The 140,887-nt window shown below is 46.3% G+C and overlaps 4 protein-coding genes across 21 annotated transcripts in view; 3 read left to right on the forward strand and 1 right to left on the reverse strand.

Moving 5' to 3' along the window:
- Nucleotides 1-7,681: 7,681 nt before the first annotated feature.
- On the forward strand, nt 7,682-52,660 carry PRDM10 (PR/SET domain 10). 7 transcript variants are annotated; one of them, XM_017809626.1, is made up of 24 exons: nt 7,682-7,798; nt 16,889-17,078; nt 18,830-18,997; nt 20,542-20,601; nt 23,213-23,332; nt 24,287-24,494; nt 24,861-25,102; nt 26,761-26,964; nt 28,881-28,953; nt 29,560-29,677; nt 30,624-30,753; nt 32,806-33,030; nt 35,544-35,555; nt 38,023-38,370; nt 40,145-40,300; nt 40,974-41,153; nt 42,035-42,145; nt 43,375-43,575; nt 44,322-44,465; nt 45,535-45,705; nt 46,900-47,040; nt 47,672-47,840; nt 48,461-48,573; nt 49,346-52,660. In XM_017809626.1, exons 2-24 carry the CDS (start codon nt 16,986-16,988, stop codon nt 49,568-49,570), a joined length of 3,612 nt encoding a protein of 1,203 aa, XP_017665115.1. In that variant the 5' UTR covers nt 7,682-7,798; nt 16,889-16,985; the 3' UTR covers nt 49,571-52,660. The 7 variants fall into 7 exon arrangements, with proteins under 7 accessions (XP_017665115.1, XP_017665108.1, XP_017665114.1 ...); XM_017809625.1 differs by lacking the exon at nt 23,213-23,332 and having other exon boundaries at nt 7,684-7,798; nt 49,346-49,417; nt 50,830-52,660; XM_017809619.1 differs by lacking the exon at nt 23,213-23,332 and having other exon boundaries at nt 7,683-7,798.
- On the forward strand, nt 49,399-71,758 carry NFRKB (nuclear factor related to kappaB binding protein). 4 transcript variants are annotated; one of them, XM_017809616.1, is made up of 26 exons: nt 49,399-49,417; nt 54,634-54,775; nt 55,183-55,384; nt 55,464-55,591; nt 56,628-56,802; nt 56,999-57,100; nt 57,620-57,693; nt 58,076-58,160; nt 58,393-58,573; nt 58,771-58,879; nt 59,334-59,460; nt 60,334-60,384; nt 61,350-61,429; nt 61,514-61,554; nt 61,980-62,040; nt 62,766-62,940; nt 63,267-63,373; nt 63,834-63,957; nt 64,265-64,359; nt 64,981-65,201; nt 65,712-65,988; nt 66,657-66,875; nt 67,324-68,103; nt 68,952-69,058; nt 69,804-69,939; nt 70,639-71,758. In XM_017809616.1, the coding sequence occupies exons 2-26, from the start codon at nt 54,653-54,655 to the stop codon at nt 70,762-70,764; spliced, it is 3,906 nt and encodes a 1,301-aa protein (XP_017665105.1). In that variant the 5' UTR covers nt 49,399-49,417; nt 54,634-54,652; the 3' UTR covers nt 70,765-71,758. The 4 variants fall into 4 exon arrangements, with proteins under 4 accessions (XP_017665105.1, XP_017665104.1, XP_017665107.1 ...); XM_017809615.1 differs by lacking the exon at nt 49,399-49,417 and adding an exon at nt 53,924-53,974; XM_017809618.1 differs by lacking the exon at nt 49,399-49,417 and adding an exon at nt 53,924-53,974 and having other exon boundaries at nt 64,265-64,341.
- Nucleotides 71,759-78,067: 6,309 nt separating this feature from the next.
- ST14 (suppression of tumorigenicity 14) lies at nt 78,068-99,406 on the forward strand. 7 transcript variants are annotated; one of them, XM_017809866.1, is made up of 20 exons: nt 78,068-78,208; nt 78,444-78,592; nt 88,840-88,999; nt 89,228-89,355; nt 89,918-89,988; nt 90,422-90,582; nt 91,011-91,046; nt 91,460-91,697; nt 91,826-91,965; nt 92,385-92,482; nt 92,966-93,075; nt 93,891-94,021; nt 94,267-94,371; nt 95,434-95,541; nt 95,938-96,051; nt 96,244-96,372; nt 96,724-96,910; nt 97,049-97,323; nt 97,602-97,738; nt 98,237-99,406. In XM_017809866.1, the coding sequence occupies exons 2-20, from the start codon at nt 78,587-78,589 to the stop codon at nt 98,396-98,398; spliced, it is 2,496 nt and encodes an 831-aa protein (XP_017665355.1). In that variant the 5' UTR covers nt 78,068-78,208; nt 78,444-78,586; the 3' UTR covers nt 98,399-99,406. The 7 variants fall into 7 exon arrangements, with proteins under 7 accessions (XP_017665355.1, XP_017665354.1, XP_017665352.1 ...); XM_017809865.1 differs by having other exon boundaries at nt 78,068-78,592; XM_017809863.1 differs by lacking the exons at nt 78,068-78,208; nt 78,444-78,592 and adding an exon at nt 80,695-80,777.
- A 32,762-nt stretch (nt 99,407-132,168) lies between these two features.
- Nucleotides 132,169-140,887, reverse strand: part of ZBTB44 (zinc finger and BTB domain containing 44) — a 36,725-nt gene continuing 28,006 nt past the window's right edge. For 2 of the 3 annotated variants that reach the window (XM_017809772.1, XM_017809771.1), the window contains exons 5-6: nt 139,385-139,685; nt 132,169-137,347 (exon numbers count right to left, since the gene is read on the reverse strand). In XM_017809772.1, coding sequence (XP_017665261.1) covers nt 137,065-137,347; nt 139,385-139,685 — 584 coding nt within the window. In that variant the 3' untranslated portion in view covers nt 132,169-137,064. The remainder of the gene's footprint in view (nt 137,348-139,384; nt 139,686-140,887) is intronic. The other variant, XM_017809773.1, reaches the window with a different exon arrangement.

A 140,887-nucleotide genomic window follows, 5' to 3' on the forward strand; every position in this document is an offset into this window, starting at 1 on the left:
TGACCTTGTCATCTTAGGCCTATTCCTGGCCTTTGCCTTCCTAAATACCTCAGCAACTATAAGAATAACTTTCAAGAGAATCTTACCACAGTGGTGAAAAGGTATTTCAGTGTAAAAAGTGGCTACTGAGGGGCTGGGCCTGCAGCTGGCAAATCTCTTAATCAGAATTATTCAAAATTGGCTTTAAGAAATGCCCTTGTTATTACTGTGCTCCTCTATTATTCAGGCAAATTCACTGAGCAGCAAATTTTTGAGTATTTTGAAAATTAGGGGTCAAAATCTGGGATGCTTTGATAAAACTGAAGAGCCCAGATCCAACCTGAGCTCCCACTGGAGCGTATTGGCTTTAAAGACAGTCTTCCCAAGCAAAGGGAGTGTAGAGCCCTGGGAAATACCAATTCTACTCTATCAGCAAAACCCTTGAAACAAATCTGCAGAGGGATCCCTGCAAAAGGAAGGCAGAAAACCTGCCATGATGCAGGAGACAGGAACACTCAGCTGGAACTGCAGCAAACCCTTTATTGTGAGCTGTAACCTCATGCTCAGGCAAGCAAACCCAGAATTTTTCCACTGTGTGCAGGCTGGGGTTACAGGAGTTCAAAGCAACAGTTGAACAATTCCATAATAACAGAAATGCAAAGTGGTGGCATAACTTTACTGTGTAAATCCACTGCTTTGAAGAAACCACCTTTGTTTTGGGTCAGGCTGGCCAGGTGCCTGGGCACACCTGGAATATAGAACGTTTGGGTGCACCTGGATAACATCACATGAGCTGTAACACTGAGGATTATTTCCTGCATGAAAAAAAAGAAAGAAAAAAAATGAGACTAGCTTGAAATAATTGGGTTAAGTTCTGTTCACTGAAAGGTTTGGGGGAAGCAGACATGGTTTTTCATCACAGCCTCCGGGATCCACATCCTTCCTCTGGTGACGTTTGCCTGAAGCACAGCAGAGGGTCTGCCAGAATTCCCTGCTCTGGGCAGCTCTTTTCCCCTGAGCAGCACATTTTTCTGTTTTTCCTGTGTGTGTGGCAGCAGGAGTTTCTCATCTGGACCCATCTCTGCACCAGGGCAGAAGCTGTGGCTCCACTCAATGGCTGTGCGATTTGACATCCTTGGGGGTTGTCAGCTGCACAGATAAGGCAGCACCAACTCCCTGGCAAATCCTGGCACTTGCTCCATTTGATTCCTTCTCTTCTCCTCAAATACTTGTTTTCCAAGGCATTCAGGTATCTGTCTCCAGCGTGGGTGGAATACACTTACCTTCCAACTCAGTTAAGTTTGAAAACATTCCCTCCCTTAAACTAATCATCCCCTGAAGCAAACATTTCTTTTCTACCCAGAAAACTCCCCCCTGGAAGGATACATCCAACTGCAAAAATATTTTGAATGCAATCCAAAATGACATCTAACTCAATCCAGCCCCAGTGCCTGCTCACCCAGGAGACCCCAGACCCCGAGGTGGTGGCAGCAGTGCAACACCACCCACCTGGCAAATGGTGGTTTTCTTCCACTTAAACTCCAAATCCCAGAATGCTGTGGAAAAATTTCGCCCGTGCTTTTCTTTTTAAAAATCTAACTTTCAACATGCTATGATAAAAAATTAAGGGAAGACTTGAAAACACAGTAAATAAAGGTTTAGAATTAAGAAAAAAGTAAAGAATGCAACTATAATTCTACTTTTTTTAAAGTCTTTTTTTGTACCAGTCCTATAAGCCATTCATAAATAGGGTAGCAATACAAATACTAAACTTAAGACAAACTCAAATTGTAAGTTTACAGAGAAAGCAAAGCAAAACAACTTTGACAAGAACCCCAGGCTGCAAGCAAAGCTCTCCCTGCAGCACTTGGGAGCACTGCAGGACATGCCAGAGCCCTGGGACCACTAATAAATCCTGAGCAGCTTCACCTGGGCTCTCCAGCCACAGGCCCAGGAGTCCTATTTAAGCCCAGCTCAGGGGCCTCATGCCTTGTCTTAGCAATACTAGTGGAGTGCTTGATTTCAGCCTGGGGTCAGTTCTAACTGGTTACAGCCCTTGACTTTGTCCTGTTGCTCTGGTATTGGAAAGTTACTGTTGGATTTTGTCCAATTTTTATCACTAAATTATAGACTGATACTAGTTCTGACCTCAGCCCTGCCTCATTCTCTTGAACTTGCCTCAGAACCTGGATTTCTGAATGTCCCTGCTGCCATCTCCAGATGAGTCTTAGCCATCTCCTTTAGGTACTGAAGGATGAGACTGTGACTGGTGAATATTTCCACGAGCTTTGAGATGCAGGTTTTTGGGTAAGAGCTGAAGACATCCCAGGGGACGTTTTTTACACTTAAAAATTTGTAAGAGCTTCTAAAACTGCATCACCTAAAATGAAATGTTCTCTGTAAAAGCCCTGTTGTCCGTGCGGAGCAGAGGAGCTGGTCAGACAGCTGAGAATGAGGAATTTTTGGACAGGAGAAGATGAAAGAAATGTGGTTTCTTTCTGACAAAACAAACTTGATGGGAGGATGTACCTGTCTATAAACACATCAGGAGAGTAAACACTGGGGCAAGGATAGAGACCCTCTTTAAATTGCATGCAAATGTTGGCACAAGAACAAGCAAGTAGAATAAGCTTTGGAAAAAAACCAGCCTTGTCTTCAGTGATGTTTTTAGTCTCTTGTTCAAGGCTGCAAGAATAAAAGCCTCAGTTTCTCTCAAGAGAAATCCTGCTCAGGTTATTCACTGTGGTGTCTGTGATGGAGAGGAGGTGGTGGCTTGGAAACTCCTTTGCCGACTCCTCCATCCATGAGAAGGTCAGACTTCTAATTTCTAACTCCTGGGGAAGGAGGAGGACTGAGCATCTGACAGATAAGTATTTTTATCCCTATACATACTGAAAAAGGATACGGAGTTTTCCCAGCTAGGCAACTTACTTTTGGCTGCTCTATAAAAAGGCAAGATAAACAGAGTATGGGGTTGGTACATGTACTAAATTACATCATAAAGTAGGATTTTTTTTCTTTTAAAGAAAACATGGTAGATGTTTAGACAGCAGCCACAAGTTATCACTGAACTTGTTTCTATGTTGCTTCCTTTATTTATCTACCAAATTCAGAAGCAGGAGGACTATCTCTGAAGATCCCCTCTTTCCCAACAAAGGCAGGATAAGGCTGATTCTGTCATATAATCATCACTTTTTTTTTAAAAAATGCAATTGAAGGGATACGTTTCAAGTTCTTTCCCAGTGCTGGAGACAGGGAAACCTTCTAGAAAAATAAAAAATACTTTTAAATCCTGTAAATTTTAAAGCCAGCCTGTTAAATTTTAAGCCAGTTTCCTGGCTTAATTTTGTGCCTCTTTATATTCCCCATTAAATATTAAGGGGTAAATGCTACTTGGGTGGGTACAGATCAGGCAAAGAGCGAATAGTGAATGTATGGGATGAAATGCCTTAGCTAATGGTATGTTTTTCATTCAAAATAAAATCTTTACACTGATTTTTCTCTTTTTAAAGATATCAATATAATGTAATACAGGAGTAATTTTAGTAGAGAATATCCAACCTTTATATAAGTTTCTGGCAAACTCTGAAATATCTGAGTTGCCTGAGTCATTCCAGCCTATTTAATGGAGAGGAAACCCAAACAGGCTCTGTGTTTATTTTGCAGTTAATTTCCTATTAACGGCAGTTCTACACAACCAGAGCTGGGCAGTGGATTCTCTTGAACTCAAGAGGGAAATCCCCTTTCCAGCCTCAGCAGCTCCCTGTGATCCCATGTAAAACCTCAAGAATTTCCAAAAGAATTTATTCCCAGGTATAGCAGTTCAAATAAATCCACCCTGGATTTTGTGCCAAACCAACCATTATAGCTAATCTTGCAGAATAATTATATCTGGACAATCATATTCAACACTACAAGAGGTTTGTGGGGAAGTTACAAAATAAAATTAAAAGTTCCCATGTTGTCCCTAGCTTCAGTATGTCACTGTGCCACCTCAGATACCCAACTATAGCAGCATAATTTAAATATGTGGGACAAGGACTATAGGGATTCCTTTAGAGTGGTGCTGGAAGGGTTTTAAGGCTGATGGTGGTTGAGGTCCTTTCCCAGAGAAATGTGTGCACTAAATCACCAGGAATCCCAATGAAGAGAAGCTGACCTGGATTTGAAGTTGAACCACATCTGTCCAGTGAGATTTCTGGGAAGTGCTTCAAGAAATAACAAGTCTGGCAATGCAGAGGAGAACTGGGCTGCACTGGAATTCTGAACTGGGTTGACTGGGACCACAACCTGCTGCCTGTAGAAGGACTGGGGCTGCACAGGAGCAGCTAGGACAAGAAGGAAAAAACCTCGTTCTCATCCAGCAGAAGCTTGTGAAGAGGCAGTTTTTACATCCAAACCTGTGAAATGCTCAACTCCTGGTTGATTTTTATCTTCCCTAAACACTGAGATTTCAAGGCCCCATCATGAGCAGCAGCAGCCTCCATAAATATTGTTAGAATGGAGTCAAAGAGATATTGGAGTGTGAGTGGCAAAGTGCCTGCAGGCATTTTGGCAGCCAGAACTCACTTTTCCCATCCCTACACCCCAACAGGGCTTTGCTAAATAGATTTTCAGTGAACTGAAAAGCTCTCTTTTCCTGAAACTTGCTGCATCTTTTACCCAGTGAAGATTAAGGGGGGTGATGAGAGTTGTTTCCTGGCTTATTTCTGTGTTGCTTTATATTTATTAATAAACATTGCGGGATGTGACTACAGATCAGACACAGAGAGCTGATAGTGAATGTGTGGGATGAGATGGTATGCTTTTCATTTAAAATAAAATCACTTAAAATGTTGATCATTAGGTGTTAAAACACTGACCCCAAACTTCCCTTAGTCAAACCTTTTCTTGCAGTTAAAGGGATTAATTCAGCATGTTAAAAAACAAAACACTAATTTTTTAGGGGCAAAATGATCCTGAGAACCAAACTAAGACAACTTTGCTGTATTTGCATATGTTTTACATGAGGACACTTTAATTAAATTTATTGTAGCTTGCTCTAAACTAGTGAATTCACATCATTCCCTTAATGTTTTGTATTCTCTGTGCAGGATGAAAAGTAATTCCATTTCAGTTGCATTATAATTTAGCAGGTTTTAACAGACACAGGGAGAGAGCTGAAGTTTTTCCATCTCCTAGATTGGGGTTTTAAATCACAGCCAGCTGCTGACTCGCACAAGGGGAGGGAGGTGGGTGCCACAATCCATAGCCCAATTCGGTGTGCAGTTTAATTTGGGAATCTGGGCCTAAGTACCTACTTGTCATGCACAGATGGAGGCTGGGAGGTCACCAGGGCCAGCGAGGCAGTGGCTGCTTCTATAACTCAAGTGAATTTAGAGCACTTGAGCATTTTTCTCTGTCATGTTTTAATCTACATGCTCCTCAAAATGAGATTATGTCATGGAGAAAAATCCAATAACCCCGACAAAACCTGAAACAAAGGGGGATAGATGGGACAAGAAAAATATTTCTAGAGGGTTTAGGGAGTTTAGGGTTTAGAGCTTTAGAGAGTGTGGTCAAGGTGTGGGGGGCTTGTTTTTAAGGCAGAGACTTAAGAGTGGTTTTAGTGGGTGAAAGGAAAGGGTGAGGAGGTCCAAGTGGAAGAGGGCAAATTGATATTAATGAATAAATTAAATGGGGTGGGGTTGCAATGTGCTTTTCTATCCGGAATGAGGGAGAAAACAGTCAGTGGGAAACAGTGGAAAATGAGCCTTGGAGTGGCCAGAGGGGAGAGACAGAACAGGCAGGATGGGAGGAGGTGCTGAAGCACCAAATGAGGTGGTGCAGGGATGGAGATGTGGATCTGCTGAGCCAGGAGATGAGGGGGAGAAGGAGAATTTGGTGGCGGGTCCCAGCACTGCTCCAGACCAGGGGTGGTTTCATGTATTTCATGAAGATTAGAAATAAATAAATAAACCTCCTGTGAAGGCTCCTCTCTCTGCCAGCAAAGAAAACAAAGCCTGTGCTGGAGCACCAGCAACAACACATGGAACATGGGAATTACAATGGGCATTACATCAGAGCCCAGAGACTGCAGGGGATGAATCAGAGCAGCATCTGCAGCCACTGGAAACTTGCACTGATTTGGCTCAGAGGGGAAAACAACCCGTGGGATAGCATTCAATATGAGCCAGCAAATCTTCAAAATGTTAGGGAGGCTCTTGGAAACCCCAAATAAAAATATAACACTGAAAACACTGACTTGTTAAAAAAGTAATACATGTACCTGTTAAGACTTACGAGAAATAAAGCAGTTTTGTTTGGCCTTATGTATTACTATTAGCTCTCCTAATGTTTCAATGTGGTAAAATGAAATCAAAACTGATTTTATAGGACAGAGGAATAAATCGACTCCATAACTGCCATAATTCAAATTAAGACAACTGCCCAGAGGCATAAAAAGGTATTGTGAAAGGGGAAAAAGCCCCCCGAAAGCTTCTAAATTAAGCTAATTCTGCTCATTTCAGGTTTGAAACCTGTATCTAACATTTTAAGGTCAATTTCCTAAGCGCAGGTTCGAAAATTTGCATCTCTGGGGGGGTTTCTTTAAATTTTGATTGCTCATGGAAGGGCTGGGTCAGTACAACAGGGGATGATTTCAATATGCACCTGCAGCTCTTAATTTAAAATACTAGTCCAGGCTTTAAAAAGACAGACCTAATGGAAAATTAGACTTAATTGCACCAAGATCAGACTTTCTTGCTGTTCTCCTAAGGCAGAGAATGAGCAGAACCAGTTCTGTAAAAGCAGTGACTAATTTCTAACCCAAATTTCCCCTTTCCGTGCTCCTGGGTTTGGGTCAGTTGCCCGCAATAGGCCATTGCAGGATCTGTGGCTGCCCACGCTGCAGAGAACAGTGGTTTTGTGCACACAAAGTTCATGGACCCATTTGGAATAAACTTAAAAGGTCCTAAACACAGAGATTGTCTTGTTTAAGAAATATCTACTCAGCTACCAGATCAAAAAGCTTTCCAAGTGTGTGAAAAAATTTAAATTATAGCACCAGTTAGGGCCCTGTGAGGCAGAAGAAGCCCTTTTTGGGGGCATTTCCTCATCCTCGACAGATATTAATAGCTCGTGCCTCAGCTTTTAAGTGAAATTCTGGTGAAACCTGCTGGCTTTGACACTATTTTAGGTAATTGTAGTACCAGGGGCTGTCAGATGGGGCTGATGGGGTGTGGATCATCGCGGCCTGGAGCCCAGGAGAGCTGTGGGGGGGTCACCTCATTATCCAGAGGGGAGAGGGGATGGACGTCCTGTCCTGGAAAATTTGGGAACGGGAAGTGAGTTGTGGGGGAATCGCCCCTCGGCCCTCCCCGCCGCCAGGGGGCGCCCCGCGCTGCCCCGCCCCGCCAGCAGGGGGCGCTGCCTGCGGCCCCCACATCGCCTCCCACAGCAGGGGGCGGAGCACCGCGATGAAAGGCGCGTTCTGATTGGCGGAGATATCTCCGGCGGGGATGAGAGCGACGCCCTGATTGGCCGCGCGCAGCCGCAGGGGGGAGCGAAAGCGCGGACTGGGGTCTCCCCCGTCCCGTCCCCTCCCCGCGGGCCCCGGTCCTCCACTCCCCTGTACCTGTACCTGTACTCCCACCCCCCCACCCCCAGCCCCCTGACCTGGGTACTCCGAGCCCTCCCTGGAGCAGTTTTGTGCCCCATCGTGGCGGGCGGAGACGCTTCAGCCAATCAGCGCGCGGCGCCACGGCCTGTTGCCAGGCAGATTATGCTAATGAGGCCCGGGCGGCCGCCCCCCCTCCCGCTCTGCAGCTACCATTGTGAGGTGAGGACAGGTGGGGGGGTTCGGGGCCGCCGCGCGGCCGGCGGCGGCGGCCGGGGCACGGCGCCCGCACGGGACCCCCTCAGGTAACGCGATGGGACGGTCCGGGAGGGCAGCGCGGCCCGGGGACGCCGCGGGGACTCGCCGGGGGTTTTGGACTTGTTGTTTTAGTCGCACCCAAGATGGCGCCCAGAGCTGGCGGTGCGGGGCCGGGATAAACCGTTGGCTCCCGCCAGTGGGGGGGGAGCACGGCGCACTCATTCCCCTTCCCCCCCCCGCGGGAGAGGTACAGTCCGCTCTCCCCCCCCGCCTCGGCCCAGCCGGGATCCCCCACCCGCCCCGGGCGCGAAGAGAAGGGGCTGCCCCCACCCCTGCTCCCCCCCTCCCTGCGTGGTACAGTCCGGACCCCGGCACCTCAGCAGCGGGGGGGGCTGCCGCAGCCATCTTTTTGCCCCCCCCCGGCACTGCGGGGGTCTCATCCCTCCACCACTGCTCTGGGCCGCTCGCCCTGCGGTTAGCACGGCTCCCCTGCCCTGCGCTGCCGGCCCGTGCCCTCCGCGCTGCCCGTGCTCTGGCCAGCGGCCCGCGTCCCCCCCGGGCCCGCAGTGGTCGGGGCCGGCTGACCGCCGGGCGCCCTCCCGGGGGGCCGATGGCGCGGGGCCCTCAGGCGGGGCCCGGGGGGGCGGTGGAGAGCGGGCGGTCTGGGGGGGGGGGGGGGGAGCACGCGCGCCTGCTGATTGGCCGCTGGCCTCGCGCCCCTGCCTCCTATTGGCCTTATTAGGGGAGGGGGCGTCGCACCCCGTCTTCGGATTGGCTGTGTGAGGCGGCGGGGAGCCGCGGAGGGTATATAAGGGTGTGCAGGTGGGGTGGCGGGGCTGGCAGTCCGCCCTCTGGGAGGCCGTGGGGTCCCAACTTCATGGGGTCCCAACTTCATGGGGTCCCAACTTCATGGGGTCCCAACTTCATGGGGTCCCAACTTCACGGGGTCCTGCCCCAGGGGGGTGTCAGGGGACCCTTTGGGCACCGGTGTGGACCCAGCAGGGAAAGGCTCCCAGCTGGGCAGCCCTGAGGCTTGGTGTGGAGGGAAGGCAGCCCCTTCCCCACTGCCCTGAGGTGGTTCTGTCCATGAGGGTCCCGGTGTGAGCAAGAGCAGCTGCTGCAGGTGGGAGCTGTGGGTTCACTGCTCTCCTGATGCTGGTCTTGGTGCCACCGTGGTTGTCTTTGCCAAAGCCCCTGTTCTTGTGGTCTGCGATGTGGTTATAGAATGTAGCTTTTTGTGCATCTTTTGCTCCCTGCGTTTTGGTGGTGGCTTGTCCTGTTCCTTCTCCTGAAACTCCACGGTTCCATTAAAAATTTGTGGGAGCTTGTTAAATGATTAAGTTGGAATGGAAAAATGAGGTTCTGGTGCTGTGCCTTTCAGAATTACTCATCCTAAAGAGAAAACTCACCTTTATAGGGTTATTTCTCTGTACAAGATCTTCCAAGCTATGTGTGGTCACCTCTTGTTCACTGTTCGTTGCAAAGCCTCGGGAGGACTCTTGCAGGGGCCCTAAATCAGAATTTAAACCTAGTTTAAGATACTGACCTCCATAGCCTTGACAAATGAAGGGTCAGTATTTGGAATGCATTTTTTGGTACCTGAGGACCAACCTGTCTGTTGTATCATGATATATTTATGATTCTTACAGGCCCTTAAAGAATGAACAAGCACAAAAATGGGTGTGTAAAATGCCTGTCAAGGTTTCTCTTTGAGTTTCAGTGGGAATAGAGACCATACTGAACTTAAGCTTTCCTCTGTATATTTTTAATAATTCAGTTATTTTTTTCTTTTAGTTCAGTTAGAAGATGAGATGCTAATGAATCACCAACTGATTTTACAAGAGGATTCTTTACTGCTTTTGTGGCCACAATAAAATAATTGGCAAACTCCAGCCTTCTAATGCCTTCATTTCTAGGAAAAATAATGCAAGAGGGGCTATTGCTCTAGTCAGTCCTTAAATAGAAAACTTATCTCCTGAATTGAGATGGGTTTTGGCACTTTGCTACATGTGTGAAACCAGACAGCTTTATTACCTTGGCTAGAGAATGAGATATTGATGTCATTGTTATTAATATTATCTGATGGAATAATTGACAATTTGCTTTTAGAGAGAAACGGGTCTGTGGTGTGTCTTCTTACTCCTACCCTGCACAGAAAATCCCTGGATGAGCATTGCCAGGGTAATTTTCTTTGCAGTCAGTAGCCACTTCGACTGTGTTCCTGACCACCTGCAGCTGCTTACAGCTGGGTAAACTGAATTCTAATGGCCTTTTAAGTGTAGTTAATTACAGGGGCTGCTTTTGTATGGTGAATTTTGTTTGGACTTAAACACGAAGTGGGGCCTATTTGTCACTTTTATTTCCTGCTAGTAAAACACACAGAAGTTATGGTGTGGCCCTGAGATATCTCTCTATCTCAGTCCTCGCTTCTTTTAAGGTGCAGATAGTCCATTTGTTCTCTGGGGTAATTCAGAGAAGCAGCTATTCTGCAGGAGCCAGCTTAGGTGTGGTTTTCATAGGCAGAAACAAGGTAGTTTTGTCTTTTGAATTTTAAGAGTGATTTAATTCAGAGGAGAGGTGCAGGGGGGTGGGAAAGGGAGCAGCACCATCCACTTGTAGGAAGGGGAACAACCCCTTCCAATTGACAGTTCCTTTGGGAAGAGCTGCTGGAGTAGGAAAGGATGAGAGACTAAGTGGCAGGAGGAAGGAAGCTGGAGGGGAACAGTTTGTTTTCTTACAGTAAACCCTGAGTGTGCCTTCTTGAAGGCTGTGTAGGCAGCACTGTAGCACACATTGATACAGACACTTTTCCTTTTTTTGTCATCTTGTACTTTGAAATACATGTGTTCCGTATTTTCTTGTTTTATTAACTTCTCCCTCTGTCATTTATAAACCAAATTTAGGAAGGCAGGGTTACTGCCTCAAGCAGTGATACAACACACCATGATATCACAGAGGATGAAAGACTGGGAAAAAAAGTGACGTGGAGAATGTGGTCACGGATTCAGGAAGCTGAGGGCGGGAGAAAGGAGTCAGTTGGAGTGGATATGTAGATGTTGAGCAAATGGGAGGAGAGGTGACTAAAGAAGAGCATGTGCATATATAGAAAGTCATGAACTTGTCCCTGCCCACTCTGAGGGAGAAGATATTGTGGGAAACTTGGTTATACAAGAGTTGGGACTGAACATCCTTAGAGCGGCTCTGAGTAGGTGTCTGAACCAAGCCCGGGTAGTCCCCAGGAATGTTAACCTGTCTCTGTGGAGCTGGGTTATCTCCTGGATTCCGTGGTAGAAATGGACTTTCACCTCACAGGTTGTGAGAATAGTTCCATCAGGCAGTCGTGCTGTCACCTCTAGTGCCTGAGCACTGTCCCTGGAGAAAAAGTGCTGTGACACATTGGACACAGTAAGAAAGGACTGGCCTTGACGATCTAAGAGTTCTCTTCCAGCTCATTGTTGTTCTTATGATGGATATGCCATAAGGATATGGATATAGATAGATCCATTATGCACAATTGGAATAAAGACTGAGTCGGTGTTTGGCTGAGCTCTTCTCTTTATTACATGACTAAATAAATTGAAGCCATTTTTCCTTTTGTGGAAATAAATAATCCTTGCTGTCCCAGCCCTATGTATGATTTCCATTTTTAACTTGCCAGTAAAACATAAATATTGTGATTATATATTACCCGATTGTTACCATTCAGGCAAAATGCACCAGAGCCAGAGTTCCTTGAAACAATGTATGCGTGTGATTGATGGTGCTGCAGAGGAGGTGACGCAGTGGTGACTCAGTCCTCAGTAAGGTTCAAACCCTTCCTGCTGCACTGAAAGCCTGTTCCTGCCAAGGCAGCTCAGGAAATGCACCCGCTCTGCCTTCTAGGAAAGCTGGGGTAATTAACTTAAGTGTGGGATAAAGCTTTTTGGAGACACATGTGATGTTCCTTTGGAACACAATAAATCATTTTCATATTAAAAGCTGGAGGAAGACCCAGAGTCATAAACCCCCTTTTGTATCAATTTTGCTGCCTTTGCACATGGCTGGGTGGTCAGTGAGCTCAGTCCTGGGAGGATTAAACTAATAGTCCCTGCTGTTATTGCTGCAGGGAATCCCAGGTGATGGCAAACCTCCCTTACGCCGGGGAGTAAATCACATTATCTGCTTTATGCACCATTATTGTAAAGTGGGTTCTCTCTCATTTGAGACACTGCAGTGGCTTTATAGCTCCCTGAGCAGGGAGGGGGACTTTGCCCCTCGCTCAGCTTTAATATTCCCCCATTCTTCTCTTTCCAGAGAAGGGACAAAAACGAGTGTTTGGCAGCTACCGGCTTGGGTTTTTCAGTAGAATGTCCTTAGTGAGATTTGCAGAGGTTGCTGCAGATGAATTCCCCAGAGATTTTGTCTCTGTATCTTCTTGTGTAGTTGCAGTGTTGAGAGAAATTGCCATTCCTAATAGCCAAGAAAATACGGTTACTGTTGATTTTTGGGTTTTTTTGGTGGTGTTTTTCTCTGAATTTCTGAGCTTTCCTTTGAAGCACTGAGTTCACTGTGTTAAACTTGTGTCCAAAACACTCAGACACTGAGCACAAAACGGCAGTGACTTTGCTGTTAGAGCACCATTCACTGCCACTCCCTGAGTGTTCAGGGAGTCACGGGTGCACGTGTGGGGTGTCACACGTGGGTGTTGTGATGGCTCAGGGGGTCTGATGCTGAGGGCAGGAAGGACATTTCTGCTGGATAGGGAATGAGCCACTTTGCCCCTAGAGCAGTGCTTTCCCATCCTCTGCAGCTGAATGCAGTGCATGGGGAAGTTGCTGATTTAATAACACAGCTCCAGAGGAAACACCATCCCACAGGAACAGGAGAGAGGAGCTGGAGAGTGTCCTGGAGGACGAAAGGAGTTTTCAAGCGAGATTTCCAAAAGAGATGAAGAACGCTTCAGACAATGACACAAAGGTGCTTTCCAGGCATCAGGAGCTGCAGAGAAGCTTTGCTATTAATGAGATGTTCTGGATTGGATGTAAAAAGCAAAAACTAAGAGAAAAATTGGAGGTCTGTGACACCAGCAGGTCCCAGAGGGTGTTGAAAAAAGGAAGGTAAATGTGAATGGTGTAGAGACCAACCTGTTTTGTCTTGAAGGGGTGGTTGATTTACTTGCACAGCTCAGAATGAGCTAATCTTCCACTGGAGGAGATATTTCAAAGTCATGGGAGCTGAGCTGGTTCTTGGTTCGCATTGTATTTGATTCACACCAGTCACACACAGGACTGTCACTGCCTCGCCACTCTGACGTACTGGAGTGATACTGGGAGATATTTATATCTGTTGCCATTTCAGCTTGTGCCATCACCCAGCGTGGACTGGGAGAGGCATGCCTGCTGTTTTGGGGAGGTAGATGCTGTCTTTGCAGTTGTTGTAAATGGTTTACCGTCCCACATTGGCATTGCTTTCACTCATGTGTATGATGCTTATGAGGTTGGATGAAAACATTGGGATGCTGATAGATTTGTTGATGATTATTGGGTGATGTGCCTCATAATATGACTAATCTTTCAAATTCCATCATCTCCAAGTTATTGAAATACTTGTTACGACAAAAAATGATGGAGTACTAAATAATATTTGAGCCAGGCCTCTTAAATTTTATAGTGTCATTACTGGATCAGAACTGAGGAGAGAGAATATAGTTGTGACATACACAACACATAAATTTAACATTAGTTTAGGCAAGCTGTTTAGTTTATTGTTTGACTAATCTCTACATGGATTATCATTACAAAATGTAGCCTAATTTCTCCATATTGGGAAAAAGCTGAGTATATCCTATCACAGCTCCTTTTATCTTTAATTATCTTTTTTTCTTGTAGGATTTCTGCAATTCAGTTTCAAATTGTTGTACCAATTCATATGGTAATCCTTTGGACATAGCAGAGCTTCACATTGAGGTGCTCATCCTGGTGTTTGGTTAGCTTGTCTGAAAATGTCTCGTGTGTGAGATATGGTGAGAAAAATCAACAATTGCAAAGGATAATCCATGGGCAAACAGTGCAGAGAGTGCTCCCTGCATGCCAACGGTTTGGCAGTGCTTATGCCCAAAGTTCCGTGTTTATTTCTGCTGAAAAACCACCAAAACTGAGAGGAACTCACAGGGAAGTGGTTAAAGTCTCAGGGTGCCGTTGTTGTCAGTGTCAGAGCTGTAATGGGTATTGAAAGGAGGGTTTAGAGGAAGAAATTAGATCCTTCAGGATTAACAGGAGGAGTTAGTTACTCCTATGGAGGAGTAGTGAGCAAAGTTAGTTTGGTCTTTGTCATCAGTGTCAGAAAACTCCCTCAGATGTTGGTGTTTCCAGGCAGTTCTGTGGCAGTGACTTGGGGCCACATCATGTTTTCCAGCTCCTGCCCTTGGGCTTGTTTCACCGCTAAATATCAACACTTGCTCCTGCCTCCTGTGCTCTTTGTTGCCAGTCCTTGGGACCTCTCTGGAACACAGCCTGTGTCCTGCACTCCTCTCTCAACACATCTGTGTTTCCAGGGAAATGTGCTTCTCAGTGTATCTTGGTGATTATAGAAATGCTGATAGAATTCATGGACATCCAAGCTTTGGTAGGAATGCACACCAGAGGCAGATCTAGGATGTATTTGGAAGTACAGAAGTTGAAAGTATCAGCAAATCCTGCAGCTCCTGATATTGTCCCTTATTGGTGCACAATTGGCTGAGCTGTTTATTATTTTCATTTCTGTGAAGAACAGCAATAACAGGACCGTTTATAGAAACTGCACCACCGAACCCCTGAAGTTGGCTCAGCCTTGCTTTTTTTTTCCCCAAGATTTGACATGAGTGCTAACTTCAGAACCACGACATGACTGTCTTCTGCTTTCCTTTGCAACTCTTTGGTACTATTTTTTTCCAGAGATGAATCGTAATGCCCCATTTTGTCTATTAAAGGCCCTGCCTGAACTCTTTGGTCTCCTTTGCACTAAGGTTGTAGGGTATTTGTGCCAAAATGAGTCTGCAGGAGTGAGTCAGCATCTTCCCTCAGCCCTTCAGTGTCTGCTGGTGGGGAAGGTCAGCCAAAAATTCTGCTACTTGTTACACCACGTGGAATTAGCTAGAACTGTGCCTTTCCCTGAATTAAATCACTGGTTAATTTAATTATATTCTTTTTAACAGGTTAATTATATATTTTTTTTTAAATCAAGCCACCCAAAATTGAAACTTATAGTGTTTATTTTTCTAAGCAATTAGGTAATTGATTAAACTACTGGCTATTGTTAGTGCAATTATCTGAATTGGCTCTTGATTAATACTGACAGTTAAGGAAAAGAGCTGTTCGGGATAAACCAACCAAAGAATATCAACAGGATGGGTGTTAAATTTTACATAAAAATTGCTCAGAGTGTGTTACTGACATAAATGCTGTCACGTGTCACACCGTGGTGATCAAATGAGCGCTGGAGGTCAGTGAATGAAGTAGGATTAGGTATGAGAAAATCCCTGATTTAATCCTTAATAACATGACAAGTAGCTGGATAAAAGGTGCTGTGTAGGGATGGATGATATTTATTTATAGATCAGAGCTTGTGTGTTCTGGGACATATAAAGACGTGATATTTATCTAATAATATTTATCTGAAAGACATGATATTTATCTAATAATATTTATCTGTGAATGACCCTGGCTTTCACACTTGCAGAGCAAGGCTGGTGTTTATCTCTCCTAATTGTTTGCTGCAGTTAATTTGCTGGGTACTAATGAGATCCTGAGCTCAAGCGTTGCACTCAGGTACATGGATTTGTTTTTAATTTTTCTCCTCAGTGCTTTTTGGGGATGTTTTGTATTGAGCAATGTTGATGGAGATAAGATTTCTGTCCCTTTATTCCCATTTTTTCCCCTCTACCACGCAGTTCAGTGGCGTTACTGTGAGACTTCCCTCTCCTGTTGATTTCTCCGTGGCCAGGACTGGTGGAACAGTCAGTGCTCGGGTCTGCATAGCTCAGTCCTTGCTGGCAAAATTAGCAGGAGGCAGAAAGTGCCTGCTGCTTTTTCTACCCCTCCTTATCTATTTTTCAGTTTGTCAATGACAAGCCAAATGCTAACATTTATAGGGATAAATTATGACTAAAATAATTTGCATTTAAAATGCAAATGAATGAAAGCATCAGCAAGGAGCCTTCTGCTTCCCTCTCGGAGCACAGGCTGGTACTGGCATTGGATCGGTCCAGAGAGGCACTGGGTATAAAATAAACTTAATTGGAGGAGCTGAGAAATTAAATGGGCTCAGCCTCATGCTAATTCCTGTGATTTAATATGACATTAGAGGGGAAGGATTGGGAAGGTGCTGAACCACTGACTAAACCAATCACCAGAGCTGTAAATTACCCTACTGGGATCCCAACGGCAGATTGAGAGGCCCCGATAAAACTGTGAGAGGTGAATAAAATCAAGCTTGGAAGCAGTTTGTCAGGATCTTGGGGCTCATGTGAATTAGAGCTTGAGTTTCATTGTTCTTTTTTAGAAGTTGGCTGTTGTAACACTGCCTTGTACTACCCAGGACTGTGGTTTTGTCCAAGGTGAAAGCTGCCTGTTCATGGAAAGCCCTTTTGTGCCCCCCCAAAACCTCTTTCAGGCAAACTGGTCATGCATCTCTGAATGTAGTGTTTTCCTGTTGGAAGCCTAGGGTCCATTTTTTGCATTATTTATTGATTTCTAGGCTTGTAGGTGCCAGAAGGACAATGTGGAGAATGTGTCGTGGTCTGCCTGTGGCCAAGGAAAGATGTGCCGGAAGAATTCAGTGTAATGTTTCAGTGCTGCTGTAGCAATGGTTAACTTATTTCCTCAATGGGACATGGAAAGTGTTGTACAGCATGACTTGACCATGGCAAATGAAATAAGATTTCTCTTCCTTTATTCCTCTAACTAAGGCGTTTGGGTCTAAAAGGAAGTGTTTGTAAAGCCAGGCCTGCTTTACTCTGTGTGGTACAGAAGTGTGGTAGCCGATGATAGTAATTACCTCACACTGGTTTTAACATTTCTGCCCTCTGCGTTTTTACAGCCATGTTGCTGAAGATCACCTTGTCTTCTGGAAGCAGAAACACAGTGAACAGATGAATCCCTCCAGCTAGACATTCCTCCAGTAGATCCCTCTCCTCATGGAACACCCCAGCAGGGAGGAGATGGACTTGAAAGAGGAAGGTTCCCAGGTGTGGGCTGAGTCTGCAGCACAGGAACAGAGCACTGCTCAGGTGATTAGGGCTTTTCAGAGCTCATTCTGCTCAGGATGGATTGGGATTGATGCGGAGGTTTTGTTTCCCATCCAACCCTGGCTTAGTGTCTGGAAGCTCAGCTTTTATTTGAGGAGAAATACAAACATGTTTGTGGTGATTTTGGATTAAAGCTTCAGAAACTGAGCTGTGCAAACCACAGCAGTGAAGACACAAAGCTCTAAAACCGAGCTGAATAAAACCAGCCAGTGGCTCTAGAAGTTTCGGTGTCCAAATAGAGATATATATATATATATATAACCATGTGGGAAAGTAAAAGGGTGCTCAGAGTAATGAATATTAACAAAATCTTTGGTCTGTGGCAGCCTGTTAATGGCATCAGTCAAATCAGCTGGAGCTGTGGGTGGACCTTGGAGAAAGTAATGAATAATTTTTTCCTGTCAGACATCTGGGTACTGAGGAAGGGAGAAATGTTAATTGTAGGCGACTAATGCAGTCAGATTCTGATGTGTGCAGCTCGTCCCTCTGACTCTGAGACAACGCAGCTGGGAATTTCTAAAAGGCTGTAAATTGATTTATTCTTTTAAGTATGTAATGAAGAGGGTGCTGCATGGCATTTGACACACAAGCTGAGAAATTCTGCCTCTCCTGGTAATTTCCAGCTTTGAAATTTGCCAAGAAAGGCAGTTTTCAATGCTCCTGTTCCCTTCTCTCTACAAGGGGATAACTATGCTGCTGTTTGCACGCAGCAGTTTTAAGGCTTAATTAGTATTTGCAGAGTGCTCTCCAAATGTGAAACTGTAGTGTTTGTTTGAGGATTTATTGTACAGAATCAGCACTGAGCAGCCACGGGGGAGTACCAGCAGCATAAGCTGAAAGGTGAAACAAAATAAACAAAACATGTAACTGTGGCATTGTTTTATGTGAAAGTGTTTGAATATGAATACAGATACTCAAACTAGGTTTCCTGCTAACTGTCCTATTTTCCTATACACTGGAAAAGGTTTTCAGCATATAAAGGATGTCGAAAGCTAAATGTGTTCCTATTTCCACTGGAATTCAGTATTCTGACTTGTCTAATGTAGGCCACTAATCATCATTTATGATCATAATGTTCTGTCAAAATCAACTTGTTTGGATTTAAACTGCTGCCCTAGACATAACTTGTTCCAGTAGTCCTTGGAATCATTGCTTAATGCTTTCAGTTACGTTTGTCTGTTTAAATAGCTGAATTTTCTCCTGATACTGCATGTACATATTAGAGAGAAGCAATCTCACACGCCCTACTGCTGCCTCTGAGAGGTGCAGTACTATAACTTGAAGTAATATCAGAGTTAATAAGTTCTGTTAGCCCTTCATAAGATAAAAGAAATTATCTGCAACTACAGAACTAGCTGAATGAAGTCATTATCATAAATCCAGAAAGGAACATGAGCATAAAGGGAAACAACGTACCAAAATAAATTCCATACATACACCAGTTCAAATATGAACTTCTTCTCTTAGGCTTCTCTTTTCTTCTCTTGTTCTTGGTGCAAGAACTAAGTATGGGTGGGTGCCGTTTATACCAGTTGAGTTACAATGCAGAGTAAAACCAGGAACTGCTGGGAGTTGGTGTCCAGGTTTCCATATTGCCACCATAATTCAATGAGATTTTAAATGTGTGTTACACAGTGACAATTTCAAACTGAGGTTCTCCCTGCTTCCCAAGGCAGCCTGTGTTGTCCCCCAGGCCTGCTGTGGTGTCACTCCAGGATGTGTTTTCCCCCCAGGTGCACTTTGTCCCCGAGGGAGGGGCGGTGGCGCAGATCGTGTACAGCGATGAGCAGGAGCGGGGCCCGTCCCAGCAGGTGGTTTACACGGCCGATGGCACCTCCTACACCTCGGTGGACACCTCAGAGCACACCCTCGTTTACATCCACCCCGTGGAGGCTACGCAGGCACGTGTGGTTCCCAGCCCAGCCCGGGTTTGGCACCTAGAAAACAAACCAGTCTTGTTTGGGATGAAAGCCAGTCACCAGCCAAGTGGTACGACTGGAAAATAGCAGTTTTTCCTGCCCACTGCTGAGCAGGGACTTTGTGCTGTTCATTTGTCTGATGTGCAAATGTGCTCATCAAAGGATGTGGAGGCTATGAATTGTGAAATGCTGGTTATTTCACTGAAGGTGGACGAGATTATAATTAACTCAAAGGTGTTTTCCAAAACATGGATAATCTCTCCAGAAATTCTGCCTCAGTAAAAAGCTAAAAGCCATCTATGTGCCTTCTGGAAGAGTCCTTGTTTTGTGTAACGCAGTTGTCCTAATTGATAGTTACAATAACAGTTGTGTCTCTTTGCAGAGGATCTCAGTGTATTCAACCTAATTTTGTAGTCTCTCTGCAGAGTTGTTGATTTTATAGACCTTTTATATTCTTTTGCTTTTGCATAATCATATCAAATAGCTTTTATTCCCTGACAGCACGTGTTTGGATGGGGTTAATATGCTGTGCATCTGTGGCTCTGTGTGGACAGATTCAAAAGGACCAGGCTGGCTTTGTGGAGGGTATTTTATAATGTTTTTGCTGACAGGACAGATTAGCAGAGCTGCAAAGTGCATGTACCTGACACCCCCAGCCACGCTGGCAGGGCCTCATGGCGCGGTCTGTCCTGTGCAGCCCTCAGCTGTTACATAAAAACAGCTCTTACGGGGTGGGATGTCCTGAGAGGATATTTTGGGAGGATATCTCCCAGGAAGTTACTGACAACTAACTCCAAAACTCTGAATACTATCATTTTGTCAAAAGATACTGTCACACAACTGAGATTAAATTATCACAGTGCTAAAGGAAATTGTATTATGCCTTATTTTGTTGAGCCAGGCTGCTACAAGCTCAGGTTTTGGCAAAGTAGGCAAGGCTGACCTCCGTCAATCCTTAGTTTTCATCTGAGTCTTGCTTTTCCAGGCTCCCATCAGAGCTGTTCTTGCAGAATATTGGAGTTGGCATATCTTCTGTGAAATTAAACAGCATCTTGCCCTTACTAAATTTACATGTGGGATGTGCCTGATAGCTCCTCAAAAGAAAGTGTGCAGAAGTCTTGTGAATTTGCAGGAAGAAAAACCTCACAGTTATCTTCTATCCTGCCCTTAAGTAGTTTTGGTAGAGATTTTGAATTGAATTAGAATCCTGTAGATTCTATCAAATCAACAATTGACAAATGATTTCTGTAATTAAAAAAGATAAACCAGGTGAAACACTTTAGTTATACAGATGAAAAGTGCCACATAATTATGATATTAAATTTTTATGGAGCACCACCCAATTTTAATTTCTATCTGTGTAGATCCACTTGGGTAAGTTGAAGTAAAGTTCTGTGATAATAGTCATGTTAGAAGTTGGCAGAGGCTTAAATGTGGGTCATTTCTTGGTGGCAGGGTAATTTTTGTGTGACTTGGGAGTAAACAACACCAGGGCTGGTTTGATAAGCCTTTTTCACTTTGTCTAGACTCTGTTTACAGATCCATCCCAAGTGGCTTATGTCCAACAGGATGCCACCACCCAGCAGGTAAGGAAGAGACACTGCTTATCTTGGACCTGAAACTGTAAGGGGAGAGTTAGGGAAGGTAAAGGGACATTGTTGTGGTGCTAGAGGGTAACGACTGTCCCTGCAATTGTCCAAAACCAGTCTTCAGTTATGTCCTGTCATCCTGATCAAGGGCAAAAAGCCACTATTGCTATGGCCAGCTTGTGCATGAATGATAATGAAAGTTAAGACTGACTTTGAGTTTATTGACTTCAATTCATGCTCAACAAAAATTCTAATTTACTGCCCTAGATATAATGAAAAATCTTTCAACAGTGTCCCTTTAAATGAGTCAGGAGCAGATGTGGCTGACTTTATCTGAACATGCCATTCTGGAAAGGCTGGGTTTGCAGTTGTCCTCATACAGATTCTGATCCAAATGCCTTTTAAGTCCACAAAAGGCTCTTGAGGGATAGAAAAATTGGATCAAATGCTACTTTTACTAGAAACTTCACAGGAAATGAAGTGTAAAACCTGAGGAAGTTCAGTGAGTGGCTCCCTTACCTTACCAGGGTGTGCTGGGCTTGCCAATGTGAGGTAGGCTGGGAATAGAATAAAATGGAGCCTGTGCTTCTAAAGTTTTGATGATTTTCCTTTTTTTGTAGTGCCTCATGGATGCAAAGGTTTTATTGTTAACTCTTACTTATCTTTGGGGACTGTATTGTGGTAACCATGTATAGACAGCTACTTTCAGGTCTCTCTAGTTGAAATTCTCTGCTGTCATGGACTTTAAATCATTACTGCTTTAATGGCATGTGTGAATGGATGTGTTTGAGGCACAGACAGGAAACAATGATTGACACAGTAAAGGTGTTACCTGTCTTCTGGTTCTCTGGAATATTTTGCTACATCAATTTCCCTGCATTAAGAAGCCAAAAATTCCTATTTAATTGTCTTAAAGCTTATTTAACCCACATGATTAATTAAAAGTAGAGGTTACTTGTGTGCAGTGCCGATGAGACTCTAACAGGAGATGTGCTGTTACCATCCCAGGTACAAGGGCGGGAGCACTTGCGTGTGTCCTCAGTCTGTCCTCCCTTCCAGCACTTTCTGACATCAGTCCTGGCAGATATATTAATTTTTTGGTGGCTAGTTAATCCCTTATTGTGGCAACTCCTGCCTCTGCAGGTGTTTTTACATCAGCATGTCATGTGGGACATCCCTCAACTGACAACAAATGATAAAATAACAATGAAAGCTCTCCTTGTCTTTTAAAAGAAACTTTATCTTAAAAAGAAATTGAAAAGCTTTTAAAAATAATGCCTATACTCTGTGCAGTGCCTGACATGGAAATGGAAGTAATGGTATGTTTGAAGTGTGATTAGGAGTAGGCAATGCTAATAGTAGGTACAAGCTCGTGTGACCCTCTGCTCTCTGGCAGACTGGAGATGTGCCATGGAATAATAATGCCTTTCCTGTTGCCACTTGGCATCAGAAATGAAAACACTAGACAGCTTAGTTCAGCTGTCATCCTGGTGTCCTCTTTACCATCGCACTGCTCCCTGAAGTCTTTTTGCTGTAGTTTTTAAGCAGTTTCATAAATTACTCTTAATACCTCTTAAAGCAATTAGATTTGGAGGTTTAAGATTGTCTCCTTGTGTTATGGATTTTCTTGTCTGCTCCTTCACTGCTGGCACAATTCACTGCACTCAGTTTTATCTGATCTTTATTAAGCACTCTGCAGAGAGGCAGGGGCTTGGATTTTAGCATAAAAGCTGCTTAACAGTCAGAGGCACAAACTAGAAACCACATGATGTCAACTGTAGAGAAGGATGAAACATCATGTGGGATCCCTGTGCAAATTCCTGTACAGATAAGCAGGAAACAAAAGATACGAAAGGTGATTCCTGGGATTATATTTCTGCTTAGTTTTATTGCTGAATGTGTGAGAACAGTGTGGTAATAGGCATTAATTTGGTTGTTACTGCACCAAAAAAGTATGTAAACAGAAATGTATAGTGTGATCAAATAATGTAGAGGAAAATAATGGTTGGAATCCTCTAGTTTGAGAGTTTGATCTTCCAGTGAGGTCAATACACTTGTCTTGGATTCATTTTTAATGGATCCTGGATCATAAAATCACAGAATAGTTTGGATTGGAAGGGACCTTAAAGCTCATCTAATTCCAACACCCTGCCATGAGCACGGTTTGCTTGAGAAAAAGAAAGATAGGCAAAAAAGAGGAGATGTCTCTTTTCTCTTCTCTACCTTTTCCCTTAAAAAAAAAAAAAAAGTAAATTTGTGCGTAGAAGAGAAAAAGACCCCAAATCACTGATTTTACCAGGAGCTAAAGAAATCCTCACATCTTTTAGTGCCGTTTGAACCCAGGCTGGGTAGGGCCTTGATTTAAAAATGGGTGATAGGTAATTCAGAAGTTGCAAAGTCTAGACTGAGGTTTGAAGCCTTTCCCTTTGTCCCTGGAGCTGCAGGTTCTTTCCAAGCCCATCACTCCTCTCTAAAACCCTCGAGATCATTGCAGTGCTGTAGTTTCCAGTGAGTGCAGGGCTCAAGGGAGCTGTGCATGGTGGGCAGGGCCCATGTGGAAGTGCCTGATGGAACTGTGCAGTGCTAAAATGAGTGCCTGTGATTTTAGGTAACGGTGCTCTTGCCTGCTGCTGCTCAGAGCATGAACCCCACCAACCTGTCCGTGCTCGGCAGCGTTGCTGACCCCCCCCAGCCAGTGGCTCTGGAGCAGGGGCCACAAGCAGATAGAGTAAGTGCCAGGCACCCTTTCCTTTTCCATGTCCTGATTCCATTGCTCCATCATCTCAGGGGATGGCACGTGGCTGAGTGTGAGAAACTGTAGCACAGATTTGTACTGTCTTCCATAGTCTCACCATGAAATGTGTGGGGTTTTTTTAGGAGAGACCATGTGTTTAATATACAGAGAAACTTGTTGTACAGATGGTTCTGTCTTGAGCAGCCACCTTAAAATTCTCCTCTCAGCGTTGGAAAGTGAAGATAACAGAAGGTGTGTAATGCTGACTGTCACAGCAACATCCACTTGCCAGTGGTCTCCTTGACAGTGTTTTCAGGCAGCTTTACTGGGGGTAGGATTTTTTGTTCTCCACCTGAGAAACCTGTGTGGATGATGAAATATGCACTGCATTTAAAATACTTAATTGTTTTTTTAGGGAAATAAAGGGATAAACTTGAAAATTAGTGGAAGAATGCAATGGTCTCAACTGTCCTTCATGGCCCATAGTTTATATCTAGGCCCCGTGTTACCTTATCCCTTATTATCTCTGCCTGTGTGCTTTGGGGATTGGTTTTAAAAGATCATGTACCAAAGTGCAGGATTTTCTCACTTGTACAAAAGAAGTTAAAATACAGCTTTAGGCTCTAGATTATTTCCACGGAGCCTGGACTTTGTTTCAACAGTTCCGTGAGGGTGCAGAGCTTCCCTGATTTCAGTTTCTTCTCCTGGGAACTGAGTTCTTGGAAGGGTGGAGGCAGGGAGTGACACAGAGGTGTCCTGAGCGAGGCCTCAGCAGCAGCAACACAAAACATCCCTCAGCAGTTATCAGCCACTTCACTTCCCCTTGTCCTTCTCTCCATTACCGAAGGAAGCAGGAAGGGTAGACTAGCAAGGACCTTCATTGCCCATCTTTATAAGTGTAGTTTTCTTCCTGAATCAGTTTTAATGGTTTGTGAATTCTTTCCCCAGGCATCATTACCGGTGCATAACCAGGTGTTACCTCCCATGGAGGCAGTGGATGGTTCTGACCCTTTAGCACCTCTGCAGAATCAAATGGAAAGGATAGAAACAAAAGAGGAAGATGATGAGGATGAAGATGAGGATGAAGATGGGGAAGACTCTGACATGGATGAATGGGATCCAGATCCACCTCGACCCTTTGATCCCAATGATTTGTGTAAGCATTTGAAGTAGTATTTCATGTATTGCCTGCCCTCCCCTTTTTTCTTTCTCCTCCATCAATAAACGGAGTTGAGAACAATTCCGATTTTAGCAGTAATGAGTAAACACCTTTATGCCCAGAAATGTGGATTCACATTGGGCTGCTGTACTGACAAGACAAGATTCTGTCTCGGGTAAAGTCTCTGAACTGCTTTGTTCTTCATTTGGCAGGAGGCTGCCCTCTGTAATGTTGTAAAATCTAGACAGACTATTGGCATAATGTTCCCACAGCTGAGCCAAAGAGGTTTAGAGAGAGATAAGGCTGTCTGTGAGCTGCATCTGAGTGTGTGCCTGACAGTGTCCTCTCTGCCTTTGTGTGCAGGGTGTGAGGAGTGCAATAATGCACACCCCTCAGTGTGCCCCAAACACGGCCCTCTGCACCCCATCCCCAACCGGCCCGTGCTGACCCGGGCGAGGGCCAGCCTGCCCCTGGTGCTCTACATTGACAGGTTTTTGGGAGGAGTGTTCTCCAAACGGCGCATCCCGAAGCGAACACAGTTTGGGCCTGTGGAAGGGCCCCTGGTCAGACAAACCGAGCTCAAAGATTGCTACATCCATTTGAAGGTAAGGGGGGGGTGGTGAGAGAAGAAGGGATCAGTTTGTGCCTGAGCTTTGATTTTCATGAGTTTGTCACTTTATCTTGATCGATAGACATGTTCGTTTGTTACCTTAGTGTAACTCAGAAACACTCAAATTGCTTTGGGTCCTGTGCTGGTTTAAAGGTAAACCAGCAAGGGAAATGAACTCCACTCAAAAGAGAGATTATAAGTCAGAATAACAATTTAATAAAATAATACAATAAGTATGATTATACAGACAAACAATTGGTTTTAACCCACAAAACCCAAATGTATAACCCAGCACCCTGGGGCATGAACAGAGTGGTGTTCTTCGGGCCCCCTGAGTCCAAAGGAAAAGGAGAGGGGAAAACCTGTTGGTGAGACTGCTGTTGCAGTCTGGTCAAGAGCAGTGATTGCAGTCTGGTTGAAAAGTGGTGGTTGCAGTCCAGTTGAGAGCGGTGGTCTGCAGTCTGGTTGAGAGCGGTGGTCTGTAGTCTTCCTCTGGATCCCACGAGTAGTTAAAGACTCCAAGATTATATCTTCCAGTTCTGGCAGGAATGCTCAGTACCTCCCTCAGGGTGGGGGGTTCCTTAATGGGTATGAGGACAAGAGCAACTCCTATCTCGCAGGCCTCTTAGCACCTAGTTTATAGCCTGAGGAGTCAGGCTCTATGTGCAGATGGTGTAAATGGTTCATTGATAACAGTTTCTGGGAAATGGCATGGAAGGCTATAGAATACACAGTTTTGGGTTACACCCATCCAGTGATGAACTGGTCTCAGCTGTCCGAAGTAGGACAGCTCCAAATCTGCTCTCTTTTTCAGGGAGACGCACTGATCCTAGTGAATGTTCTGGCTCTATAGTGTTATGATATATAGGGTGCATAACATGGAAGGCTGTGAGTCACTCCATGAGCTGAAGCAGCATCTAGACATAAAAACAGCAGCCCCATCTGAGAATATTTTGCAGCCATTCTTTTGTCATGCTGTAACTTCAGTTCAAAATACTTTTTGTCCCTTTCCTTTCTCTTCCCCATAAGATGGAGGGGAAAGGAGAGATTTTTCTCCCCTTTCTTATACCAAGTCCTTGATGTAGGGTAAAATGGATTTGACTGACTTTTATCTATTCATTTACTGGTTTCATTATAGAAATTGGTCCTTTATTTACTGGAGTTCAGGCCCACAGTTTAGGAGTACTCTGATGGGCAGTGTCTGACAAGCAAGTTGTGACTATAGGCAGATTCAGCAACCAAGAGAAGTTCAGCTAAAGAAGTGCTGCTTCCAGCTTGAGGCAATGTTATGAGTCAAGAAATGAAAGGAGAAGTGGGTCTGCCAGTAAGAAACATCTGACTGATGTTTCTGTATCTTACTAAAGCTACAGCTCATTTATAGCCACAGGGACATACTGTGCCTGACCCTTTTAATGAATGATTCTTGTCCTTGAAACTCTTGGAAGGGTCCATCATGTCTCCCTGCTTAAATCTCTGCCCATTTTTAAGTACTTCTCTGCCTGTTTCAGGATCCCTGTTAGTAAAGAGGAAAAAATGAGCTATGCCTTCACTGCTCCCCTAATGTAACAGTTGCATGGGCACAGTTGTTAGTAACTCAAATTCTTTTGAACCAGGCAGTTAATTACAGTCACATGTAATTGGATTTTACTACAGGTTTCTCTTGATAAGGGTGACAGAAAAGACAGAGACTTGCAAGAGGACCTGTGGTTTGAACTTTCCAGTGAGGCTCTGTGTAACTGGATGATGTTTGTGCGTCCAGCCCAGAACCACCTGGAGCAGAACCTGGTGGCTTATCAGTATGGCCACCACATCTACTACACCACCATCAAAAACGTGGAGCCCAAGCAGGAACTCAAGGTATGACATTGCTCGTGTCTCAGGGTTCTTGTTTTCTACTGATTAAATAATCTCTTAAGAGTTGCTGCCTAATAACTGCATGTCCAAGTGCCAGAAAATATTGCTCTAAATAGTTTTAGGGCTTTTTTTTCTCTGATGGTCTGAGTCAAATGCCACTAAAGTCAGTAAGTAGTTGGCCACCAACTTAGGAATTTTAATAAGCTTTGACTCAGGTAGAAAATCAGGAAGTTCAATAAAACTATGTAAATTATTTGTCTCTCACTGTCATGCTTTACACTGCATATATTTTGCTGCTGCAGTCTAATTTTTATTGCAGCAATCTTACTCTTTTTAGTTCTGAATGCCCCTTCGAGTTAGTCCTGTGTGCCCTTGACTTGTTTTTTGATGCCTTAAGTGAATATGGTCTCTCCCTTTACCTGGCTTTCCTGGAACTTTTGAAACTTTGCTTGTGGGAAATTATAAAGAATATTGTGACTTCCCTGTGAGTTAGGTTTTGTTCCCTCTCAAAAGGTATTCATTACTTTGAGCTCAAAGCAGCAAGGCTGACTGAGATGGCCTTCAGTTTCAACATCTATTGGAGCACTGGGGGAAACTAAAAAATTTTGATATCAGGAAATTGTTTATTGTTCTTCAAATCTCTTCTCGCGCGTAGATGTCAACAGTTTATCTGGAAGAACAATTGTTTTAAGCACACTCACTGAACCAGGGCTAAAGACTGTTTATACACTCTAAGAGTAGGAATCTCTGAAGCTGAATCACTAGAAATCTTATTAATCCATTGTAAGTGTATCCAAACATCGTTTTCTCAGCAGTTTTTAAAGCAATTTGAAATCAGACTCTAAATCTGTACGGACCTGCCTGTAGAAGCATAATTTTTCTTACTCTATGTGTTAGCAGTATCTTTTGGGGTAAAATTGGTTTGCTAATTGAAAACCAATTGCCTGAGCTCAGTAATGGGGTTTCCTCTCCAAGTGGATGGAGAGGATTCATACGAATTTTGTCCAGAGATTGGACTGTGAGGATCAGCAAGTTAAAGCTGGGAAGTTCTGTATTACATGTCAGGTGAGTATTCCAGGAGCTCCAGGCTTTCCTTTTTGCCCAGCCAGTGAGATTCCTACAGAGTAACACACACCTTGAAATGCCACTCGCCACTACTGTGGAAATGCCTGTGGCCCAGTGCAAGTTAAAACCTGCCTGGATTTTTCATGCTGAAAATCTGTTCATGCCTTTTCTGAGAAATTCTCTTCTAAAACTGTCCTTTTTTAATCAAACAGATGGAATGATGCAAGGATGCAAGAATTCTCAGTTAGATGTGAGCATCTGCTTTCAGGCTTTAATAAACTTTGTCTTCCTGCCTCCTGTGGTTCTAAGTCTTCCTAAATCCCTCCTATAACAAAAGTGGGTCCATCATGCTGCCGCCTGGCAGATCTTTGTTTTGCGAAGCAGGACTATATTGCTGTAATCCTTTGGAAGCTGAGGAACATTTTAAATGAGTCTCTGTGGATGGTGCTGCCTACTGTCTATGTAAAGAGAGCAGGAAAGAAATGTGAAATCCCCCCAGTTAAAAGTTTTTCCATTCCTCTTGATACCACAGGTACTAACAGGACTCTGCTGTTACACAGTTGGGTTTGAAGAAATTAATCTTTTCCTTTAGACCTACTGGTAGTCTTGTGCCAGATTAACATTCATATTGGGAGGCTAGACCTTAAAATTAAATGGAAATGCTTTCTGAGCAAAGCTCTTCTATTCCTCAGCGGGAGCATATTGATCTCACCAGGCTTTACTATTGAGTATGAAAGGAGCAGTAAGTGAGTGGTTGAGGCAGGTGAAGTAAATGTGTTGCTTAAAACCCATTTTCAAATGAATTCCCTTTAGTTCTGGTTTTAAGTGCTCTGTTACCTTTATTCCTGCTGCAGGTGTGGTATGCTGCCTCTTATGCTGAGTTTGTGAACCAGAAGATCCATGACATAACTGAGGAGGAAAGGAAGGGTAACTTGGGCTCTTCTGTTCTCTGCGTGATGGTCATTGGGTGTTGCACTTCTTATTCTAGAGCATATGGCCTGTATAGTGCTCCCAGATTTCTGCTAGGTTGGGAAAAGTTAAACCAGATCTAGATTGGGTTATTGGAACTTACATCCACTAACTCCTCTCATGCTAATATTACAATAATTTAACCTTTTACCTCAGTTTCTGGAAAGCATTAGGTTGCCGCTGGGAGAGGTGTGTTTCTGTACTCAAGGTCTAATGTTGTGTCTGCATCATAAATTGATGTGCAGCTGCTTTAGACTGATCTCCCCTAATTTGTGCCAGAGACACCATCCTGTGCTCTTCCATACAGGGTGAATTTCAGAATCACCCTGAATTTTAAGCATTCATATGAATTGTCCAAGGACATTTTTGTCTCTCTGTGATGGGCTGTGGTCATGGCACACTGCAGAGGGGATAAAAGCAAAGCCAAATGGAGCAGTGCTGGGTATTCTGCAGCCTGTCCAACTTTCAGGGGAGAGATATGGCCCACAGAGGGTTGGGGAAAAAGATGAGGTGTTTAATTGGTGAGGCTGAAATGCTGTTACTGACATTTCAAATTGAACACAGTTCTCAGGGAGCAGGAGAAGAACTGGCCCTGTTACGAGTGCAATCGGCGTTTCATGAGCTCGGAGCAGCTCCAGCAGCACCTCAACTCCCACGACGAGAAGCTGGACTTCTTCAGCCGGTACTGACAGCTTTGGCTTTGTTGCGTATCACTGTGGTACTTCCCCAAACTTGCAGAAAAGGGGCTTTGCCCTACAGATCTTAGGGACCAATTCAAGAGAGAACAGCTCTGCACCAGAAGGAAAGAAGGTGGCACCAGAATCTGACTGGTTAAGAGAATTTGTGAAAGAAGTAGCTTGAAGGAGATAAATACTCTATTGAAACCAGTGGGATTTTTTTTTTTCTTATTTGGCTTTTGGGGGTTTTTTGCCAATGACTTAAAAAATTGTAGTATTTCAATACCGCAATATTGAAATACTGATATTTCTCAGATGAATGGAGATACAGAGCTTTGAGGACAAGGCTTCTAGTGCCTTGGCTCCTTGTTGGGCTGGCAAGACAGTTGATCCTATTAAAAACTGAATCTACAAACATCCATCACAGAGCACTGGTGTCTTTTTTTCCCTGAAATGTAGTGAGTGGCTCTCACTTTGTTTTGCTTTTTTGTCACAAAATTGTTCCCTTCTAATTAGGACCTGACATCAATGGCTAAGTGCTTTTCGGAGAGGGATGTTGTGACTCTAGGTTTTAAATTGGTTTCCTTGTGCACTTGTTCCATGTTGCTGAAAATGCTTCCAACACACTGTATGCTGGGGTGTTGGAAGTGGGAGAGTTGCCATGGCAGAGGACTTGCTAGAAGCCAGTGGTCCTCTCAGTCCCATGATTACTGAAATAAATTTAATGTCTTCTGGTTCTTTGGTTTCTCATAAAGCACAGAATAAATAGATATCAGCCAGAAAATATTGTTTCTGCTGCCAGAATTTCTTCAGGTTTTATTATTTACTGGAGGCCATTGTTGCAGAGTCGAGTGGGTGAACAGTGATGCTGAGAAAGAATGTGTAAAATCAGTAGAGAATCCAAATCCATCTCTTTTTTGTCTCTAACCTGTGGCACTGTGTGTTCTGCAGAGCCAGAGGCCGAGGTCGTGGGCGAGGGAAGAGGAGGTTTGGACCAGGCAGACGCCCCGGGCGCCCTCCCAAGTTCATGCGCATGGAAGTAACCAGTGAAAATGGGGAAAAGTGTGAAGAAGGGACACAGGTATATTTTTGGAGATAGAAAGGAGGAAAAAAATATCCTGTGGGATGTAAACTCTTGACTAAAAAAAGAATTTGGGGCATTAGTGCAAACTGAGGGTGTGCTTTGTACTTAAACCTGAGTAATTCTTGTTTTCTAACTGCGATTCTCTGCAGGAGAGCACACCACTTCCCTTCCACTGTAAAATCACTTGCATTTCTACAGCAAGTTTCATCCCAGAACACTTAGCAGTGAGGTGGGTTATTGCAGCACTTTAGCAGCATCACAGAAGTAATTTAGACAGTAAAACTGTAATGGGAATTTAGGTTCCTATTTGTCCTTTCTGGAATGTGAGATCAGCCTGCTCTTATAACTGCTGCTGGTGGAATTAAATCAGTTTGAGCTATGGTTCTCTGTGATGTTTTAATATTAACCGAAGGGCCTCCCGTAGGCAGGCTTATTGCAAAATGTTCTTTTGCTTGTGGCTGTTGGTTATATTCTGTAGGGACCCAATACGATGCATTCAAGTAAAATGCTAAATTCTCTGATGCTGCCCATGCTTAGGTTACCACTAAGTCCTGTTCTGAGTGGTGTCAAAAGGGATCAGTGCTCTGTTTTATGATTTAGCTGAAAGCTGATATCTGGAGTGGTAATTTTCCTCTGGCATCTCACTGGGTCATGGCTCTGTGCTGACTCAGAGGGAGGAACATGTTCTCTGCCTGTGGACTCCTGCTGCAGTGCCCTAAATGCTGCATTAAGTGCAGGCTGACCCTCTCCGCAGGCTGATGTGACACCTACCAGCCCTCTTTAGACAAATACACATACTGCTGCTCCCAAACCCTTCACTCTGGGGAGACAGGGCTTGCTGGGCACAATCCCACGTTAATGGGTGTGAGTGGCCTCTGGACTGGAGGTGGCTCATGTCCTGCCAGCTTGGAGCGTGGCCAGGCCTGGAGTGTCTGTGCAGTGGAGCAGGGCCACAGTGATGTCCTAAGCCTTTGGAGGTCTGCCCACTTCCCTAAAGACCAGGCACAAGTTCTGCCTGAGAACTTGAGAGTCAGGATGTGAGCACAGTCTAATGTCAGTCAGGGTGGAAACTTGCCACCTAAACCTGGGCTGGACACTTGGCTGGAGTATTGTTCTACCAGGTGTCTCTCTGGTGAGCAGTCCTGGTTTGTAAGGGCCTCACTCCTCCTGGCACCCTGGTTTTCTTCTCCCACACCCACTTTTGTGCTTTGACAGCACCAGCCTTGAGCTGACATAATTCTGGTGCTCTGCTTCCTAGCTTGGGCTTTTAAGTTTCCTTAGTTGCATTAAGTGGTGTCAAGTAAGGATCTATGTGTGATTTTTTTCATGTAATACAGAAGAATTCCATGCCAGAGAAGTTACTGGAACTTACAGGGAAAGAATGTAGATTTTTGGCATGTGCTTCCCACTCACAACACCCTCCCTTTTTATGGTAATTCAAAAAAGGAAGAAAACAGCTTTGTGTGATAAGTGTTAGTGATGTGTGCAGCTGGGGGGACAAGAGTGTGCAGAGCTGGAAACTGGATAGAAAAACACAGTGCACAGTGTAATCACCTCGTTTGTCACTCTCTAGCACTCCAGAGAGTTTGTTAGAAAGAAGACACTGCTAACGACACACAATAATGCTTCAAAGTGCAAACAGTTTCAACGAGACAGGAATCCTCTCCTTTCCCTGGTCTGCACTAGTCACTTTGGTTGTAAGATTTCTCCCAGGTCAGGTTGTAAGATTTCTCCCAACATCATCTTTGGTTAAAGCAGAAATAGCCCTGAGTGCAGAAGATTGGATAATGTTGATTTTTTTGTGGCTGGTCAGTGGAGTCACCCACCTGCAGCGCTGCTTCCCTGGCTCTGAGCAATGTTGCTGTAGGTGAAGGTGATGTGGGAAAGCATCAGTGGACATGGCAGAAGAACTGTAGGAGTTGGGGTATACATGTTTTGTTCATAGCTTGTGATGAAAAATGTAGAAATCCTGTTGTCTGCTGAGTGTTGTCAAAGCGTTTCTCAGTGGGTGGGGGGAATAATCACCGGTTGTATGATTTGCGGTTTCAGGACTTGCTGCATTTTTCCAGCAAGGGGCAGTTTGATGAGGCCGGACAAGCCGCCCTGAACGGGCTGGAGCAGCAGGAGCAGACTCCGGTGCTGCCGGAGCCGCAGCCGGCCCTGGAGCAGCAGGAACCCCCCGCGCTCCAGGTGCAGCCGCAGCACGAGGGCAGCACGGGGCCCACGCAGAGCACCATGACAGCAGATGACATGAGGAGAGCCAAGCGCATCAGGGTAAGCACTGAGGGATGGCAGAGCACAGCCCCCCCCACCCTCCATCCACTGTAAGCCAGGGAATGCCAGACCCACCTGCCAGGAGCAGCTGCTCTGCCTCTCACTGTCTATCCACCTCCAAATCTAAAGCATCTCATTCCTAGCAGGTTTCTTAGCACTCAGGAAGGCAAGTCTCACGTTAAGAACCAATATCTCAAGTGTTAGTGAGAACTGGTCAGCAGTTGGAGCTGATTGAATTGCAGCACAGTAATTCTCTCAGGGAACGCAGTCTATCCGAGCTGGCGAGCAGGGTGGCTGCAAACAGCCGGTGGAATTGTGGTGCTGTGGCACAGACTAATGACTTGCTCACAGCACCATCTGTGTCTCTCAGAATGCTACTGCAAAGTTGTCAAAGAGGAACCACAACTACAGTTTAGATCCACTTAAATGGTGATATTTAGTGATTAAAATTCTTTTTTGGGGTAGAAAAACGTGCTTTTGAGATCAAAACCTGCGCTAAGAGCTTTGTGTACCAACAGCAAACGCTTTGAGCCTGAGCTCTGTGTCAGCTGGGTGAGCTGTTTTTTTCTCTACTATGTGTGGGAGGGAAATGATTCGAGCAAATAATCCTTGAAGTTGTGTAACTGGGAGATGGGTTTATTTAGCTTAAAATCTTTTCCTTTTTCTTCCGTGTATAAAATTTGGATTAAAGAAAGGAACAGCTGCAATGGGGGTAAGAGTTCATTTTTAGGGGATGAGAAAGGATTAGGAAAGAGTTGAGTTGTTCTGTGCAGGAAGATGTTGAGACAAATTTTGCTTGCACTTTATAGCAATACACGTGTAAGGCCAGTGGTGGTGTTACCCCAAAAATGCACATCTTGAAGGAAGGATTTGGCTTGGGCACATTAAGACTGAACAGTTTTTAACCATCTAAAATGCTTGCAGTCTCCGAATGACAAGGTTCTACCAGTAATTTCATTTTCATAGATTAAAATCTTGAGAGATTTTTACTGAATGTATTGAAGGGAAGATAACAGAGTACAAAGAGAGATGCTGAGTTTTTGTCAGTAAAGAGCATGGGGAATGGACTGCTTACAGTGTGCTACAGCTTCCTCAGTAAGAAGAGAAAGTCTTGGCCATTTCCCTGAACTTTGGAACCCAAGATACGAACTTCGAATCTTCTGAAATAGTGAATATGGGAAGAAAGGTACAAAAATTCTGAAGTTACTTGTCTTGTGACTTAGCTTGGAAATTCATCACAGATGACAGCTAAGAGGGTGCAGTGGTGGTTTAGTGGCACGTTTGTCCCTCAAATCTTCCTAACTTCCCATGCATCTGGCAGCTCGTGTTCAGCAGAGTTCTGGAGGTGTTTCAAGCCAGAAGCACTGGCAGAATGGCAAACGGATGGTTGCACAGACCCTTCCATATTGCATCAGACTGTGAGCAATGAGCACTGAGTTAAGGCTAAACCAGCAAGTATTATTTTCTAAGCACTGAAAAATCACCCTCTGTACACTCAGTCAGCTCAGCTATTCACAGCACCTGCTTATACTAATGTGTACTTAATAATATAAGCAAGCAAACATTTGGATTTTAGATGTGTAGTATACATTATTCACTTCCAAAGAAAAGGTAGAAAGTCCTGACTGCTATAATCCAGAGACTTGTGTAGCTCTACTTCTTTATTACTCATATAGGATTTAATTATCAAAAACAATCATTCTTTGGGAATTGCTTCAGCTTTTCTAAGGTTTAAGGCAAAGTGTTTTCATTCTAGCTGGAAGCAGTTATCTGTGGTGCCCCAGGATTCAAGTCCTGATAGGATCAGTTAATTTTTCAGCCTCTGCTTTATAGGCTGTGGAGTTTCCTTGGAGATCAGACCTTAACTATGGCATTTGTGTCCCCAGCATTGCAAAGAGATACACCCACCCTTCGAGATACTCTTGTAACACATTAGAGGAACATAGTGGTGCACAGCCAAAATGAATGTTTGTTTTTAATTCAGTTGTGGGCAGTTTCTAAAGTGTCTATGTGCTGATGCCAGAACCTGGCAGGGATAGAGATTTGATTTGGAAAGCACAGTCACTTCCTTCGTGCTGAAAGAAATGCAACCAGTTGTGTAACAAGGAGTACAGCCAGTAAGATGAGGTTAGAAAAAGTCCCTTCTCCTTAACTTTTTCACTCTTCTAATCCCTGCCCTATTGTCATCCTGCCCTAATTATTCCCTTCTGCTGAAAGCATTTCATTCTTACAGTGGCTCTGCCATGCACTGCATCATTGTTAATCAGCCCCAGAGAACAGGAAAGGTCACAAAACACCTTCAATATTATCTTTGCCCTTTAACTCCCCTTGGGCAGTTACTAACTACAGAGTAAACCTCAAAGGTCTGTTTAGTGTTTCCTGAGGCAAAAACCTCAAAGGAGTAAATTCCAGAAGAGCTGGCCCTTGTAGTGACCTGCAGAAGTCAAGGCTTCTGTTTTCAAGTCCATTGCATAACATAAGTATTTTTCTCTCCCTCAATGCTGCCTGTTCAGCTGGAGCTGCAGGTAGGTTTGGGTTTTTGCTTCATTGGGTTTTTGCTGTATCTAATCCAATGGGACATACCAACATCACCTTCCATTGTTGTTTTGTCCAACTCCTGTTTAGTGTTTCCTGATTGACCCCACACTGTAACATTTGTTCTTCTTGAAGCAACCACTGTCCAAAACTAAGTGTTACCTGGAAAACTATTTTGCAGAACTCTAGTTCTTTTCATGCCAATTAATTATAAATTTAAGGTGGATATTATAGGAGTAAACTGCTTGGGTGAAGAGCTGTAATATCCATCTTAAAGTTTTGGAGGATTTGTTTGCACAATTGTTTGTGCTGGATTAATATTATGAGTTAATAAGACAACACTTAGTTCTCTTTTTCTGTTTTTATAGTTGATAGCTTATCTAGCCAAAGAGCAGTAAAACAATTCACCCTTCTGTAACCCTTGGATAGCAGTGAGACTGAACACAGTTATCCTGCTGTCTTCCCACTCAGCTCCCGGGTAAGGTACCAGTGATCAAATAGCAAATTAATAGTGCAGTTCAGGACTTGAAGTGCATTTCTTCAACTATATGCGTTTTATTAGCATATCCCTGTGGTTCAGGGGAACTTATGTACTCGTGACTCCATATAGCGTATTAGTTTTTACTCAGCACATGTCTATGTTTCCAGTTCCTGGGGTGACTTACAGCAGATCTCTGTATTTCCCATTGTCTCACTTGTAAAATGGAGAATGGAGATGATGACAGTTCATTTGCAGCTCCTGTATGAAACTGTTAGGTTTTTGAGTAACTCTCCCATTCCTTTCCTGGAATGGAAGTCTAGGTTTGCCTCTGCAGTTCAGATGGTGAAAAGGACCTTTCAGGCTCACAAATTTAATCCTTAACACAGCATTTCACAGTATTCCCAAGCTGTTCCCCTCATTGCAGCAGAAGAGCTCCTAACTTCACTTATTCAATGTCAGCTGTTGGCAGGCACTTAAGGGACACAGCAAATGTCAGCTGTGTCAGCTGTCACATTCCCACAAGGAAAGGAGAGAGGAAACCAGGGGAATCTTTTTTTCAGAAGTCTCAAATGTAGCTCAGGGAAAAGTGGGTCATATGGAACATGTGTGAGCAGGGGTATCAGCAGTGTCTAGTGCTATTTAGAATCATGGATTGGTTTGGGTTGAAAGAGACCTTAAAGCTCATCTTGTTCCATCCCCTGCCATGGGCAGGGACACCTTCTACTAGCCCAGGTTGCTCCAAGCCCTGTCCAACCTGGCCGTGGACACTTTCAGGGATGGGGCAGCCTCAGCTTCTCTGGGCAACCTGTGCCAGGGCCTCCCCACCCTCCTAGCCAAGAATTCCTTCCTAATATCCCATCTTACCATGCCCTCCAGGTTATTTCTCTGGCTTCTGTGTGTAACATGTGAAAAGAGAAGACATCGATAAATGACCATTTATGGATCTTAATTTGGAGAAGAGAAGATAATGCTTAGACTTAATGCTTAGAGCATTGCACTGTACTTTGAGTGCTGTGTGCTGTGAGATTTTATACATGCAGAGGTAGCACCTAATTCCAGCTTTCCAATTATCCAACATGAAATTTGAATCCAGTATTGAAATGCAGATGCAGGACACACTTCCCTCTTTCTACAGGCAACATGTACAGCAGCATCTGTTCCTCCAGCAGACACTGCTGGATCAGGACTGGGATGGCTCTATAACATTTATCTGAAAGGGAGAAGGGGAAGAGAGAATAATCAGGAAATGTCACAGAAAAGGTAGAGTGAAGGAAAACACACCAAAACAAAATAGGGGCTGAGAAGAGATGTTGTGCACAGTAGGAGTGGAGAACTGCTCACAAGTTGTTACCTGCTGCTCCTAAACCTGCCATTCTGCCCCTGCTATCATGTTTTGAAACGCTATTCTTCTTTTTCATAACAACAGAAAGGCTTACAGTAGCACCTCTTGAATGTATGCTCCAGCAGAAGTTTTCCAGGCAATGCTAAACCCCAGCTGCACGTCTCTGTGGTGATCTTTGGTGAGAAGGTAATGTAAAGGGCTGTGGAATTTAATAAGCCCTACTCCTGAGGGAAACAGGGCGCTGGCTCACCATCCCTTTTTATGGTGGCTGAACTTGTGACCTGATCCCCCAAAACCAGTGGGAATTGCAGCTTTTCTCAGGCCCAGGTCTGTACTGCAGAGAGAACTTGTCTTTAGCATGGCATTTTTCTGTAAAATAAGCCAAATAGGAGAAATCAGGGATGGAGAGGAAACTCTGCACTGTGTTCTGCTAACTCAGGGTGTAACTGCAGGTATGTCCCCTGACTCCTGCCTGTCACAGCCTCCCCTGCTGTGAAATGGAGACAGAATATGATGCAACATAACTTTTTGAAGTGTAGGTTCGCTGCTCATCTGGTATATCTAATCCTGAGAATATCTGGATGTGGAATCTTATCCTTAAAGAAGCTAAAGGTATCTGGGATGTTTCTTTCAGAATGCAGCTCTGCAGCACCTGTTCATCCGGAAATCCTTCCGGCCCTTCAAATGCCTGCAGTGTGGGAAGGCCTTCCGGGAGAAGGACAAGCTGGATCAGCACCTGCGCTTCCACGGCCGGGAGGGTAATTGCCCCCTGACCTGCGACATCTGCAACAAGGGCTTCATCAACAGTGGTGCCCTCGAGAGCCACATGAAGTTCCACATGGACCAGAAAACTTACTCCTGCATCTTCTGCCCCGAGTCCTTTGACCGCCTGGATCTGCTCAAAGACCACGTGGCCATCCATGTCAACGACGGCTATTTCACCTGCCCCACCTGTAAGAAACGCTTCCCAGACTTCATCCAGGTGAGGTGCCCTGCTGATTTGAAGCACTGCCTTCTGGGTCTCTCTCAAGGCTATGGATTTTTCAGCCCTCTCCCTGTGAAATGCTGCAGATGTGGATCCCTTCATCATGTGCAAAGGAACTCCTTTGCAGTTCCTTTGCACATGATGAAGGGATCCACATCTGTCAGAAACTGAAAAGGAAGAGTGACCAAGCACTTGTAGATGTTGTCTTATGCCGCTGAAGTGCTCTGTCCACTCAGTCATCAGATGTGGTGCTTCAGTCTGGCATTCGAAGACACTGTACTGCAGGGGGCTGGGTCCCTTATTCCCCAGAAATGCCCAAAGCAGAGGCCCTGGTTACCACAGCTCCATGGCACAAAAAGGGATTGTCTTTTGCCGTACTCTGCTTGAACTTGAACATACCTTGTCCTTTGTCATTAGAACTCTGAACAAAAAAAAACAGTGGTTTTTCATCTTTAATCCCTTGCCTGGTTTTTGTCAGGATAATTCATTTAAACAGCTTGCAGAAATGCCAGAACAGATCAGGATACTCTGCTTCCTGACTTCCCCCCTGGGCTTCAGCTGGGCACTTTGTTCTCCTCCCCTGCACACTGCTTAGGACTGTACTGGAGCAGTGGGTAATGCAGCTACTCTGTGCAGTGAGCAGAGCACTTGGGGAAGGTCATTAATAGAATTTAAAGATTCTATTTCCATGTCCAGTAAGAAAAAAACTGAGATGTACCATTAATATATTCATTATTCTTCCTAGGGACAAAGCAGTTGATGTGTCTTACTGAGCAGCCTGACTGAAATTGAAATGTAGAAAGCCAGTTTGTATTAGTAATAGGAACTGATAGACTGTCCACTAGGCTAAAGAGGAAAGGATGGGGAAAAGTGATTTACTAATACAACTCCATCCTGGCAGAAGCCCTTTATCTTCTGTAAATGTTGCACAAGGAAAAATGTTGATGATTCAGAAATGCTGTACTGCAACCTAATTCCCCATAAACTTTCCCATGCAAATGATCAAGTCAGAAGAAGGATCCATGGCTTTTTTCCAGCTATTCAGCTCTATTTTTGAAATTTAACAATGATTTTTTTCTCTTCTTGCTATATGAATAATTATGTCTAGTCACTGCTGCCTACTTAAATACTTTTGTGTGGAACACATAAAGACACCAAGTTGTTCCATGTGTGATCAGTATTAGAATATGGTAGAGATTTAATTAGAGATCCGTTTCTTGAGTAATGCTTGCATTTCAAATGTCAAACCTCATTAGTTCCTTTATTTGGGGGGGGGGAACCCCACTAGATGTTTGAAGAGGTCAAGGATAGTCCCAGAGTATGGAGAAGTAATTGCAAATGCTCTTCTGATTAAGGTTCTTTTTTTTTTGTCAATTGTAATTGCACTCTCATTCTCTCTGATTGAAAGGAATTAGTCCCTGCATTTAGATTTCTTACAAATGAAGGGAAGATAATGAACCTCAGATGAATGTGTTCACTCGAGGGTGATTCAGTACAACATCGTGGACCTTTGCTGCCCATTAAGTGCAACTGTGCAATAGCTGATGCCTTCAAGAATCAATCTTGAAGAAATCAAATCATCCATCCATAAATATGTTATGGCTTTATAGAAACTATTGTTGAGATATCTGTTCTGATCAAATACTTTTTAAACCAAAACAGATTAGACAACTTCAAAACCTTTTTCCTTTCTTTCTTTTCAATAGGGTTTCCTAGACTGTTTTACCACTCTCTTGCATAAGCTCCATTTTTGTATGATCTGCCATTCCAGGTCAAGAAGCACGTGCGCAGTTTCCACTCTGAGAAGATTTACCAGTGCACAGAGTGTGACAAAGCTTTCTGCCGCCCTGACAAGCTGCGGCTCCACATGCTGCGGCACTCGGACCGCAAGGACTTCCTGTGCTCCACCTGTGGCAAGCAGTTCAAGGTGAGGTGGCTCTTGGCTGGACCATTCCTGATACTACAAACACCATTTCTTGCCCTCCTTCAAGTAGATAAGCTCATGTTCTCAAAGGTGGAAGCAAATAATATGTGTAAACATGGTAGACTTGCCTGCAAGTTGCATGTACCGCTTGGTGTTGTATGTGAGCTACAACATCCATTCCTAAGGGGCAAGGCCACCCCAGCATCTTATTTCAAACAGATCTTATTTCTAATAATTTAACAGCAAAGGAACTTTCTATCTGCTCATTAAGAACTAGATCATGATTCAGCTCCACTAGCAGGTGCTTGGGTTGTATTGTTTATATCAGTTCAGTAAAGAAACTGCTTGCTGATACCAGTGAATTAATCTTATTCCTGACAGAGGTGCCTGTGTCCATGGCATCCATCCTGTCAGCATGTTATCCAGATGCCTTTCCAAATCCCACCAGAACAGATGGAGCGGACTGTGAGCCAGGTAAACTGTGGTGGCAGCAGCCTGCTCCTTGTCACTGAGCTTGTAATGGGACACTGAGGGACTAAACACTTTTGAGTGAAGAAATACATTTTTCTGAGAGGAAAAGCTGGAGCGAGATCCCTGAAAACTCACATTCCTGACAGGTCGTAAGGCAGTCACTGGGGTGGTGCTGACATTTTTCTCCCTGATTGCTCTTTCCCAGAGGAAGGACAAGCTGCGGGAGCACATGCAGAGGATGCACAACCCGGAGAGGGAGGCCAAGAAGGCTGATCGGATCAGCCGCTCGAAAACCTTCAAGCCCCGGATCGCATCCACCGACTACGAGAGCTTCATGTTCAAGTGCCGCCTCTGCATGATGGGCTTCCGCCGCAGGGGCATGTTGGTGAGTGCCTGGCTGCTCCTACAGCCTCCTGCTCTATCCTGATCAATAGTTAAAGAGGGAAGATGGAATTCTAGTGGTTGGAATGCAATGATCATAGAAGGCTTTGGGCTGGAAGAGACCTTAAAGCTCGTCTTACTCCAATCCCCTGCCATGGGCAGGGACACCTTCCACTAGACCAATTTGATCAGAGCCCTGTCCAGTCTGGTCTTATCCAGCCAGGATGCTGTGAAACAGGGCGAATTTTATAGCTGAGTTGAGGTGATACATCTTTTTTTAAATCTGTGTGTCTTATCTCCTCAGCAAATCTGTCTTTGCACATTTCACTGCCTGCCTTGTATGTCTGGTTGTCACTCCCATATTTCAATGCTAAGTAATGCTGACTGATGTGTAATGTATTTAACAGAACATGAGATGAAAATATTGCCTAATTCAGCCTTACAGCTTCAGTTTTCTTAGTCTCTTTCTGTGTTTTGTTTCTCCCCCTTCTTGAGGGCCTCTCCTGGCCATGCCCTGTCACTGCCTCTGGGTGAAGGCTGTACTGCAAGAGATCTTGTTTGCAGAGGCTTCATAGGGGGCTGTGATCTGGGCAGAGGCCCTTTACACTACCTCACTCTCAGCTGCAAGACAGTTCTGGCGAGCTATTTTACCCCTTCCCATCTTATTTTGATTAGAGAAACTGTAAATGAGATCTAGCAAGACCACGTTTACCTTCAGCAGCCAACTGTGAGTGCACAATACCACTTGCAGCAGCAAATGCTTCTGGTGCTGCTGACTTGCATCATTCACTTCTGGTCTGGCTGTTATCCATGTCTGGGAGAAGCAGCAATTGTTTGGTTTTCAGCTGTAATATGTTCTTGTTCTCTGTGTTTCTTTTTCCTAAGGTGAATCATTTATCCAAGAGACATCCAGACATGAAAATAGAAGAGGTGCCAGAGCTCACGTTGCCCATCATCAAACCCAACAGAGATTACTTCTGTCAATACTGTGATAAGGTGTGTGGGAAGTCACCCCTCAGAGGACAGCTCAGTCCCAGACCTGTATGCAGCCAATTCGTCTCTGTATAGAAATCTCTGGCAGGGTTTGTAGCTTTTTCTGAGGTGGTTGCCAGCAACATTCTGCTGTACTGTCCAAAAAAAATGAAGACAAAATGCACTTAGGCCAAGGCAGTGGAATGCTAATTGAAAACTGGAGTTATCCTTTTCTGCTGTCTTTGGCATTGGAAAACAACTACTGTGATCCAGCAAACAGTCACTGACTCTTAGTCCTGTGTCAGCCCAGGATTAAGTATCCTGTCTGTCTATAGTTCCTGAACGCTAAGTTCTTTTGGTTTCTGTATCACTCCTAAAAGTCTCTAACTCCTTTTACTGTAAGCTGCTCATTTAGTCATATGCCAGTAATTCCAGTGTTCAGTGGAGCCTGAAGCTGTTTCTGCAGTGCCTTTGCGTTCCCGCTCTTATTCCCTGGCCTTTGCTTTTTGTGCATGGGGGCATTTATTTACCAGGCAGTGTATTTTATATGTCCTTATCCTCAGTATATTCTTCTGTGATGCCTCCTTTCTTTTGTTTGAAGGGAGAAAAAATAGTTTTAAATAATATTACAGAATATTCATTTGTTGCTGTGCCTAAAAAGAATTAAAAAATTATGTCGATCACTGAACTAAAACAGTTTGATGCTCTGTGTGTGAGGAGAGTGGAGGCATCGATCCTCATAACAAATGAACATTGGGCAAATTACAGCTTTGGTGATCAGTGGCTTCTCTTACATTTGATCTTCAAGTACCAGGCAAAAAGGGTTTTCCTCTTGCCTCCTTGTCCTGCTCTGAGTCCGGTTGTGGCATACAGTATGTTCTCAAAAGGCTTCTGTGTGCTACACAAGAAGTTAGTTGTTTTTACAGACTGATTAGGCACTGGAAGGGTTATATATGTTCATGCATTATGTTGTAAGTTTGGGGGAATTTAACTAAACACAGAGAATCACAGAATATGCTGAGCTGGGGGAGACCCATCAGTATCATCAAGTCCAATTTCTGGCCCAGTGCAGGACACCTCGGCAATCCCACCATGTGCCTGAGAGTGTTGTCCAAACACTTCTTGAACTCAGACAGGCTTGGGGTTGTGACCACTGCCCTGCGCAGACACACGCAGACCTTCCGGATCAAGATAACTGGTAGCTGGTTTCAGTGTGCAGTGCACCATTTTAATTTCAAATCTTTCCCCTGCAGGTGTACAAGAGCGCCAGCAAACGCAAAGCACACATTCTGAAGAACCATCCTGGTGCTGAGTTGCCTCCAAGCATCCGGAAGCTGCGTCCTGCAGGCCCAGGAGAGCCGGATCCCATGCTGAGCACCCACACCCAGCTCACAGGCACCATTGCCACCCCTCCTGTGTGCTGCCCTCACTGCTCCAAGCAGTACAGCAGTAAGGTACGAGGCGTTTTGGCCCCAAAAGGTACAGCCTGTCCCTGGTGATGCTCTTTCACCACAGCCCCTGTCACCTATCACTCTTAGTCTGAGTCAGAGCGCTGGTGTCATGGCGTGTGCTGACAACGCAGGCACAGGCTGCTTGTTTTAGGGCTAAAAGGTTCCCTGAATAGAGGGCACAAGCTTGAAAGAAGGAATGGAAAAGTTACCAGAGCGTGATCACAAATGGAAAGGCTTGGAAACTGCTCACTGACAGTTACAAGGGAGAGGAGTGGGGAAACAAAACACAGAAAAGATGACCTTCAGAAAAAGTCCCCCAAATACTTGGCTGTGTTGGGGTAAAAAGCTACTGGATGTGCTGTTTGGGGCAGGTAGCTCTAATCAGCAGCAGCTTTCTGATCCTTGTTTCTTGACCAGAGCATCCCATAGTGTGAATCTTGATGGTGCCTCACTGAGGGAAACCTAAAAGCTGCAGTTGGCCAGACTGGTGGATTTCACAGAATCCCAAAATATGCTGAGTTGGAAGGGCCCCGCAAGGACCATCCAGTCCAACCCTCAGCCCTGCACAGACCCATCCCCAAGATTCACACCCTGTGCCCCAGAGGATCATCCAAACCCTCTTGGAGCTCTGGCAGCCTTGGTGCTGTGCCCACTGCTCTGGAGAGCCTGTTCAGTGCCCAACCAGCCTCATTTCCCATGGCCCCAAGCAGTGTTCCTGCCCATCCTTCTAACACTGTTTGTTTCTGTAGACAAAGATGGTACAACACATCCGTAAGAAGCACCCAGAGCTCGCTCAGCTCCCGAACACGATCCACGCCCCGCTGGCCACGGCTGTCATCAGCTCCACCCCTGCTGTCCTGGCCACCGACAGCACCACCGGCGAGACCGTCGTGGTAAGGGCTGCAGGCCAGGGGAGGGGAACAGCCACAGCAGAGGCCCTGTGGTATTAGTGATCTTACTTTATTTGGCAGACATCATTTTAAAGGCTGTGTTAGGACATGATTTGAGATCACGTCTGGTTTTGAGTCTGGTTTAGTTTTGCTCTGCCAGGAACTGTGTATTTCTTTCTGGAGCTCTTAAGGATTTGCCTTTTTTCCCCAACTCCATTCCCTTCTTTCATTCAGACCTACTGATTCCATATAATACATTCACACTTGCCTAATGAACTCAGAAACACACATCTCATGGATTTTCACTGTGACTACTCCCCTGAGGTACTTGCAGTTCTTGGGATCAAGAGAACGTGTTTAACAGTGACTGGGAACTGGATCCAGCTGTGTTCAGGGAGTCAAAATCTCTGTAGGCCTTTGGACAGTGCAGCACTGACTGATATGAATCTCCAGTGGCTGATCTTTGTTAATACATCAGCTGCCACAGAAGTGAAAGCTGAGACTAGAAAATCTGACATGTATCCCTCAGGGGTGCTGAGATGCTGCATAGTTGTAGAAATCATATTGATCACAGTTTAAAACTGTTGGAAGACTAAGTGGATAAAAGACTGTTTTGCTTGAAAAATGAGAGGTTCAATCAGGATGCTGTTGGCTTCATACACCTCACTAATTAGATATTAAATGGTTTTACTTACTTCAGAAATACAGTTGTCAAGAAAAGTATCAGTCTGGAGGAGAAAAGATGGAATATGACCATGAAGCACTTTTTGACTTGGAAATGAAGTCAGCTCCTTACAAATGCAGGACTTTTGTTGTCTAATAGAATATTGTTAAGTCAGAAGGTTAAAATAATTATTTTTATTATGGTATGTTAAGTTAACCCTTAATGGTCCTCTAGTAGATGATCCCTGGTGATTATTTATGACCCCAACCTCTGCACACATTGAGCTCTTGTAAATAAATGACCAGGCCCAAGGTAAGTGTAAATTCAGTGTGAGGAAAGAACTACAGCCCTGCAAAAGTGCATCAATATGTGAAGATGGTTTGTATCTCTCTCCTTCTCCCTGCTCAGACAACAGATTTACTGACCCAGGCCATGACAGAGATATCCCAGACCCTCACCACGGACTACCGGACTCCCCAGGGGGATTACCAGCGCATCCAGTACATCCCTGTGTCCCAGTCCACAACTGGCTTGCAGCAGCCTCAGCACATACAGCTGCAGGTTGTTCAAGTGGCCCAGGTGAGTAACCTGCTGGGAGTCTTGCTGTGCTTTTGCCCCCTTCCACACCAAGCCTGTGCATTCTTGGGGCTGTAGCACTCAGAAGTTTGTTAAGGAGTAGTTACAAAAGGTGGTGCAGACCATTTCTTACAGATAAATCAATTGATAATGCATAGGGTTCCCTTCATAAGCATCATGTAGTGGGCATAAATAGTCCTGCCAGCCTTGGTCAGCTTGCTGGAGACATACCAACACAGTCTTGACTTAATTCTCCCCATCTGGGCACCCTCGCTCGAGTCTGCTCCAGCAACTGGAAAAGTGGGTCAGTGGGTGACCTGTTTTCTGCAGTTCAAGACTAATTTGTACTTCCTTGTTCTCGGTGAACCAGAGCCAAAATTTGGGAGTACAGAGAGTGCTTGCTTGTTCCCTTCATATCATCTATTAGAATATTCATTCCCTGATGCTCAACAGCCTCCTAAAAATAAAACCAGAGTGTAACTAGAGTAACTGAGCAAGATAGGCAGCTGTAAGGAATCACTGTAGCCTTCAAGTCTGTTATCCACTGGGTAAAGCTAAAACTACCATTTGGTTAGATTTGAATCTGAAATTCTGTGTTCTCTCTGGCCCCTCGTTACAAATCAGGTTATGAACTGGGTTAATAAAGGCCTAAACAATGGCCCCAGTTAATAGTGACTGTGGCTGTTGTAACCATACAAGAGCATGAGTACTGATTCCTGCAGTATTATTAATATTATCAAGACCTTAATTTTATCAAGATCTGAGACTTGTAATTAAGTTACTGCAATTGGTATCATTAGCAGGTGTTGTTCAAAAAATCCATTAAAAGCCTCTGGCCCCTTGCCTTGACGCAGCTATGCCAAACTACAGAATTGGATATGCAGATCTCAAGTATGTGAACATTTTATAGAAAGATGCTAATCCTGGTTTTCAGACCAGTCACTGCCACAAGCAGCTTGTATGAGCTCAGGCAAGTCCTTGCCATTGAGATCACTGAGATAAACCATCTCTGTGCCATTACATCTGTTAAGTGTACTTTACCTCCCAGGAGTGCAAAGAAACTCAACAGGCTTGAGCAGGAGTGCTCCACTATGGCTCCTACCTCATTATTCCAGACCTTGTGTCCCAGAAGAGATTTACATGGCTGCTTCTGTAAAGAATTTGAAATATGCACCTCTGCTTATTTTTTTTCCCCAGGCTACCTCACCTCACCAGTCCCAGCACTCCACAGTGGACGTTGGGCAGCTCCATGACCCGCAGACATACACCCAACATGCCATCCAGGTGCAGCACATCCAGGTCACAGAGCCATCGCCAGCAGCTCAATCATCACCACAGGTATTTCCCTCTTCTCTTGCAGGGAATCTTTTCCCTGCCAGTCTGTTCCGCTGACATATTGCATGTGCTGAGGCAGGAGATAGTCTTCTCTATGTCACTTAAAGGACCGCACATGAAATGACTCTCACATGAACATCTCTGAGATCGTCAAGTAGTTCCCAGGTGTCCCAGGATGTATGGGGGTGTTTTGTTGTGTTTTTGTTTGGGGTGTTTGTTGTATGGGGTTTTTGGTGTGTTTTTTTTTTCCCCTAAGTTAGAGATAAATAGTTGGGAACTGACAAATTTGCAGCTTAAATAGAGTTTTTTGGTTAAAATATGTAAATGGAAACTGGCATTCCTCAAATATTTGAAGTGCAGCTCTTCATTCTCTTGGGTAGAATCTAGCCTCTAATCTCCGTTCTCTGCCATAGACTCACTTGGGCAAACAGCATCTCTGTTTTTCCTGGTCTGTGCTTACTGGCCATAAAGTGAAGCAAGTTAGAGGAGAGGGAGGAGAGTTTTGCATTTCTTGTGCTTGATGTGCTCTGGAACCCACCCTGTGTTTTCCCTTTGTAAGAAGGATGTGTCTGGAAGAGCACAGAGCTATGCAATCCTCACCACACCAAGAACACTTACACCTTTTTTTCTTTAGGTTGGAGGTCAACCTTTGAGTCCCTCCTCGCAACAACCCCAGCAGGAACTCAGCCCTTCACAGATGCAGACTGTGACACCGACACCAAACCAAGGCCTGCAGCAGCAGCAGGGCTCCTCAGTCCAGCACACGTATCTCCCCAGCACTTGGAACTCCTTTCGGAGCTACTGTGAGTGCCACAGTACTCTCACTACTTGCCTGGCCAGTGTGTGTGACTAATATGTGCCCCAGGTCTCCAGCTACCAAACAGGATTGTGTTTTCAGAGCTCATTAAGCTTTGTGGTTAATATTCATAGAGATCAGGAAGATAAAGTTTCAGACAAATGCAGATGGTTGTTGTAGCTCTTCTGCCATAGGTCCATCCTGATTCCATATGTGGTTTGGGCAGGCATACTGGGCTCCTTTATTCCAAAGAACTTGCACTCAGCAAGAATCCATATGCTGGACAGCAGCTAGTTCAGATTTGGATGAGTGCTTGAAAGAACTGTACAGAACAGGAGGGTGACAGGAGATGATTTCTCATGTCCATGCAGCTCTGGATGGTAATTCTGTGATGATTTTGGTCAGAACAGGGTGTGTTCTCTCTGCTGGAGTTGCCCAATCTGCAGTTGGTGTTACCTGGCATAATTCTGTTGAGGCCTGTGGAGTTTGACAGGGCTTTACAGCACCTGAATTTCTGTTCAACACCCACTGTTTCAGACTTTAAATCTTGCTGACATAAGACATGATCTTCCAAAGTTGTCTTTGAGTTTGATTCAAAGTCTCGATTCTCCAATTTCTATGTTTTAGCATCAGAGATTCAAATGATGACCATCCCCCAAGGGCAGTACGTGATCACAGAGACTGCTGTGGGTACCCCGGTTACCACTGTCAACACGGGGCAAGTGAAAGCAGTTACTCAGGTAAAGAAAACAATCATGGCCATTTTTTCATCCAGAATAATACATCAGATGTAAAGTCTTCAGCTTGAAGGTTAAAGCAATGCCAAATTGATGACTGGGGCACAGAGTAAAGCATAATGTGGTACTGAAGAGGTCCAGATTGCACAGTACAATCTATGTGTAGCCATTTACAGAGCCCACACTGTCTGGCCCTTGTGCGTATGACTCCTTCCAGCTTAAAGTGTTCTTTTAATCACATTTGCAGGACAAAGTATTATTTAGTGGTACTGCTTAGTCTTAAAAATATTTATGATTAAGCTGTATGTATTAAACCAAATTTCAGAGCAGCTCCTGGGAACATTTTGATAGCTTGTTGTTATCTGTAAGGTTACAAAATAAGAGGAGTTCCTGCTGTCTTATCTTGTAAGCAATCCAGCACAAGGAGGCAGGCAGGCCATTGCACTGTGTTGGTATTGGACACTGGGAGTGCAACTTCTGCTAGAATACATGGAATATAGAAAAAACCTTGCAGAATACTTGTATTCAAAATTGTTACTTTAATCTGAAGTGATGGGTTTTGTGTAATGAGTTTAACAATTCATAAATTATCCAAATGCCAAGTCCAATGTCCTTCAAATCAAAGGACAAGCGTTATGTTGCTCTCAAATACAGTTAAATGAAAGAGTTTCATTTCCAAGTTCCTTGTTCATCCCAAAATACCTTCCAGCAGACTATTAGAACAGAGAAGTCACAGAATATACAATGATCAGTAATCATTTCTGTTCCCCCGCAGACTCACTATGTGATCTCGGAGGGTCAGCCCGACCTGGACAAACAAACGTCCTCGCTGCCCAGCGAGGTACAGGTGGGTGTTTCCCAGCCCCCGGAGCCCCTGGAGTCCCAGCCGAGCAGCCAACAGCAAACCACCCAGTACATCATCACCACCACCACCAACGGCAGTGGGGGCAGCGAGGTGCACATCACCAAACCCAGGACTTTCTCAGCAGAACATGAGTGAAGCAGCCCCACGGTGTCATCTACTTGTCTTGCCACCTTCCTGACAGCCCAGATGTGGGGGTACCCTGGGGCTCCGTATGTTTTGATCTCTGTTCACTTACCTTCAACTAAAATCTTGGAGCTCTTGTTAATGCTTTAAGAGGGTTTAAGTCCCCAGTGACCATGAAGTATGCTCAAAATCCTTCTGGGATGCTTTTATGCAGCTTTTAACAAAAAGGACAAGAGAAGTGAAACCTCTCTTTGCCCTGGATTTTATTTTTGGCATGTCTGCTGACCCTTACTTTTTGTTTTTGGAAGTGTCTCCAGCGAACAACTTTTTATTTCAATTGTATGGGAAAAGCTTGCCTAGCTGAAGGCATCCTGGCAGATTGTTGTATGTATATTTTTAACGGGAGCCTTTAAACAGGAGGACATCATGTAAATTGCCAGGGTATGGCAAAACTGCTTCCTGTGGCTTTGTTTCAGCAGCCAAGGTGAAAGGGAATGTCCCAGCTCAACATGAGCAGACTGCCTGGAGAAAGGAGCAGCAGCAGCCAAGTGGTGGCTCCTTGTGTCCCTGTGTGGGGATGGATCAAACAGTAAAGATGTGCCGAAGCAGTCCATTAAATTATCCTTTTTCCAGCCCTCCAGAACTGTTTACATGCTGTTTGCCCTGCCCTGTGTTACCCAGCAGTTCCACAAAGAAGGAAAAGGGGAGTCTTGTTGTTGGACAAAGTGATTGAAATCATAGTAGCACCCGAGGGTACTACGGAGCCACTGTTGACTCTTTCCCCTGCACTGTTTGGAGGGAAGGTTGCTTTTTTGCCTGTAAACAAAAAAATAAAAGGCTCAGCTTAACCTGCACTTTTGACCTAAGATAGTTGTGCCAGGAGAAAATGAGGGTACAGGAGCACTGCTCTGAAGGGACTGGGTCCTTATCTCTGTGGCCACCTCAAAGTGAACATGTTTCTCCCCTTCAAGACTGGATGGAGAGTTGGTTACTCTGATTTTTTTCCAAATAACCTTGTTAACAATGCACTGTAATTCCTTTGGACAGTTCCATAAAAAGACCAGCCCTGGACTCAGGAAACACACCAGAAACATTCTTGTGGACCACTGTTTATGGGACACAGAAAGCCATCTGTGAGGGTTGCCTGCTTTGGTGGACCTGGTCCGTGTACAGAATTCATGTTGCATTTAGGGACCAGGAGAAAGGGAAAGAGAAGGTTTATCTTTTAAGGCAGTATAATATTTTTTTCCTTACATAATTCTCCTTCACAGGTCTTGTTGGTTGGTTGTTTGATGCTTCTGGTAGTTGCAAGAATATGTCTAGAACTCCATTGACTCCTGATGGGATACACCACGTATGTCTGAACCTCCATTCTCTGCTGGAAAACTCATCCCAGAATGTCTGTGCATAACAGAATACATTTATTTATAAAACAATAACAAAGAAAGATGTTGTGTCTTAGAGGCCCTTAAGACAGAAGAACTTAGAGAGGTTTTTTTGATTTGTTTTCTCTTGTGCTGCACTGAGTGTGAATGCAGGACTCATGTTCATGAGTATTCCCATGGATTTATGTGAGGATTACCCATGAGTAAGCACTACAGATTGTGGTATCAGGTTTTATGGAGTTAAAGCTCTTAGACACAGGAGAACTTCACACTCAGGCTGGACAAGAGGAGGTCTGGTTCCTTGTGGGCAAAGCCTTGTAGCGGGTATTGCTTTGGTAATTAACAGATCTGTTAATATGGCGTGGAAAGAGAGATGAGAGAAATGAGATGGCAAATCCTGGCCAGCTCAGAACTGTTCTGAGGTAGCTTTAAAGAGAGTTGCCAAAATGGGGATTAATTTATTCCTGGGATTTCACTTCTCTTGCTGTACCACCATCTTGGGGCATCAGTTAGCTGGGTAAATTTAAGGAGGACCAGAGCTGCCATTTAGTGCAGTGATGAGTGACTTTAAATTTCATGGATTTGGGAGCCCATCGACTGTGGTAGCATGGCCAAGTGACCACAATGCCTACTAATTAATTTGAATTTGTATTGCTGAGGACTTTGGAATTACAATGTCAGGCATTGCGATGATGTTGGTGTGGGAGAAGAAGAGGGAGATCTTGTCTTGGCTTTCTTCATGCTGCTGCTTATTTAATAAAGAGCCAAAAATAGTATTAGTAAGAAAATAGCAGACTTGGAAATATCCAGGGCAATACTGCCCTACAGCAGCAATTTTATAGTCTTAAATGTTTGACAATAGATGAACATCAGACTTGTTCCCATTAACAATGTTGCACATGTGGGGTTTAAAACTATTTTGCTCTATTCACCTTTGTTGGAATGGTTTATGAACAAGGACAGTTGTACCAGTTATTTAAAATGGAAAACTACAACAGAAAACCATTTTAAAACTCAAATCTTTTTAAGTTTTTGAACTCAAATCTTCCTCATCAGAGTTTTTACTCTGTCCCTCAGCAGCATAGTCAGGCCATAACTGAAGTGATTCCAAGTGTCCCAAGTTAAACTAATGCCCTGTTATGGAAGAAGCATCCCTGGAAATGGAAGTACCATGAATTTTCCTTCCGAAGTAAGGAACTACAGTGATTGCACAGTTGGCAAAAAGCAAGCAAGAAAAAAAAAGACAATGATTGCATGGATTTTTTTTTTCCCATTTCTGCAGTGCAGAATGTATAGGTTGTATTATTATTATTATTATTATTACTATTATTATTATTATTATTATATTTTTAAACCAGAGCAACCCAAAGATCTCTCCAGTCATGTCCCACAGGAACGTAACTCCAGAGTCCTCTTGGTTGCCTGCAAGGTCTATGTTTTGCTCGGGGATTCAGGCTCCTCAGGGTCTAATGCTGTCCCCTGGAGGTGTTTTTGGGTCAGATCCTGTATTTTCCTGGAGGAAAAAGAAAACAACCCCAACCCACGCACCCTGATCGTGCACCTCTCAGACTGCTCGGGCCCCATCTCTTATTTAAGTGTGTATGTTTATTGTACATTTGGTGACTGTTGTTGTGTTCAGAGTCTCGTGCAACCTGGCAGGTGTAAAAAACAACCCCCCCCGAAATTAATAAATCTTTTTCTCTTTTTTTTTTTTAAACACTTGTGATGATTGATCTTTTCGGGGGGGAGGGGTGGAGGGGGTGAGATGTGTTCAGTGGGGGGTGAGTGAAGTGAGGTGGTAGATAAAGATATGGAAGTTATAGGGAAAAATACATTTGCTTCCTGATGTCCCACAACACAGTCCAAGGGGGCTAAAGGGAGGTGGAGACCCCATGGCTCTGCCTCTGAAACCCTTTTAGAGGATGGAACGTGGTAGTATTTTCCAGCTGATCAACCCCACAGCAGCTGAAAACTAAGGACTACAGGAAGATGTCCTCTTGAATCAGCAACTGTGGTGAAATCCCTATCCTTGGACTGACACGTCCCCATCCCAAGGTTATCGCAGGTACTATCCTGAGATATCTGCCCTCAAAGTATGACCACCCCTCACTGAGTAAAATGTATGACCTCCACCTAAATGTAAAGAAAAGTTAAGACTGGGGAGAAGTTATGGAAGACTCCATTGTAACTTCTGGGATCTTTCATTCTGGGGTGAACGTGTCTCTCCCCCAATGAGTGCCCCTTGGGTAATAACTGCATGAATGATTGATTATCTTGAGTTCCCTTTCTCTGGGGATTAGAGCTTGTCTCTGTATTGCTTTGAACATGTTTTTGCAGTCAGACACTATCGCTGGCAGTCCTCAAACCTCAACCCATCACAATGTTATTAATATTCTGTAAACTGTTAACTGAGTCCTTCAAGGGCGCTGTCAGTGGGTGAAGGTGTGGAGACCCCGGACGGGTGGCTCTGTTTGCTGCATTATAATTTAAAATACAATTAATATTAGCACAGCATATCAATGACTAATCCACTTAATAGGATTGCAATCAAGCCATAGAAACCTACAACTGATATGCAGCTTCAGAATTCCACAAATACTTTTTTTTTTCCTGAGAGACTTAGAGAATCATTTTCTTTCAGAAGATCCTCTGAGCGTTGGAGATGAATTCCAACCTAAACTTCCCAGGGGAATCACAAATCACAGCAATCACTGTAGAATCAGTGGAACCCTCCGATCTGGTGAACTCGGTGGAGGGTCCCCATGAGGGGACGGAACAGCGGGTACGAGCGCCTCGGCCTTCCCGGGGCGCGTACAGCCTAATTAAGCACTCAGCGTTCGAGGAAATCTCCCGTTTGCAGAGACGCAGGTCCCGCCTGTCGCGACGGGCCCTGCAGCGACCAGCACCGAGCCGCGGCCGCTGCCGCCATAGCGGCCTGAGGGGCGGCCCCGCGCAGGCGCGCTGGCACGGGGCGGTCGCGCAGGCGCGGGCAGCGCCCGCCGCCTTCCGCCTTCGGCCGGGCCGCGTGAGGGTATGAAACAGACCGATTTTCTCTCTTTTCCCACCTCCCACCAGGGTTTAAGCCTTTTTTATATTGTCGTGTTCTTATTCCGCGTGTTTCATGCGTTTTCTCCCAGCCCAGAGCTGCCCGGCTGTTGCAAACCGTGCCGCTTGGCCCTGTCACAGCTGCACGTTCAGCCTGAGACAAACCCCACCTCACACTTCACCTTCGGTTCTGCGCCTTAAAACCGCTCTCAGGGTTTAAATGCAGATTTTCATGGTGTTTTGCACTACTGAAAGCAGTTCCTGCAGGTGGGAAGCGAATGGGTCACCTGTGCTTCCCAGTCTACCTGGTATTCCCTGTCTGGAAAAGCCTGAGGGCTTTTTCGGGGAAAAAACAACCCTGTGACGGTTCTGTTGGTGTGACCTGTGTTGTAATTGAAGAGGAAATTTTTATATAAAATTATATATATATATAATATATGCGTTGTAATTGAAGATTACATTTTAATGCAAGTATATGTATTAAAAATATCTTGTTATATATGTATATATGTTGCAGCCAAATGTCACAGCTTGCAATTCAACAACCACCCATCAAAGGTGGCTTCTCAGCCATTCCTCACCTGGGAGTGGATCTGTCTGGGTTTGGCATTTTTGGTTGTTCAGGGCTTTATTCTCCTTGTGCAGGAGCAGGAGGGGGTGAAGGATGGACTCCCTGGACCACATGCTCACGGACCCCCTGGAGCTGGAGGGCAATGGCAGTAGGATCATGGAGGACTGTATGCTGGGCACCACCAGGGTCAGTCTGCCTGAGGACCTGCTGGAGGACGTGAGTAGTGCTGAGACAATTTAACTTTTCATAATCTGGATTAAAAACATGTTTAACTCCCTCTCTGGGGGTTACAGAGCAAACTGAAAAGAGGGGAGATGTTTCTGACTGCCTGGGAAACGTGTCAAAAAGGGCTTTGATTAATCTCAGGAAAACATCTTTTGAATCAGTTCTGTTATATTCTTATTTTGAAGTTGCTTTTAAGAAAGCTGTTACAAGCTTTGAATGAATTTTCTGGTTATTAGTAGTATCAATTTCCTCACCTTTCCTCTTCATGCTGTGTTGTTACTGCATTTGATGAGACTGTCTCATGACTGGTGCTAATTCACCACAGAAAGCCTCAAGGACTAGATGATTGTCAAGGACCTGGATGCATTTGCTTCACTGTTGTTTCTTGCTTCCTTTAGCCTGAGATCTTCTTTGACGTTGTCAGCTTGTCCACGTGGCAGGAGGTCCTGACAGACGCGCAGCAAGAGCACCTAAAAAAATTCCTGCCTCACTTCCCTGAGAACAACCGGGAGCATCAGAACAAACTCATCTTGGCACTGTTTGGGGGGGAGAACTTTCGGTTTGGGAACCCGCTGCACATCGCCCAGAAACTCTTCCGGGGTCAGTGAGCTTCTGGGTGAGTTTGGGGGAAGTTCTGAGCCAGCAGTGACACCTCAAGTGTGTACTGTCTCTGTCGCAGATGGACATTTCAACCCCGAGGTGGTGAAGTACCGGCAGCTGTGCTACAAGTCGCAGTACAAGCGTTACCTGCGGGCGCAGCAGCAGTATTTCTACAGGCTGCTCAAGCAGATCCTCACCTCCCGCAATGTGAGTCTACTCTGCCACTGACAGTTTGTCTTTATAAAACATGCCATGGTGCCTTCACAGCTCTTTGAGGTCTCTCCTTTAATGAATTTAATGAGTAATGTTTCTGGTTTTTCCAGTGGCCCAGAGAGAACACCAGACCCATTGTTACGTTTGCAGATTTCGGGTTTTGTAACTCATAGCTCTCAGTTGTGTGTAGTGTCTTTTTTTGCATGCCCACCTTGCCCCCACTTCCTGCATTTGCCCCTTTATGACTTACTGTCTTCTTAACAAGTCACTTTGCCTTTGTTTTCAACCATTTCTGTCACTCTGAAACAAGTACATTTGCTAAATGCATAGTTACAAAATATGTAGATACAAAACTCTAATCCTAATGCCTGTAAATCCCTGAGGAAGTCTTTCTCTATGAATACTTCTGTGAGCTAACTGCTGCCAGCTGAAATCAGTTTGTTGTAAATACTCGCTCACTTATCTTTTATTGCATTTAAGACATTGAAGCATATGGGATGTATGGATGAAGGTGAAAGTCTGTCTTATAAAATGCCCTGTAGTGTTATGGGAAATAGAATCAGAGAATCCCAGAGAATCCACCTTCCACTAGACCTTGTTGCTCCTGGCCTTGAAAACTGCCAGGAATGGGCAGCTACAGCTTTTCTGGGCAACAATACAGAATACATTATTTCCTCTGTAGCCATAAGGGGTAAAATATTTTCTTTAAATGAGGCAATATTCCATGTCTGTGTTACATTTTTGCAAGGAAACTACATCTCACACCAATGGTTAAGTTCTTCTCAAATGACAGGTACTATTGTGTGTGCAGATGAAGGGGCAGAAACTTTGCCTTGCTTTTTTGATGGTTTAAAATCCTGTATGTGGCAGATACTGATCCTTCCTAAGGGTTCCCTTATCCAGGACTGAGGTGCTGACAGCACTAGCTCCACATGGGAACCTTGCTGGAAATACCTGAGCTGAGCTTACCTGTCCTGGCTTTAAGAACCGTAGCTGACACAGCTAATGTCACATGAATCTCTTCTTCCAGCACTTGCTGGAATTAGCCAGGAAAGGAGGCCCTGACATGACCCTGAGGAGAAGGCACTTCCCACCAACGTATGACTCTGAAGAACGAGACAGACGGACACATCAGCGCTACCTGAAAATCCTGAGGGAAGTGAAAGAGGAGTGTGGAGACACTGCCTTGTCTTCTGATGAAGAAGGTAATGCCCTGGGCTGAACTAAAGTCTTGAGGTGTGAATGGAGAAAGACACACTTTTGATGTGGGGACAGTGTCTCTGATAGAGCGATGAAATCCGGACTGTAGTTTTACTGGCTGTGATCTAACGAACATGAGGTAATAGAATTACATAGATTGGTTCTAAGCCTTCCAGAAGTAAATTTATTTTTCTCGTTTAGAACTAATCTCTTGGCCTCCAAGTTCTCCAGCACGTTGTTCAAGTCCACCAGTTCCCTTGAGAGTGATCCCTACATTGTCAACCTTGGACATGAAAACAGCAGGTGAGAACCAAACTAGGGGCCAATACAGATTTTAGAGGGGAGAATTACTTTCAGACTTTGCAAGAAATCATCTTGAAAATGTACTGTTTGATGAAAACTTGTAATGCTTCATTTCTGCAGTCAACACAAGTTGGTTCTTCTCTCAGTTTTATAGCAGTAGTATTTTAACACAAGGGTCACAGTTTGTGTAATACTACCAATTGCTCTGTTGCATTCTGGCTTTAATGGTTGAAGCGTTAGCATAGTCCAGTTCAAAACATTTAGGAATCCCAGTCTGCAAACTCTTCAGGCTGGTTCTGGCTTCTTTTCACTTCCATGGCTGCATCGGCAGTGAAATCTGATGACCCAAGGAAGCGCTGAAACTAAGGAGTGAATGAAATGCAAATAAGGAGAAATTAGTTTTTGAAATTTGGAGATTGCTGGACATGAGAATGGATAGAAAATGTCATTCTAAGAAGTCTGGAAAGTAACAGAAGGGGAGTAGTGTGCAAATAATATCTGAAATCTCTTTCATTGCAGACAAGATAGAACTTGGGGAAAGTGATTTGAAGATGATGTTGAAGAAGCACCATGAGAAACGAAAACGTCAGCCTGTAAGATGTCAAAGTCTGGGACTGCACGTTATCTTTTAGTCTTTTATTTGTTAGTCATAAAGTTCAATATGATTGCTATTTTTTGTGTGCAGCCATCCTCCAGCTCTTTACCATAACCTGAGTTTTATTGTCAGTGTATAGATGCAGGTCCTGCTTGTGCTTATCCGGTTAGAATTTTGTAATTTTAATTACATGTTTTGGAGAGAAAAAATTTTGATTTCAGAGTTAGAAGACTTTCCAGCTTTTGTTGCAGTAAATAACTTTATAAGCTGATCCTGGTTAAGTTTGGGGCATTTCCATACTTAGGTACTTCTGCACCCTTGTTACTGTCTTAACACCGTGTCCTTTCCCAATTTAATTTCTGCCCCGTTGTCCTGTGTAGGATCACCCTGATCTGGTCACGACAGACCTGACTCTGGAGGACATCATGACTCGAGTGAATGCTGGCAGGAAAGGCTCCTTAGCAGGTCAGTGGATCCTTTGCCTTTTTAATTTTATATACATTGGTTTAAAAAATAGAGGTTTTCTTTTGTAGGGGAAAATAAAGATTCATGACAATGACTGGGAAGGTGGAATGAGTTATGTATGAATGAGTGCACACAACATATGTTTCTGGATTTATGTTGAAATAGATAGTTAATGACTCTCATTGAAATATCGTAAGAAGCTTTCTAATTGTTCTTTTTACCTTTTCTTAAGCCTTGTACGACCTCGCGACTCTCAAGAAAAAGGTGAAGGAAAAGGAGGATAAGAAGAAAAAGAAGGTGAAGGTTATTAAATCTGAGGTGGAAGACTTGGCTGACTCTTTTGGCAATGCAGATGGAATCCCACCAATGCCTCAGGATCTTTCCCCCGTCCCTCTGTCATCTGTCAAAGAGGAGTAAGTGCTGCAGAGGGCCCTGAACACCTTGCACAGGTGGAGGGAGCAGCAGATGTTACAGCTCAGATTTTTGTGGGACTGTTGCAGGCTGTGTTTTTGTGCAGCTTGGGATGTGTGAAATGTGTGTTCATCTTTGTATATGAAGGTGAATATTTACTCAGAGAATTTACTCTGCTTGTGTTCTCTTTCATTTGAAGACCTCTTGAAGACATGAAACCATGCCTTGAAATAAATGAAATATCATCCAGCTTCTTTTTCCTTCTTTTGGAGATACTGTTTCTGGAAGGACCTGCTACTCTCTCGGTGGTAAGGAACCCCCCACTTATCTAAAAATCTTTGCAGGAAGGAACACTGAAGGATAGAGGGGTTTATAGCTATGTAATAGTGATTTTTCTCCAGAGTTGTCTTGCTGTAAATTATATTAAGATGTAGATTACATATTAAAGGAATTAAACCATATGGGAGTGCTATCACATTCTGTTTTTAACACGTTTCATGAATTTAATCAGTTGAATCCGTAAGTCGTTCCATACCCATTCCATAGATCATGCTTAGATAAACTCTGTATATTAAGGGCAGAGATGGGGAAGTGTTTGTTTAAAATACCATGTTACAGTTACTTGAAAAGGTTGGGTCATTTTTTTTACATACATAAACATCTTTCTGTCTCCTGAATGTGTTTAGCTGGTTTGTTTTCTGTGGAAACAGTCACAGTTTAAAGTGTGAGGTCATTAATGAAATATTTCCTTTTCCTGTTCAGCTTGAAGATAAAGTTCTCGACTGGCAATCTTCTCATGCCAGTGCACTAAATAACTGGTTCTCATTTGCCCCTAACTGGTCTGAACTGGTTTTACCTGCCTTGCAGTACTTGGCAGGTGACAGCAGAGGTAAGATTAGCTGTTAAAAATACTAATGATGCTTGTTCTTCTGTTCCAATCAGTGCTGGTTTATATTATAGCTCAAATAAACTTTTAATTCATCACCACAATTAATCATTGTATTTCTGACTGTTTCTGTGATAAGTTTTATAACTTATATGTACTGATTGTGGTTGGCTTGTTTTGCATGTGGATAGTAGATAAGCCCCAGCTTGATTCCCAAGCATGTGAAAATGTGTGTGAAATTCCTCTAGATAGACAGTTTCTCCTGTTCAGATCATGGCTTCAGGCAGGGTGTTTGAAGCTGGAAGGGATTAGTTTCTTCCTCCACGGTGTGAAGTCATTGTGTTTGTTTTTGGAGATGATAAAAAACTAGATAATGCCCTGAGCAATCCACTGCAACATGGAGTTGGCCCAGCTTGGACCAGCTAAGTTTCAGGCCTTCCTTTCAAACCAAATTATTCTGTGGTTTTGATTTGCTTAGTGGGAAGTTTTAAAGGCAGGGACAGAGTAGATAGCAGTGGCCTTGCAGCATGTTTTCCATAATGCTGGTGAATGCTGTAAATCCCAAGTTTGCTTCCCATGAGCCCAGGAATAGTCACTCACAGTAACAGCATGAATAGACACAGTATGAACAGGCTCTCAGCTGACAGCCTGTTGATGGAAGGCTTATTATCCTGTTCTGTTCTTTCCTTGTGCTTGCCCTCATACTCTGAAATGCTCACCTTCCCTTTGGGCAAGGATAAATTTAGAGATGCACTTACATAATCACTTCAAATGCTCTGTCATTGTGAGCCCAACTCGACCGTTTGCATTACCACAGCAGGATGTTGGGCTTGGACCATTGGCTGATGTTTCTGATATGCACGTTTTTCATTGTAGATGCTCCTTTTGTTGAATTCAAGGAAAAAACTCAGCAGTGGAAATTGGTTGGTGAGTACCTGGTGCTCTGCTATGGTTTCTGCTATAGCAAAGGTTTGTTATTTTCTCCAGGACTTTACTTTTCAGAGTTCTGAAGCCTGCAGAGAAGCACAAGCAGAGCTGTTAATTCCATGGTTAGGCCTTTTCTTTCAGCTGAGCTAAAATATGTTTTGGTTTCGAGGTTTTCATAAGACATCAGTATCAGCAGCAGACAGATCATAAATGAGCAAAGGCACTGGGCTGTGTTTCTTCATGTTACTGACTTAAAACATGTTTGTCACCTTTCAAATTGGTCTGAACACCTTCATATTTTCCCTCCTGTAGAGCGTACTTTCTGACTATTCAGAGTAATTATTCATTATTACAATTACAAATTAATTAAGCTTCTCTGTGGAGCAAACTGATACTATTCCAATTCTTAAAAGTGGGCACCAAAGAGCAAACTGACGATTAAGGTGCCCAGGCTCATACTGACTGAATTACAGATGTCTTATGTTTATGTTCATTCCTTTAGCTACTAGGCAGAGCTTTTCTTTCTTAACTATAGTGATTCTAGTGATCATATCTGGAGGCCTAAACTGGCAGAGATTTGGAGTCAGGAATATATTCCTCTGGTTCCTCCCCTAATTTAGGTGGAGGTTTTGTAGGCACGTGTTTCTGCTCATGGACTCAGTGACTGGGATTACTTTGGAGAGTGGGAACCAGGTGTCTGTGTCTCAAACAGCATCTTGCCTGCTGTGCCAGGAGTTGAAGCTTCATCCTTTGTACTAACACAGGAGAATCACTGGGGTTTAGTACTTTCCTAAGCCTGGATGTGTTCAAGTGTTGCAACTGGAGCATTTGTGAAGTGGGGAAGATGCCTTGTGACTGGTCATGCATTGAGGGGGGGAAGGAGCAGGAGATGACTGGGAGGTACAAGCAATTGGCTTTGTAACAAATAAGACTTCTATTTCTAATTTTTCCTGATTTCTTACTAGGTACATACCAAGATCATGAGAAGGAACTGGCAGCACTCTTTCACCTCTGGTTGGAGACCAAAGACCAGACTTTCTTCAAAGTGAGTCAGACAAAAATCACCTCCTAGCAGCACAAAACCTGACTGAGTTCTCTCCAACACTGACATTTCTCTCTTTCTCTGTAGGAAAATGAAGACAGTTCTGATGCCATGCCACTGCCCAGAGTGTAAGTGTATAACACTCCTTGAAAGCTTTTGCAGTGCTGCTGAAGGTGGGAGGTTTGGTCCTTGCACCTCTGGATCTTAAAATAAAACAATTTTACATCATGGATCAGGAGGAAACTTGATAGTTTGATTTTATAAATGCAGTAACTGGATTTCATAAAGTCAACTGATTTTCTCCAGCTTTGTATAGATTATCAAACAAAGCTGTAATCTACTTTAGGTCCTAATAATGGGATTATTTACAGTCCTTGCTTGCCTTCAGGTGCATATTTTAAGATCTCGGCAGGGCTTACTTTATGTTACCATAAATGCTTCCAGAATTTGTTCAGAGGAATTTGCAGAAGGATGAGGTGACTAATCCTTTGGGATGTCTTTAGGACTGTTGTGGGCTTGTTGTGCTCAGAGCTGATGGTGCCCTTTGTTTCAGAAGGACTGACTATGTAGTCCGGCCTAGCACTGGAGAGGAGAAACGGGTGTTTCAGGAGCAGGTAAGAAGTGAATTTTCTTAATTTTAAAGGCACATGTTGAAACAGTTGTCCACTAAAACAGGAGAATTTGTGTGGGATGGCAGTTTTATACTCTACACAAACTTGTTAATATGAAGAATTAGTATTTTTCTTCTACCTTGAAGTCGGTATCTTGGCCTTACATAAAACTTGCTGACAATGTAGCTGCTTCAAAACCAGTATTTCCAGTGGGTATTGGGCAAAATTAATTGAAATTGGTGGTGTTAGTTGGTAGTGCCAATATTTCTGTCTCTTTTTTTCCATCCCCCAGCATAGGAGGATGACTTGTTTCTCTTTTTTTGGGCAGAAAATAAGTGTCAATAAGTACACCCATACATTGAGTTATCTTGTTTGCAGTAGATGCAAGTGGGAATTACAGGATAAACACATGATGGGGGTTCTTTAAATTTTGCTGGAGTAGAGGAGAAGGGGGAAGGGGGGCAGAAGGCGTATCTCTTGTATCTCTGGCACCTCTAATCTGAGCAGCTGCTTGACAATAAACCTACTGTATTGCACCTGCACACGTTGGTTAGGGGGTGCTTAGTATTTTGTTTGAAGTAGTTTGTGCTTTTCTTGATCCAAAACAAGTTTATACAGCAGTATTTGAGCCTTAAATTTAAAAAAGCTTTCTCTAGAGAATGGTAACAAGTATATAAGGCTATTGTGTATGTTACCTGCTAAACTGAGTGCTCTTGTCCCCCACCCAGGAGCGTTACCGTTACAGCCAACCCCACAAAGCCTTCACCTTCCGCATGCATGGCTTTGAGTCAGTTGTTGGTCCTGTGAAGGGGGTGTTTGACAAGGAAACCTCCTTAAACAAAGCTCGAGAACATTCTCTCCTGCGCTCTGACAGACCAGCATATGTCACCATCCTGTCCCTTGGTAAGTTGATGGCCAAAAATTTACTTTAAATAAGAAAAATATTCCCCTGACCCTCTGAACAATGACTTAAGGAATCTAAATTGGTGTTGAGTGCTGTTACTCAAGTTTATCACTCCTAGCACAAAGCTGGCACAGTTGATGTATTTTAAAATAGTCCTTTATAACCTCTCATATTTCTGAGGGATTTTAGGAACTAGATTTTAGTGAGCAAGTAGGCACTGTGAGAGCAGGGGGAATAGAGCAATCCCAAAAATGCACCTGCTGGAGGACCTGAATACAGCTGCCTATTTACAGCTGGAAGTTTAAGCTCTGGCTTTGTGTTCCAGTTCGTGATGCTGCTGCTCGCCTTCCTAATGGAGAAGGAACTCGTGCTGAAATCTGTGAGCTGCTCAAAGATTCCCAGTTCCTAGCTCCAGATGTCACCAGTGCTCAGGTAAGTTGGATGTCATGTCTGGCCTCGGATTCTCCTAAAAATACACTGCACAGACCCAGGCAGCATTCAGGGCCTAAGGCCCAATAATTTTATCGGCCCAGTAATTTTATGCTGCTCTGATTAGCAGAAGAGAACTGCGTACCACTCTGAGCTGCTGCAAATTGGCACCAAACTCTGGATGATGAAAAAACAGCTAGAAAAGCCACAGAATTAACACTCTGTCACAGAGCTGCTCACATTTTAGATTCAGTCCATTTTCCAAGCTTTTAGCTTTGGTGGAAGCTCCATTTAATCCAAGATGACAAACAGCATCCTGTGCTGCAACATCTGCTCTCAGCTGGTCCTAACACTGCTCACAGCTTACACAGGTTTTCTGCCAAACAGGATAGCTTTTTTTATTCATGAATTTTGGCCAGGCCAGCCAGAGACATCTTGTAATGTGTGAATTCTGAACTTCCAGGTTAACACTGTTGTCAGTGGTGCTTTGGATCGATTGCATTATGAGAAAGATCCCTGTGTGAAATACGACATTGGGCGCAAGTTGTGGATCTACCTGCACCGGGACAGGAGTGAGGAAGAGTTTGGTAAGCCTTGGGGATCCCATAAGAATTGAAAATGTTTATAACCAGTCTTGTAGAGCAGTGTGTCACTTTGAAGTGTCTGTTTGAAAAACAGTATCCCATGTACAAGAACTCCAGGTGTATGATCATTCACAACTTCTTATGTCTTGTTGTTAGCCTTTTTGACTAATTTTACTCGGTATTTTTCTTCACATTATTACAAGGCTGTGTAATTCCTTGTCTGAAGATGAGTTTACAGGTCTGAATAAGCCTCCTCCTTAAATCAGTTTGCTTGTGTTCAGGAGCTCTAACCATTAATTTGTCCTTGCAGAACGGATCCATCACGCTCAAGCTGCTGCAGCAAAGGCCAAGAAAGCTCTTCAAAAGCCAAAACCTCCAGCTAAAATGGTAGATTTCTTTGCTCAGGTTTGCACAGCTGCTTTGGGGATTGGGAAGGAGATTGGGCTCAAATTAATCCATAAATTCTGCATCCATAGTGGGTGATGAAAATTGCCACATTTGAGTTAGCAATTCGTGATGCATATGAATGTCTGGCACCAGTGCACAAAATCAAGAGGGAAAGAGGGAACTTCTCCTCCACTCAGCTTCCACTGCTATCCTTGTTAACTCAGCAGAAAGGGCAATGGAATTCATTTTGCTCCCTATCGTAGGGGTGGTCTTTCAGATCTAGTTTTGAGGTTAATCTGCAGCAGAGTGTATGGAACACACACTCTCCCTTGCTGTGCTGGAGCTGCCAGGGTCTGGATATCTTTTTGTTGTTACTGATATCAAATCTCTCTAAAGTCCTTTCTGCTGGCACATTAACCAAGGTGGAAATCTGAATGTTTGTCACAACTGAGGTGCACTTTTCCCTGAGAACAGGAGCAACCAAACACCCCAAGTGATACATGACTGCAGGTGGGGAAGGCAGTCAGCCATCTTTGATTTCCTCATTCACAGCCATACAGAACTCATGTTAAAGTGCTGAGCCCACTCCAGGGTGCAGCAGTACCAGTTTTTGAGACACTGGCCGTGGTTCCTTTGCAGAAGTCGAGCAGCAAGGAGGGTGCTGTGAAAGCCCTCCCCAGCAGCACAGCGGAGCCCAGCCAGCTGAGCCTCAGTGACTCCAGCATGCCACCAACTCCCGTGACGCCTGTGACACCAACTGCACCAGCATTGCCACCAACACCCATTTCACCCCCTCCAGTGTCTGCAGTCAGCAAGAGTGTATCCAGTGCTGGGGCAGAGCCAGCAAAACCCAGCCAGAGGTACTGCTTCTGTCTCCTACATCACTTGGGAATGTTGGTGGTTGTTTTTCAGTAAATTTCAAAATTGTGTAATTCAGTTATGAGGGAGCTGGGGGGGCTCAGCCTGGAGAAAAGGAGGCTCAGGGGGGACCTTCTCGCTCTCTGCAACCCCCTGACAGGAGGGGGGAGCCGGGGAGGGGTCAGGCTCTGCTCCCAGGGAACAAGGGACAGGATGAGAGAGAACGGCCTCAAGCTGTGCCAGGAGAGGTTCAAGTTGGACTTCAGGAGGAATTTCTTCACTGAAAGGGTAGTCAGGCACTGAAGGGGGCTGCCCAGGGAGGTGGTGGAGTCCCCGTCCCTGGAGGTGTCCAAGGAATGACTGGACGTGGCACTCAGTGCTCTGGGCTGGGTGACAAGGTGAGGATCAGGCAAAGGTTGGACTCAATGATCTCAGAGGTCTTTTCCAACCTAAATGATTATGTGAATTTCCTACATTTCTTTGCTGACCTTGTGCCTCTCTCTTGTCCACAGTGTCCTTCTGGTATCGTCCCCCACCATGCCACAGCTGGGCACGTTGCTCTCCACAGCTCAGAGCCCTCAGGCACAGCCGGGGCCGGCACCGCCCACCCCGCGCGTGGTGAGTCACGGAGGCTCCTCAGGGCTGCCACAGGTGCGGGTGGTCACTGCCCAGTCCAGCCTCCCAGCAGTGTCCCAGCAGGCCCCAGTGGTTACCCAGCAGCAGCAGCCCACGTCAGTGCCTCAAATCCGCGTTCCAGCTACAACCACGCAAACCAAAGTGCTCCCTCAGGTGAGTTGGAAGCGGTGGAGGAGCTCTGACATCTAATCTGACTTCTTCTGATGTTCTGATGTGGGTACAGGGATTCTGTGCACACTTGGAGCATGCAGTAACTGCAGAGCAAGAGCACAGAAACAGTTTTACATAAATAATATTGTTCAGTGCTCTGTTTTTCACCCCTCTGCCTGTTTATCTGACATCATTAAATTGTGCACTACACAGAAAGTCCATAGAACTTAGAATCACAGAATCGTTAAGATTGGAAAAGACCTCCAAGATCACCAAGTCCAGCCATCAACGCAGCACCACCTCCATGTTCACCACTAAACCATGTCTTCAAGTGCCACATCCACATGTTTTTTTCAACACTTCCAGTGGTGGTGACTCCACCACTGCCCTGGGCAGCCCATTCCCAATGCTTTACAATCCTTTCTGTGAAAGTTTTTCCTAATATCCAACCTAAACCTCCCCAGTGCAACTTGAGGCCAGTTCCTCTTGTCCTGTCACTTGTTACTTGGGAGAAGAGCACAGCCCCCACCTCACTACAACCTACTTTCAGATAGTTGTAGAAAGTAGTAAGGTCTCCCTGAATTTGCAACTGAGGCACAATACAAAAAAGAATTACTAGACTGTTCACAGTGTGTTATTCTGCTCATAGGCTTCCTCCTTGTCTTCTGTAGGCTGTGATGACTCTGCCAGTAAAAGCTCAGAGCAGCCCTGTGCAGGTGCAGAGAGCAGGAGGCTCTGTGGCAGGACAGGCAGGTCTCACTGTGACAGGGCTGCCTGCAGCCCCCAGTCCTGCTGTAAAGCCAGTGACCAGCTCCCCGGGCAGTTCTGCTGCCAGCACCTCCTCCACCACTGTCATCCAGAATGTGGCTGGCCAGAACATCATCAAGCAGGTGAGAGGGAGGGAAAGACAAGGAATTGGGCTCCACAACCCCGTTGTTGCCTGTTTGTTGGGACAGATGTGTTATGCAGGTGTGAGCACGGGTGTGAGCTGGAGTGGTGCGTGAGTTATGGACTGTGCAGATTTAGGCATTGCTGGTTGGTTGTGTTTGAGCCCTGTTTCCATGTACAGGTGAAAGATGTGTTTGTGGAGGTTCTTTAGTGATCTCTCATTCGTCTTGCTTGGAAAAGAAACCAGCACCACGGTATTTCCTTTTTTATATGAGTTTGGGAATGCCATCTGATACACAACCAGAACTGTTTTCAGTAGTGTACTGCGTGCCAGTGTCACTCCACCCTGATTCTGATGTGAGCAAACATCATCCTGTTGGGAAGTTCTGCTTTGAGTGTGCCTTAGGCTGTGTCCTGATTTGACAGAGCCGTTTTTCTGCTCTCTCCCAGGTGGCTATTACAGGACAACTTGGCATGAAGGCCCAGGCTGGCGGTGGCATCCCGCTCACAGCGACCAACTTCCGCATCCAGGGGAAGGACGTGCTGCGCCTGCCCCCGTCCTCCATCACCACGGACGCCAAGGGGCAGACAGTGCTGCGCATCACCCCGGACATGATGGCCACCCTGGCCAAGTCCCAGGTCACTACTGTCAAACTCACCCAGGACCTCTTCACAGCAGCAGCGGGGAGCAGTGCTGGTGGGAAAGGCATCTCTGCCACTTTGCACGTGACATCCAACCCTTTGCAGACTGCTGACTCTCCAGCCAAGACCAGCACGGCCACTCCTGCCTCCTCCAGCCCAGCTGGGAGCACGGTGGTTAAAGTGACTCCTGACCTAAAGACTGCAGAGCCAGCAAGCTCTGCTTTCCGCCTGATGCCTGCCCTGGGCATGGCTGTGGCAGAGCAGAAGGGCAAAGCCATAACCACGGTGGCATCCACGGAGGCCAAGCCGGCTGCCACGATAAGGATCGTGCAGGGGCTGGGGGTGATGCCCCCCAAGGCTGGGCAGACCATCACTGTAGCTACTCACGCCAAGCCCTCATCCTCAGCAGTAAGCGTTGCTGGCACAGCCCACACCTCAACTGTGTCCCTGCCCACTGTGAGTGCCACGGTGTCCAAGGCAGTGGCAGTGGCCTCGGGAGCTGGAGGGACCCCCATCACCCTCGGCACAGGAGCCACGGCTGTGCGGCAGGTCCCTGTCAGCACCACTGTGGTGTCCACGTCCCAGGCAGTGAGTAATGCTGGGCTTTCACTGGGGGTGGGAGGCAAAGGGGAGCACCAAAATGTACTGATGGTTTACAATGGTGTATGGCCAGAAACTTCTCTTTACATCCACAAAGGCTCAAATTAAGTATGGTAGAGTCATAGAATGGTTTGGGTTGGCAGGGACCTTAAATCTTGTCTCGTTCCTGCCATAGGCAGGGATACCTTCCACTAGACCAGGTTACTCCAAGCCCTGTCCACCCTGTCCTTAAACATTCCCAGGGATGGGGCAGCCACAACTTGTGTTCTGGATGTGGGTCTGCAACTCATTTCATGGTTTTGGAGTTGTAGCTAAATGCCCCAGAAAAGTCAGATGCAGCTTCTCTTATCCCCTCTTGCAAGTGAATTAAATAAACTTTGTGTATCTAAAGTTCTGCCTCATGCAGCTCAGTGTCTTGCCTCACGCCTTGGGAATAATTTCCCTTGGAATGGTGTCATAGAATACTCAGAACTAGAAGTGCTTGTATTGACTTTTTTACCAATGTCCTCCTCTAATGCCCAAAGCTGAAGGCACCATAAACTGTATCATGGTAGTTACATAAGCTAAATGACACTGTGATAGTTTACTAAGGATAAAAATCGTGGATACTGTAGTGCAAAGATGATGTGGGTTTTCAGGGCTCGGGCAGCTGTGAAGTGAATGAAATAGAGGTGAATTTTAATAAGCCTGAAATGGAGCACAGATTTCATCAGCAAAGCTGTTGTTGGTTTGCGCTCCCAGGGCTCCCACAAAGCAGCTGAGTGGTAATTGTGTGTTGTCAGGCAGTTTCTCTGCCGAACTCCCTGTGGCTCCTCATGTGTCTTCAACTTCCCCAGGGTAAACTGCCAGCCCGGATAACGGTGCCTCTGTCGGTGATCAGCCAGCCAGTGAAAGGCAAGAGCGTGGTGACTGCCCCCATCATCAAGGGCAACCTCGGAGCCAAGTGAGTGCTTTGCATCCCATAGTTCTGCTTCAGAGGTAGGCTGGGGAAGGTCTGTGTTCAGTAGGTTCCTGGGGAGCGAGCAAGCAGAGGGTGGAATAGAATTGCTGTCTGTAATAGGTCCATTAGCTGTAAGAAACTGAGTATGGTGTCTGCAATGAGATTATAGTCTTTATTTAGGTGCCCTGAGATGTAGGTTCTAGCAAGTACACCAAAGAAAAACATTCTTTGCTTTGAAACCAGCTGTTAGATTAGTTCTGTGGGTTTGAGCAAGAATTAACCCAGGGACACACTGGAAAACGTATATAATCTGAAACCATCTCTCCATTCAGGAGGCATGGGAAGTGTTAACTGCCTCGGTGAAAATTCCTCTGGCAATCAGATGTCGAAGTCTTCTTGTTTATTCTTCCATGAATTCTGATAGTGTCTCCCTTAGTTAATATTTCAAGGCAGAACAGTGAGCGCTTAGCTGTTTTCTGCATTGAGAAGGGTTCAGGTCGGATTAACCCAGTGATGTGTTCAGTCCAGAGTCAGAGGTGTAATTCGTGTGATAAATTATTTCTCTATCAATGATAAATATTGGCATAAATTTGTCACTTCTGTATTTGCCGCTTTTGTGGGGGGAAAAACCCCCACTACTTAAAATCATTAGTAAATGAAGCAAGAACTGTGATCTCCTAGCAACTGCAGAACGGTTTGTGAGCCTGCTGTGCTGTTTACTAACCTTTCAACAATTATTTTTCCTTAGCATCAGTGGGTTAGGTAGAAATATCATCCTGACTACGATGCCAGCAGGGACTAAACTGATTGCTGGGAACAAGCCTGTGAGTTTTCTGACTGCACAGCAACTACAGCAGCTGCAGCAACAAGGCCAGGCCACACAGGTAAGGGCACCTAGAATGATCATTTTGTTTGCTTTGTTATGACTTAACATCTCCATGAGGGCTTTACACTTGATACATGGGGTTCCAGCGAAAGAACAGGCACACAGCTTGGCACATGAAGTCCATCATTACCTATCGTTTCCTCCATCCAAATAAAGGTTTTAAATGTTTTTTAAGCATTGATAGTATTGTAAAACCAAAAATCCTGTCAGGATTTTTCTCTACACTCAACACTTTTCATAGTGCTTTGTGGTTTGGCTTCTGTGGGTCACTGTTTCTTGAAGAAAACACATCACTGCTGTGCAAATCCATCCTTCTGTCTGGAAAAGTAGTGTTCAGTAATTCCAAAGAATTAATCTGCATTGAGAGCTCCTAGTAACAAGTCTGTAGATCCAGTGGATCCAAGTCCTTCTGAAAACTTGTAAAAGCAGTTGACCTGTAGATTTTTATTCAAACTAGTTTTTAAGTCTTCCCCTCTAATCTGGAAATCTTTTGCCACCATCCCTTGTGGACAGTGGATGGAATGATCTTGTGACAGATTCTGTTCCTGAGGTGTTTTAGTGCTTGGTCTTATTCATATAATGGAGTTTTTGTTGGCAGCAGAAACAGATCATTTACCAGAGCATGATGCACGTGCCACCATTGTGTCACTATGTTGTTCTTGACACGAGTTGAGTTTTTGCTTTCCATTTCAAACAGGTGCGAATTCAAACAGTTCCAGCCTCCCATCTCCAGCAGGGAACAGTCTCTGGCTCTACTAAAGCAGTTTCCACTGTGGTTGTGACAACAGCTCCGTCTCCAAAGCAGACCCAGGATCAGCTGTGAACACTGGTCTGAACATGGATTGCTTTCTGAGAACCTTCCCGAGCCCATTGTCCTCCTCCATCCATCCAACCGCAGTCATGGATAGGATTGGACTGGGCTCTCTGTCCCGTGCTTGTCTGGGCTCAGCACTGGGATGTCTGGGTAGAAATTCCACAGAAAAAGATGCTGTACCTGCAATTCAGTCCAGATGTGTAAAGCCAGATTCTATGGCATGAAGAAATGTCTTCCTGATCTTTGTTCCCATCCAAAGGGCTTTTAGCCAATACTGTTTCTGTGCATTTGGGTTGTAGACAAATCAGTTGCCTCTGGTCTTCCTTAAGCAGGGAAACTCACTTGGGAGGGGTGATTCAGTGGCTTCTCAAAGCCATGGAGAAGATGCCATGGAGAGTCTGACTGTCTCTGCTGTTATCAAGTGACTTATGGTGGCTTGGCCATCAGAGTTTGTAACATTACCTGGACGTAGATCCCTGACATGTTCAATGTCCTGTTTATAGACCTTTAAATCCCTCTCCCCTCTCTCTGACCTCAGACTCCTGAACAGCTCCCACATCCACATCAGGTTTCTGTCCAAGGCAGGATGAGAGTCAAGATGGTTTTTGCTGTAACAAAGTGAGTGACCATGGTGGGGAGAGGGACGGGAGGAGGAGACTGTTGTGTGAACAAGTCTGCCAGCAAATGGGAATGTAGCAGAAAGGAATGTTCACCAGAAAGATCCTCTTTTCCTCAAGAAATAAACCCAGTGGAAGCAAACTGCAGTTTATTTTAAAAGTTTGGAATATGTTTTCAAATACACCCAAGCTGTTGTCTCTTGGATTCTGAAGAAATGCTTTAACCGGTGACCCCCACCGTTAGTTTTGTTTTTACCTTTCCAATTTTATCTTTGTAAATTTGTTTGAATTTTGCACATACCAGAGATGAATTTGTGACTGTTCTGACATGACCTTGAAGATGTGTTGGACCAGGAGAAGAATAAAAATGTAGAACGCCTTACAGATCTCTGCCATCTCCTTTCAGTTCTGTGCAGCACGTTTTGCGTACAGTCATTGTCCAGCTTGCCATTGGCTAAAAGATTGTCCATCTTCTTGGTAAGATGGTTCTTTATAACCCGGTTTCTCTTGTAGTTTTCTTTTTGAAGATGTGGTTTGCTCCACAAGAAGTGTCTGGGTGTAAATATTGGGTAAGCAGGACACAGGAGGTCAGCACGTGAAAGCAAGCACTGGAATTATGGTTTATATGCTTCAGGGATGGAATCTGGAGTGGTAAAGATTTTCTGAGCAGCTGTCCTGCTTTGTCAGGTTTTGTACCTGTTTTGTACATTCAAGGAGCCACCAGAAAGTGGTTTGGGAGGGAGGTGGGGATGTTCTTAAATCCTTCTAGCTGGGAAGTTAAATTAAGAAATTAAAGAGACAAGCAACTTCCTAGTATTGCTTATGTGAAAAAGCCTCTAAATTCAAAATCAAGATAATCCTGCTACATTCTGTTCATATTAACCTACAATCAAGTGCTGAAAAATGGTCACAGGGTGAAGCCCTTTCAATTTCTGTCAATCCTCCTGTATTTCTCACGGGACACAGGAGGCTTTGGCAGAATTAAGTTTAACAAAACAAGAAACCTGCATCTAATCCCAGGAGTTTAGTGTGTCTCAGGTGGTTGCTGCTGCTTTGAAGAGTCTTGCTGTTGATCATCACCATCCTGCTTTTGCTAAACTGGTTGCCAACAAGAACATTTATTGCTGCTTCTCTTAGGTCCCTTCTCTTTGCTTTTGAAGTCTGATTTGTGGGGAAAGAGCATCAGGCTCTGATGCTTCTGATTTTGAATGGCCAGATGCTGGGTTAGGTAGGATGTGTTTGCTCCCAACTTTCAAGAGCAAAATACAGCCTGTCATGGTTCAGCTGCCACCCATCTGCTGAGCTGAAAAACAACTTGGTTGAAAAATAACCCTTCAACTACTGCAAGTCAAAAGCCCTTGTTTTTAATACATAACTTTTACACAGGAGGCTGAAGGGCAGAGAGGGGCTCCAGTGGTTTGGGCAGGGACTGGGTAAGGGGATATTTAAGCTGAACTGTGTTCCAGGTAGTGTTTGCTCCTCTGTCCTCTTGCTCTGGAGCCTGAAAGCCATCCTGGAGGAAGAGCTGCAAGGGCAGCATGAAGGGGAAGAGGGCCTGGAGAAAGTATTGCACTGCCATTACCCATTTTCCATCTGTCTTGCCTGAAACTAAAGGGCTTATCAGCCTGATGCATCTTTGCCATTACCTTTTTTAACTGAAAAAAGAAGTACAGCCTGTTTTTGTCATAGTGAGATGTTCCAGTTATCCAAGAGTCTTATTTCCTAAAACGTGAGGATTAGATGTTTATTTCTACCAAGAGGATGTTGTGTAAGCCCTGCTTAACAAGCGCTGAGCACGCTATACAAACAGCCACAGGCCACTTAAAACCTTTCAAACCCTTATTCTGACAACTGCTCTGTTTTATTTAAACCATGGGGAAAACCTGTATTTATGAACCTCAGTAGGACACCCTCATAACCCAGTCAACGCACCTAGAGGTTACCTCAAGTGTTTCTTCAAATGAATGGTTAATTGGACATCCACCTGCATGTTTTAGCAGATGATTTTTGTTTTCCAAATACCTTGGAAAACACTGGCATAGCTTTCAGTAAACACAAAACCTTGTTACTTGTTTTTCACGTGGTTTAATGCTGATTTATCTCAGTCTGAGGTTTACTTGAGTCCTAGTTATGTGGGTGGATCAGATGTGTGTAGATCCAGAGGAGGGAGGCTGGAATCATCTTTTTTAACTGGTACTTTGAACTTCTCAACAGATAAATCTGCATTTCTCACCCTACACTGCATTTGCAGCTGCTGATCCCTCCAGAAGTCAATTCATTTGAGCTCCCTCCTGTTCCTGCAGGTGGATCACTCTCTGGGTATAACCACTTTGTCTTGTGGACTATAGAATGAATTCTGCATGAGTAGTTCAAATTGTGGTAATTAATGATTTAATTTAGGGATGACACAGCATCTGTCAGGTGACCCCTTCAGTGTGGATTAGGTCACTTGAACCTGATTAATCTTGTACATGGCATCCTGCACTGAGACCCGAAAACTGCTACACAGAGGTAAATATTTTAAGAACCAATTTGTTTCCTTATGCCTGGAGGTATTCACCAAACCAACCTGGTGAGCCTTTGCATCCATATCTTCTAATATTATTTTTTTCTCACTGTCCTCCAGTTTGCAACACCTGGAGCAAAATAACTCACCTGCCAGGACCAAAATCCTTATTTATCATATATGAAAATAATTGAAAGAAAATATTCTAATTCCCAAAAGCCCTGCTGTTTGTGTTACTTAGAGTCAAAATCTGTAAATTAGAAAATGGGATGGACCTGCACCATGTATTTCAAGAGGGAAAAGAAAAAAAGCCTTAAATTCAGCTCTAATTAAAGGGGCAAAGGGTGTCACCTCCAAGATGTAACTTGACAGAAAGCGCTACCACCTCGTTGAAAGATTTCTTAACAACAGTTTTTGTTTGTTTGTTTGTTTGTTTGTTTTTATCAAAGCTGCTGTGTCCATGAAACACAGTAAATTACCAGTTCTGAAGGGAAGTGAAAAAGAAAGGAAACTTCCAATTGGCATAGGCCAATGAGGAAGGAAATAAAGTAAAATTTGACTGGGCATCTCAATATTTTGGTGTTTAACTGCTTTTTGAGACATTATTAGTGAGCAGAAACTGTCAGTAGTTAAAAAGTAAACAAAAAATTAAGAAAAACTGGATTCTCATAGGGTACTTTTCCCATTAAAGTTGTTTTATCTGTGCCTTGCATTAATTTTGACAGCAAATGAGAACACTTTCCAGAAGCAGAAGTGTGCTGGTCCTTCGGAGCTCCAGGATCAGGAGGTTCCACAAGGACACTTGAAGGAGCAGAAAGTGCCAATAAAATCCAGGCGGAGCATCACTAAGTGGCTGTGTTGACCCAGAGCAAGGTGGTCAAAGCCTGGAAAACAGAACGTCATTTTGTTCTACCTGTGTGCTGATACTTCTTGAAGTCTTAACACGGACCTGCAAAGGTCCTGGCAGTGTTTGAAACCTGGTGAATGGCTTTAACGAGTTTTTGTGTCATTCTGAATTAGTTTTTAGCAACAACAGAAGATTTTTCATTTTGTGCTCAGGAAAGCAATGGCTGCTTGGTATTTACACGACATACATAGAAAAATGTGCTGCTATACATAGCATATCATATATATCATATACATATCATATGCTTGATTACTCAAAAAAAAAAAAGGTATTTGCACCGAGGACTTTTAAAGTGCTTAAGCAAGTTGCTTTTAAGTCAGGCTGTGGTGAGAATTGTTCCTGTGTGCTCAGTTATACAGGGAAATTATGGGTCTGAGACAGTCACAAGCCCTCAAGTCACTGCAGCTTTATGAATTACTGACCTCCCTTTGCACTGCTTTGTTTGTGTCAGGAAATAAGTTCTGTTTCGTGGCTGGGGTGGCCTGAGTAGCTCAATGACAAGCAATAACCTCATAAATTGTTGTATTGAGGTTTGCTTCTGTCAGTGTTGCTGTACTAAGAGTGACTTCCAACTTGAGTTGGCCCCTGAAATGGCTCAGAAAGGGTTTTAAAGCTGGTGCTGGTGAAAAACAGAGTTATCTTGGTAAAATGAAGTTATCTTCTCTGTCAGTTTTAGCATTGCAATGTCATGTGCCACCTCTGTAGGAAAGTGGTACTTTACCAAAATCAAAAACTTGACTGTATTGTTGTTCCAACCTGTGCTGGGACAGCTGGGAGTGGGAAGGTGTTAATGTGCAAAGCTCAGGATTTCTCCAAAAGTCCAAAGTGTTTGGTTGGCACAAAATTAGCACTTTCTTCCTTTGAAGGACAACTCAAAAGCTTTGCCCATGTTTTTAGGCATCTGTGAGCAGGAGAGCCCCGGTCAGAGGGAGGAGTCCTTTGTAATTAGAATGTGAGTTAGTGCTGGTTGATAGGATTTATTCCCTTTTCATTTTTCAACTTGTGTTGTGGAGGTGAGTCAAAGTGATGTGGGCAGGGTGAAAGGATCTGTTCAGAGTGAGCAAACCCAGGAACTCCTTCCAATGGGAATAAAGTTTTCACTGACTATGTCCACCCACCTGGATTTTAACAGTTTTGTCAAGAATTACAGAGTTCGTATTAGGGCTGGATTTAACCCCTGTTTACATTTTTCCTGCTTTTCTGTGCTCTGAGACAAGCATAAGAGAGAGCAACAACTAATGGGTGGGAACAGTGGTTCCTAGCTCGTTGATTCTTCAAGGGCAGTGCTCTCTTCCCTCAGGAGTTGGGATGGGCTGCAAGGTGAGGCAGATCTGCCCACATGTCCCTGCCATCTGGGGGAAGGAATCCGAGGGCTTCTCCTTCAGCCCATGGACAACCCTTGCCCCACAAGTACTTGGGGGCCAGCAACAAGTGTCTGACATTTGGAGAATTCATCAGAGTTTACCAATTTTTCATGCAGTGAGGAAGATGTAGTTGGGATGTTAGGAAAAGTCACAGAAAGTAAAGACCCCTTAATGATTGTCTTGAGAGGAGAAGAGTTTCCAGACAATTATACCCCGTGATGCTGCTTTTGGGGTGGAAGATGGCCTAGAACAGGTCTGCAAGCCTGACCCAGCCAAGCAGGGTCCTTGTTCCAGCTTGACATTTCCTCCAGGGAGTTCTGGCGCCATCCAGGGGAGCACGGCTTGCTCCTCACCTCTGACATTCTCCTGCTTTAGGTGGGTGCATTAACAGCATGTGCAGTGTCACTGTACCCCCCCAGCGTCACTGTCCCCTGCTACCAGGGCAGCTGGAACATCAGGCAGTTCGTTGTCTGAAAGACAGCAAGAGCTGGACCACAAAACAGCAAAAACCCCCATATTGTACCACATCCCTGGCCCTCTGCACCAACAAAGCGAGGGAAATAAGAGGAATAATAAATGGCAATAAGGGAATAATAAGGGAAATAAGAAAGAAAATAGATGAAAAGTCAAAGCTGCATGCTTTTTCTTTGGTGGTAACACCAATGCTAAGTGGAAACTTGTGCTTTGTGTGGAGCACAAGGAGGCAATGCAGGTGAGCCGGGTCAGCTCTACTTGTTTTTAATAAACCAAAGAGAAATGGGCAATTCCAGCACACTGTCTGCATCTCTCTGCCCAGCTAAACCAGTTGAGACATTCGCAGCTCGTTAGCAGAGAGGACCTTACCTGACTTAGAGTTTTGGGCGTGCCCGAGTGTGCAGCCGGGTTTCACAACACGCAGTGCCAGAAACCAGGCAGTCAGGCCTGACCACTCTGCCAGGCAAACACTGCTGCTGCTGATTCAGAGCTCACAAAAGGGGTCCTCTGCTTTCACGAGCCTTTGAAGAAAGAGACCTAGCTCTCTCTATAGGCCCGGGAGCAAGTTTACATCCTCGGAGTGTTTCCTAGGGTTTTGGATTCCCTCTGGAGTCCTGTGGCTGTCAGTGGCTGGCACCAGCAGCAAGGGCATGGGAAATGATCCCCCTGGATTTGGAAAGCGAGTCTCGGAGCTGTCTGGGGTGTGTTGGAGGGCTGAGGGTGTTGGTTGCACAGTCACATCCTTTGCCTCCTCTCATGCCCGTGTCATCCCCGGGATGGAGCAGATAACTACTGCCCTTGGCTCTGCCCAGCTTGCATGATCTCAGGAAGGCAAAGCTACTTCTGATCCATGTTTTGTGAGCAGGACTCACTCCTGAGCTCTTGAGAAGCATTCGAGATCAAGGGAGAAGTTCCCGTCCAAATGACACCGTAATCCCTGAACAGCTTTCGGAAGGGAAGCACCACCCCTGCTCTGCCCAAAAGCAGCGTGTGGCCAATTGAGGGCAACTCATTGCACTTTTACAGCTCCCATTCTCCACAGCCAGTAATTATTCCCCTTGCATTGCAGAGGGAGAGGCTGAATCAGCCCAAGATGACTGGCCTGGGGCCCCGGAGCAGGAATTGCTGCCGCTGTGCCCATCAGCAGAGCCCAGCGCTCCCCTGTGCTCTCGGGGGCTGCCGGTTCAGCGGGAAACCACAGCGCTGCTGGGTGACGTTCTCCCCTCCTCCCACTGAATCAGCCTTTTATTTACTCTTTGGAATGCAAAGTAACAGGACACCCTGTGTGTATTATCTCTCTCCCAATCTTTTGTAATGCCGTGGAAGTTGCCGGACCGGATTGAGCGTTTGAGATGGGGTGGTTTCGGGGTTGTCTGGCAGGAATCTGGGTGGGAGGGCACTGCCGGTGAAATTTGAATTTGGGAGTCACACTGAGAGCAGGATCCTTGAGCCACACTGCGGGAGGAAAAGCTTTAGGCACTGACTGAACCTGGTGTGGATGGATGGTGCTCCTTTGCAAGAATTCCTGGGAACTGCCTCCACCAGAAGCCTTTTCCCCCGCAGGCAGCCGGCCTTCATTTCTTATGTAAGCAGCTACGCTCTTCCCTTCTTTCACGTGGATGGCATTCCCAGGGCTGGGAGCTGATGCAGAAGGATCCCGCCTGTCCAGCGAGAGTTTGCTGCTCCTGCAGCTGATCCCTGTCTCCCCTGGGATTCTCCTGGGGTTCGAGCTCAGTGCGGTTTAGCTCTTGCAACTCGCACGCGGTTCTGACCAAGCCGGACTTGATTCTCAGATTTCAGGGCTCTCCTTCCTCCCAAAGGCGTGTTAAACCCCGGCTCTGCTATTAGGATGCTGTTGTGGCCAAACTGAGACAACGTGAGGAGGGGGAGGCGACGGCTTTTCTTGGATAAACTGGTCCCAGTGGGAACAAGCAGAGACTTTGTCGCTGACTGCTGCCATCGCATGTGGGTAAGTGCCTCGAACTTTATGCTTTGTTACATTTTCAAAGTGCCTTGGCTGGGCTCAGCATCCTTCAGTACCACTGGAGGGACAACAGGGAAATCTCGCCACAAAAGCACATGGCAGACAGGCTGGGAATCGTTGTTTTGTGTTTTAGGGCTGTACAGTGCCCAGAAGGAGGGGACCCGCTGCTAACACGGTGACTCTGCAACTGCTGCAGCACAGCCTGAAGGAAATGCCTGTAAATCACAGAAGGAAATCCCTGTGCTTCTGCAGCAGAGAAACGGGAATCCTGGCATTATTTAGGACTCTAAACCAACAGCCTCTCAGCTACATAATATTTATATTTAGCACGTGTATTGTTTGTTGTCTTTCCCCACGGCGATTTCGTCCCCTTGTTCAAAGATTCAGTTGGGCTCGTGAATTAGTTTGTAAAATGTCAGTGGTGTGAACGACAGAACGCGCTGAGTTTTCACAGCTCTGTGGAAAGTCAGAAGTTGTGGATCTTTGTAGGAGATACGAGTGAATCTGCCTCTTGCCCTCATCAGCCACATCCCGGAGCACGGGTGGAGATCAGTCCGTACACTGAACAGGAGAAATGTGTAGAATCCAAGGGCAGTGGCTCAGCCGGGACCAGCTGCTTTGTACCCACGGGGGTATTAAGTCCGGCAGGTAGGGAGTGGCTGTAAAAACAGTGCTGGGCAGGGCTGGGCACCAGCGGGAGGGCTGAATACTCTGACATCACCAGGCTGACTAACACAGCACCTTTTTGAAGGGGAATACCTTAAATCTAGGGATATTTCCTGCTGTGCGGTGGGTGGGATTCTGGCAGCTGCTGAGGGGGCAGGGAAGGCGGTGGAGGATGTATTTCTACAAGAGCCCAGAAGTTACGTTGTGTTTTTAACAACAGCGGGACCACAGAACTCACGCCATCTCTTTTTTCCCCCAAAAAACACCCGCAAAAGGGCTGCAAAACTTATGCTCTGCAGGAGACATTTTAAAACAAAAGTGACCCAGCAAGTGACTGAATCCCTGCGGGGTGTGATCAGTGGGCAGCTCCTGTTATACCAGAACGAGAGTTCTGGGAAATTTAAGTGTTCAAATGTGGAAAAAAGTCAGTTTCAGGGCTGTATGCAGTTGGTGTAAAGAGGTTTGGGTCGGCAGTGGGATGGCCAGTTTAATCTTGGATGGGCATATCACATGTTGGTTTCGATTGTCATATATAAGATAGAAAAGGGAAGAACTTTTCCATGAAAGTTTGATCCAGATATTTTAATCTTGACTTGCTCTTGAGTGCGAGAAACCTACATATTGGAGCGTGTGTGGGGAAATCATCTTTCCAAGAAGGGGAAAACGATGGAGTAAGCCAGTGCAGTTTCAGTGTTAGAAACCCTCTTTCAAACCTGCATTAGATCATTCCCAGAACCCCGGTCTTTGCTGCTGGTCCCTCCTTCTCCTCTCCGTTTAATATTAACCCACACAGTGCCGGGGGCTGTTGCTGATGTTTGAGCACCCCCTGGGTGCCGCCTTTGGGCACACGTGCAGTTTCTGCAGCACTGCTCTGTCCTTCACTTGGCATCTGGTCTGCATTTGCCGAGAGAAGGCTCCTTCCTACAGTGCTGCAGCCTGGTTGAGAGCAGTTTTCAGGCTGGCATAAAGGGAACATTTTGCTTTGGTAGGCTCTGAGTGCACCGATGTTTTTGGGAACAGCAGAGTAAAATCCCCTTTGCAGGGGGGGTTTCATAGTGTGACAGTGCTGTCACCCCAAAAGAGATGAGACCATGGGTACACAAAGCTTTTCCCAAGGAGCTGTGAATTCTCGGGTGCCAGCCAGCCCTCCCGCTTCTGGTGATGAAAGATTTCTTTGGTTTCATTTCCTAAAGCAAAGCACGTGGCTGAAGGGTCCCTTGGATGACGCAGAGCTCACGCGGGACTTTTGGGCACAGCTTTTGGGGCACCTGCGGACACTTGTCCCTGTGCAGGAGGAGAAGGCGGGAGCTGCAGCGGGACACAGAGCCTCGGAGGGCCCACGGGGCGTTTCCACACCTGGCAGGACAGGGAAGGAGGAGCCGGGCACGGTGCCCAGGCCGGAGCCAGCGCGCCATGGCGGCCTGAGCCCCGCGGAGCCGCCCTGGCCATGGAGCACGGCCCGGCGGCCGCCGGGGCCGGCATGAGGTACAGCGCCCAGCCGCAGGTGAGGGCACGGCGGGGGCTCCGCGAGGCCTCCAGCCTTTCCCGAGCTGCCGCGGCTCCGCTCGCTCCGGCCCCTTGGAGCGTCACCGGTCAGGGCTGACCGGGGCGGCTCCGCATCCCTCGGGAAGGGGGGGATTCCAGCTCGCAGGAGAAGCTGTTTGGGGGACGGTGCCGAGCTCAGCGGGGCAGGAAAAGGAAAACCAGCTTTGGGAAAGTGGAAATCTCCACCCATCTGTGGTGGTGTTGGATCTCCTCGGTGTCGGCGCTGCTGTCGCTCCCAAGGTTTTGATTTCACCTTAAACTGGGCTCTGGGGTTGGGACTAAAAGGAAACTCGGCGCAGGCGAACTGTTTGCAGAGCGTGGGGGCCGGGTTGTTTAGCAACAGATCCAACTGAACCTGTACAAGCATTGGAAGGGCTCATTTTAACGCAGGGCTGTGGGGCTTTGCTAATTAACCTCTGCTTTATCAGTGTGTTTGGAGACCGGAGCGAGTTTAAACCACAGTCTTGGCTTTTTTATGTAGGTCTTCCTGGCTGAGGGCTGGGCAGGGCCTGGTGGGTTTTGGGTTGCACCTCCAGAGCCTGTTCTGTGCCACAGAGCTGTTTCAAACCAGGTTTTAGGTTAAAGCAGGACAGCAGCACTTCCCGGCTCACCTGCAGGCTTTGGGTGTCTCCAAGGCCTGGTTTAGTGGTTGTTATCTGGCAGCAACAAAGGAGCTGCCATTCTAGCACTGATCAGAAAATTGGCCTACAGCAAGAGACGTTTCCCTTGCCTCCAGCTCCGCTGTCCAAGGTGTGCCAGGGCCGTGGGCACTGTCAGGAGTGGGAAGGAGATGCTCTCACTGATACGGTTCAGCTGGAGCTCCTTGTTCCCAGCTGGGTCGGGGTGACACTGTTGTGTGACATGATCTTCCCTGCCTGCCTTGTTCTCCTGGCAGGGGGTAGGTTTGTCCCTTCCCTGGTTCTGGATCACTTCTCCCCCTGCATCAGTGCAAGAGGGACTGATCTGATCCAGGAGGACTTCCCTGAAGATGGTATCTGCCCTCCTGGCAGGAAACAGCCTGAAGAATTTGTCCCTCGTGGACTGGCTGTTGTCGGACTTGGCCCCCTATAAACACGACAGTGGAGGAAATGTGTTTTTGCCATGTCTGTCTCCTCCTGCGTCGGGGAAGGAGCTGTGACAGTTCTTGGGCTGAGGAGAAGCTGCTCGTCTTCCTTGGGAATGTGCAGTGTGTCTCTCTGGGGTAGTGGCTGGTGGGTGAGCTGCTGCTCAGGCCAGTTTGGCTGCTGTTGGTGCCAAAGGCAAACAGGGATAAGGAAGACATGATGAGAAAAGGGCTGAGGCCAATTGAGAGTTCACCAGACCTTTGCTCAGCAAACAGAAGTTCACTTTGTAAAACCCTTGAGGGAGCAGCAAGAGTGTCTTGAGGGCCTGGCTGTGGGGAAGGTATTGGAGCAAAGTTCTCTCCTTGCCCAGGGTAGAATGTGCCTTTTCCATCCAAAGGCCACGGAATAGACAGGCAAATAACAGCCTGTGTTATCTGGGCCATGGGCTGGGGTGGAGAGGGAGCAGCCTACAGCGATGGGTTTGCCAGGCAGAGGCTTTGCCCTGTCAGAGGTGCTGGTGTTTTCCTTGCTCTTGGATCCAAACATTGAAAACTCGAGGGCCAGATCCACCTCAGAACTGTAGGGGCTGGTGAAGAGCGTGAGTGAAATGTCAAGAGGAGCGTTTGATCCACATCTGGGGTGCAGCTGCTTTAGTTCAGCTGCTGGAGGCAGTTTTGTTTTCCAGACAGTGCTGTCTGTACCAGGAAAGACATATGAGTGATTTAAATAAGCTGTTTGCATCTGTGGCATGTTTCTTTCAGCTCTTGGGACATCAGTGTGTTGTAAGGAGGAATTTCATGGCTCATAGCTACACGGATCAGGGCTGTAATGTAGCTTTATTCCCCACTTCTTCCCAAGAATTGCTAAGACTTAAATGTACAGTTCTTTGCTACCACAGACACACAAAAGCGTGGTGGCTTTTTCTGAGCTGCTGAGATGCAGGACACAGCTGCAGTGATAAGCCTGGAGCGGGGCTCAAGCCAAGCCTATGCTGTCTCTGCAAACATTAACTTGAGTTTCCTCTGTAATAAACCCAAAGGAGTTTGGTTTCTCGTATGACTCAGGGTGGTCACAAGACAATCAAATGCTGTAGAGGGTTTAGCTCAAAATTGGTGCGTGAAGTAGGTGTGTGTGACATATCTTTCACTGTTGGCACCTGCCCTCCCTGCTGGGACATACACAGTCTGGAGGACTCTGGCCTTGAGTTCTTGCCCCATATTCCCTGTTTATTCATCATTTTATAGCTCCATTGCCCTTAATACAGAACTGGAGACGAAAAATAACACATTGGCAAAGTTTCTTCAGTGCATTACTGCCCGTGGTGGGGCAGCACTGCGTGAATACGCCTTGGGGAAGCTTTGCTCTCATATGCTGCTTTCACGTTATTTCTTTATCAAGAGTAAGAGGACAAGTGAAGAGATAATTCTTATCAGATCTTTTTTGCAGCAAGAATTGGTTCAGGAGTTGATTCAAGAGTGGTGTAGCTGTACTTGAGCTCCTTGGGTGAAGTGAGTTGCTGCTGTAAACACCGTGTGTCAGCAGCTTCTGGATTTGTTTCACTACTTCTTGTGAGAAATAGGCTGTTTCCCCTCATGCTTTGGCTTTCAGTGTGATCCAGGAAAACTCAGGTTTTGAAAATCTAACTTTCTTGGCTCTTTTTGCCACACAAGCCCACCCTGTTGATCTCAAAGCTGGGGCGTCCCAAGCTCTGAGCCCGTGTCCTGAGCTGCTTGATCAGCCGACAGGTTTCATTCCTCTCGTTTCTCATGTGGTATTTGTTTTAGTTTTTATTGAACACCACCTGAGGCGGGTGTGGTTGGAAAGAGGGAGGTGGGAATTGCCTCTTGGACACATGGACTAGGATCTGCAGGGTGTAATTATACCCTCAAGAACCTAACAGAGTCTCGTGACTCTGCTTCATCTCAGACCTCCCCAGGCCACCTCCAACATGGCATTTTATGGGTTTCTTTTCTTGACCATGTATATTGGTGTCAGACAATGGGTTTTTTGCTGTGAGACTTGCTTTGATTGCACACCTGCTCCTGCCTTCTGTGATTTGTGCAGCTTTGGCCCTGTGGCAGACCAGCTGAGTCTGGAGTTGGGAAAGGTCAAGGGAAGAAGCTGAATCTCTTAGTCTGGTTCTATACAAACAAGTTATCTGGTAGTGATAAGGGACAGATGAAACTAATGGTCGGGAGCCCAGTCCTTCTGTGAGTCGGGGTCCTGTGAACAGATGCAGACACTGAGGGAGAGGTGGAGCAGCTGCTTTGGACGAGAGGGGAGCAGTGAGGATTTGGGTGCCCGGGACACATCACATCGTCTTGCTGGAACTGCCAAACAAGCCAGAAACTAGCCTCTCTGGGGGATGCTCATCTCAGATAGACCACTGCTTTGTATACATCCCAGGAATCTTCTTACTCCATGGCATGTCGCAGCGTTTCCATGGCCCCCCTTTTGCAGGAGGATCTCTCTGCTTTCTGGGAAGATCTCCAGAACTGACTGTGTGGCCGTTCCCACCATCCCTGTGTGCCTGCTGAATTTCCTGCTGACAGAATTAGTCACTTCTGCATCTGGTTTGTCCAGTCTGGCAGAGCACAGTTAAAAATACATTGTGTGGCTTACGGAGGAGGAGTGGGAGGTCTGCTTTTCACGGGAATGAGCTGGGACTCTGCATGGAGGAATTGTGTGCAGGAGCCCTTTGAGAGCTCTATAAATCTGTGAGTGCTCCTTTTCCAACTTTCCTTATGAAGTCAGTACTCCAGGGGAAACTGAGGCATGGAAGAACTAGGGCAGTGTCTGCCTGACCCTTTCACTGGATTGGCATGTGGCTTTCCTGCCACTGTGACCAGAACCCTCCAACCCTGCCGTGGCAGTGCCAGTGAGGGCTGAGCAAGGAGGAGCAGGCGGAAGTAACTGCTCCAGTGACTAAGACAGAGAGAATATCAAGGGAGGTTTTCTGTTAATAATGTTTATTGGAGCAGTTTCCTCGAGAAGGGCGAGAGAGTCAGACCTTGAGTCACTTCGGGCTAGAGATGGTTTCTGCAGGAGCCATGGACAAGGTGAGAGCAGGACATGTTCAGCTCCTCTTGGTTTAGAGCTGCTGCATTGGGCTGTCCCAAAGACGTGAGGGAAATGTGCAGCAGCCATTAACTAAAGGAGATTAACATTGTAGTCATTATTTTCTTGGTTTAACTATGATCTTTGAGCCGGCCTTGCCTGTGATTCTATCTGGTCTCCACCCAGCTCAGAGGATGGTGACCAGGAATTTTTCCCCAAAGCAGGAGTGGTGGCAGTGAAGGGAATGTGGAGCACAGGGGTTGAGGAAGGCAGAGGCTGAGCCACTCGCTTTGGGGTCAGACAAGTCTGGTCCTAAGGTCAAACGGGTGTTGTTCGTGCTGAGTGTGGGCAGGGAGGATTCAGCCTCTTACTCAGAGGTTGGGACACGGGGCCTCATCTGAGACCTTCCCGCAGGGCCTGATTCAGCATTCCAGTAGTGTTTGGGGGATGCTTCAGATCCTCGGGGTAGTGGGGAGAGAGTTTGCAGGAATGGCTCTTGCTTACCCAGGCTGTGGGTGAGAGCTCCTCAAAGCAGCTTCACACAAGTGTCAGCATTGGCCGGGGAACATAATGGCCTCCATAAGGTTTGGGATGGGAGAGGACGAGAGCTGGAATACGAAACAGAGGGCAGGGAGGGAGGGCAACCTCTTTGGATCCGGTCTGGTATCTGCCTCCAATCACTGGGTAATTTCTGGCAGGTAACAGTGTCAGTGGCTGCTTGTGCACCTTTGACAGGAGGAGAGACAAAAATAAGCTCCCCAGGAGTCCCCACACTCCCGTCATTTCTCTTGTGCTGTGGGTGTTGCTGCTGTCTCACCTTTGGAGCAAGAGCAAACTGACAAAGGTGTGCTGTAAGCTCACAGGTTTCATCCTTATTTTTTCCAAGAAAAGCAGAGGAATTGTCTAAAGAAAGATCAGATGGTGAGTTTTCCTGCCTAATTCCTTGGTCACACCTCAGCCACTGGAGTACTGCGTGTGTTTTGTGTGTGTTTGTTCATGCTGGAGGCAGAGGGAACCTCTGTTTGCCTTCTAATTTAATCCCACTGATGAGTTTCTCCCTTTAAGAGATTTTTCATTGCAAAGACACAACCTTAGCTCAAAGAGGATGTTAAAATGCATCAGCCCCAGTGTTGTGCAGCCTGGCCTTGTACAGCAGCAGCTCCTGCTTGCCACTGAGCCCTGTTTTTTTCTGGCAGTTTGGTGAAACTCAAGTTTGGGAATTCTACAGTGTCCCCTCAGCAGACGGGTTTTCTATTGGAAAATAGGGTTTTCTTTGTGGTTCTTCCTCACTGCCCCCAGGAAGTGTGGGGAAGTTGCTGCTGTGTGAACAGATACATCATTTAAGCCCCTGAGGTGGTTTTCTTGCCACAGGCTCCTGCAGATGTTAATAGGGAATTAAATACTTTGCTTTCTGCTACCAACAGCAATGTGTTGGAAGTCCTGGGAAGGCTCAGCACTGGGAGCAGCCCCACAGTGGGAGAGGGGAGGTGCTTGCAAGATTTGTGGCCAATTTCTTCTCTTTACCTGGTTGGGGGGGGTTTATTGCATGATTGGAAACCTGAGGGGAGCCAGATGGCTGTTTGGAAGACAATATGTCAAACTTCAGATAGTCTTGACTTTGACTGAAGAGTTTCTTTATTTAGGATGTCTGTATGTATTTAAGCTTTATTTTGCATCTTGACCGTTTTAAAGTTTCCTTGGGTTATGTTGTCAAGCTTTTCCTGTGTGATCACAGAGGCCAAACAGCATTCAGAGTATTCCCAATGGGATTGTCCTCTGTGGCCCTGCTAGGTCTGTTTATTCTGGGGATGGAAACAGTTCTTTCAGCCCAGCTTTAGGCAGTAAATCCCACAAATGAATGAAGGTTCCTTCCCTGTGTTGCCAAATGATAAACTCAGAGGATTTTGAGAGCAGGTGATGTGAAAACTGGTTTGTTGCTCTGGTCGTGGTGGCCTTCTGGTGTTTGCAGAGGATTAAACTTGTAGTCCTTAACAAAAACTCAGGGTAAGGTGCCTGTAACTTCAATTTCTGTTGAGAAGGGCCCCGGGCAAATACCACAGGGAGGAGAGGCTGTGGTGGGTTGTGGGAGGTGGGAGGAGAGGACAGGGGTTGGGTGAAGAAAAGGCCAAAAGGAGTGGGGGAATGGTGCAAGTGGGAGCTGGGCTTTCCTGCCAGGTGAGGCTTGGGAAAGATAAGATGGTGAAGCACATAAGGGAAGTGCAGTGAGGTTGCTTGAGTTTGCATGAGAATGCAGAAGGCTTTGTCAACAGCATCCCCTTTGCTGATTGTTTTTCCTAGAATCACAGGCTGGTTTGGGTTGGAAGGGACGTTAAAACTCACCTTGTTCCACCCCCCCCCCCGCCGCTGCCAAGGGCAGGGACACCTTCCACTAGATGAGGTTACTCCATCCTGGCCTTGGACACTTCCAGGGATGGGGCAGCCACAGCTTCTCTGGGCAACCTGTGCCAGGGCCTCACCACCCTCACAGGGAAGGATTCCTTCCCTATATCCCATCCAACCCCATCCTCTGCCAGTGTAAAGCCATTGCCCCGTGTCCTATGAAGCCATATCCTCCTTGTCCCTATTTTTTCTGACCGTTAGGGGCTTGTGACATTTGCACCAAATGAACACGAGCCATTAGAGTAGGTTTGTGTCAGCTCTGGGCTGGGAGAGGACAGGCAGTGTCTGACCCAGGGTCATGTCTGTGGGGCAGCCTTACCCCTTCTGGGGCACAGGGGGGTGTGTGATTGCCATGGATTTGGGTGAGTCATCAGAGCCCAGGGAGCTGCTGGATGCCTGGTAAGGGGAAAATGGGAAGGCAGTGAGCAGAAAGCTGAGGGATCCCTATGGTTTGGGCTGTTTGCAGCAGGTACGGAGCCCTTCCTACCTGAGAGAGGCACAGAATGAAAGTAGAAGGTGTGGTCAGCTCTGCCCACGAGGGTTTGCCAGCTCTGGGAGGACAGGAGGTGCCAGAGTGGGTGTGGATCCAGGCCCCTGACATCAGCCTGTGCCAAGGATGCTGTGTGGCATCCTCTGAAAACATCTGGATCTGCAGCTCTTCTGACTCCCCCTGGGCTGGAGATGCAGGTACATGAGCAGGGCAAGGATGGAGGGAGGGAACCAAAGGCTGGAGAAAGTGAAACCCCAGGGAACCGAGGGTTTCACAGCTGATGCCACACAGGCCTTCCTCTTCTTCACCCAGCCCAATGTGGGGTAGGTGGAAGCAAGAGCTGTGTGATGTGGGTGTCATTCCTCCTCTTTTTGGGATCTGCTCTTCCACATCTTGTCCTGAGAGTCTGGCTGCCTGTGGTCTGTGGGGCAGACCACCAGCTGTCTTGTGTGTTCAGCTTAGTATTTTTGGTTTGTTTCTTTTCATGGGTGTTTCTGCTGGATGGGAGATTCCAAGCAGAAACACAGGAGGGCTGTTGGCCTGGGAGACGTCACAGAGCACTGTGAAAATGTTCAGGGAGGAAGTGGCTTGATTTCTTCTTTTAGAGAAATGCTATTTATAGTGTGCTGTGCCCCACAAGCTGCAGTGACACACCTTCCACCAGCAAAGGGGTGAATTTTTCTCTGCCGTTTCATCTGCTGGCAGGCACATCTCAGAGGTTGTGGGCTTGTGACCTGCCATGGTCACGGGAGGGTGTGTGGACGTGCCCCTTGAGCGCGTGACTTTGTGTTAGGTCCGGAAAGGAATTAGGTGTGTGCAGAAAAGCAAAGGAGAAGCCTTCAGGGTGCTGTGGGGTGGCTGTGGAGCTGCGATGCCGAGGTTTGCCTGTGCCCTCAGTGCTGGGGAGTTGCCACGTTCCCTGTCCACAAACCTGCTCCAGGCTGCTCTGTGGTTCCAAACCAGGCTTTGGGAACAGCCATCTCACCATCCTGCCTTCTTTCCTCTCCCAGGACATGAACCACCTGGATGAAGGGGTGGAGTTCCTCCCTGCCATGAACTCCAAGAAGGTGGAGAAGCGTGGCCCGAAGCGACACGTGGTCGTCACCGTCCTGGTCGTGGTTTTCCTGCTCGTCTCCCTCACCACTGGCCTCCTGATTTGGCACTTCAAATGTGAGTGTGACATCAGGAGGGTGGTGGCATCGAGGGTGATACCCTGGTGTTGTTACCAGCTTTTTTACCTGGTGTTGCTCACATGTGCCCTTCCTAGCTCTGGGAAGGCTCCAGGAGGTGGGAGGACACCACTTCCACCCCCCTACCCCGATTGCTGTCACTGGGGACCTGCTATGCCATAATCCCAGCCCTCACTGCCTTTCCTGACCCTGAACTCTTCCCTTCCAGACAGGAACGCGCCCGTCCGGAAGGTTTTCAATGGCCACTTGCGGGTTCTGAACTGGGAATTCCTGGATGCCTACGAGGACTCCAGCTCTCCAGAGTTCAGCATGTTGGCCCAGAAGGTGAAGAGCACGGTAAGAGGCTTCTTGCATCCCTCCTCCTGCAAGCAGGAATTTTCCTCTTTCCCTGTGGCCATGGGGATATTTCGTGTAAGATTCCTTGGAGCTTCCTGGCTCCTCTCAGCTTTCCTCGCTCCCTCTGACACACTGGCTGGAAGCAGGGACATGCCTTGGAGCTGGGTCTTGGCATCCCAGCTCCAGCCTGGTGCTGTAGGAGCTGGCAGGGCACATCCCAGGGTCAGTGATGAATCAGGGCTGGGAGCTGAGGCAGGAGGGTGTCTGCCCTGCATGCTGAAGCCGTGGCTGGTCTTGCCTCTCACCTCAGAGTCAGGAATTTGTGCTTCCCCCGGGAAGAGTGGGGAGAGCTGAGTCAGAGGAGGCTGTGCTATGCTGGGTCTGGGCTCTTCTGGGACTCTCAACTTTCCTTCTTCCTCTCTTTGGCTCTGCAGGTTCCTGCAGCCAGGGATGCCGGGTATGTGCCCTGATTTTCCACAGTGGGCTTGAAGCTCTGTCTGTCTGTAGCCTTTCCTCCTTCCTCACTTCTAGACGTGCTGAACCCTCCCTTCAACCCTTTCAGGTGGAGGAGATATACAGGAATCATGCAGATATTGGCCCTTACCACAAAGAGACAGTGATCACTGCCTTCAGGTGAGTGTTCAGTGCTGCCTGAGCCAGGTCTGAGAGTGGAGGAGGGCAATGCTGGGATATCACACAGATATTTGCCTTCATTCCCGGGGTGCTGTGGGTGGAGGCACCCAGTAGTCACCGTGAGTGACACAGGAAAGGATGGGCAGTGAAAAGCGACCCGAAAGTGTGTTGTTTTCTGGCAGATGTCCTGGGAAAATCAAGGTGTGGTGAAGTGAACTGCAGTGGGTGGTACCTGGCAGCTTTGAGAGGGACTCCCCGGGGTGGCAGCGGCCTTTACTGGGCATGGTTTGCTTAACTTACCCTTAAGACTCTCCCTTCCCCATGGCTAAAATCCAAAAATGTCTCATCAAGTAGCCTGGCCCCTTCTTCTAGTGGTACTTGAGCCTTTCCATGTCTGTCCTTGCCCTCAACCCAACAACTGCCCTTCCCACAGCGAAGGCAGCGTCATTGCCTACTACTGGTCCGAATTCCTTGTCCCCAAGTACCGGGAGCAGAGCTTGGACAGGGCGATGGCTGACAAGCAGAGCCTGGTGCAGAGGTGGAACCCCCGCCTGCGAAACCCCCTGCTGAAGGTGGAGTCGGTCATCGCTTTCCGTGAGTGTTGGCTCCGCCGTCCCTGGGCCTCCGCGTGGGACGGGGGGGATATGTCACTGGAGAGGGAAGGTGCTGGCCACAGCCCTCCTCTGGGGGCCTTCAGACAACCCTCAGGGTGGGTGTAAGGACCTGGATTTCACAGCATAGCTTAATGGGATGTACAGACTGGGGAAGGCTGCACAGACCTGCTCTGTGTTCTCCTCTGAGCTGAGTGCAGAGGGACAGGGATGAATCCTGCATCTGCTGAGGAAAAGCTCAGTCCCTCAGCTCCCCAGAGCCTGGGCAGGAGCAGCCTGCCCTGGCCAGCCTGCAGGGAGAGACCCCACAAGCGAGGCCAGATCAGTGCAGGTCCTGGGGACGACCTCAGCTATGTGCCCAGGGATTCTCCATAGCCCGAAGGATGACACCAGCTCTGTTTTCTCCTGCAGCTGTGGACCCCAGCATAGCTCACTCGGCCCGAGACAGTAAGTACAGTTCTTTAATCTCCGTGGCCTCTTTAGGGTGGTGATTTCCCTTGCAGGATGGGGAAGGGTCTGGAGAGGGGTGCTCTGCATGCAAGGCAGGCCCCAGTGTGCTCCTTGGAGCTGGTGTGGGGTCAGACAGAGTGTGGCACAACCGTTATCCAGCAAGCATGTTCCCTGCAGAGGCATCTGCTCAGGGACAGCCTGCAGGCAGAGGAGGAATTAGTCTCTGCATCCCAGGGAAAGGCAGGGCAGAAGCTCCTCGTTTGCCTTGTTTCCTGGTTTTAAGCCCAGCTGGAGCCACTGTTCTCATTCGCAATCCAAAACGCAGCACTGTAACAGCTACTGAGAAGAAATGACCTGTACCCTGGCTGGAACCAGGACACCTTGCTAACTGTTCCCTGCATTCCGGGCAGACAGCTGCATGTTCTCCCTCCACGCCAAGGAAGGGCAGGTCACCAGTTTCACCACGCCGGGCTTCCCCAACAGCCCGTACCCCAACAATGCCCTCTGCTACTGGGCACTGAGGGCAGATGCCAGCTCCAGGATCAGCCTCACCTTCAAGACCCTAGAGCTGGAGCCCTGCAGAGATGACAGTGACTACATCAAGGTCTACGACTCCCTGAGCCCCGTGGAGCCCCACACTTTGGTCAGGTCAGTGTCCCCGGGATGTTCCTGTACAGCACTGAGCACTGAGATTCCTGCTGGGACCTGAGCTCCTGTCCCTGCTCGGAGCTGACCTGTGCAGCTGTGCCTCATGGATTCTGTCCTTTGCTTCCTAGGCTTTGTGGGAATTACGCCCCGTCCTACAACCTGACCTTCCTGTCCTCCCAGAACGTCATGCTCATCACATTGGTTACCAACAAGGAGGGGCGATTCCCTGGCTTTAAGGCTGAGTTCTTCCAGCTCCCAAAGATGAAAGGTGAGCAGAGCCCTTGGCCTGTTTCCCCCACCTCTCCCTGCCAGGGGCAGCTGAACAGGGAGGTGGGTGTGGCTGCGGTCAGTTTGTCAGGGATGTTTCCAGGGCTGGAGCACCTGGAAACAGGTCACATCTTGGCCCTGCCCACAGTGCTCTTGGCTGCTGTAATGATGTCCCTGAGGAGGCCAAAATAGGTGTTACGTTGGGTTAGACATGCAGATTGATGTATGCAGAAAGCACCTAATTGATCTCTTGGGTTCTCTCAAGCCTTGGAGCAGAGCTGGTCTCTCCAGAGGGTGACTTAACCTTGTTAGACACTGTTGCCTCTGCCTCCCTTCCTGCCTTGGGTGACAGCCAGCTGAGGCTTGGGCAAACCACATCTCTGAATCTCTAACCTGTTTTCGTCTTGTGTTTATTTTCAGCCTGTGGCGGGACCCTGAAGGGAGAGAGTGGCACCTTCACGACTCCCTATTACCCGGCACACTACCCCCCAGACACAGACTGTGTGTGGAACATTGAGGTGAGGTGGGCCCTCTCCGTCCCTTCATTAGGCTGTCCAATGACTCTGGTCATGCAGACGCAGTCCAAGGGAGCTCGCAGCAGCTGCTGCCCAGAGGCTCTGAGTCTGGCGTGGCTGAGGGAGGTGTTCAGAGCTGGGGGCAAAGGCTGAAGAGGCAGTGAGAGGCCTGAACCCCACGTGACACTTATAGTAGCCCCCCGAAAAACTGTAGCTTCACACAAAAAGCATGAGTGGGAGCTTTGGGGCAGTCCAGTCACTGGCTGGTGACCAGAGGTCTGGCTTCCACCCCCTCTGTGTGCCTGTTCCATCAGAGATCCTGCAACTGGGGTGGCTCATAGTGACTTTTATGAAGGTGTTTCTTTTCCTTCTGGAAAACTGACTTCTTCCTGTTTTCAGTTATCTTCTATTCTCTTCCCATGAAGCTTATTCCCTTTTCCTTGCTCCGGAAAACAGCATCCCCACTGACTCTGCTTGCTTTTGCAGGTTCCCTCTATAAAGAATGTGAAGGTGCGTTTCAACATGTTCTTTGTGCTGGAGCCCGGGATCCCCGTCAGCTCCTGCACCAAGGACTATGTGCAGATCAACAGCACAAGGTGGGTTGTCGGGTGCTCTCTGACCCGTGGAGGGGCTTTGTTTAGTAACACAGAACTTTGTGCTTTCCTTAAACCTGCTGTGGGAAGTGTGTTGGTGCTCTTTAGGATGGGATGAGGCAGGAGAGTGCTGGGATTACCCTGTGGTGAGAGGGGAACCCCAAGCTTGGGGATGAGACCCAGCTGCAGCTGAATCCCCCCAGATTCTGTCATGGCACATGACTCATGTGAGGGAAGGCAAAAACTTCTGGGATGGGTTTGCTTGAATGAGCAAATCTCTGTTCTCAGGACAGTTCCGTTGTGTTCTGTGATGCATTTCCTGATGTATTGGCCATGTGCTGTTACACAGCGTGATGGAACCTGGGCCAGACAACTTGGTACTGCACAGGGACGTGATTAGTCTTGTTTTGCAATGTTTTGGGCAAGGAAGCTGACCCTGCCTCAGAGAGAGGGTTCTGAGTAGCAGCACTTGCCTCTATAGTCCTGAGTTCCTGCAGTGCTGCTTGTGTACATGGTCACACCTGCCTGTGGTAGGATGGGATCCTGTACAAGTCCAGCATATCTGAGATCAGACACATCACTGAGGCAGGCAGGGATGTGGAAAAACTTGTTCACAGTCGTTCTTAAGGTCACAAGCTGGTGTTTGCAACTGGCTCAAACCTAGTGTGAGTGGCAGCAGAATTTGGACCCTGAGGCCTGGCAGTTTGTGCTGGGATCAGACCTGCTCCCTGCTCTTCTGCCCCCTCAGCTCTGTGCCGATGGGACGTCAGGGATGGAAGGAAGTTTGCTACAGCACTTGACTCCCCTTTGCCCTGCAGGTACTGTGGGGAGCGCTCCCAGTTTGTAGTGGCCAGCAGCACCAACAAAATCCAGGTCCGGTTCCACTCAGACCAGTCCTACACAGACACGGGCTTCTCTGCAGAGTACCTGTCCTACGACTCCAGCGACCGTGAGTTGGAACCCTGGGGCTGGGGGAGAAACTGATTTCCCTGAGATCCAGAGCTGCTCCTCCTCCGTGCTTCCCTAGCTTTTTCCAGGGGCATAGCAGCTTGTCTTATTTTACCGCAAACCTCATTGTGTCCCTGCTATGTTCTGCTGGAGGCAGGCACAGGGAGCGCTGTGTGGTTTGGGGAGGTGATGTAGAGGGGACACCTGGAGGGCTCACATGCGGTTTTGCTCCCTTCCCCCTCCCAGCCTGCCCTGGCAAGTTCACCTGCAACACGGGTCGCTGCATCGACCGGAGCATGCGCTGTGACGGGTGGCTGGACTGTGTGGACGGCAGCGACGAGAGATCCTGCAGTAAGTCCATCCTTGGCTTCCCTTTGGCATGGCATGGCATGGGAAGGGTCATGATGCCCTGGGGTGGCTGTTCTGGGGGTATTTGTTCTGGACAGTGTGCCTCGGTGCTGCCTGGAACCAGCGCTGCCGCTGTTCTCCAGACTGCAGTGAGAGGCACTCGACATGGGATCTGTTTGGGATCCTTTCCCAGCCTAGGAGCTGTGAATTCCTGCTAATCCGGCCCTCTCCCAGTGGCATCTCTTTCCATTTCCAGTCCCACTCAGCTGGGAATGTGTTTTTCTGTGTAATCCTCCTGGTTGTGGGTTTGGCTGAGCTGGGTGTTGTGAAGGGACACCTTTTGTTACCCAACCGGGCAGGCTTTGCAGAGCACATCTGGAAAACCTGTGGGATACATGGAGTTGTGTCTTTGTGCAACAAGTTTTCCTCCTGAATTAGCAGAGCTGTCCTGTAGTTAGTGTTACTGTCCAGGGTCTGCGGTTCATTAGAGAGGATGGAATCCCCTAGATTGGGATCTGGTTCCCAGGGGAGTGGTAGTTTTCTGAGGAAGAGTGGCCCATGATCAGGGTTTCTCAGGTGCTTTCTTGCTGCTTGTAGCAAGTGCTTTGCTTCAGTTGTTGCCTGAGGCTGTCCTGCAGTGATGTCAGCTTCAGCCTCTGCTGCCTGAGACAGGACAGTTCCAAATGGTTTGGTTCTCCAGAAAAATGGAAATACTGTGCTGTAGCCTGAGTGCGTCGTGTATCTATGTACATGCGCATGGTCTTGAGCTGTTTGGTGGGTTCCCAAGTGTTTGCACACCCACTGGGAGAACTACCATGGTGGATGGGTCACTGGTGACTCCACAGGTGCCTTTGCAGGTCTCTCCCCTGATTTCTAGCATTGGAAGGGACTGCCCAGGGAGGTGATGGAGTCCCCATTCCTGGAGGTGTTTAAGACATGGCTGAACATGGCACTCAGTGCTCTGGTCTGGGTGACAAGGTGGGGATCGGTCACAGGCTGGACTCGATGGTCTTGAAGGTCTTTTCCAACCCTAATGATTCTGTGATTCTCACTGCCCTTTTCCAGGCTGTACTGAGCAGCAGTTCAGGTGCCAGAATGGTTGGTGCAAGCCCAAGTTCTGGGTTTGTGACAACGTGAACGACTGTGGTGACAACAGTGACGAGCTGCAGTGCAGTGAGTGACTCGCTGAGGGCTGGCGTAAAGGGGACTGGGAGTGTGGAGGTTTGTGGGATGGAGGGAAGCAAGTGTTGTGCTGGAAATGAGTGGGCAAGAAACCCAAAATAACAGCCAGGCACGGGGCATGACAAGGACTCATCTGATGCAGCCTCCTTGAGCCCCGAGCGAGAGCTTGGAGGAAAGAAGGATGTGCAGAGGTGTAGGAAACATGGGTTTTGGGGAAAGAAAGGACTGAGTAACTGGGGGGTGGTGTGCAGTTTGGAGAAGAAGAGACTGGAGACACAGGATGCTGGAGCTGCAGAGGCTTTACTTGGGGAAGGCAGTGGACACAGCCATGTGTCGAGGCGCTGCAGGATTCCTGCCCTGCCCTCAGGAGCTGCTCTCTGTCCCCAGGCTGTGCAGCCGACAGCTTCAAGTGTGACAACGGGAAGTGTGTCCCCAACGCACGGAAGTGTGACGGGAAGGATGACTGTGGGGACGGGAGCGACGAGGGCAGCTGCAGCACAGGTGAGGGTGGACTGTGGGGGCACCTCCCTCGGATGCAGCCTCTGATGGATTTCTTGGTGGTTGGGCATCCCGGCGTGTGTTTTCTCATGGGGTTGGCATGTCCTGGAGATGGGGGGAAGAGGTGATGGGCTCCTGGGCAGTGTGGCCTCCCCAGAACTGGGTCTGACCCCTGTCTCTCTGTCCTGCCTGCAGCAGGTCAGACAACAGTGCCCTGCAAGGAGTACACGTACAAGTGCCGCAGCGGGCACTGCATCAGCAAACAGAACCCTGAGTGCGACGGGGAGCAGGACTGCGAGGACAACTCTGACGAGGACAACTGCAGTGAGTGCCCTGGGAATGGGGGGAACAACTGGATTCTAGGCCGGGCCTCTTAGAGAAACACCCCAGTGTGGCAGAGAGAGCCTCTGGGTATTTCTGTGCGGTGGCTTGATCTGGAAATACCAGGATGTGTTCTATATCAGCCTGGGGAGTGTCTGCGTTGTTCAAGATGGGGAATACAGGAATATCTGCACATTTGTGTATTTAGGAAGTAAATATTATAGCTAATGTAGCATCAGCCCTCCCTGACGTGAGTAATGGGGCACTCGTGCTGTCAGATATCCCCAAGGAACAGAGGGGAGGTATGGAATCGGAACAGGAGTAACCAAGCACCCCTTTCCTTCCCCACCCCAGACTGCGGGACCCGCTCCTACGTCAGGAAGTCGCGGATTGTCGGTGGGCAGAACTCGGACGTGGGAGAGTGGCCATGGCAGGTCAGCCTGCACGTCAAGGGCCAGGGCCACATCTGTGGGGCTTCGCTGGTCTCGGAGAGCTGGCTCGTGTCAGCAGCTCACTGCTTCCTGCCCCTGCAGGGCATCAGGTACGGGAGAGCCGGGTCCGTCCCTTTTCAGGCATTTCAATAGGAAACCACCAATTTTGAGAGGCATTTCTTGAGGAAACTGTTTAAGGCAGCGAGCTGTGAGATGGGGCCTCACCCTGTGTATCGTGCCCTGTGCAGGTACTCAGACCCCAGCCTGTGGACAGCCTACCTGGGCCTGACCGACCAAGGTGACCTCAGCGGCCCCAACGTGCAGACACGGAAGATCAAGCGCGTCATCTCCCACCCCTTCTTCAACGACTACACCTACGACTACGACATTGCCGTGCTGGAGCTGCAGAACCCCGTCACATTCTCGGCCGTCGTCCAGCCCATCTGCCTGCCCGATGCCACCCACAACTTCCCCGTGGGCAAGGACCTGTGGGTGACTGGCTGGGGAGCAACCGCGGAAGGAGGTGAGCGCTGGCGTGGGAATTTGGGGCTGCACTTACATATTTTATATAGTTTTCCCAGAGAAACTGTGGCTGCCCAATCCCTGGAAGTGTCCAAGGCCAGGTTGGACAGGGCTTGGAGCAACCTGGGCTAGTGGAAGGAGTCCCTACCCATGGCAGGGGGTGGAACAAGATGAGCTTTAATCCCTTCCAGACCATTCTGTGATTCTATGATTTTTGTGTTTCTTGAGGGTAAAAAAGTGGGAGCTGCTTCAAAATATGTACTTTACTTACCCTCACAGGCACTGGAGCCTCCATCCTGCAGAAGGCAGAGATCAGGCTCATCAACCAGACTGTGTGTAACCAGCTCCTGACGGACCAGCTGACGCCACGTATGATGTGTGTGGGGATCCTGACTGGGGGTGTGGACGCCTGCCAGGTAGGGCAGCACTTGGAGTTAGTGCTCTTTGCTGTTTATTCATTAGGGAGGCAGGCCATTTGCACTTATATTTACACTTTTAACCTACAACAAATGTATGTGAATCCTCCTGGATTCAGACAACGGACAGATTGGAATGGGTGCCAGCAGCAACTTGTGTCGACACATGACTTACACTCAAAAAAAAAGTGCAGGACTTACACTCAAAAACATTTGACCAAGTAGGAGATACAACCCCATCCAGCTTCTGGCTGTTCGTTATTCTTAGTTAGCAAGACAGACTGCTCGATTTTATAGCTGTGTTCTGGCCCTGTAACTCTTATTGCCAGACTTAAATATTTGTTTCAGGGAACAGCCAAAAAATTGTGCTGAGTTAGAACTGTTTTTGAGATGTAGAGTTTTACTGACTGATTATTTTTTGCTCAGTTTTGACTTCAACACTTTGTATTAGGACACTGTAGGGGGTTGGTGCTCATGCTCCTGTGTGTTTGTGTGCAGGGAGACTCCGGGGGCCCCCTGGTCAGTGTGGAGCCCAGCAGTCGGATGTTCCTGGCCGGAGTGGTGAGCTGGGGGGATGGCTGTGCCCAGAGGAACAAGCCTGGAGTGTACAGCCGGCTCACCAGCCTGCGAGACTGGATCCAGCAGAACACAGGCCTCTAGGGATGGATGGATTCCTGCCTGGACACCTCTTGGACAGTGCTGGCTGGAGACACTTGGCACTGCCAGCTATGCACAGCCTCTACTGTGAACTTCAACCCTCCCTCTACCTCGCTGGAGCGCCTGGGACTCCCTGTGCACCAGAGCTGATGGTTTGGTTCAGTCTTTAGTGTTCCCAGCTTAGAAATTCATGTTTGGAGAAGTTTTTCCCCTGGTGGGTAAGCTAGTGCAGCTCCCATGAATGAGCCATCATTCAAGATTACGTATAATAATAAACTTAAGAAATAAAAAAAAATAATTAAATTTAAAAAAAAAGAAAAAAGAGACAAACACTTTTTGTTTAGAGGCAAACTTTATTGGACAGGTTCAAAAACACGCTTTCAGAATATATTCTGAGTCCTGCATTTGTTTTCAAATGGCCATCCACACTGTGGTGTTCAGTTGTGAGGGGTGGAGAAGGGAGGTCTTACCATCGTTTTAGGGGGGTCCCCTTCTTGTCCCATGCTGTGGTCTTCTTCTATCCTCTGTCCAACTCAGCTTCTGGCCTGGCTGAGTCCAGGGCTGGAGGCCAGAAAGAGAGAACCCATCACTCACCCTGAGGGAAGCCATGGGAAGAGCTGCTTGCACAGATGGAGACCCCAGGGCCATTGGCATCCCCACACTGTGCCTTAACTCCACTCTGGGCTGAGCTGATACAGCTTCTGCTGAGCTCCAGGTGCCTGAAGCGATGGTGGAGAGCACAAAGGCTGCACTGAATCCGTCCTGGAGTGCTCCCTGCAAGGACAACATGGGTCAGCTGTGCCCACACCAGCCTTACACTCATCCTACTTTTGTAAAGAAAAATGTGACTTGTGAATGTGCTGATTTCCTTCCTCTCTCCTGTGTAGCCTGTTCCTTGCTCTAGCAGAGCCCACTCCAGTTGAGTTGAGTTAGTACCTTCCTTACCTGTAAATACATTGTTTTGTAAAACTCTCTGAAGTGAGATGCTCCAATAAACTGGGATATTTTCTAGTACTGTACCTGTGTGGTTCTTCCTGAGCTTCTGTGCAAATGTTCCTGAGTCAGAAACCAGCAGCACAGACCCCCAGTGCTAAGAGGAAGTGGAGCTGCTCCACATAAAACACTTGAATACTGGACCCCTGTGCACAGCAGCTCCACTGTGGTGAAGAAGAGTCTAGGGAGAAATCCTCACAAAAACCAGCTGTAAGGGCTCACAGGAGAATGGTCTGTGCCCCAGCCCTCTCTGCAGAGAAACAGAGGTAAGGAACATTTTTATATCTGTGCTTATATGATGCTGCAGCAACATAAAAGAAGCATTTACTGTGGTCACTGTTGCCCAGGGAGCAGCCGTTTGCAGCACTGAGCTGTCACAGCCAATAAGGCACAAATGGTTTAATTCCAATGTCCCAGTTTGTAGGTAGCTCTGCCAGACAAGCCCCACAAAAAGCTTCCCTAAATTTGAGGTATTATGGATGATGATCCCCAGAAGTGGCCTGGGATAACAGGGTGCCATAGGAGTAAAGAGCCCCTGGCACCTGCACCCGGGGGAATTGCAGTGGGATGTTCCATCACCTGCTGAGGACAAGATCTGGTGTCTACTCACTCTCTGTTGTGCCCACACATGGTCTGGGGATCCTGCCACATCCAGGAGGATTGCTGAGCCAAGCAAGGGTGCAGGAGATGCTTTTCCAGACAGAAGTGTGAATCCTGTGCGACCGAATCTGAAAGAGAAGTGTGTTCAGACAGGTTTTGCTTTACCAAGAGCAGTGTCACTCACCACAGATCCTCTTTCCTCCCCAACAGCCCCATTCCAGGCTGGCACTGAGCACATGGGGGCTCTGAGGAAGCCAGGGGGGGCTCTGAGGGGCTGGCTCAGCCCTGCAGCCTTTCCTTGCCCTGTGTGTGCTGGAGTGCACAGACCAGCAGAGCTCCTCGGATCTCATATCACCTGCCCTGAATTACTGGGGTCGGGGGGAGATTTCCTAAATGCCTTTTTGGCTCAGGCATCAAATTCATCCTTGTTTTTGCCAGTGTATTTCCTTTAAGCCCCAAACACGCACAAAACTGAGATTTAATTCCCTGGGAAGAGCACACTGGCTTCTCCAAGCAACCTCTCAGTGAATTTGGGGTGAAGAGCTTCTTCCTCCCACTGCTGTGGGCTCACAGTTTCAACACAACTTGAGGGGACAATTTCAAGCCTTGCGTAAGATCACTTGATGCAGAAGCAGAGACAAAAACCCACTGTGTTTGTTCTTGTCATCATAATATTTCTACTGTACAGAGGAAGAGCCTGTTGTCCCACATCATCCTCAGTCCTACACCTGCAAGGAAAGGGCTCAGGCTTCCACAGCATTTTTCTCTGGCCAAGTACAAAGGCATGATCTGGCTATCCCTCCCTTCACAGCTCTTTGTGCTCATGGAAAAGGGCAACAAGGATGGACATGGATAAAAATATTCTTACAACCAAAGCACAAATAAAGCAGCAAGCGCCATGCCTGACTCTTCTGTGTTTGATTTCAGAGCAGCAGCTGCCCCTCACTCACCCCACATTTCTCCCTCTATCCTCAGGCTCCACGGTGCAGGAAGGGCTGCACCTGTACAGCATCACACTGGAAAGGAAGAGGTAACCATGAAACCTCACTGCTTCCTTCTGGGAGGCACCTTAGAGACAGAGATACCTGCAGGCTCTGGAGGAGAGGCTGACCTGACTGCTCCCCTGCACAGATCCTGCTGCTCCCCAGCCTCACAGAACAGACAATTTCCCCTCACACATCCCAGAAAAGAGAGAAACATCCCACCAACTGGCCACCAAAGGTACACCTTGCCCCCAGGCCATCAGTACAGCAGGACTATGAGAAAGCTCAGTTCCTGCTCCAAAAAGAACCAGTCCTTCATAAGGATTACAAATAAATAAATAAATAATGCAAGAAATACAGAAACCCCCAGGTCCCTGAGCTCCAGCCCCACTAGATGTCCCTCTCGGCCCAGGGAAGGGCTCCTGAAGCAGCATCACGAGGAAGGAGGTCCAGGGAAGCAGGAAGGAACAGGCTGCAAGTTCCAGATCCCTCTCCCGAAGTTCAGAGAGGAGGGGGCCAGTAGGAGAAAGAAAGAATGAGCGGGCAGGAAAGGGAAACAAGCGTAGGTAGGATGGAGAACTGAGCCAGGCAGCTCAGAGCAGCTGGCCTTGCCTGCAAGGTGCCCAAGTGAGGACTTTGGGGGGAACAGCAGTTCTGAATCAGTTTGGAAAGTCCCATCCCTCAGTTAAAGGTCCAAGAGTTCACTGGAAGTCACCAGCTCGAGTTTCAATCTTGCAAACAGCAGCTCACAGGCTCTTCCCCCTCTCAGCACTCAGAGGCATCAGAGAAAACTCTTTCACTTGTTTCATGTTAAAAGAGCCCTCTTGTCAGACCCCAGAAACTGCATTTCAGGTTGATGCAGCACACTTCTGACATCACAGGATTTCAGGAACACAAACACAAACCAGTCCCAGTTTGTGCTCAGAGCTGGTAGGGGCAAAACACCACTGAACTGGGGATACAAACTCAAGAGTCACATCACATGGTGGCAATGACCAGGAGTTTGTGTAATCCAGCAGCGGCTCAGGCTTGTCCCCAGGCACACAAAATACAAGGGGCTGGCATTTGTGTCTCACTGCACTGGTCATCTTAGAAACTGTGAGAAAAGTAAAGAGATCAGGGAGCCCAACACACACACTGGGGGCAATCTCTCGCTCTGGGAAGCCAACACAGTCAACAGAGTCAGGAAACAGGGAGCAGAGAGGGTTTTGTGCTGCTGAGAGTTATTGGGATACCAGGGGTGGTGGGGGGGGGGGGGGGGGGCGCTGGGGGGGGAAGGAAAAAGTGCATCCTCTGGAAGTGAACCCAGGCAAGGCTGCCCAGAAGTCAGCTCTCCAGTGGGACTTAAAGGAGACAAGCCCCCAGGAAGGCATGCCAGATCTCCAGGAGGAATTTACAGCTGATGAACCAAAGGAAGAAATCCCACACATTGCTTGGAGAACCTTTCACACCCCCTGGCTGCTCCCATGGAATGGCAGCAAAAGGATCAGGCTGGGGCTCTGCTTCTGCACCCTGAGCCCCACATCCCTTCTCTTTTGGATACCACAGGCTACTCCAGGCACCTTTATGCCCACAGCAGTCTTGGGTGCTTAAAAAGTCCTTTTGGCATCAAGGATTGTCTCCTCTTCTGCCAGTCCCCACTTCTCTGCTCCCTGCCCTTCTTGGCTGGCCCCAGGCATCGATGCTCCCTGTGAGTCCCTGGCTCCTGCACTCACTCTTGGCCCTTCCACCAGCAGATCTCCTTTGTGCTCACAAAACCAGCCCCCACTACCATCCTGAATCACATCTTTCCTCACATTCATTACACCAGGTGTTGTTCACTCCTGCAGCCGAGCATGGCAAAGTTTAGACCTCACTTCATTCTCCAACACATGCACAGCCAAGCCAGTGGGGCTGGAGAGCCTGAATGTTGCCTGAGAAGTGCTAAAGAGGGGAGGAAAACTCTCTACAGTCATTTTGGGACTTGTCTTATCTGGGAGACAAAAGCCTTTCACGCAGACACCTGTGCCTGTTGACCAGTTCAGCACCAGTTCCCACCAGTAACAGCCTGTCCCCCACTACTCATGAGCTCTGAAGAAATCAAGTACATAAAAACCCCATCTGTACAGTATCCAACATCTCTCACAAACCAGCAGGCTCAGGTTCTCTCTTCCTTCCTCCAAACCATTTTAGGCCTTGCAAGTGAGAAAGCAGCAAGTTATCTTTGCCCTTTAAATCACCACGGGTATTTCTGCTCTCCAGCCCCATCTGTGCCAGCGAGGAGAATCACTTCACATGCCACTGTCTGCTGCTGATTTGCTTCCCACACGTATTCCCCAACTTGCTACTGGGGAGATGAGCAGGGGAGAAAGAGTTAAAACCAGCACAGCAGCCAGGCCTGTAAGTGGATTGTCTCCGTCATATCCTTCAACAGCAATGATCTCAATCCACCAGGCAGATTCTGCCTCTCAGTTACTCCAACTCTTGTCAGGGCTGAAGGCTCACTAAATGCTGAATGCCTCAGCCCTGCTTGGTTTCTCTGCTCAGTGACTCCAGTCTAGGTTGTGCTGCTAAACTGGGGCTCCACAGCCTGTGAGGGCAGTTCACCCCAGATCCTGGAGTCACTGGGTGAACCAGCTCCCATGTCCTGAGTGCTGCAGCATCAACCAGAGAGCCAGAGGGAAACACCTTTTCTCCCCTCCAGCCCTCGGGGGCCTTCAAGTGACACTATTTACAGACGTGGCAGCTGCCAGAGTTCCTGGAAAGCACCTGATCCAACACATGCCAGCAACTGTGTGGTGCAGTTGAGAGACATCTCAGGAGAAATCCAGGGCTGAGAGAGCCAAGTGGGGGCTGAGGGGTGCTGGATGGAGGCTCTGGCCAGGTTTGGGAGCACAGACTTTGACAGAAAGGCTGTAGTAGAAGTGCTCCAGGGGAGCAGGTTCCCAGCAGCTTCCACTTGACACAGAGCAGACAAACAAACCACTTGCCTGCTAAAGCAGAGCTTGCACCTAATCCAGCACTTTCCCAGGGCTCACAGTGGGGGACAAAAGGGACAGCAACTTCTATAGGTCAGCAGCACTGTCACCCCCAGGGAACATGAGATGCTTGGGCTGAGCAAGCTCTTCCCATCACCTCACTTTTCTCCAGCTGTCAGATGGTTCAGCTGTGCCAGGAGAGCAGCTCTGGCTTTCTCCTGAGAGATGGGAGTCCCTTACTGCACACCAGTGACCCCAAGATCAGGAATGTTCAGGAAATGCCCATTTTTAAATAGACAAAGCTGGTCCCATCTCCATGTACAACCTAACAGGGGGGTTCTTCCACACAAATAGCAAACGAGTTTTCCCCTGACCTTCCTCACCTCTTCAAAAGAAAACACCAACTGCTGAAGAGAAGCCCAGGGAAGACACTCTGGGACATAATGGTGAACTGTAGGTGAGCTGTTTCCTTACCAGGTGTAGTGGGTTGACCCTGGCCAGCTACCAGGTACCCACTAAAGCCGCTCTCTCACCCTCCCTCTGCAACTGGACAGAGGAGAGAGAAAAAAAAACCAGCTAAGAATTCATGAGTAGAGGTAAGAGCTGGGAGAGGTCACTTACTGATCACCTTCACGGGCAAAACAGACTCAAAGTGAGGATAGTACTTATATTTACTACTAACAGGATAAGAGCCAAAGAGCGAGAAAAAAAAACAGTCTTGAAAACAGCTTCCCCCCAGCCCTCCTTCCTTCCATGTTCTCCCTCCTTCCCCCCAGCAGTGCAGGGGGACGGGAATGGGGGTCACGGTCAGTTGTTTCTGCTGCTGCTCAGGGAGAGGAGTTGGAGTCCTTCCCCTGCTCCCGTGGGCAGACAGTCCTCGATGGACCTCTCAGCGTGAGTCCATCCCTCGGGCAGCAGCTCTTCCCAACCTGCTGTCCAGTGGGTCACTCTTCCGTGGGGTCAGTCCTTCAGGAATGAGCTGTACTGACGTGGGTCCCCCACAGGGGCCACGAGTCCTGCCTGGGAAAACCCTGCTCCGGGGCCTGGGCTTCCCTCTCCACGGGCTGCAGGTCCCTGCCAGGACCCTGCTCCATCCTGGGCCTGCCACAGGGTCACAGCCTCCTTCCTGCATCCCCCTGCTCCAGCGTGGGCTCCCCCATGGGCACAGGGGCACAGCTGCCCCCCCCTGCTCTGCCCCACGGGCTGCAGGGACCTGGAGCACCTCCTGCCCCTCCTTCTGCACTGCCCTTGGGGTCTGCAGTGCTGTTCCCATGTTCTCACTCTGCTCTTCCCTGGCTGGAATTCTTTCTGTGCAACACTCTTCTGTTCCTAAATGTGTTATCCCAGAGGTGTTACTGTCGCTCCTGACTGGCTTGGCCTTGGCCGGAGGCAGGAATTCCGTCCTGGAGCCGGCTGGCATTGGCTCCACGGGACAGGGGAAGCTTCTGGCAGCTTCTAACAGAAGCCACCCCTGTAGACCCCCGCTACCAAAACCCAGCCACAGAAACCCACTACACCAGGAGTATTTTAGTGCTGCTAAGAACTGCAGAGCTGGCAAATTGGGACCCTCCTCTGGAATTCTCTTTCTGGCACGTGCCAATGATGCAAGGTCTCACCTCAGCAGAGATCTCCAGTGATCCTCATGGCAGCCCAGACTTTGTGCAAGCACAGCTGAGTGCACACACAGCACACAGATAAGGGAAGCAGCAGGAGAAAAAGACTGTGTGACATGAAGGGTGGACAGGCAGCACCTTCCAGCAGGAAATACCCAAGGCAAAAACAGCCTCCTGGTCTAGAGCTCACTGGCACAGGTAAGGTCTTTCACATCTCCTGCACTTGCAGCTTCAGGAATACACAGAGCTTCCATAGGGGAACGGCGAGGAGGGTTGCCTTGGAGACTGCAGTAACACCATGCTGTCAGATGACTGGTCTCACACCACAGCAGGCACTTGCCAGAAGGGTGATCTCAGCCCTGTGTGCTGCATTATCAGACATTCCTGGAGGGAAGAGCGAAGCTGTACAGGGATGGGGTGAATCAGGGTGCAGAGCTTGGTTCTGTATCTTACCCTTAGTCATGCTCTTTGCCCCCCCAGCACAGCCAGTGCTGTCAGAGCACAAAAACCCCTTCTCCCCAAGGAAGCAGTAGTTCCTCCCTGGCACACGGAGGTTGGCAGGACTGGTGTGTGGCACGGGCCTGTGAGGAAGCACTAACTAACCCCCCTCCATCTCCCTGGCAGAGGTGCAAGTGCAGCATCATCCCCTGTTCCTACTCAATCCTTGTTCCCTACCCTGCTTTGAAGAGCCCACTGCTCATTTCAGATAAACCACAAAGCAGCTTCCCAAGCAATCTAACCAAAAGACAGAGCTTCCCATCCCATGATGTATCATCCTACCACAGACCTCTTAACCACTACTGGCTTTCCATCCTGCCCTAAATATTTCTGGAATTCTCAGTGGTGGACATTGGATTTGCTTCTAGTTTTGTCCCTTGTATGGCCATGCTTTGGAATTTATTTCTCCCTTCTTGTGCGGGCTCCCGTTTGAGAGTGAATCCACAGTCTGGTCCCACTCATCATTCACGGAAAAGGGCTTTATCCCGTCATGCCTGATCTGTTTCACAGACGATATTTTAAGAATTACTTCAGCATTACAGTCAAGCTACTGGTTGCACAGCATTGACAGCACAGGCAGTATAACAGTAAGCAATGCATGGGAAAATCCTCAGCTTGTTAAGAAAAAAAGTCAAGCTTCTTGACTAAGTACTAGGCACAAGCAAAGCCTAGAATAAAACCAGCAATTGCCACGTGTGCAGTTGGCCATGTAGTTCAATATTTCAGGGGTAATCTTTCCAGTTTCCACCAGTTGCAGGTACATTTATATTCTATAGACTAAAACTTTCCACTAACCTGTAACTCCTAGAAGGACCTCACTACCTACACTGTCTGTGCTTTTCAGTGCTTGTCAGCCTTCAAGTGACACCATGACAGCTTTGTTTCAATCATTTTTATTCAGGACCTGCATCAAAGTGACCTAGAAAGAGTTACTGGTACTCAAGTACTTCATTTGATCGGCATTAACTCACTGTAACTTTTTGCTGACCACTCTTTCAATTCAAGGCTGAAATCAAAGAGGGGAACAGATCAGGTGGAGGCTTAGGAAAGCATCTCTCATGATGAGCAATCTGCCAGGCTCCTGAGGGAAACGATGAAAACCCTGGCCTTGAGTCATTGAAAACTGGAGCCAGTACAGGAAAATCTAGTGGAGAGAACAAGCCTTCCCCCACAGGGGGAAAATGGAGAATTGGAAAGATCTGAGGTCATCCCATCTCCAGTTTTTGCTGTTCCAGAAGTTTGCAGAGGCGATGGTTCACACAGCACAGGTAAGGCAAATAATATACAGTTGCTACCAAACCTGCCAGAGTGAGTCAACCCCACCAACGCACTTCACACAACAGCATTTGGGCTGCTGGGGCTGCACTCAGGTGAGGAGCAGCTTCTGAGGAGAGGAGAAATGTGAGCATCTGCAGGAAAACCCATAGCCTGTGCAATAGCCAGGACAGCAGCAGGCACCTCGGTGGCCTTTAGCCTTGTCTGGTTAAATCTCCAAGCTCAAACACTTCAGACAGAAGTTATTTGACAAGGAATTCACACTTCCCATAGTATAAGTGTGAGGTTTATATGTTTCAGGCAAGTTCATACAGTTATTCATTAAGTCTGAAACCTCAGGAAAACTAATAGTCAAGAAACAGCCTCTGCACAGCTGTTTTGGATGTTGTTTGAGAGCCACATGCTTGAGAAACAGCCTTACCTGAGCTGGGGTGAGGAAGAAAAGCCAGGAAAAGTTCATTCCTTGATTAATATCAGCCTCTGGTGCTTTCCTTAGGAGACAACTGCTGCTGGTGCCTGTAAGACTCTGGACCAGACAGATCATTAGTTTCCTGGCAAATCCCAGCACACACAAGATAACTGGAACACACGGTTTGTCCATCAGAGACCTGCCCTGGCTGCTGTCTCCAACACAGAGAAAAACCAACCCTCTGAGCCTGCCTGGATCTCTGGAAGGCAGCAACTGCCGGTGAAAGGACACCTGCCCTTGACAGAGACTTGAAAGGTGAGCCGAGAGGTCTGTTACTGTTGTCATTGCAGCAGAGAACCAGCCTGGCTGTTGAAACAAGGTATTTGCACCATGAAGAATTCTGATTGCAAGATGATTTTCAGCTTCAGTAAATAAACAGACTTAGGGCTGTTTGAACAGTCACATACAACAGCCCTGGGCAAGCACAAGGAGGAAGAGAGGAGTGGTCTGAGCTGGGAACAGATGGAGGACATCAAGTGAAACTTAAAACACTTCCCATCAGAAATTAAGTTTTTTTCCTTCTCAAACATAACACCTCACCCCAATCCCTCAAACACAGCTCTCACTCACCCTTCTACCCACATCTCCATGCCAGAAATCCAAGACTTTACCGTGACTTTTACACCACTCAATCCAACGTGCTGCACACAAGTTCACTCCAATTACACCCCACCTGTTAAAACAACAGTACACAGTAAAATTATAGTTATGACTTCTGCTATTGTTAAGATTTTTTGCATTTTTGTGATTTTTTTTTTGTTGTTTTGGTTTTTTTTATTATTATTTTTTGCTTTTTAATGGGATTGATAGGACTGGAAAGCCTGCAGCCTGGTTTAGTCACCAAATTAAATCTCCTTTAAAACCAGAGTCATTTGGATCCACTTCAGTTTTTTCTGTTACCAGAGGTGCTTTAGAGGGGCTGCATCTTCCAGAGCACAACTACAGTGAAGGAGCAGAGATGTTGGTTCATTTTAGGTTCATTCCCTCAGCCAAACTGCAATCACCTGCTGTACCAAAACCAGGAGAAATTAAGGGTTAAAGCACCAACCTGTGAGAAAGCAGCTAAAAAGTTGCAATAAAGGAAAGAACCAGCCGACAGATCCTGAAACACCTCTGGACAGTGGAAATATGGACAATGCAATGGGCTGGATATTCCCTAGCAGTCATGGGATGAGAGGAAAAGGAAAATTTCAGCTGCCTACCAAGGACTGCTCCCAGGAGGAAGGTTCGGATGAAACTCTTCTTCCAGGGAAGGGACAGAATGTTCTCCCTGCAACCAGCTTATCACCCCAGTACAGCAGGAATATAGGAACAGCCCTGCCACGGCCAAGAGCGTGGAGGAGATGAACTCATTCCCTCCCCATGTGCTTGTTCCTGTAGATCAACCACTGGGAACATTGATCCCATGCTTCGGCCATGCCTGTGGGGCTGCTGGGCTCATTGCCCTGAAAAGATGACAAGCAAGGAAAGGTAAATTTATAGCCAAGAGTGGCAAGGTTTCCAGCTCCACACAGCACCTAGGATGTGTCCAGCAAGACTCCCACTCCAAGGAAAGCTGGGACAGAGCAGTGTGACCTGACAGCACCTAGGCTAGGGCAGCAATGAGAGCTCAGCAAGCTGGAAGAGCTTGTCCAACCATACCTTACACCAAAAAACATGAGTTAGATACAGTAGGGGATAAGTCTATTTTCCATGCCAGCCTGCTGCTGCCTCGTGGAATATCCTCAGGTGATCCTCTCAACCCTTCCATTTCCTTCTCCAAGGTAGAACAATGCTCCAGAACCACCTTTGTAATGAGAAAGCACACAAGACAGGCTGATACAGCAGGTGACCTCATACAGACACACAGAAGGCTTCACCCCAGCAAGAATGTTCCATAGGGATGATGTTCCTCACCTGGGGTCACAGCACAGAGCTGGCAGGAGCTCCCAGGAGCCTGAAGAGTTCATCCCTCTCCATTTTCTGCATTTCACCCAAAGCAAACACAGTTCACACTGGGAAGGGCTGCCAGGGCTGCCCATCCTTCCCTCGCCCAGAATGGGTTCAGGGATAGGTGAAAGGAAAGCTGAGCACGTGTCCTGGTCCAGAGGGAGTTCATGTTTGGATTTGGAACTGGATTGCCACAAACCTCAGGGAAGATGCAGCCTGCACAATGTTTGTACACGTGCTGTGCCTGTGGCTGAGCCAACTCCAAGTCCTGGGGCTGCATTATCCCGGTGCCAAGGCAGCACTCAAGCTCCCACCTCTTAGCTGAGTTCAGAACCACATGAGTAATGAGAAAACACACAAGACATGACTGCTATAGCAGGTGACCTCATACAAACATGGAGAAGGCTTCACCCCAGCAAGAATGTTCCACAGAGATGGTGTTCCTCACCTGAGGACACAGCAGGGTCAGTTCACAGATGGTTCACACTCAAATGTCCCTGAACATAGACAAAATGAACATGCATTTACCTGCAAAACACTTTTTAGATGCACTCAGAAAGAAAAAGGCTGGGGTCAGAGTAGAGTTGGGCTCTCCAGGGACATCATCCCAGTCTCCCAGAGGTTCGTTCTACAATATCCTGGAGTGCCTTGTCCAGAGCACAATGAGCTATGATACCTAAAGTCATAGGATACAAGAAAGACAAACTCAGGATGGCCAAGACTTCATCTTACATCTCACCCATGAGGATAGTCAGGGTGTCCGACACCAGGCACTAGTTGGGGCCACAACAAGCACCCAGAGACACCTCTAACTGATTTACTATCTCTTCTTTCTCAGGCTTAAGAGAGGTTTAGGATGCTTCCCAACCCTTACCACCAGATCATTCCTGCTCGCAGGCAGAGGTGTTGCTGAGAATCGCTGCTGCTGGGAAGGCTTGTTCAGCAAACACTCTTTGAATAGGATCCATCTCAATGAGGTTTCTATTTCCTGAATGGAAACGAAACTCCTTTATATAGGCTGGATTGGAGAGTCAATGGCCAAACTGTTCTTCAGACCTTATTTTCTTTGGACCCTGAGCACACCCCACACGAGACATCTGGCACAGAGCTTACAGGACACAGTTTGCTTTGGCACTGGACTGGTTTTGGAGCTCACAGTGTTTAAATAGGATTTTATGAATTGAACAGTCTCACTCTCTTCTGTAATGCTTCAAATTAAGGTTTCCACATATGCCTTTAATAGAGATTCACTAAGACACTTATTGCATGTTAAATAAACATCACTCAGTGAAATAGAACACCCTCACTGAGGATTAACAAATACACAATTCAGTCAGACTGCTGCAGCTGTTAAACCTCAAATACAACTTCAATGTCATAATCAGTCATTTTATTAAGATAATAATTGCCCTATTAATGCTAATTAAATGACTAATGCCTTCACAGTCCTGTGACTCTGCTCACCAGTAACCCCTAAACCACACGCAGCACTGATTCCCTCCATTTCCAGAGGGGTCCGGGATAGTTCACAGGACATGAGTTGCTCACTGTCCACTGCTCCAAATAAGCTCCCAGGCAGATGTTAGAGAAGTGTGATGTGGTTTGGGGGAGAGTGAAGTGAGTGGGGCAAAAAAATGGATGCCCTCCTGAAAAATGATGGGCAGCTGTAGTTAATGCAGAGGAAGAGAGACCCTGGCTTGTTTCTCAGCAGGTAAGTAGGGCAGAGCAGGAACCATTGCTGGCTCTATAGCTGGGGAGTGGCCAAAGGAGGAAGGGATCCCTGTCCTAGCCACAACACCTCCTTACAAGCACATGTCATGCCAAAAACACCTCAGCAGGACCCTGCTGGGAGGGCTGGGGAAGCCAAACACTCTGCTGGGAGGCACTGAATCCATCGACGAGGCAGGAGGATGGTGGATCACGGCCTGCACGACCTCACAAGCTGAGCTGTTTCCCCAGGAGCATCTCCAGCAATGCAAATTCTAGCTCTGGGCCTTGCAGCCCAGACACAGCTGCCCAGACACAGCTCTCCAGCCTCCAAATCCAGCCCCTCATGCAGCAGTTGGGACCAGACTCAGCTGTCCAGGCTGACCTTCCATCCTGAGATGGACCAGATGTTCTAGCATGGGCTACAAGGGGCTCAGCAGCAGCCTGAGGCCAGAGCTGTGTTGTAACACTTGGCTGTCCACACACAGAGATTCCCCTGCCCCTCATTACCAGATTTTTGGTGAAGATTATTGCTATAAAAGCTGAAAATAAAGAACATCAAAGTGGATTCCTTGTACCCTCATCACTTTAATTGAGGGATATCTTCCTTAAATGGTAAATATCATTGACCTCATCTCAAAAGAGGCCAGGAGGAGCAAGTTATGCCTCTCCATGTAATAGTCACCTTCCCTGGAGCTCAGGGATTCAACCCTGTTAGCACAGGCAGGCTCCCAGTTGTTAGACTATGAAACAACCCATTGCCAAGCCCTATAATGGACTGCACATTTAGATATTGATTAATTGTTAAAGTATCTCTGAAATGTACTATACTAAAAGGGAAATGACCTCATGTTTCCTTTGAGACTCTTCACCTTCCTGCTGCTCCAAGAATTTCTACAGCATAGCTTGCTGCAATCCCTGCCATCCCCTCTCTGCACAACTTCAGTGAGCCATTTTTCAGAGCTCAGTTCACTCTCTAGGGCAATGCCAACCAAACCCAGCTCAAAAAAACCCCAAAGAGACAATTTGTTAACCTGCTCCCTTCTCACTCAATCGTCCTCTGCTGGCATTGAAGCAAAAAAGATATTAAGAGGGGGCTAAAAAGTCAGATTCAAGACAGAAGGTTTGTGGAGACTGACTTCCATAGTTCAGGTCACTTCATAACTAGACACACTGTGGTTTGATAATAGAAGACAAGACAGAGAGAAGATAGAGCTTGGCTGATCCCTTAGAGAGTTTCCACGGGAGGCACTGGTTGTACTGAGCCCATGGATGGTACTATGAACGAAGACCCTCGCTCAGAGACCCCATACCTCTGCTCAGCTTACCCAGGGGCTGCACCACTAAATAAACCCATAGATGACTTTATTTCAGTCACTTCTTCCTTGTTCTGAAGGTTCAGTAAGAACAGTACCAAAGGCTCTCCAGGTACCCAGGCACATAAATGTTACACGTGTGACAAAGCAGCACGTTTGAAATTCAAGGTGCTTGGATCAGAGTGTGATCTCAACCGAAGAGAAACACTGAATCCTGCTCCAAGCCCGAGGCTCTAGAGAAGACATTTGGCAAGACCAGGAAAGGGAGGCAGGTAACCATGACAAACACTCATTTCTTAGTAGCAGACAACAAAAATGACTCCTGAAGACACAGGTCCCACAACCACCACCTGTTTCCACCTGTCCTGGGAGGGCTCTGCATTATTTATGCCATGCAGAGAATTATACCTGGGAACAGAACTCCAACTCACCCTTAATTCAGAGACCCCCAATATTGTACCTCTGCTCAGCACATGCAGAGGAACCTGCCCAATTTCATGCCCCTGGGTCAAAATTTGGGTCACAATCTTCCTTATTTCCCAGCTGAAATAGGTGCCAGGCAGCTGCCTTCGAGCACTTGGTTTCCAAAAACCTGAGAAAAACAAATGGAGAGACTATATGAAAATTAACACGGGTGCTAAGAAAGAGCCAAAGCTTAAGGAAACCCACCATTTCATGGCAGAGCTTCATCTGTCTGGAACAGCAGGAACAACTCTAAAATGTGCAACTTAAGTCTCATTGTTATTCACTGTACACGTCAGGTGAGCAGCTTGCACCTCCACTGGGCACCTACATCACTGGTTTTATGAGCTGTGAACACACATAAAGTTCAGAATAAAATTAAAACTCTTCAGATTTCAATGCTGCAGGCAAAAGACACTGAACTGAGAGCCCCCTCATCCTCCCAGCCTTGGCATCTGAAACAGCTCACACTGCTAAGTTCTCACTCCTGCCCCTCACTGCCTTCCTGCTGCTTCTCCCCAGCACTTCAAGCACCTCCTGGTCATGTTGTCCTCTCAACGTGCTTATCCAGATACAAACAGAGCTGCTTCCAGAAAAGCTCCAGTTCATCAGGACACACATTTTTTGTTGGTTTCTGCCCCTGCTTTAGGGGAGAAAAAAGTTTCCAGATCCTTGGCCACCCAAGGAAGGGCTCAAACAGCTGGATGACGTGGAAATGGAAACCAAGGAGAGAGGGGAAGCCCTGCATTACTTTTACAAGTTTCTTAGAGCTTGGCCTCAACTCAGTTTTTTTTTTTTTCTGGATGATCTTTGCTGTCTCAAAAAGAGGGCTTTTTCAAAAACACACATAACCTTGCCTCCTCTATCAACTGCATCCCCAACTTTCCATTACCCAGAGAGTGACTAAGAAGAAATAAAGACACTCCACAGCTTCACCCCCTTACCCCAATTCCAACAGCATTTGTACCTAAGCATTATGCTGTACTACTCACATCCCACCTTGGTTTTGCTGCGTGTTGGATCCTGAAAGCAGCACAGTTGTGTCTCCTGGATCTGATAAGATGTGTTTAAGCCAGGCTCTCCAATAACAATCTCCTGCAAAACCATATTCTCATTTAGAGTTCCTCACCTTCTCCTTAAAGCTTCCAGCTCTGCAGGAAGGGCTGAAGAAGCTCCCCAAGCAGAAGGCAAGGCAAGGCAAGGCAAGGCAAGGCAAGGCAAGGCAACCCTCCTCCCCCAGGAGCATCATTTTAGCCCAGCCAGGTACTCCTGTTTAGCCTAATTGTCAGATTATGTCAAGCTGCACCTCGACCCCAACCCAAGCCTGGCCTTCAGTGAATCCCCCTGGTCCCCACTACAGACAAACCCACCCCATCAACACCCACCCAATGGAGCTCCCTGAGGCTTTCTCCAACAAAAACACCACCCCATGGAGTGGTTCCCAGTTAGCCAGCCAAACTGGAAGTTACGAAACCAGCCTGAGAACCACTATTTTCCTAGCTAAGGATTATTTTTTTCCTAGCTAAGGATTTATCACCCTTGAGCACCTGCTTTTCTGGCCTGTGTCCATTGCAAGACGCTCCGTGCAATCCCAACAAGGAGCTCTGTGCCATCAAGAGGGCCAGGAGTGTTTCAGATGTCAGAGTCTCCAGCTGCTGTGTTGATTTTGAGGGAACAAATGTGCCCAGGGAAGCAGAGAGGTTGACATAACCCTGTCACTGCTCAGTGCTACACAAAGCATTGAGGTTCAAGGAGAGAGCACAGTGAGCACACAGAAACCTTATTTGGAAATGTACTGACTGAAATGCACAAAAGAAGAATGGAAACAAAATGCACAGAATTTCAAAGCTGACATCAGATGAGCTTTTAATTAAACAATATTAAAGGCCCCCTTTTCAGGAAAAAAATGAAGGGCTTAAAGCTGTCATTTTCTTGATTAGATTTTGTAATCTATTATATTAAATATATCTATCTATATAGATATAAATATTTCTATTATATAAAGGGGTTCTTCCCATCAGATTAAAGTTGCTGGGGGATGAGTTTTGAGTTGGGGAACACAGCTACCACGCTGTCTTTGGTAAGAACAGCAGAAAGGAGAGGACGAATATTCCCCTGGCTGGGATATCATCTGGATGGCACAGTTCAACTGCTTTCTTTCACACTAAGTACAGAACACTCAAAAAAACAGTGACTGGGGAGAGCTCAGGGCAGTGTTTGGGACAGAAGAGTCAAAGATAAGCAACTGGTTTGCTTTAACCACAGCACTGGGGTCTTGTAGAGGCTTCTATTTGGAGAGCAGATGCACATGTGTGTGTTGGGAATGAGGAAGGAGAAGATGTGGCAGGGACAGGAAAGGGGAAAGGCAATTTTGGTGTATTTTGAGCCAGTGGCTGCAAGTTTCTCTTCCTTGACTTCCAAAATGCTTCTTGCCCAGGTGCTTTGCAACAGAGAGGAAGGTGCTACATGAACACAGGGTCTTAATATTGCCAGGGAGCCCTTCAGTTGTTAAACAAATGTAGAAAATAAAATTTTAATGAATCCTACAAGGAAAAAAAAAAAGAACAAAATCAGAAAAAAAACCACTGCTTGACTAAATAATGAAATGAATTCCCCTAATTACCACAAGAGGCTCCCCATGTCTGACAGTATCTCTTGGAGCAGATGTGTTCAAATAATATTTCCTCAGTCTCCAGCCTGCGTGGGCAGATTCCAGCCCAGCCACTGATGTTAAAAAGTGCCTAATGAGCATCGACATTTAAGAGCCTGCCTTGGCTTTTGGTGGCTGCATTTTTCCCATCCTCCGGGCCAAGTCACAAATGTTTTGCTGGTATTGTTCACATCAGAAAGTGCTTGGTTTAAATAAAACCCAAACCACTAAAATCTGGATCCATGAGAGAAATTGCTAGAAAGGAAGGACTGGAGTCGTTGAAGATTTTCTGTAGAAAATGTGGAAAGGAGCAGCTCTGAGCTTTTTCTAGCAGTAACAGCAAGCTCTGCCTTGCCTTGCCCAGAAGCTCCTGCAGATGTTATTTAGGTATGAAGGTTTATACACACTCACATACATCCCAAGCCGGTTTCTGTCATGAATTTCCTCTATGGTCAGCTGTACTCAGGCTGCTTGTGGTGCTTCTTGGAGTGGTATCTTCACTGAACAACTGGCAAGGTGGCAGCTGCAGAAATGCAGAAGATAAAATTATGCCAAGTTCTTCTCCATCATCCTTCTCTTGCAGCTTGGGAAGGGACTGTCCAAAGAACTCAGAGGTTTTGTAGCATACCAAGAACAAATGTTCTGAATTCTGCTATCCTTTGCCTCCCCTCTATCACTGGTATTCCATAGCTGCTCTACAAATGTTTAAGTGGAGACCATTATAACAGCTTGTAAAAAATTACTTCACAGTCTCTCTTTTCCATTTCCTGCTCTCTTTTACCCATTTCCATGTTCAAAGCGAGCCTTCCCTCTCCCTCTTTCTGTCCCTCTCTCTCTCTTCCTCTCCCTCTTTCTCTTCCTCTCCCTCTCCTCATTTACACTCAGAAAACAACTGTTTTAATTAGCAGTGATTGCCATACACAGAAAAAGCCATCCTGGAATGGGAGGATTTGGGGAAAATTCCCCTTGAGCTGTGGTAGCCCCTGACCTGTGATCAGAGCGATGCTGTGCATGTCCCTCACAGGGCTCTGTGAGGACAGAGGTGGGAGAGCTGCTTGGAGGAGCTGGAAATTAAGAAATGCTACTTGAAACCTTGCCAGTTAATCCTTCCAAAGGTGGGGGAGGGGTCCCTGCGGCACTACACTGACAGCAGGTACCTTCCCTGCTTGTTCTGAGCTCGGTTACAGAATCCAAGCTCTTCTCCTCCTCAGGACGCCCTTCTCTACCCCCTCTCTCCATCCTCATTTCTGAACAAGCTCCAAGGTTGATTTCCTGCATGTTTGAATAGGACCAGCTTGACACAGCCTGCCTTGGGATGAAATCACCAACTTGGCTTGCCTTCTGTCTGAAAAACAAATCCTTCTGCAGGGCTTTCATCTAGAAAAAGGACAAGGATTCTGAAACACAGGCAGACCCCTGCCAAGTTCCTGTGAACTGCTGCCTGAGTAAAGCTTATGTTTGCTGTGGACTTAGCTTTAATAAAGGTATCCTAGCTGAGATTTTACTCTAAAAATCATCAATGAACCTCCTCCTGTTCACTGCCTCAGTGGTTCAAAATAAGAAAGCAGCAGCATGGAAAAGTGAGATATGGAGTTCTTGCAGGGACTAGGTATTTCCAAACGGGAATAGGAAGCCACAGGGAAATCTCACACCCTGTGTGACCAAAGGCCAGCTCAGAGAAAGAGAAACTAAGACACCAACCTCAAAGTGAGAGGACCTTCCTCCATGACCCAATCTTCCCAGGTATTTAGGTTGTTATAGGAATAACATCTTCTGGGATACCTGGGCTTTGACTTTTCTATTACTCTGCAGGAAATGGTGATGGTGATGCAAACTTTGAGGGAGCTGAGAATTCTGCATGTGTGATATGAAAGCAGCATTATGCAAGGGTTTGGGGACGGAGTGAGATTCCAAAATTATAAGGTACCTATTGCGTTTGGTTTGCCCCCAAACCTTGAAAACAAACCAAATCCTGTCTCTGCCCTTCCCCAGCCCCTCTAACTTCCTTTCCCAGACAGAAAACACAGTTTCTGTGCTCACACAGAAAGCAGTGGAGGTGGGCAGTACACTTCCCTCTCCCAGCAAAGTGCTGGAGATGAGAAATGTAATTGGAGCTGTGGGATCAGTGATGAGAATTTGTTACACAAGGGCTCCTGCTCTCCTGGAGTTTCTCGACCGAACTCCTTAGCCCAATCCTCATCAGCTGAGGTGATGCTGAACACAAGGTACTACAGCCCTATCAGGTTGGGAAGGAGTTTGCTGGGCACTTTCTGGGCTGGATTATATTTCTACCTTACACTGATTTCTGCTAACAGTTCTTCTTGCTGGAGAGCCACCATATGGTTATCATTGGTACCAGAGCAGCATGTGGCCAGGACACGTGTAACTCACATTTTCCTCTGGACCACACTCAGCCTGCACTTGTTTATTGTGGGGCAGGGACTGGAAAAATCATTGACTCACCAGCAGGAACAAAACATTGAGAATCTTGAAAACTACTCTCTTTAACAAAGCTTTTCTGCTGGTGCAGGGGAAAGGGAACAAGTGTGGAGTAGGAAAGTTTGGGGGCTGTGCAGTTTTCCTTCAGTGGAAGGGATATACCAAAGGGGCAGTTCTTTCTGGCACTGCTCTGGTTGGTGTCAGGTTTGTACTCAGGCCTTGCTCTATTTGTGCCTCGTTGAACCCACACAGAAAAATCGTCATATAACCTCTATTCCTCAAGTCCTGTCTGGTTTAGGTATTTCTGCACTTAGAAATGTCTCCATCAGAAATGAAAATCAGGTGGGAACCCCAGATCTCAAACCACCCACCCACCAGCCAGGACAGTGACACAGATAGATCATAATGACACTCTGCAAATGGTTAAAATTCAATGTGCTGGAAGAGGAGGGGATTAAGTAACCTGGAATTCAGGGACAATACATCATGGCCAGTCTTCGCGAACGAAGATTTGGGAAAGGTCTTTACCCACATTTGTTACAAGCGCACTGGTGATACAGGGCTTTGCAAATGTGGGTAAGGCCTTCGAGCCTGCGCAATGGATTTTTTAGGTGAGACACAGCGTGCGCTGAACTGAGCCCACCCTTTAATCCTGAGGTTCATCTGCCGGGGCCGAGCAAGCTTGGACAGTGGCAGCGAGGTCCTCAGGACGTAGGTTTGTTTAGAGTGACCTTCTCTTAGATGGATGGCCTTACAGGGCTGACGAGCTCCATCTGCCCGGATTTAGAGTTGTCCTTCTCTTCTGTGTGTTCAGGGACAATACACAGCCCTAGCAAACACTTACTGGCACCTTTGCATATCATTTGGAAGTTTTGTGCCTCAGCTTTCCTATGCCAATGGGTCAAAGCCTGCAATGATGTGTAGTTCCAACAGTTTTGTAGATCTACAGTGGAAGAAGGAGAAAGTAAGTCCACAAAAAAACCAAAGACATAAAATGGCTGTGGGCAAAAAGGCCTCAGATTTGGGCCAGGCTCCCCTCTGCCCTGTTCCACAGTTGAACTCAACAGCTGCACTTGTGCTGGTTTGGCAAGCCTGGCTGAAATGCATTCAGCTACTTACAAAGCTCCTGCGGATCTAAGGAGGCTCTACTGGGCCTAAGATGTGAGTTAAGCTTAAGCCTGGATTCTGTTGCATCCAGCTCCATTTGCCATGATGGATCCTGCCAAGCTTGCCTGAGCACAGGAAAGGTGTCCGGTGCTAACTTTCAGCTCTGCTCTCCTGCCCTCCTATTCTTCCCCTCTCGTTCTGCTGCTGGAAAACATATGAACAATGGAGATCAGCCAGAGCTCAAAGGCCTTTCAAGTGCTTTCCACAAAGCATGAAAACTCTGTTCCTTGCTGGCGTCACACAAAGCCAATCTTCCCCCCCACACACACCCTCCCGGACACCTGAGAACAGTGAGTGCCTCTCATAACTGAAGGGGGTTCCTGTCCTCAAATCAAACAAACAATGAGAGGACTGAACATCTGGAAGTAACAGATGCTTCTTATCCCCCCACACGGCGCAATCCAGTGTGTACTTTATGTCACCCAGGGCTGTCTACCCATGGAGAAAGAGAATATGGGCTCCTCGGCAGAGGGGTCCATGAGTCAGAGCTGTTGGTGCACCACAATGTCCACGTGCAGCTGGTGTCTCACTGCACAGAACAGATGGAACAGCCCTATTCACCTGATGATCTCAAAACACACAGTAAAGACAGGGAGAGATTCACAGCACGCATAGACAGGCCAGGCCAGGAATAACTGGAGGGAAGATTTGGTTAAAATTTGGTGCTAATAATGCCAAGGTCAACAGTGCAATCCCCTGTATGGGCCATTCACTTAAGAGTTGGACTTGACGATCCTTTGAGTCCCTCCCCACTCAGAATATTCCATGATTCTGTGAACTGCTGGGTGAAGATTGTGCAGACAGGCACTGCAAAATCAGTGGGCTCAGCCCGACCACCCCATGGTCCATCTTAGAAATCTTATCCCAGCTCATGGCAGGGCCAGCAGAACTGCCTTGTTGGTTGGAGTCTCCAACCAGGAAGACTGACACACATTTGCAGGTAGATAAGAGGGACTAAACTGACAACCACCAACTGCACAGCAACAATCTCTTTTGCAGCCTCTCATCTCCTGTTGCAGACCAAGAGTGGCCAGGAACAAAATCCACCTGTCTTTTAGCCATGACATCTGAGCACCCTGCTCAACTATCATGTTTCTCTACCTGGCACCCAAGACAAGAGGAGCTAGGGGCTTCATTTTGGCAGCACAGACCCACTGAGGCTGCCAAGCCAAGGCTCTGCAGGAAGGACACTTTGAGGATGGATCCTGAGTTATTTTCACAGCCCAGCCCTTCCTAGTTTGACTTTTGGAGATGGATGAGTGAGATCATACCTGCCAGGTGAGAAAGGGGAGAGCTGTGCTGACAAGTCCCACCTCCTGGCACCTGGAAAGGCAGTGAGGATGTTGCAAGTGCCGCAGCTCTAGTCTGTGCTTAGCTAAGCCGAGCCCTCGAACTCCAAACTTGGGCAAGTTTATGGTTCAAATCCACAGGGTATTAATCTGGCTCAGTCTCTTCCAACACAGTCACTGAGCTGCCAAGCAGCAGCATTGGGAGTTACATAGAAATAACCCCAGCCTGAGCTTCTTGTGGCATCATAAATTGCCTGTGTCGTCAGTCAGCAGAAACCTGAGATGAAATTCTTTCCTTTGCAGTTAATTATTTCCAAGCCTTTGCAGCCTTAGCAGAACTGGTGAAAGGTGCTGAACTGACAGCCCTGGAGAAATAGGCTTTCCATGTGTCCACAGGGACAGGCAGAAGAGAGCCAGTAGCAAGAACTTAAACCTGCTCTAATGTGCTGCAAGGTTGTTCCTACCTAAGCAGCTCTTGCATGTCCCTGAAAAACCGCAGCCCCAGATTTATGGAATTTATTCCCGGGACCAAACCCAATGTGAGTTTTAGCCCTGGCAGCCTGGGAGGGTGAAGCAACCTCCTGCAGCCCTGCTGCTGACGTTTATCATGGCCAGGTGCAAATCTTCTTGTACTGGCCCAGCACCACGAGACCAGCATGTTTTTCAGAGTTTCACCCTCCTACCAGACAGTTTTTTCAGAAAAACACTCCTACTAGTGTTTTTCAATATTTTGCATTAAATCTTCTGCTGTATTTGATTAGCCTACAGCAGCTGTTTTCCACTCTCACAACAAATCATAAATCTATAAACTCTTGTGTGAGAGACTGTCTGTGCCTAAGAATGTTGGTGTCTGAGAAACCTCATGGCTGCACAGCTGTGCATGAGCCTGTACCTGAACACAGGCTGGGGGGAGACATTGCAAAGCCAGAAACCCTCAGATATAATCCCCTTTGAATCCATGTTGGAGGTCATTTGATTATGCAGGGTGGCTTATTTGTTTGGTTTAAGAATTCCTGCTTGGATACACAGACAAATCTGTGTGATTCCTTAAATGAGTGCCATGCTGAAAACATGTGAATAATGGTAATAAACACTCCATTGCACCACTATGTGCACATGTTTCTATAAAGGAAGGTGTATTTTAGCATAAGTAGGTAGAACACAGACCTGGGGAGATCAGAGCACAGGTAAGAAAGCCCTGAAACACCTATCCCCATTCCCAAAGAGACAATTCCATGTGCAATCAGGTTTGCGATTCCGTACTCAGTCAGGAACTGCTTGTTGTGAAGTCAAGATCTCCTGTCCCATGGCCAATTCAGATAAGGAGAGCAAATGGCTGAAAGAGAAGGGAGGGGAAACTGCTACATACATTAAAAAAAAAAAAAAAGCATTATTCAAAGACTATAAAAGGCAAAAGTTTGGATAAAGAAGAAGAGAGAGAGAGAGTTGCCAAGTGGTTGCAATAAAAAAAAAAAAAGAAGAAGAAGCAGGCTCTGCCAGGTCTTGGCACGTGTGCTTTTACTTGTATAAATCAGTCACTCCAGACCTATGGTAGTTCTTGCTGACAAGCTGTCAAGCTCCTTGGCTGGGGGAATAGGGCATGTGCTTTACATGCACTTACAGAATAGTAAACTGTTATTAAAAGGGGGAAAACCCCCAGGCTGATTTACTTGTGGTTTTGCCTGCTCAGCTATATTATCACAGAACAAATTCACTCATGCATGGAGCAGTTTGGATCCATGGAAAACTGCAGGCTGACCTCCCTGTGGAAGCACTTGACCTCTTAAGGGGAAGGGCAGAAACAAAATATCTCCAAGGACAGAGAGCATGAGATGGAGAAAGAGGCCAAAGCCACAGCAATGCTGGGTGGATTTCAGACAGCCCAGAGCTCCGAGGACGTGGCTCACCCACGCTTTGAACCAGGCAGACACCTGGGAACATCGCAGCCTGATTTGGGAGACCAGGAATGCACCTCTGGGCAGGCTGAGATCAGCCTTGAGATCGGGCCCATGGCTGCCTCAAACCCAGACAGGTGAGCTGGGCCCAGAGCACAGAAACTGCCTAAAGTCTGTCAGCAGCCAAGAGTCCTGAGCTGCCTGGGGCCAACAGAGGAGGAGGAGGAGGAGGAGGAGGAGGAGGCTGAATTTGGGATCATGAGGGAAGCAGGAGACGTGCGCTGGGATCACTGGCAAGAAGGGGCTTCAGACAGCAAAAGACAGGAAGGATGGATGTTGAGCTTCAGGGAGGAAAGGGGAATTAAAAGCAGAAAAGCCAGAAAAGAATTTAGAGAGATGTCATCTGAAGAGAATAGATAATTGTCTGAGGAAAACCTGACCAGACTGGTTCTCTCTGTGTTGACTTTGCGGTTCAGGACAGACTCATGGCTACTGTTCCATGGATGCAGTGTTCATCCTGTTCCATCGCTCCGTGAGCTGCATGAGCATATGCACAGGCCTGAGCATGGGCCTGAGCACAGGCCTGAGCACCAGTCTGGCCAATCTGCCCATGTGGCCCCCCAAAACCCCATGCCAGCACTCATACCAACCCATCCAGATCCTGTCAGCCTTCTGCTGCTCCTCCTATCCCCCAGAACATACTCATTTTGGACAGCAATATGGCATTCCTGGGGTCAGGCCAAGGAAATATCCTTGTCAGGATATTCAAACCTACAAGAATAAAAAGTGAAACCCAACACAGATATGAAATTTTATGGTGCCATTTGTAGCAATACTTCCAAAACTAGCTTTGGATGGAATGCAGAGTTGGATTGTGCTGCTCTAGGACCCACAAGACACATAGAACATCCTTTTTGGAAGAGATCAAGTTTCTCTGTGAGTATTTTATGTATTCCTCAGTTTGTAACCCCATAGAGATTGTTCCTCCTCAACAGCACATTTATGCCACTCCCTGAGTTTTACTGTCTGTTTGTTGTAGTCACACTTGAAGGAAAAATGCTTGTAAGACAAAAAACAACTCTTTTAAAAAATAACTGTCTGCTAACAAAACCAAATCCAACAAATAAATCTGAACCCTGACCAAGAGCTTATTTGAGCTTGCAAGCAGACAAAATTCCAGTTGTAATCTTACCACTAATTCACAGGGAGTACAGGTTTGTCAGGACACGGGCTGTGGATACAATGAAAAAAATGGAGAAAATGAGATGTTTGTGTGGATTTGAAAGCAAGGCTATAGTTCAGTCAAGCACTCAGGGTTTCCAAATCACAGCTGACAGAGTTGTTGCCTTGTGCCTTCAGCACAGGGCCAGAGCATGGGATGCTTTGACCTGGACTGTACTGCCAAGGGTGGATCATGTGGAGAAGGTCAGGCTTGGGCAAGACTCGTATGGTAAAGTAGGTCACTGATCCAACCCCTGCATTCCGGGTTCTAAGCCTTACTGATGACTTCAGCACCCAACTGTCCTGACAACAGCAGCGAAGGAGCACTGCTGCCAAAACATTAATGGATCTAGGGCAGGACTCAGCCCCGAGTGGGAGCCACAGTAACACCCAGGCTCCAAAACAGTGCTCAGCCAGGCCTAGAGTGCACATGGGTACCATCCCAACACCAGCCGTGCCCCTGGGTGGTCTCTGCAGGTACAGAGTCTGCGTCCAACATAAGGGATGTGATTCTACCCCTCTGTCCTCTCAGGTGAGACCCCCCCTGCAGTGCTGCCTCCAGCCCTGGGGAACAGCACAACAAGGACATGGACCTGCTGGAGAGAGTCCAGAGGAGGCCATGGAGATGATCAGAGGGATGGAGCAGCTCTGCTGGGAGGGAATGCTGGGAGAGTTGGGATTGTTCAGTCTGGAGAAGAGAAGCTTCAGGGTGACCTAATTGTGGCCTTCCAGGAGCCGACAGGAAAGATGGAGAGAGATTATTGACAAGGGTGACAGGACAAGGGGAATGGCTTCAAACTGATGGAGAGCAGGATTAGATTGGATATTAGGAAGGAATTCTTCTCTGTGAGGGTGTTGGACAGGTTGCCCAGAGAAGCTGTGGCCGCCCCATCCCTGGAAGTGTCTAAGGCCAGGTTGGACAGGGCTTGGAGCAACCTTGGGATACTGGAACCTGGTACATGCTGCTAAGGGTCACCTGCCCATGTGGTGGTTTGTGCATCAGAGAACTGGCACAGGACACTATCACAAAAAGCATAGCCTCTGATTTTTGGAGCAGTAACAGCACACACCCAATTCCAACCGACCCAACAATTCCAGTACAAACACCTCAGCAGTTCAGTACATGGTTATCTCAGGTAGTTTACTTTGGTCTTCTTTAAAAGGTGTGCCTGTGAACAAGTCATGAGGCACAGGGGATTAAAGGAAGGGGGAGTAAGAGGTTAATTGGATTCTACTTGGAGAGGGATTTAGGTTGGCTGAGTTTTTTCAGTCAGCAGAGCATAGTGGAAACTGTCATTTGTAATTGAGCTAATGAAACACCTCTGGAGATAAAAAAACACAAGCTAAATTCAGCCTTGGCTCAGAGACTTGATGTTCATTCATGACAAGGTTATGCAGAGATGGAACTGCTTTGTTTGAGGACGGGGGATACAAAGGTAACAGCAGAACTGGGTTTATTTTGAAAAAATCTGCTTTTTCTCACTCAGGGCTGCTGGACCTCAGAGTAATTAAGAAGATTGTTTTGTTATGGACACTCTTCCAGGACAGGAACCCAAACTCTGCCAATATATTAATGCAATTTACTGAGTCCAGCCTTTCTCCTGCTCTGATAATATTGTATTTGTTTGCTATAGATAGGGAGGCAGGCATTTTGCTCCATGGTTATAGCCATGGAATTACGGCTTAGTTGAAAGAGAGCTGCCAATATCTGCCCTTCACCACCACCTTTATGGGGGGCTGCCATCTCCCAGCACAGTTCCTTTTGGTTTTCACAGGGGATTAAGGGTTTGTTTTTTAGGCTTCGAAACCGTGGCAAAAGCACCTCTGCTCCAAAGCCAAACTACCAAACATGACTTGAATGCAAGTGAAAGAGTGTTGGCTCCCTGAGTCTGCCCAAAGGCCAAGCCAGAGCCCTCTTTGTAAAAAATTTTAATGATCTGAAATTACCTTGTCTCCCAAGTCAGGACGAAAATCTTTAAGAGCAATGTATATCATGGAAAAACAAAAAAGGAGACATTTTCAGGAGGCAATTTCAAAAACATAGAGGTATATTGTCAAAAAAAATCCCCTGTCTTTTCAAAATGAACCACCACTCACTTTCTAAATTAAAAAGTTGCAGTGAAAATTAGTTTCTAATTTTGTGGGGTTTATATTCCTGCTTTGGTGATAATTACGATAATCCAGTAATTTTGTTTCCAGAAAACTGAAACTCCACTTCTTCATTCCCTCTGTCTCCCTGCAGTTTAAAGTTAATTTTAATGAGAAAAGAAGATGTGCTTGACAACCTTGATAAAATAAAACAAAACCAACAAGAGCAATGAATTTTGTGCTGTTGTATAAAAAATATCACGGGAATGAGAATCTGAGTTTCTGCACTTCTCAGAACACAGGAAACCCTGAAATGATGCGGATGCACCCTGTGTCAGAGAAAGCAATAACAGCACACAGAACTGCAGAAAACACAGGGTTATTGCATGAGGAGAGGGAGTGCAGGGGATCCAGGAGGCTGGTTTTTCTATACCAGTAAGAGTGACACTTGTTCAGCAGGAATTGCCTCTTTCTCTTTGATTTCTCCTGCTGTGGTTTGATTCTTCCCTTTTCCTTCTGAGGTCTGATTCCTCTTTCTCTGCCTTTAGGCAAGAAGACAGGTAAGTAGCTGCCTGGTTTACCTAGACAATGGAATGTCTCAAGTTAATTAAGGGATCAAAACAGCCAAGGGGCTGCAGGAGAGGAAAATGTGCCCTGGTACACCAGGGCTGTTTGAGGCTTTGTCTCTGCCAACACCTAGCTCAGGTGCAGTTGGGCCAGCAAACAAAAGAGAGGCTTTCTCAGAACATGGGTCCTGCAAACTCACTCTGGCTGCAGGATTTCTGGCATCATCACCAGCAGCAAAGACAAAGCCAGACCGTGCCCAGTTACAGCTCTGCAGCTGATTCGGGGAAAAGGCCCTGTTGCTGTTCGGGTTCAGCTGCCAGTTCTCCAAAGAAAGGATCTCGTTCCCTCCCCAAAGCTGCGCTGCTCTCATAGTGCTGAGACAAATAGGGGCAAAAACAGTAGCCAAAAAGTACTTAAGACATGGCAGACAAAGAAAAGGATCATCTCCATGGAACAGTACAATATACTGAGGCTCTACAGCCTGTCTTGGTAAGAGCCCTATTCCAAGGCAATCTGTCCTGGGTTACAACCTATATAATATCCGAGGAGCCAAGAGCTTGCAATTCCCCATTAAGTACTATTAATTGCCCTGGTTGTCATATTGTGCAATTTGACTGAACCTACTAATTCCCCCTCCTCTCCTGCTGCAAAACATCCATCATATTTTAAAGGGTTACATAAAGCTGCAGGGAAAGCTCTGGTTTATGTCACTTTGATTGCTCTAGACTGGAACAAAGCACCCAGCAGAGCTGCCCAGCCACACTATACATCAAGCTACTCTAATTCTTTTCATGTCTCCAGAGGGGCAGGCAAAGCAAATCATCAAATTTAACCTCCCAGTGCTTTATTTCTGGCTTGGAGAGATGTCAGAGGCCATGTGAGCTTTCACTTTTTCCTTGTTGGTTTAGAATCCACAAGAGATGGAAGGAAGAAAGCAGGAAAGGAAAGGACAACAAGAAAGCTACAGAAACTGCACTTTTAATGTCACCTACAGCACACCAAAGGCAACATGTAACACCCAGAAAACATCAATGTGAACAAGTGGCCTTGGGAACTAAACAGACAAGGCAGGTGGCTTCAATATCACCTTTTTTCCCCCTCAACAACAAGAATACTGGGGATAAAGCCCCTGTCCAACATCTACTTGTGGCAAACCTGGTGTGGATCCAGCACAAAGGCTCGTGGCAGCTGAGCATTGTGTATGAATAGTCAGTGTTTTCTGTTCCAATGGTTTCCTTTGGCACTTTTCTGCCTGACCCTGTTGCATCCAGGGTAGTGAATTCCCTGGATGACTCACACTAGGACACATCAGTGGGAGGTGTATGTAGCAAACCCATCCTGTGTAGGAGCCTCCAAAATCTGTTTCCTCCTCTCTCTCTGGAAGCAACTGAGACTCCTCTGACTCCTAATACTCAGAGTAAAAAAGGTAAGGAGGAGCAAGGAAACAGCGGGTTTAATTCCTACCCCCCATATCTCCCTGGATGTGTTATTCCCTGAATCAACAGGAGAAATTCAGAGTTTCACAGGATGGCTTGGAAGTGACCTTTAAGATGGTCTAGTTCCAACCCCCTGCAATGGGCAGGGAACCTTCTATAGGGAATCTTCCAGCGCTGGAGAAGCAGAAAAGCCTCCGTGATTCTTAAGAGATCCACTCTGGCATGGTTTGATACACCTACCTCACAATGGCAAATTAATTCCAGGAGCTTAGCTCATGTCTGCACAAAAACATTACTGTATGAGCAGTAATTACATCCTGCCTCATCCTAGAGATCCGAGGGAATGAGCTGGGCCAGCTCCTGTGGATCTAGGCACGGCTTGGGCTGTGCCAGCACAGCAAGGCTAAGGATTCTCCAGGTTTCTCTCACATGAATCCAAGCCCTCCCAAACAGCATTCACCCTAAGGAAGCATTCCTCTCCAGGATGCCAGATGCTGCCTCCAGCTCCACTTGAAACATCCCCACGCCTGCCAGATGGAGAGCGGAGGGAATGATGTAGATGGACACGTGTACGTGGGCCTTCTCCACGGTGTGAATCAGCGACACTGGAATCACAATACCCAGTGATACACTGTGAAATTGTCATTACAAAGAAGTTTTAATGAACTTGAGAGAAATTAAAATACTGAATTAGCTGTCAGATTAAAAAAAATGAGCTGTAAAAGCCTTAGAAGATAAACATAATTCTGTTTCTAGCACAAAGAGAATTTTTAAGAGCGATTCACTGTCTGCTCTTAAGGAGATTTTTCAGCCGGGACTCAGGCTCACTTTTGAAAAAGACGCTGACCTGAGCAATATTTTTATTTCTTTCAGGCATAACAATTCAACCCAAAGCCATTTCTTTCTGTTTAGCTCCTTCTTTTCTCTATATTAATTTCAATTCAATCAACGAGGCAGTTGGATAACTGTTGTTTAGAATTGCTGTCACGTCAGCCTTGAACCCGATCACTGCCACACTGAAGTTATATAAAAGGGTTTGTTAGGATTTCTGTGATTTTTCTCGTTGAAACTGTGGGAAGATGAAGTCCTGCCCTGGAGAGATGTTTTGGTTTTCTGAGCTCTGTTGTCCATTAGTCTTGTGCTTTGGTGCCTTTTCTCTACAGCTTTGTTTTACACAGCACAAGGGTCTGTTTATGTGCAGAAACTCTCCAAAACCAGTCCTGTGCACCCCATTAATACACAGGCTATAAAATACACTGTGCTGAGTCAGAGAAGCTACTGGCAAATGAAAAGTTCACAAAATGGGTAAGCTCTTAAGGAGCAATTTAAATTTCTGGAGACTGTTAAAATGCTTTGGCAGCCTGGGATTGTAATTTACCTTGTTCTTCTGAAGCCAGTGGACTGTTACCCTGCAGTGATGGAGTAGCAAACCCTGTGTGATCATTTCTCCTCGTGTCTCTGCACTCAAACACACAAAAATGATCCTGGAATTGACAGTCAGCTCCTCTACCACTCACAAACATCCTGGTGCCCTTGCTCCTCTCCAACATTGCTTATCCCTTTTGACTCAGAGCAGTACTCACCTGGGAGGGAAACTTCTCCTTCCCTGCCTCCAAAGAATTCAGGTGATTTATTTCACCATTAGTTTTCTGTCTTTCCAGAGGCACAAATGCCATAGGCATACTCAAGCTCTCTTGGGCCCAGGGTAATTTGAAAGCCATTCTGCACTGCAGACAGAAATGCTTTAAGCCAACAAATAATTAAGGATGGTACTTTTTTGGCATAAATGAATACTGCCCATACTTTTTGATGTTCCTTCATACTTGAGAGCAATCTGTTTGTGGTTGACATTGTTTTTTTCTTAGAAATAGTGTCGACAATGTCAGAGTCTACATGAAGAGAAAAATATACTGAAGTACCATCACTCCCTCCTAAAAAACCAAAACCTCTCAAGACCACAAAATAGATCTGCTCCTTACTATTAATATTTTGTCCATCAGTCCTGCCTCCCTGTGGAAAAGCTTTAGAGATGAGAAATCATGTCTCTCCACTCCAAACTCAAGAGCAGTTTGTAAGGGCTAAAAAGGAGCAAAGTAAGGTTCTTGCTGGAGGTTTAAACTGAGAATTAACCAAAATATCAGCTGCTCCTGTAGGGAAGCAGCAAGGAAAGAGTTGGTCAATGGATGTTTTTGTATGTTAGTTGTTTGAAATTCCTTCTGGATGAGCACATACAGATCGAGTGTGCGTGTTCAGGGTAACAGGCAGTACAGGGTGAGAACAACTGTTACCTTCTGAATGATGGGAGCTTTACAAAACACAGATTTCAAAGCACCTAGGTTTCTGCAGGCATATGGAAGACTGGGAATACAGTTTATCCAGATGCAGTGGATGTATTCCTAAAGATACTCCCACAGAAATGCAACCAGTAGTGTTTGAAATGAGTGTGTAAGAGTCAGTGATAGCAGCATAGCCACTCAAATTAACAGTTAAGCAAAGCTTAACTCTGTTGAAGTCTTTAATTCCAAAATTTGGAGAGTTCAGACTTCAACAACTAGAGGTAAAGGTTCAAGTGAGATACACAAACAGATTCCCCTTGAGTTGCTCTCTTATCTTCACCTGAGACCTTGTGACCGAGACAAGGGCAGCTCCCGCTCAAAGGCAATTAACTCAAGCCCTCAGAGTGGTTTCCAAACACAGGGATCTCACTCTGGGTGGTTGTGGCCTGTTTCTCAAGGATTTGTGAAAGGCAGCTGAGGAAATCGGGCGTTACTGTTGCTAAAACTGCTATTTAAGAGTCCCTCTCCTCTGAAAAATCAGTGTTAACAGATCCCAGCCCCCCCAGTGACTGAACCCCAGGTCTCTGGGCTGTAAGCAAGGCTCTAACATGGACACACTTTCCCCTCCTCTGCTTGCTCAGGTCTCACAGCAATCTCTGCTCTAACAGTGGTGATGACAGTTTACTCACTACTCTGGAAATGCTTGTGAAAAGCACTTTATGCTTTAGCCAGGTTTCTCGTAGCAGCTTCATTTTCATGGGAATGGTGCAGGAAGCCCTGGGAGAACTCAGGTCCCTGCTCCACCACATTCTCGGTATCTGAGTTCAGTCTCAGCTCATCTGTGCTAAACAAATACTCGTTCATTACTGTCAGGAATAAAATGCTTAAATGCTCTGAGGAAGCCACAGAAAAAGCTTCACTAGTGTCAATTTGCTTTGTCCAGGATGGCTAAAAGATGTTTCACACTAAACTTAAACATGTGGCTGTGCTTTGGAAAAACCCACTGGAGTCACCAGCCCAGACCTCACCATCCATCCAAGGTGTGCCCTGGCTCAGCTCTGGGATGGTGTGTTCATCCACACTCAGCCAGGCTTTAATTTGGAATTTAATCTTTAATTTGGGATGCTCTGCTAAGCATCACTGCAGTCTCCAAACTGGGGCTGGCTTCAAAGCATCAAAATTCTTCCTTTTACGGGAGACCCAACAAGCCTTTACCTCTCACACTTCATCCTCTCCAGCCTCACAGTTTGGCTGCTGGTGTATTGATCACTCAGCTTGCTTGGCATTCACCCGGTGCAGGGCAGAGTTATCCCTTCAGCCAAGCAGTGGCAAACCTCCCATTTCCCTGAATGCTGATCCAGCAGGGATTCCAGGTGGGTCTGTAGGAGGCAAATTAATTTAATTGCAAGAGTTGCAGGAACAGCAGAGGTGGATTTTAAGTCCCACGAGTCTGGGCTGTTTCAGGACTGTTTTGAAGCTCACAGCTGCCACCACGATGAGTGTCTACTGTCCTTCCAAACATCTTCTGCTCTGGCTAATTTGATTAGGCTCCTTCTTGGCTTTCCACTGGTAACACCCAGTTAGTTCCCTTTTAGGCTGAGCTTTTGCAGAGCTCAGCCTAAAAGGGAACATGAGCAGAAGGCAATGTAATACACATTGGAAAGGAAACAGAAATGTGCACTTTATTCTTAATACTCTTTACTCATCTAACTTCTCCAATAATTTATTAATGTTGTGTTTCAAACTACCGTCCTCCCAGTGGCAGCTTCAACACCAGCAAGTTTACCTCACAATCAGCTATTTTGGGACTAATTCTAACCAAAAGGTGTAAGAGAATTTAGTTCTAGTGACAGAGTTGCACCTTCTAACCAAAGGTCCAAACTACTCTGTTGTACTGCAAGACAAACTCTGGCAGAGTTAAAGAACGACACAAAGCAAAGATATACTCCATAAAACATTAATATTTTAATGAAAAATCTTAGCTTCATGTTTCTATCCAAAGACACTCAAAACTAGTTTTTCTTCCCCTTAATTTTGACCTATAATGGGACCAGTTTGGAGATTTTTATTTTTTTTTGTATTTTGGAACATTTTTTTTTAAAGATTAAACAACCAGGCTAGCAAAAAGGTACCCAATACATACTTTTCTTATATCAAACAAGCTAGTATTTCAATACAATGTAACTATACAGAATATATACATTACACATATGATCACAAAGCAAACACTACAGGCTCAGAACAGATCTGAAAAAACATGATATTCACATTGATTACAATAACTCTAAAAATGATTGTAACGTTGAAACGGCACTTAGTTTACAAAAAAAGTCACAAAAATATATATAGCCACCAAGAACTATGGTTCCTGAAAAATACTAATAGCCAGATAGTATTATATAAAATGTGAAGTGTATTTAAACATCGTATACATTAAAAAACAAAACCAAAACCCAAAACCCAAGTCTGTTAGGTCAATAAACATGCCAAGTAATCAAGCTGTGACCAGCATCAACAAGAGAAGCTGTACTGTGGATGAGATGACTGGATATACGGCTGGTGACTGGAGACTGGCACAGTTAAGGGGGTTTCACTGGTACTAAAATGCACAAAGAAGCCCAACAATAATTTAATTCACATTTTTTTCCTCTTTTCCCTTTTTAGGGTTTCACCACAGGGCAGCACCTGGAGTGAAGGCACTGCAGGAACAGGGCAAAGAAGCTGTCCAAGGAGTCGGTGAAGCCAGGGTTACAGGGCAGAATATCAAAGCATGCATCAGCTGAACGAATGGTGAACCGAAATCACTTTCTGGGGACTGCAGCAACCCTCAGGAAGACTGTAGGAACAGTTGCCACACAGGCTGGCAGCATCAGATTCTGCTTTTTTCTAATTAGTGCAACCAGATTTGTAGCTGAGACCTGTGGGACACTGAGTTCCTGTGATAGCACACGTTGAGTTAACAAAAACCCAGAGCAGTAACTACTGTTGCATTAAAATAATTCACATTTGTGTTTTTTTTATGGTACATTTCCTCAAATACTTGGAACCCACTGTATTCACCAGGCACCTCTGATGGGGCCGAGGTACTGTCTGGCCTTGAACCCTCTTATCTGTCATCAGGATGTAATGGGATTTGTTATGTCTGCAACTGGAGATGAGAACCCTCCAAAACTTCATTTCACCTAGTAAGCAAAACTCCAACATAATTGAGCTGAATGAAAATTAGCTATTTTCCATACTCTGATGGTGGGGAAGTTGTGGTGGATGTAGGAGCAGCAGGTGCTCCTCCATCTGCATTCTCTCCATCCCTGCAGGGTGCACAAAGCTTATTTTGCATATAAAATGCTTCCTGGTTTGTCTCAGAGAGAGACCAGCACTGTCTCAGAGCTCTCACACCCTGGGCTGGAGAGGGAACCAGCAACCAAGAAGTGACTGAAGCCCTCATATAAAAACTTTAAACCATAGCTTAAAAACGAATAAAATCATATCCTGCAAAGGACATATAGGGATCATAGTCTTATAAAATATATCTGACTGCATTGGCAGCTATTTCTTTTTTAAAAAGTTTAAATTCACACCTTTAAGACTCAAGATCCACGTGAACCCAGAACCATTTTCAAGAACTGAGTCTACTGATCTCTCAGTATGAGAGACTTGCCCATGGTCTCTGTGAGCCTGACAACTGAACTCCAGCTCAAACACCACTCCTGGCTGACTCTGCTTTGAGCAGGAGGCTGAACTACATCACCTCCAGGGTGCCTTCCAATCCCAATTTCCTGGGCCCCTTGTCAAGCAGAAATAATGGATTCGTTTGGGGGAGGAAAAGAAAGAAGACAAAAGAAAATGCAGTCCAGAGTTCAAAACACTCTGACAATGTAATAAAAGAAATTGATGCTTTAGCTTTAATCCCAAGTGTAGTTTAAGGCAAGTTTTTTCTAGCTTAGTTAGGTATCCCTCTCGCTCTATTTGGAATCTAACCACAGTAGCAGCAGAGATTGTTTTAAAATGTCCTGTTTTTACACCTCTCTTGTGAAGAACACCAGCATTTCAAAGAACTGAACACTTCCAACAAGTTAGGGAAGAGAAATAAAACGGTATTTGCATTTAAACTGTGTTCATTTCTATGGAGAAAAGAGATATTAACAAGAAACAATTACAAACGGGATAATTAACATGTAAACTCAATTCTAAGCCAACCAAGCAAAATCCTCCAAGAACTCTGTTGTTCCTCCAGTTGAACCAGACAGAAAAGTGAGAACTAAATGAAGATGTTACCCAGAGATTAGGGGGTTGAGAAGATCATATCTAACACCTAGTGCAATAACAGTGAACCCCAGGTCTTGCCTTATACCACAGGGTTAATTATCCTCATTTCTTTCCAAGGAAGAACACATTAGAGCTACAAAAGCTTGTGACTTTTCCCCTTCTCTTTGGCATTCAGAAAGCACTTTGCCTTCTGACTCAAAATTTTAAGTCTTAAAAATCCAATATCCAGATATGTCATTTGTGTATTTGCTCACCTCCTCCCCAATGAACTCATTACTAAAATACTTAATGGGTGCAAATTATCAGATTCTAACAGAAGGTAATATATACCACCTTATATCTGACCACCTTTGATTGTTACATCTGTGCAGTTAAGAAATGTGGTTCTGGTGAAGCACTTTTCAGAATCACAAAGGATTCTCAGTTACCTGCATAATACTTGTCAGAAAAAGAAGCGAATTCTGTATTTGAATTCAGTGTCATAGCCCTGTAATTCAGGATAAAGCTCAGCAAAAGGCATTGTCTCATCTCACTGGCTTCTCAGTTACAGAAATCAGAAGTGGAAGAGAAATGGTCTTTAAATTCAGCCCATCACCAGGACTGGACTAATTCCCAGGACAGCTGCCCAGCAAAAGCATTTCTCCTTCAAGCCCTTTTGAGAAGCCTCACAAAGGTAGACACACGAGACTGAATTTGCAGCATGTTTCTAAAACACCCTTTATCTGGGGGAGAACTTCATTCCAGCAACTTGGAAAGTATTTAAATCCCAATGGCTTTCGCTCTATTTAAGTAAAATATGTGGGTTTTAACTAAAACACAGCAGAGAAAAATTGCTAAAGTCACTGAAACCCTTTAAGCTCTTTCCAAAAGTCAATAAACTTTTTTCCTCACAAAAGTTGGCTATTAATAGAAAGAACTTGGACCCAGAGAGTATCAGAGCTGCCTAAGCTGCCTGAATACAAATTGATCTGCAATTAATACGACTTTTGTGTCTTGTGTTTCTTCAGGAGCAACCTTTCTCTACTGGTTTCATTTCCTCCTTGTGTTTGCATAAAACAAATCCGGACAGAAAATAACAATTTCCAAAAAATAAGACTTAAAACTAAGGGAGTATTTCATGCCTCTGGAATACTAAGATCAAGCAATACTTACTCACTCAGCATGTCATCTGTAGGCCATTGGCATTTGGCATCAAACACTGAGTGAACTTCAGAAGCTCTAAGAAAAACCACAAATCTCGTAATGGACTTCCTAATTTAGGTTTCAAAGCAGTACTGGAGTCCAAACAGCCTTGACAAAACAAGACTCACTGCTCTGAAAATCCCACACCTTGAATTTTCAGCTTTTTCTAAATATGGAAAAATGAAATTGCAAATCTTTCAATTTATTGCTTTGCTTGGGCTGTGTGTGTAGCTAGAGTAATGGCCTTTAATAAACCGAGTTGGCAAGGATTTAAAGTGTTTTGAAACAGGAACAATTCATCATTGCTATATAGGCTTTTTGTAAATAACCCCCTGTTGGTTAGAAAGTTGGCCTTAAAGAGAATTAAATTGCTTGGTTTGTCCAAAACAGGCTAATAAAAGTCTCTGAAACTATACATGCATTTGTAGAAATGAAAAAATGTGCAATAATGCACAAAAGAGTTAACTTTTTGCCATCTGTAAACTCTCTCTAGCTAGCTTTCAGATTAGTAAAAATACAGTGTATATGGGAGAGGAAGTGATCAGAACTGCAAATAATCTGGGAAAACCTTCATTTTCCTACATGGTTCCCCATCTACAGATCCAGTCAGGAGATACTTGTCAGGCTTGCATGGATACAACCTTTTCCATGATCCCCAATTCCTGATGCACCATTTTCCACTAACCTTGGCTGGGCAGATCTGGACAGGCTATTTGATCAAGTAGTTTCTAAAAGCACTGGAATAGAAGAAGTAGGGACACCTGGCACGATTCACTTGGTTTGTGAAAACTGATTAATCTGAGATGGGAAGGGATAACGTGTTTTGAAGAAGTCTGTGACTGTTAAGTCTCAAAACTACTCACCATTGCCAAGCACAGGGGCACAGTGAGAGTTTTGAAAACCAGCAGGCACAGATAGGAAGTGTCATTTTTTTATGCACAAGATTAAAGCATACACTCAAAACTTTTCAATCATGATTTCCAATGCATCCTTTTGTTTGTCATTTGAAAAAGGTTTCCTCTGATTTCTTGCCTTTAACCAGAGGGTCTGCAGAAGCAAGAGAAACTTAATGAGCTGCTCTAACTGTGGAAGAAGGAATAGTTAAAGTGATCTGAATCAGTTGTTCTTCTTTAGAAGTGTATCACAGCTTCCATGATGTTCTGACAAGATCTTTTTTTTTTTGTGCAATCAGTCTTAAATATTTTCACAGAAGTGATCATTCAGTCATGAAAAATAATGAAACATCTGTTGCAGTTTCCTGTTTAAAGCGTAGCTTACAAAGTAAAAAGGGGAAAATCTCCCCGCTTTTTTTGTTTAAAAATATTAAATTAAAATGTACAGGACCAAACACAGGCACTTTCCAAAGAACAAAAGTGAAACCAAGCCATGAATTATTCGATAGTGATGGATGACAGCTCCGATTTGGGAGGGTCACCTGCAGCTGCCTCAGCAGTGGCGTTAGTCTTTGGCTGCTCTGGCACATCTTCTTCCTTTTCTGCCAACCCACCCAGAGACCCCAAGGGGAAAGTGCTTTCACAATTCTGAGTTGACGACACCTGTGAAATGACAGGCATTTGGACAGAAGAGTTGCTTTCAAAGCCATGCTCCCCTAGCTCATACTGCCCGAGGGTCTCCTCTTGCTCCTGGTTTAAGTAGTCCGGTACTAGGAAGTCACTAGAAGAGGGGCAAAGGACAGAAGAGAAATGTCATTTCTCACACAAACATCAGCAGTATCAGTTTCTTTGTATCAGTTACATCATACAAGCTACACACTGAGAACAAAGATGTTCATTTCACACTGCTGCAAGAATATGGCAGTGACACGCTCCCCCAAGCACTATAACCTGCTTCTCATTTCTACACACAGAGAATTTATTCAATGGCATCTATTTTGCAGCTGTATTTCCTACACAGCAACTTCTTGTTACTTAGACTGTATCACCTTGATGAGAATGAAAGTTAATGTCTGGAACATCACATGGCACTGAAAACCTCACTGAAGAAACGGAGCACTCAGCCTTTAAAAATAGAAGCAAAAATGAGTTCAGCAGTGGGAAAATGTGGGCCTTTCCCACCTCAGAGGTAAATCCACCCTAGACCAGCAGCAGCATTTCCTTTGGAGTGGACAGGCTGGAAGCAGCAAGGGCTCTGCAGAAGATAGAGCTGCAGTGGGAGGTTGTGATGCCAACACATCACAGTGCCAGGAAAAGCACGGAATTGCCTCTCTTTCCCCTTTCACTCCTAAGACAACACTTCTGTAACGTACTTTTACCAGCTGAGGGCTGAGTGGATCCAAAGAAAACCTACCAAACTCCCCAGTAGTATTTTCATGGCATGAGGACATATGAAAAATAAAATTTTTTTGCACATTTTCAACACCAGACATGAAGTCTGAGACAAACATATATATATATTACATATATGCGTGTTTGTATGCTTTGGTTCCTCCGGGCAATAATCGAGTTAAAAGCAGTCCTTAAATGACAGCAGCATTCACTGCTTCAACTCAAACTCACAATCAACTATGCTAAACTGGTGTTTGTCAATTCAAACTGGAGGAAGGGCTATAGGCAGCTAAAATCACACCCTTTAATCTGACTTTAATTTGACAATGCAGTGCTTACCACAACCAGAGTTTTTGCTCTGGTTTTGGCCCGAGAGCCAAGAACAAGAACTGCGTAAACCCACAGATATGAAGCACTTGAACTTTTATACAATATTCTGCTGGAAAAAGCAGTAACAAGCTTTCCTGGTTTTTTTGCAATGTTTTCATCCTATGTCACCTTTGAGTTAATCAAACAGAACAAAATACTGAAATGTTTTGTAGGGGAAAAAGAATAATGTCTGGAAATCAGGAAGAGTGGGACTGTGATGCTGTAATTTTTAGAATATACTTCTTTTGTGCTGCTGAAGGCAGATGACTTACGCATACCAAGCTGCATTCTCTCTGTAGAGTGAAACTCTATAAATGATCAACTCTCTATAGGTTTAAGAGCTGGGAGACCTTTGTCTTCAATTTTCCTCATCCAACTTTTGTATTTTATATCTCAAATCCCAACTAATATATTTATATCAATAAAAGAATACAGTGCTGGTCTGATGCCTCAGAACCCTTTTCACAGTCTTTAGCAAAGTGCATTTGTGAGATATGCCCAGTCTTTTGTGCCCTGATAGAAAATGTTCAAGTGGTCCTTAGTATTGCCAGCCCTATTGGTCTAATAATTTAGTAATGTTACCTAGAAAATGAAAGAGGGTATGGAGTCATACAATCTTTCCACAATATCAAGCAAGTACTTACAATGAAGCAATAAATCTGTGCCCTATGTAAGCGAACAGGCTACGTACAAGATTTTAAATAGAAAATTATTTACAGAACTCCATGGATGCTGTAGTATAGAACACTATGGCTTCACACCATTAGCCTGGCCATAGATACTATTGAAAAGAGAAATTAAGTAGCTCAGAAGCATCCTCTGCATATCCCTGGGTTCTTCAGTGCCCTCCTATAGAGCTCACATGCTGTAAGACAGATCAGACACAACCGAGAGTGGCACAGGAATCAATCTGACTGGAATTAGCTGGCAACCTGAGGAGAGGCACAGCAGGCTGCCCTGAAAGCAGGAAATGATGATTTGGGGCGGGGGGGAAAGGAGAAAAAAAGGAAAAAAAAAAAAGCAAGTTTCCCTGTTAGGTTTTTGCTGTGCACCTCACCTGCTCTGGAAGTAGTTTGCTAGCTCTGATGCTTCATGGTTCAAGCTCCTCAGGTGAACGATTAAATTTCCAGAGTTGGTGAACATGGCGCCACATGTTTTGCACTCGTAAATCCGAGGCTTGCGGATAATGTGCCGGGAAACCCGCATGTGGTGTTTATATTCCCCGAAGGAAGTGAAAGTGGCACTACATATCTGGCAGCGGAAACAGCGTTTACCTTCGTGCTTCAGGCGATGCATCTTGAGTGAGTAAGCGCGGGTGAACTTTTTCCCACAGCGGTCACACTGAAAGGGTTTAATGCCTGTGGGAGAGAGAGCACAGACATGTCACCTTTTGGAACCACCTCAGGAATTCTACAGCAGCTCTCAGAGAAGCCCTGTTTTGGGAAGAGATTCCCTGGTTAACTTGAAAATGGCAGGAACAATGAGGATGGAGCTGCACTTGAAACAACCTAGAAAAACAGGACTTAAGGAGCCCAGCCCAGAGCAACATCAATCTCTGTTTAGATACTGCTGCAACTGGCTCCAAATGGCAATTCAGACGATCTTTAGGTGGATAACCCTCTACAGGGTTCTCCAACCTAACTTTCTCCATTTCCTAACTGTGACCTCCATAGTCTCCGTCCCCACGGTTTAAACTGAGCACATGGTTAAGACCCTGAGGCACAGCCAACATGGATCTGATGCCGCTGCCATCTCAAACCACCTTTGAACTCCTTTGATCTCAGGAGATTCTTGTGCCAGACTGCTTCCCAACAATGCAATTATCAGCCTAACCTTAATTAATTGCAATGTTTTTCTCTGGCTGCCTTTGGCCTCAGAGAAGTGTTCTGACAGGGGGACTGTGTGCACACGGATGCCCCTGTAATGCAGCAGGAATGGTGATAAAAGGGGGAAGCAACAGCCTTTATATCGCGTGGGAACCTTGCTATACAAGCATTTTCAGCAACTTTGCATGACAGACAGCTCTCTAAGACAATTTAGCTTCATGCCCCTCTTTTTCTTTTCTTGTATTAATTTAGAAATTCAGTTACTAGTTCATTTTTCATTTCTTACCCTAAAACATACGAGCTCTGCAACATGCTGCAGTGGCTGAGTGTGCAATCACACCCAAACAGAAGTATTACAACATAATGGTCTGAACCACCAAAACCTTCAGATTTAATAAAAAGTCTGAACTCCAGAAAGTGGGGAAATCCAAACATGAGGCCAAGAATCTGCAATATGGAGCTCTATTCATAATAGGGCTGTCAAGGAATAAAAAAGGTTTTTTCAAAAGGCTCAATGTGCATCAGCCCGGGCTGTTATTTCCCAGGTCTTTCACTCTGCTTTCCTTATGTTCAAAGCAGGAGCTGAACTTTTAATTGGGGCTTTTAGACAGAGAAAGCTGTAGTTAAGGTTACACTGAAATGCCCTGTTAAGCATGTGAAAACAAGTTAATACACCAGAATATGGGCTGGTGGAGCTCAAACTTTTCACGCTCTCCTACTGTCCAAGGGCATCT

This window comes from Lepidothrix coronata, unplaced genomic scaffold (genome assembly GCF_001604755.1).
Source record: "Lepidothrix coronata isolate B3197 unplaced genomic scaffold, Lepidothrix_coronata-1.0 Scaffold27, whole genome shotgun sequence".
NCBI lineage: Eukaryota > Metazoa > Chordata > Aves > Passeriformes > Pipridae > Lepidothrix > Lepidothrix coronata.

What these genes read in the sequence shown, in the direction of transcription:
- PRDM10 (XM_017809626.1), top strand. Translation starts at nt 16,986, where the DNA reads ATGGAACACCCCAGCAGGGAGGAGATGGACTTGAAAGAGGAAGGTTCC. An exon ending in AGGGGCCACAAGCAGATAGA is followed by an intron (nt 23,333 to 24,286) that starts GTAAGTGCCAGG and finishes TTCTTTCCCCAG; the next exon opens with GCATCATTACCGGTGCATAA. An exon ending in AGGTTGTTCAAGTGGCCCAG is followed by an intron (nt 45,706 to 46,899) that starts GTGAGTAACCTG and finishes TTTTTTCCCCAG; the next exon opens with GCTACCTCACCTCACCAGTC.
- NFRKB (XM_017809616.1), top strand. Translation starts at nt 54,653, where the DNA reads ATGGACTCCCTGGACCACATGCTCACGGACCCCCTGGAGCTGGAGGGC. An exon ending in CAGGAAAGGCTCCTTAGCAG is followed by an intron (nt 58,161 to 58,392) that starts GTCAGTGGATCC and finishes CCTTTTCTTAAG; the next exon opens with CCTTGTACGACCTCGCGACT. An exon ending in GACCTGCTACTCTCTCGGTG is followed by an intron (nt 58,880 to 59,333) that starts GTAAGGAACCCC and finishes TTTCCTGTTCAG; the next exon opens with CTTGAAGATAAAGTTCTCGA.
- ST14 (XM_017809863.1), top strand. Translation starts at nt 80,721, where the DNA reads ATGGAGCACGGCCCGGCGGCCGCCGGGGCCGGCATGAGGTACAGCGCC. An exon ending in CCTGATTTGGCACTTCAAAT is followed by an intron (nt 89,000 to 89,227) that starts GTGAGTGTGACA and finishes CTTCCCTTCCAG; the next exon opens with ACAGGAACGCGCCCGTCCGG. An exon ending in CCCAGAAGGTGAAGAGCACG is followed by an intron (nt 89,356 to 89,917) that starts GTAAGAGGCTTC and finishes CAACCCTTTCAG; the next exon opens with GTGGAGGAGATATACAGGAA.